Source organism: Callospermophilus lateralis, chromosome 2 (assembly GCF_048772815.1).
Source record: "Callospermophilus lateralis isolate mCalLat2 chromosome 2, mCalLat2.hap1, whole genome shotgun sequence".
Classification (NCBI taxonomy): domain Eukaryota; kingdom Metazoa; phylum Chordata; class Mammalia; order Rodentia; family Sciuridae; genus Callospermophilus; species Callospermophilus lateralis.
This window is the reverse complement of record NC_135306.1, coordinates 79,480,822-79,625,000: the sequence shown is the minus strand read 5'-3', so window position 1 is coordinate 79,625,000 and position 144,179 is coordinate 79,480,822. Positions and strand designations below refer to the sequence as shown.

Here is a 144,179-nt window from a genome sequence, read left to right as displayed (position 1 = left end):
CATGGTCCCAATATCCCCTTTAAGGGCACAGTCCCCAGTGATCTAACTTCCTTCTACTGGTCCCACCCAGTGAATGTTCCACCACGTCCCAATAGTGTCACAGGCTGGTGATTATGTCTATAGCACATGCAACTTTGGTTTAAGATCTGAACCCTAACACAGGCCAAGAATGCCACATAACTTTAGTGCACGGACATTTACTAATCACCAAATAACCCCATGCTTCCCCCAATTCTCCAGCCTGCCTATAGTTGTGCAGAAGGTCCATGTTTTCCTTCCTCCTCCTCCTCTAAGGTGGAAGCCACCTCTTCTGAATGGCGTACTAACAAAATGCAAGCAGCCTGGATCCCAGGCACCACTGACAGGCAGCAGTCCTGGACAGTCATCAGACACCCCCAGGAGACCACGTGCTAAGCCACTGAGATCTGGGGATTTGTTTTTCTCAGGACAACTTAGTTTATCTTCACTAATACATACAGAATTGTACTAATAATTTCTGGATTAGTCAGATTATGCTAGTTTTTTTTTTTTGCCAAGAGAACAAATTAACCCTGAAATCTAAGTGACTTAACATAACAATGCTTTATTTCTTACCTGTGGTATGTGGCCATCAGCTCCAAGCATCCTGATTAGCTTACCTCCTGGTAATCCTTCCTTTATAGTTACCTCCCACTCTGTCTCTGACTGATCTCATGACTCACTTTAACCAAGAAAATGTGGTCAAAGTCACACTTGTGACAGTTCCCAGCTTAAGCTTAGGAAATCTTGGCATTTTCATGATATAAGAAGTCCAACCATCCTTACTGGAAAGAGAGGCCATGCAGAGATGCCTGGAGAATGAAACTCTACGTTGAAAAGCATAAGTAAGGTTCCAGACATGAGTAAAGAAGTCATCTTTAGTTCAAGCCAAGTCAAGATCCCTGAGGACTGCAGACCCAGCCACCATCTGACTACAGCCACACAAGAGACCCTAAGAGCAGCAAAACTTCCTAGCTGTGCCGAGCTGACTCACAGAATTGTAGAGATAACAGTGAATTGTTGTTTTAAACTATTTGTTTGGAACCATGTTTTGGTTTGGATATAGAATGTGCATATCCCCCAAAGATTCCTGTGTTGAGACTTTGTGGTTCACAGTGGGGTGGAGTTGAGGTGGTTGAATCTTTAACCTTGAGATGGAACAAAGAGTATCAGGTCATTGGAAGCACTGCCCTTGAAGGTATTAATGTAGTTCTCAAGGAACCCAGTTGGTTCCTTATTATATAAAATGGGTTGTTATAAAGGACCTTGGAAGGGAAGTTATAACCTCCCCTGAATCCCTCTCCCTCATGTGTATGCACCACTTACACCTTGCCACCATTGTGATGCTATCTTTCGTGAGACTGTCACCAGAGTTGAACAGATATCAGCACCATGACCTGCAACCTTGACAAATATGAGCTAAGCAAACCTCTTCTTTACAAAGAATCCAGCTTCAGGTGTTTTGTTATAACAACAGAAAATGGACTAAGATAGATGGCATATCATAGGTAGCAATAGATAACCAAAGCATAGTGCACATTCAGTGTGGGTGAATGAGAATTGGATTCTACACAGACATTCATGGAACCATTTTGATACAGGCTCCAACATTTTGTATCTGCCCCATGAGAAACACATGACCTCCTTAACTGCAGCAGCAAGGAAGGCAGTACTGGAGGAGGTTGCATACTGACTTCTAAATATTTACATCTCTGTTCCTAGTCTATTAGCCAATAAAAATTATGGGGGAGTAGGTGGAGATTCAATGGGCATTAAATGTCACTGCCATATACCTTGCCAATAAAATTTATTATCCCTGTTTCTACTAGTATTGTAACAAGGTTCATCCAGGTATTACCCAACTAGCTTTCCAGAAATTGTACAGTAGTATGCAGGACTGGTTCATATATCTCACAGAGCTGTGTGTATCTCCTTCCTACTCTGCATTCTATACGCTAAATGGGTAGCCTAAAATCAGCCATGGTAGAAACATTTACACCACAGAACTTGGTGAATGAGTTCAAATTGGGGCTTTCTTTCCTTTGAGAACTAATTATTTAACATTTATCAGAACACCATTAGATGTACAGAATCCAAAATATATCTACTGCTGGCTTGGTGGTACATGCATATAATCCCAGTGATTCAGGAGGCTAAGGCAGGAGATGGTAAGTTTGAGGCCAGCATAGGCAACTTGTTGATATCCTGTCTCAAAATAAATAATAAAATAGCTTAGTGGTACAGTGTCCTGGGTTCAATTCCCAGTACCACATATACATATATTAGTCGTGCGCGCGCGTACACGCACACACACACATACACACACACACACACAGATAAATATACATACACCTACTATTCAAGCTGCCCCTATATTCATGAATTTATTATTTTTAATATGATTTATCATTTAATATTACAGGTAGAAATTGGAAATATAGTCATTGATGACTGGATACTCCGTTAGTTCAGATTAAAGACTGAACACATGGATTAAAAATATTAGCACACACTTGAGCAAACTTTTACCAATAATTTTTTTTTTAAATGGCAATGTTAAGTCTTCTCTGTGTAATCAGAATGTGCATATTTTCATAGGCAAATACAAGGTTAACATTGACATTAGTAGAGAATTGGAAATGTTGCTGTGAATTAAGTGTACAAGGTACCTGTTTTCAGTCAGCATCAACAAGAATTTTATCCACCCAGTATCACTGCATCTAATAACAGTGGCTTAGCTACTGATTTATTCTGGAAGCTTTGGTTATCTTTAAGATTGCCAGGAGCTGAGGCACATGCCTGTAATCCCAGTGACAGAAGGCTGACACAAGAGGGTGGCAAATTTGAGGCCAGCCTTGGCAATTTTGTGAGGCCCTGTCTCAAAAAACAAAAAACAAAAAACAAAACCTTGGGATATGGCTCAGTGGTGAAGAGCCCCTGAGGATGATCCCCAGTATCAACAACAAAAAAGAACAAAAGAAAAGAAAACAAACAACAACAACAAATACCTTAAGTCTTTAAGGTTTCTAACACTAAAATCTTTTATTTTAAGCCTTACTAATGGAGGGCCGGCCTTCCTGCTGCAGTTCACTGGCACTTCCTCTCCTAGCTTCAGCCTTGGCACACACTCAATCAAGAGGAGCCCTCAACAAGGCTTACACTTCTATAATAGGATGCAAAGCAGTAACACTTTAAATAGCACCTTGGAGTTCTAATGAAGTTAATATATCTTTCATCAGTGCCTACTTCATAGCTTTGGAATATTTTGGACCCCGAAAATCTGGATTATTTATGAAAGAATGAGAAGAGTACAGTTGAAGGAAAAGTTTCATTTACCAGACAAGGAGGGACATGTTACAAATGACATTTGAAAATAAGATGTCCAGAAACCTTTCACTATAAACAACAAGAGATTTGAACTTTGTCCATACCAAACTGTATGGTAAAATAAAACATAAGATGGTTCCAGAACCAAAGAGACCAGTCACCTTTAAAATGATACTTCCTGAGTAGAACCAGTAAGACGACCTACAAATGAGTTTGATGTTCATCAGTTCAGAAGAGGAGGAAAGAGAGTTTCACTATACCTGCCAACTTTCTTTCTATCATAGCATTAATAGTTTTCTGGGAACTAAAGTTTTTATTTTAGGAATTAGTTTACATGTTGAGGTTCTTTTGTTTACAAGTATGAATAATTTTATTGTATAAATATGGCTATTTAATATACAGTCTGGCCACATACTCTTCTTACAATGCAATACTGATATTTCTTCACAGAGAAGTAGGGTCCTCTTGAGCCTGGGTGGGTCTTTGTAACTGCCTTCATGAATAGGATGAGATGAAATGACACTACACATCTTCCTGAGGCTAGGACCCAAAAGGCAATATGGCGTCCACCTATCCCATCTCCTTGGGACCTGTGACATATGGATTCCTAAGCCTCCATGTGATAGTACATGTGAGGCCACCATGATGAAGAGACCACAGAGAGATCAAGAGCATTTCATGCAGGGCTGAGCACAGTGGTACACACCTATAATCCCAGCTACTCTGGAGGCTGAGGCAGGAGGATCTCATGTACAAGATCAGCATGGGCAATTTAGCAAGACCATGTCTCAAAATAAAAATGGATGGGGGTGGAGCTGGAGATGTATCTCAGTAATAGAACACTCCTGAGTTCAATCCTCAGTACTACAAAAAAAGAAAAGCCCAGCACAGTGGCACACACCTGTGATCCCAGTCACCTGGGAGGAGACAGAAGGCAGGAAAACTGCAAGTTCAAGACCAGCTTTAATAAATGAGCAAGACCCCATCTCAAAATAAAAAAAATAAAAAATAAAAAGGGCTATGGATAGCTCAGGGGTAAAGTACCACTGGGTGTGATCCCCAATACCACAAAAAGAAAAGAGTTGTTCTATTCAGCCACCAACTACTAGAGTCTCCCCAGTACAGAAACCAGGTGTGTATAAGTGAAAATTCAGACAATCAGTCCTCCACACCCCCACCTCCAAGGTGACTCAGCTGAACCCAAGTTGAAATGGAAACAAGCTGCCCATGCTCTGCCTTGCTCAGATGACAGATCTGTAATAAAATAAGTGTTATTCTTGTTTATGCCACTCAATTTTGGAGTAATATGTTCCACAGCCACTGTAGCTGTAACCGCAAGTAACAGAAGCCCTGCAAGCCAGCATTGTCAGAATAGTTGTGATGGCTATAGTATAAAGGTTTAGAAGCATCTAGTGGAGCCCTAGGAAAAGAGGCACAGCTCGGTCTCATAATGGGTTGAATAGGAACTAAGAAAACGAGCAGAAGCCAAGCCAGCCACTGGACTCCTGTCCTCCTATTTTTCTCTCTCTCTCGTCTTCTCTGGTCTCCTACTTCATGGCTCTCATCTCTGTCTCTTAGCACGACCACTTCCTTCTTCCTCTCTGCAATCTGGTGCTCTGGCTGCTTCTTGCCAATGGCACACTAACATAGCTGTTGAGTTCCTATGCCCTTAGTGTAAGAGACCAGTGCACACTAACTGGCCCCTTTCTTTCCAGTGACAAGTTCCTGGAGGAAAGCATGGAACAAGACTGCCTTGGGTCAGATGTCTACTTCTGGCCCATTTGAAGAGCACTGGGGGCAGGACCACTGGTAATAATGGGCTCATTACCCCACTCCCCAATTCCCTGTGAGAGAGCTTAGAAGGCAGGTTCAAAGGCTTCAGTTTATAGCAATATATCTAATGCCTTAACATTAGAAGGCATTTTGCATGTTTTTATCCTTATATAAAACCCCATCACAAACCAGGAGCTCTGGTGCATGCCTATAATATCAGTGGCTAGGGAGGCTGAGGCAGGAGGAGCACGAGTTCAAAGATAGTCTTAGCAACTTAGCTAGACCCTAAGAAATTTAGCAAGACCTTGTCTCTAAATAAAATATAAAGAAGGGCTGGGGCGTGGTTCAGTGGCCACGTGCCCGTGTATTCACTCTCTGGTAACAATAACCAAAAACCCCACCAAAAACCCCTTAAAATTGCCTGTTGCTTTGTGTACACATACGCTTAGATAAGTGCATGCCACCCTCCTGCTCAATCTCTTCTCATTCTCCCTATTTTTTAAAAATATGCTCTGGAGCTCTACAATAAAGGCAGTGGATTGACCACCTTGATGTGACCTCAAAAAGACTGAATGCAGTGATTAATCTCTTTAATTTCTATTTTTTGAGATTTATATTCTAATATGATATTGGCTCTTTACCTTTTAGCTATTAGGGCTTCTGAGTACCTGGGTCAATTAGAGTTCACAGAGACACTCAGGGAAAGTGCTTCTTCTTCATGAAATTTGATAATTTTCCAACACTAAAAACTTCCCTTTGCTAAGTAACCTGAGGTCTCAGAAGTCAGGATAGAGGTTATCCCCAAAGGAAGGAGAGACTGGATGAAGTTTCTTGGGTGCTGGTGATATTCTGATTCTTGTTCTGGGAGATGGATGAATGAGTATATTCCAGTTCATAAAAATTCAGGAAGCACTGGGCACAATGGCACATGCCTGTAATCCCAGTGGCTCAGGAGACTGAGGAAGGAGGATAAGAGTTCAAAGCTAGCCTCAGCAAAAACTGAGGTACAGTGGGCTGGGGATATAGCTCAGTTGGTAGAGTGCTTGTCTTGCATGCACAAGACCCTGGGTTCGATCCCTAGCACCACACACAAAGTGAGGCACTAAGCAACTCAGTGAGACCCTGTTTCTAAATAAAATACAAAATAGGGCTGGGGATGTGGCTTAATGTTCAAGTGCCCCTGAGTTCAACCCCTAGTACCAAATAAATAAATAAATAAAGGCAATTCAGAAAGCAATATATACATTGTGTTAACTTCTATTGCTGTGACTAAATACCTGAGAAAGGTTTATTTTGGTTCACAGTTTCAGAGGTTTTATTTCATATTCACTTGTTTCATTTCTTTTGGGCCTGTGGCAAGGCAGAACATCATGGTAGGAAGCAGGTGGTACAGCAAAGCTGCTTATAGCAGCCAGGAAACAGAGAGAGGAAAGAGTTAGGGTTTTAATATCCCCTTCAAGAGTGTCCCCAGTGACCCACTCCTTGAACTAGGCCTCCCATCCTATGTTTCTACCACCTCTCAATAGTGCCATCAATTGGATTCCAGCCTTCAACACATGAGCTTTTGGGGGATATTTAAGATTCAAACCATAGCATATATGATATGTACTTTTCTGGTACATATGTTAACCTTCAATAAAAGTTTTAAAATATTTCACTAATTATGATCCTGGCACAGTGGTGCATGGCTATAATCTAGCAGCTCAGGAGGATGAAGCAGGAGGATCACAAGTTCAAGGCCAGCCTTAGCAACTTGATGAGGTCCTAAGCAACTTAACGAGGCCCTGTCTCAAAATAAAAAAATACAAATAAAAAGGGTTGGGAATTTATGGATCAATGGTTAAGTGCCCCTGGGTTTAATCCCAAGTACCCCCTGAAAAAGACTGCTCAAACTAGCCTCACAGTATAGTGTGAAAATATATACAACTTAATGATACAAATATATCCTTTGTTAACAGATATATATTTGTTATGTTGCAAACCAAATTTTAACATTTCTTCAGGATGTTACATAGATATACCTCTCACAGAAAACTTGGTTCCTAAAATACCCAATTTGAGGGGCAATAAAATAGTGAATGGCTCTGGAGTCCGACTCTCTGGGTTCTAATCCTACTACATGCTACTTTTATAACCCTGGGAAAATTATTTAACCTCAGCTTCCTTCTCTGTAAACTGGAAGTATTGAGAATACCCACTTCATCAATTCTGAAGGCTGAAGCAGGAGGGTCAGTTCAATGCTAGTCTCAGCAACTGAGCCAGACCCTGTCTCTAGATAAAAAGGGCTGGGGATGCGGTTCAATGGTAGAATGCCTCTGGGTTCAATCCTCAGTACTGAAAATAAAATAAAATAAACAAATATAAAATGTCATGAGAATTAAGGGAAATACTGCTTGTCAAGTGCTTGGAAACAGAAACTGACCCCTAGTAAACACTTCATAAATGTTAACTATCATTATTATTACCATTATAATTATTATGAGGAGACTACCTCAAAACAAAGAAAGAAAGCATCCCTAATTCTACCTGTTACTACCCCATCCACTCCAACTCAACAGAACTCACTTGAATACAGCATGTTAGCTCACCTCCATGTGCCTGGTACAATGCTCAGGTCTGGGCAGAGCAGATGTAGAAAGCGTATGTCTGCCTATTCCAGAGTCCCCCGCTGCAGAGATCTAAGCCCCCGGGATCAGTCTACGCTGGTAACATTCTCTAAAAGGTTCTGTGGTTCCTTTTTTCCCCACGAGTTCACTTCTGACACTATCTGCAGTTCTACAGATTTCTGTCTTGAGCCATTGTGTGAACAGAAGCAAATCCTCTTGCTGGGTTGTCCTAAGAGGAACCTGGCAAGGTAACAAGGTGAAGCAGGATGGATTTGCTGCTGTGTTTGCTTTTTTGGTTGCAGGTGCTGTGTCATGTTGTGTTTCACTGCAACACCAGTCCACTTGACCTAAGTGCCCTGGGAGTCTCTCGTAACACCCGTTTTGCTTTAAGTAAACACAGGGAAATGGGACAAAAGAAAATGGCTATTAATCAGAACTTTGGCAACACACTGTACACAACGAGGCGCTGCTACAACCATCTAAGTTGAATAGTTGTTTGGATGCCATCTGTAACCAAGGCAATCTGCAGTGGACAGTAGCAAAAATGATTAGTTACCTCCTCCAGAATTCACAGCTACAATCATCTCTAGTAACTCCTGTTTCACAGCTCACATCTGGCATTATACCAACACATGAGCTGAGAACCTCTTGAAATGGAATTTGTGAAAAGTGGAAGGGAAATGTTACTTCTAATTAGACAAGCCTAACGCTCCAACAATTGATAAAAAACAAATTGAGTCTGCAGCAGTGGTACATGCCTGTAATCCCAGAGACGGGGGGAGACTGAGGCAGGAGGATCACAAGATCAAGGCCAGCCTCAGCAACTTAGTAATATCCTTCCTCAAAATAAAAAAAATAAAAGGGGTGAGAATGTAAAGTGGCCTGGGGTTCAAGTCCTGGTAAAAAAATAAATAAATAAATAAACAAAAAAATGAAAACAAAACACCAAATCAGTGGGGTTTTTGTTGTTGTTGTTTTTCATTTATTTCCTCCTCCTTCCCTGAATAAGGAGCTTCCTGAGAATAACCTGATATATATTGTTCTTCCCTTTCAGATACAGAATTGGGTGCTTTGCAGTTTGGCTTCTGCCTTGTCCACACCCAGGCATGTACACAACTGGATAGGAGGAGAAGAAACTGGGGGAAAGGAGAGTAGAAGTCAGTAGTGAACAACACAGTGACCATCTCCCCTCCAGCTTAGGCAGTGCTATGTAATGAACCCTCTATATGTGGGAGGTAAGGACTTTAAAGCACTTGATTGACATGTTCTTCCAGGTTAAGGGTATGTGCCGATAGCCAAAATATTGGCTTTGAATCCTGGCTCAGTCATTTACCTTGGATAATAAATTTAATCCCTCTGCACCTCAGCTTTCCCATGTGCAAAAGGGGATACTAATAGTACCAATAACTTAACACCTATAAAACACTGAAAGAAAGGACTAGCACATATTAACCACCCATAATGTTAGCCATTATCATCATCGCCATTATCATCATCATCATCGTCATCATCATCATCACTATCATCACCATCACCATGAAATATTTCCAAATCATAATTACAATGCAACATCATCATATTATATTTTCCTCCAGTTGCACACCATTGAACCACCGTATAGGCAAAAATAAAAATTTTTGTTAATGTAGTTACTGAACAGTGTTCTAAGATCTAACATAAGCTGTGTGTGATAGCACACACCTGTAACCCCAGTGACTTAGGAGGCTAAAGGAGGAGGATCAAAGTTCAAGGCCAGCCTGGGCAACTTAGAGAGAGCCTGTCTCAAAATGAAAAATTAAAATGGCTGGGGTCAGTAGTAAAGTAAAACCCTCAGGGGGGTTCAATCCCTAATACCACACACACACACACACACACACACACACACACAAAGTTGTAACATGAAACACCTTGGGCTGATTTAACAGGGAAGACTAAAAAGAGAGCTTCCAGGATTCAATTTGCCAGTAATTCTACTTCTAGCATAACTTCCATGGGATTTTTCAGATATGCAAAGAAATGGTTCTGCAGCATTATTTATAGGGTGAAAAATTGCACACAGCCAACTAAGTGTGGAACAATCTGAGAATGATTAAATAAGTTATGGCCCAGCAATGCTACAAACATCATGGAGCCATCAAGAGGGGCACTTTTGAAGAATTTTTAATGTCTAGGAAATACTCAGGAAACAAAGGTTAGTAGAAAAACAGGCTTCAAAACTCTGTGTACAGTGGGATGGCATTTGGTAACTAGGTAAGCACGATTCAGAGAAAACAAAACTCCAGAAAAACACATCAGGATGTTAACAGTGGGGTTTCGGCCAGTGGGGGACATATGCATGGTTTTTGTTTAGTTTACATTTCCTTATATTTTTTGGTGCCTTCCACAATCCCACAGACGAACACAAACAATTTGGGGAAAACATTAAGTCATAAAACCAAAGCATTTACACAAAGAAAGGATCTTTCTGAAAACACACAGAGGGCAAACAGGAACTAGGGCTTTGACCACGTTTCCTAAGCTCCTTCCAGGTTTGTTTTGTTTTCAGTCCAGAATGATGTCACATCACAAAGACAGGTGTTGCTACTCTTCAATTTATCTTTGGTCTGGAAAGAAAACCCATGAGGAACCTCTTGATTAAAAAAATACAGACAGATGCGGATGGGGCAGTAGCAGAGCGAAAGAGCCTCTCCCTCTCCCTAAATTGTCTTAGGATACAACTTAGGATTGACTAATCACAGGCGTTTGTTTTCACAACATTGGGGAGAAACGTCTTTGGCCCACAGCAAGATGGAAGAGAGCCATCCATCAGCTCTTTTGGAAAAAGTTAAAAAACAAACTGCAGTTAAAAAAAGAAAAAGATAAATAACACAAACAGTACATCAGACCAGTCTAAATAAGTAACAGAATTCTTGAATTCCCACGCCTCTATGCACAGAACCTTGCTGATAAACCTCCTGTTGTTCCAAGTCCTACACCTAAGGAAAGGTTACTAAGAAGAACTTGACTTAAAAGGACTTGGAACATATCAGAGAAAGCCAGTGTCCACTGCAGGCCACCTAATATCAGTCAGCTCAGGGCCCCCACATGGTCCTCACCGGGGTCCTTGTCCCTTCAGCCAGGAGCTTGGGTCTGTGTACTCGGGATGACAGGGGGGGGGTCTTGCAGGAGTCAGACCTTGGTCTGAGAGGCCAGAGTAAAAACATTAGGTTCACTTATGATGCAGCAGTGATTTAATAATATTTTTCAAGAACCTGACAGATTTATGTAGAGGAACTGCTGTTTTAGTAACTAAACCCTTTTGGATGAACTCCAAGATAAACCAGACTTGTCTGGCTTCCGCCCCGAGTCCCTCCACCTCTTCCAGTTTCTCTTGGCAAATAATCTCCTTTACTTTACTGGAGGGTGATGGTCAAGGAGATGACCTTCCTGGCTGCTTTATCATCCTGACTCCCCACTTCGAAATATCTTCCAGGAGTATCTCTCTTGTTCCTTCAAATCACAAAAGAAGAATCACAGGAGGCTGCAGTTTTTTTTTTTGTTGTTTGTTTGTTTTTTAATAGTAATAAGGATTGAACCCATGGGTGCTTTACAACTGTGTTACACCCACAGCCCTTTTTTACTTTTTGAGACAGGGTCTCCCTAAGTCACTGAGGCTGGTCTGGAAGCTTTGATCCTCCTACCTCAGCCTCCGGAGTTTCTGGGATTACAGGTATGTATCACATTCCTGGCTCATGCCTTCTTCATGCCACAAGTGTGCACTTAATTTCCACAAAAACCTGCAAGTTAGGCACACGTATCTCTGTTTTGTTTTAGAGAGGATGGAGGAAATTGTTTCTTGTTTTTTGGTGTTTTTGTTTGTTTGTTTGTTTGTTTTTTAGCAGCTGATATGAGTATTCCTCTCAGGGAGAGAACCAGCTTAGTGGGTAACGCCTTGACCAACTTCTTTGGATTATTAGGGTATGGGGAGGGGTGGGGAAATATGCAGACTGCAGGGAAGGGTTGTGGACTTTTCTCTCAGAAAGAAAAGCAGTGGAGGCAGGAAGAGAGCAGCCGCTTTAGAAAAACACTTGGTATGGTACCAAATGCCCCATCCTCAAAAGCATAACTTCAAATCTTGAATAAATGTATAAACTTATAAAATGCTTGCTCAAAGAGGATTTTATGAATTGGGCTGCCAACATAGGGTGAGGCAGAAACCACATGAGTTCCACCTGGAATGGTGACAGGTGATACCATAAAAAAAAAATATGTTTCATAAATTCAAAAGCAGAAAGACCCCTTGATTTTGGAGTTACATAAAGAAGGATACACATAGCTGGGTGTAGTAGTGCAAGTCTGCAATTCCAGGAACTCGGGAGGCTGAGACAAGAGGATCAAAAGTTTGAGGCCAGCCTGAGCAATTAAGTGAGACCCTATCTCAAAATTTTAAAAATGAGGGGCTGGGGTTATGGCTCAGTGATAGAGTGCTCACCTTGCACTCGCCTTGTAAGGCCCTGGGTTCAATCTTCAGCACCACATAAAAAGACATAAATAAATAAATAAAATTTATTTTTAAAAAATTCAAAAAGTGAAAAAAGGACTGGGTTTTTTGTTTTTTTGGTTTTTTGGTTTTTTTGGTTTGTTTTTTTTTTTTTTTGCTCAGTGGTAGAGTGCCCCAGGGCTCAATCCCTAGTACTAAAAAAAAAAAAAAAAAAAAAAAAAAAAAAAAAACCAAACTGTGCAAGAGTCACACAAACATGGGAGGCAGGTCTGCAGGTCAGTTTGCTGACTGATTTTCCTAAACCCTCCCTTCTTTTGGGTTCTTATCCTGGTGGGTCAGCTCCTGGGCTGGGCTGGGCTCCCACTTCTCCTTTGCCTCACACTCTCCCCCATGAAACCATACAGGTTTGTTTGTGAGCCTCAGCACACATCCTGGCATCAGGATCTCTCCTCCACCCTTATAGCTCCTCCTGGCTAACAGAAGAAAAGTAATTGTCTGCTTTCTCTTCAGGAGGCAGCTATAAAATAAGAGAACCGGCCATCATTTAGATAACCTTGGTGAGGCTAAGCTCTAGGGACAGGATAAAGGGGCATCCCACAAGAACCAGGGCTTGCTAATGATGTGCTTCAAACAGAATGAAGATCACAGAAAGAAACCTCTAGAGAAGGTGGAGAAGTCATTGCTAAGGATCTGAATCCAAGGAGGGAGTCCTGCAGCCAGAAATGGAAATGCCTCACTCATCCAGGAGGCCAAGGCCAAAGGTCAAGACACAGGTGCAGGACAGGATGCACTTCTGCCCAGGACCATTGGACAGCACAGGTCCAGTATAGGCTCAGACTCCATTAAGGGAGACTAAGAACAACAACAGCCATCACTTCTTAATTAGCTGCTATGCTCCAGGCACTCTGTTGCTGGGATTTTAAAATAATGCATTATTATTACTTTGTGTGGGGGGAAGGGGCCAATACTGGGATTGGCGCAGTATCTCCAGAGTACTGCAGATGCTAGCAAGCACTCTACCACTGAGCTCTATCCCCAGCCTTTTCTTCTTCTTCTCCTTCTTTTTGAGAGGTGGAGGTATAGGATATCACTAAGTTGCCCAAGCTCCTGCTTCAGCCTTCTGAGTAGCTAGGATTATAGGCACTGTATCACTGCACCAAACTTCCTTCATTTAAAAAATATATATATTTATTGAGGCTGTTTCTCTCCCAGGAGATGGCCCACATTCTCCCTCAGATGAGCCTCTGCTTTCCTAAATACACCTGGTTCAATCCCCAGTACCACCAAAATAAAATAAATAAATAATAAATAAATAGGGGTGTGTGTGTGTGTGTCTCATAGGAGATAGGGAGATCACAGATTTCCCTGAGGAAGTGAGTCTTAGATTTAAATGCAGTAATTATTAGTGATGGATGAGGGAGGTTAAGATTAGACCAAACAGAGGAAACAGCATGTACGAATGCCCTGTGATAGATACAAAGGGCCAGAGCAAGCACAATTTGAAAGATTTATATAGTCAAGCAAAAAAGAGTAAGGATCAGCCTGTGTTCGCTGAGGTTAAAAAAAAAGGAGGGGCTGAACCAAAATCTTGTTAGGGTACTTATTTTCCTTAAATACTGAAACTATGGCACAAAAACTCAAGTAACATTCACCTAATAAAATATGGAGCTAGAAAACTAACCTGTTAACTTCCAGACTCAACTTCTATATCCTCTTGGTTCAGTTTGGTTTTATGTTTACCTGATGTCTTTATAAATTTCTCTTAATGAAATTCCCAATTTGTTCAACTAAATTAAAAGGAAGAGAATTTTATATAGACCTAGTCTGGAAGGCTAGCAGGGTCCTGATACTAGCAGGAAAGCAGAGGGAAACTTGTGGAAGATTCCTTCAGAGAAGGATGTGCAAAGATTGGGGAAAGCTATGTTCTATATTCTCTTTTCATCTTTGATGTCTTTTATGGAGTATTATTAAATCTTTCTTTTTTTCTCTATATCAAAGAATAGTGTTCAGACTATAGCCTGGTGTAGTGGCACAAATCTGTAGTCCCAGAAACTCAGAAAGTTGAGGCATGAAGACTGAAAGTTCAAGGCCAACCTCAGAACTTTAGCAAAGTCCTAAGCAATTTAGTGACACACTGTTTCAAAATAAAAAATAAAAAAGGGCTGGGGATGATCTAGGCACGGTGGCACACGCCTGTAATCCTAGCAACTCTGGAGGCTGAGACAGAAGGATCACAAATTCAAGGCCAACCTCAGCTATTTAGTGAGACCCTCAGCAACTTAGTGAGACCCTGTATCAAAATAAAAAACAAAAAGGGGCTGGGGATGTGGCTCAGTGGTTAAGCATCCCTGAGTTCAATCCCTGGTACCAAAAGATAAGAAATATATGTAGATAGATAAAGAGAGAGACTATCCCTCAACACCCTAAACTAGCTTTGATACCGTCCCTGCCACACTCTGTCTTTCCAGTACCAGGGATTGAACCCAGGATACTCTACCACTGAGCCAATTCCCCAGCTCTTCATTTTTTAATTTTGAGACAGGGCTTTGCTAAACTGCTAAGCCTGGCCTCAAACTTGCGATTCTCCTGTCTCCATCTCCTGAGTTCCTGAGATTACAGGTGTGCACATTTTTTCTTGATCCAGCTTCTGTCTGCCTCTCTCCTCTGTCTTATCACCTCATTTGCCTCTTTCTTCTGAAAAAATAGGCTGACTTGTCCCATGAGAATCCCATATCCCTTCTTTAATTCCATGCTGTCCCCTCTGCTGGAGGAGCACATGACTGGCCCTGCCCCTTTGTCTAGATATTCTTTCTCTTTAAGAATTCATTCAGGAGCTAGGGACAGTGGTGCTTACCTATGATCCCAGCAGTTTGGGAGGCTGAGGCAAGAGGATCACAGGTTCAAAGCCAGCCTCAGCAAAAAAAAAAGTGAGGCTCTGAGCAACTCAGGGAGAACCTGTCTCTAAATAAAATACAAAATAGGGCTGGGGATTTGGCTCAGTGGTCGAATGCTTCTGAGTTCAATCCCCAGTATCAAAAAAAAAAAAAAAAAAATCCATTCAAGAATGACTAGGGTATTCTAATTTTAAGAAGCCCCCATAACCTCTTCTTCACCTAACTTGAATGCTGTGTTCCTTCTCCTGTGCTTACAATGGTTCCTACACTGATGGCTAACTATCCTACTATCCATCTCCCGTTAGTGGTCAGCCTCTGCCATGAACCCTCAGCTGGTGAGCTCTGTGACAATAAAGGACTTGTCTGGTAAGTGTTTTCTATATGGAGGTTAATTTATTTAGCCCCAATTTCCTTAGGGAGGTTTAATTGTTGACTTGTTAACTCCGCTTCTTTTGCCTCTTAAGTATATTTCTATCTTTTGGAGTTCCTACCACTGGACTTATATCAGCAGTTCCAAAAGTGGGGTCCCAGATCCAACATCAATATCATCAGCATCACCTGGGAACTTGCTAAGCAATGCAAACTCTCCAGCACTTCTCTGACCTCTGAAAACTCTCAGGTAGTAGGAGTAGTAGTTCTGTTTTTTAATAAGTGCTTCAAGGGACTCTGATGTGTACTAAATATTTGAGAAATAGTGCCTTACAGAAGTTATTGCTCATTAAATTGTTGAAGAGCTGGGGATGGGATGGAGCTCAGTGGTACAGCACTTGCCTAGCATGTGTCAGGCCTTGGGTTCAGTCCCCAGTATCCAAAAAAAAAAAAAAAAAAGAAGTTGTTGATTCCCTGAGGATGGCAATAGGCTATTTTTAATCTCAAGAGAAACAGTAATTGAGGAAATTACCAGGAAAGCTTTTATGAGGTTGAAATTTTTTCTGACATAATATTTCAAATAGATGACTATTTCAGAGAAGGAGCAGTGGTTGGGGTTTTGTTTTGTTTTTGTGGTAATGGGGAGAACATGGGGATGCTCTACCATTGAGCCACATCTGCAGCCCCCCACCTTTTTTTTTTTTTTTTTTTTTGAGACAGGGTCTCAACACATTGCACAGGCTGGCCTCAAACTTGTGATCTTCCTGTCTCAGCCTCCTGAGCAGCTGGGGTAACAGACATGTGCCATCGAGTCCAGCATGCTTTATATGGGCTTAAAAACAAGATGGATTCTCTTGTCTGACTCAATCTGGCTTGAGTGTGGTCTTGCTGAAGGGATATGGAGGAGACTGCCTTAACAGTTTCCTTCTAGTGCACAGATTCTCTGCTTCTAGGACAGTCTATGTGCTATTAAAAAAAAAAAAAAAAATGAAAGTTAGGGAGCAAGGAACCTTGCTAGGGGACCTTGGGCTTCAGCCCATAAGGAAGTATTTACTTTTTTTCCCCTTCCTGAGGTGTCTTTGCCAGTCTATACTCATAAAAAGGGATGACCAAGACCTTTCCAGAAAGGTAACTGTTTGTTTTACAGTCATAAAAATGAATCCTTGCTTTGTTTTCAAAAGAACATGCTCTTCATGCAATCCATACAAACTGAATGACAAGTAGGTGCGGTCCAAGATCGGAGAGATAAAACTTCATTTGTTGATTTTTGGCCTAGAGCTGAAACAATGGGACAAAGGAGCGGCTTGTTGGTATAAGCTCTATAAAACACAATAATATTAGTCATGTAAACAGAAGAAAATAGGAGAGGCTAAGGAGATAAATTACATCAAGTCACCACAGTAGGGATTAAAATATTCTGATAAAGCAAACACTAAAAGATCCAAAAGAAAGGATGAAGGGAAGAATGATAACTTCAGATTTAGAAAACAATGGGTCCTTCTATCTAGGGTGCTGTCTGACAAGGCCAGCTTTCAGAGGCTGCCTAAGCCAACTGTGCTCGCCCATTAAGATCCCACTTTTCATCAAAAGAAAAAGAAAATCATCCTATGCTCAAATCGCTGGCACACAAACCCACACATTTTTTTTTTTCTTATTTTCTTCCCTATTCTTTTATCCTCCTGCACAATTGCAAAGCAATCCATTTTGCTATCTAAGCCCAGGAAGGGAATAAAAGCACTCACAGGTTTCTAACTCTATTTGCATTCAGAGATTTGTTGGCTTAACTTCCAAAGTATGAATTGGTGGCTGCTCTCAAGCGATGGGGAAAACAGCCAACTTATCAATGTTTAAGACTGCCCAGGTACCTGTGTGAACAGCAACTTTTTCATAACTGTCTTTATAAGGATATTTGAACAACTAAAGCATAGCTTACAGATTGGTACTATTTCAAGTAATAGCGCGCTGAATCTGGAGTTAATGTTCTATGTTTATATACTTGTCTGTATTAAAGTGCCCTTATATAATGATGAAGAAATAATATTTCCCTTTGAAACTTAGAATGCTGACATGCTCACTGACTTACGCGTCTGTAAACTTCTTGGCAGTGACAATGAGCATAGGTTACTGAAAGCCAGTAAGCATTTTTAGAAAGTGAAGGTCTGGGGCGTAGCTCAGTGGTAGAGCACTTGCCTGGCTCTCCAGCACTGGAAAAAATAATAATAATAATCTTTAAAAATAACCAGGCTCCCAGACCTGGCTCCAGGTCAAGAGTTGATAATTCTACAGCTAGACAGGACTCCTGTGCTTTTTTCCCCGGGGAAAAAAATGTCCTTCTGGAAGGAGTTGAGACTAGCTGTTCTCAAAATCAACTTTTGTTGTTTTGTTTCTTTTAAAAGTAATATATATAAGTATTTAATGAAAAATAAGCAAGATGCAGAGAGTATTAACAAATTATGATCATAAGACCCACTTTAAACCTTGGTTTATTTCTTAACAGACTTTATTTATGTTAAGATATATTTTTTAAAATATTTTTAGTCGTGGATGGACACAATATCTTTTTTTTTTTTTTAATGTGGTGCTAGCGATTGAACCCAGTGCCATACATGTAAGAGGCAAGTGCTCCACCACTGAGCTACAACCCCAGCCTCTTAAGATGTATTTCTAAAAAAAAAAAGAAAAAAGAAGATGAATACACACAATTATTCAGCTCATACTGTATGTACCATTATGTAACCTACTTTTTTCAATTAAACATTTTCTTGCTAATAAAAATCTTAAAGCAAAGGTTGTAACGTGGTGGCCAATGAATACATTAATTGGCTCACAGTGTTCAACAGTGTGGAGCTGAGGAGTAGGAGATTCTGTGATATGGCCTGTGGTCTTCACTTTACTGCAGTCCCCACCACTCCCTATTGTTCTCCATTCAAGATTATTGGTTGCTATTTATAATTTCACTTACACTACCTTTTATTTTTAAATTGTAGGATCAAAAAGAAAGTGACAATATTAATTCTGCCTATCCAAGAACAAGGGAGATCTTTCCATCTTCTAAGGTCTTCTTTAATTTATTTCTTTAACATTCTGTAGTTTTCATTGAAGAGGTCTTTCACCTCTTTTATTAGGTTGATTCCCAAGTTTTGTTTTTTTTTTTTTTTTTTTTTTTTGAGGCTATTGTAAATGGGGTAGTTTTCTTTATTTCCTTTTCAGAGGATTTGTCACTGATATACAGAAATACCTTTGATTTATGGGTGTTGATTTTGTATCCTGCTACTTTGCTGAATTCATTTACTAGTTCTAGAAGTTTTCTGGAATTTTTGAGGTCTTCTAGATATAGAATCATATCATCAGCAAATAGTGGTAATTTGAGTTCATTTTCTATCTGTATCCCTTTAATTTCTCTTGCCCAGTTGCTCTGGCCAGTGTTTCAAAAACTGTGTTAAATAGAAGTGGTGAAAGAGGGCATCCCTGTCTTGTTCCAGTTTTTAGAGGGAATGTCTTCAATTTTTCTCCATTTAGAATAATGTTGGCCTGGGGTTTAGCATAGATAGCCTTTATGGTGTTGAGATATGTTCCTGTTATCCCTAGTTTTTCTAGTGCTTTGAACATCAATGAGTGCTATGTTTTGTTGAATTCTTTTTCTGCATTTATTGAGATGATCATATGGTTAATCTCTAGGATTTATAAAGAACTCAAAAAGCTAAACTCCAAAAAAATTAATAATAACCCAATCAATAAATGGGCCAAGGAACTGACAGACACGTCTCAGAAAGTGATATACAATCAATCAATAAATATATGAAAAAATGTTCAACATCTCTAGCAATTAGAAAAATGCAAAACTACTCTAAGATTTCCTCTCACTCCAGTCAGAATGGCAACTATTAAGAATACAAACAACAATAAGTGTTGGTGAGGATGTGGGGAAAAAAGCACACCCATACATTGCTGGTGGGACTGCAAATTGGTGCAATCAGCATGGAAAGCAGTATGGAGATTCCTTGGGAAACTGGGAATGGAACCACCTTTTGACCCAGCTATCTCACTCCTTGGTTTATACCCAAAGGACTTAAAAACAGCATACTACAGGGACACAACCACATCAGTGTTTATTGCAGCACAATTCACAACAGCTAAACTGTGGACCCAACCTAGATACCCTTTAGTAGATGAATGGATAAAGAAAATGTGGTATATATACAAAATGGAATATTACTCAGCAATAAAAGAGAATAAAGTCATGGCATTTGCAGGTAAATGGATGGAGTTGGAGAAGATAATGCTAAGTGAAGTTAGCCAATCCCAAAAAACCAAATGCCGAATGTTTTCTCTGATATAAGGAGGCTGCTTCGTAGTGGGGTTGGGAAGGGGAGCATGGGAAGATTAGACAAACTTTAGATAGAGCAAAGGGGAGGGAGAGGAAATGAGAGGGCAAGGGGATTAAAAAAAAGATGGTGGAATGAGATGGACATCATTACCCTAAGTACATGTATGAAGACGACATGAATGGTGTGAATATACTTTGTATACAAGCAGAGATATGAAAAATTGTGCTCTCTTTATATAATATGAATTGTGATGCTGTCATATACAACAAATTAGAATTAAAAATTTTTTTAAAGTGAAAAAATTCCTTTCTCCATGTCTCCACTTTATTATTTTTTTAAAAGAGAGAGAGAGAGAGAGAGAATTTTGATATTTATTTTTTAGTTATCGGCGGACACAACATCTTTGTTATGTATGTGGTGCTGAGGATCGAACCCGGGCTGCACGCATGCCAGGCGAGCGCGCTACCACTTGAGCCACATCCCCAGCCCCATGTCTCCACTTTATATCCAACCTACCTTCATTCATTTCTGTTATTGCTTGGTATCCAGGTTTAGAAGTCTTTTATTAAAGTAAATTTTATAAAGACTCTAGAAAATATAGCATTATGTGACTTCGATAAGTATTTAATCAATCACTGCTGTTGGACACTCAAATTATCTCCAGTTTGTTGATATTACCAATAAAACTGAAAATAATATCTTTTATATAAATGTTAAATATAAGTTCTTAGGGATGGGAGTATAGCTCAGTGTTAAAGCACTCCCCTAGCATGTGTGCAACCCTGGACTGGATCCCCAGCACCATATAGGTGCATGTATGCAAACACAAACAAACACATACACACACACACACACACACACACACACACACGCTTCTTGGAAGCAGACTGCTTTCAAGCATAGCCAGGCAAGTGATTGAGCACTGAGCTACACCCCCAGCCCCAGCAGAATTGCTTTGAATAGTAAGAATATTTTAAATCTTTTTTTGTTGTTGTTGTTACTGGGGATTGAACCCAGAGTGCTTTACCCGTGAGCCACATCTCTATATTCCTAGTCCTTTTTATTTTTGAGATAGAGTCTCACCAAGTGGCAGAGGCGGGACTCAAACTTTCAATCCTCCTGCCTCAGCTTCCCAAATCACTGGGATTACAGGCAAGTGCCACCACGCCCAGCTAACAGCTATATTTTGAAAAGATATTCCCCAGATAGTTTTTTGTTTGTTTTGTTTTTTTTTGCAGTACTGGGATCAAACCCAGGACCTTGTACAGGTTAGTCAAGTGCTTTCCCACTGAGCTCCTCCAGATAATTTTTTAAGCACACACTGGTTAAAGAAATACTTCCATAAGAGACTGGGAAAATGCAAGGAACCACTATGGAAAGCTGAGAAGAGCTGGAGAAGCAAGAGCAATGGGAGGTGACGGGGGCATGGTGAGCCTCAGGGCCTGGCCAGGCACAAACTTTCCACCAAGGAGGCTTGTGACATGTTTCAGAGAGGGCGAGAGAGATTATGAAGGCATAACTGTAAGGAGGAAAGCCTTAAAAGAACAGAAAATAGAGGTACTTCAACAATTTATTCACAAGAGAGAACTTCATATGCTTAAAATCAAAGGAAAAAATGTATTCCAGATCTGACTACATAAATACGAAATATTTCAACATGTAAAAAACAAAATCCATGAAAAATTAAAACAATAAATCAGTATATATGATCAAATAAAGCAATATTACTAATAATATAAAGTTCTATGATACATTCAGAAAACTATGACTCGCTTGTAAAAAACCTGAGCAACCACATGTACAATTCCTAATGAAAATACAATTGTCAATATATATGAAAATGAATATAAAACATTTATAAAAATAAAAATGTATGACATTTTAAACTTCTTAAATTGGCTTTTTTTAAAAACCAAAAAACAAATAAACAACAAAAAAAAGTATACTACTGTTCTGGCACAGAAAATAAGGGAAATGAGCAAATTCATCCACTATTCATATTCGCTAGTAGTAAAAATATCTTTGGCACAAATTTTCTAAAGACCTTTGGAAGTTTTTCTGCTGGGATCAGGTTGGCACATGCCTGTAGCAACTCAGGAGACTGAGTGAGGATCACAAGTTTCAGGCCAGCCTCAGCTACTCAGCAACTTAGAGAGACCCTGTCTCAAAATGAAAAGAAAATAAGAATAAGAAGAAAAAGAACAACTGAGGATGTAGCTTAATGACAAAGCCCCCCGGCTTCAATTCTCAATACCAAAAAAAAAAAAAAAAAAAAAGAAAAGAAAACTTCCAGGTACACTGGGCATACCTGTAATCGCAGAGACTGAGGCAAGAGGATTGCAAGTTTGAGGCCAGCCTCTATAACTTAATGAGACCCCGTCTCAAAAATAAAAATAAAAAGGACTGGGAATGTGGCTCTGTGATCGAGAGAAGGGTAGGAAGGAAGGAAGGAATTCCCTCTTTTGCCACCAGGCACATCTTCTGATACCTTATGGTCAAGCCCACATTTCCTCAAACTAATTCCATCTTCTTAAATATTCATCATTTCTTTATGCTGGGAACCTTTGAACTCCTGTCTTCTAGGAGGCCCTTAGACAGAATGAGTCTTGCTTCAAGCTGTTTTGATTTCCTTAATAATTAGAAGTGAAGAAAAAGATGCCAGATAACAATCAGAGCAGACACTACAAATTGTCCAAGTTGAAAAATCCTGTTTAATCCCAAAGTGCTAGGGCTGGGAGTGTGGCTCAGCGGTAGAGTTTGTGCCTGGCAAGCATGAGGCTCTAGGTTTGACGCTCAGTGTGGGGACAAACGCACACATACACACACGACAGCTCTTCCTTCCTGGGCTTTTCTGATGCTCCTGGGTAACAGGAGCTCTTAAGAACTTCTTGAAATTGAGTTTCTCCTGTTAAACTCAGAAGTTAGGCTCAAAGCAGTATAATCAACCATCTATCTGACAGGGAGCAATGCATCCTGGTTAGGAATGATGACTCATTGGGTGCAATGGTGAACACTTGCAATCCCAGAAATTCAGGACGCTGAAGGCAGGAGAATTGTAAATTTGAGGCCAGCTTGGACAGCTTAGTGAGCCCAGGTCTCAAAATTTTTAAAAAGGGATTGGGATGTAGCTCAGCAGTAGAATAGTCGTGGGATGAATCTCCAGTACCTGCGGAGTTGGGGGCCCTAACTATAGGGTGACTCTGCAGTCACCATCTGTGAGGTTGGGGGACAAAATGGAAATCATGATGACAATTCTAAAGGTGCAAGGATACCTGAAATTCCTCCTCTGACTACTCCTTTAGTCTGAAAATGGTCCCCAAACTTTGCTCTGAAAAATGCTAGGGTTTGGGGTTTCAGGGGCTGGGCCAAAGCAATTTATTGCAAAATTTGAATATTGACAGCCTTGCCTGCCCACATCCCTCACCTACTGCAGACCCAATTAAGTTCATGGACAAAGTTTTCAATTTAGGCATGGTGGCACATACCTATAATTCCAGGGACCAGGAAGGCTGAGGCAGGAGGATGGCAAGTGCTGGGCAATTGGGGGAGACACCATCTCAAAATAAAAATATTTAAAAAAAAACAAAAAAGAGCTGGGGATGTAGCTCAGTGGCAAAGCACCCCTGGATTCAAACCCTTGTTCCAAAAACAAATAAAACAAAACAAAATGAATTTTTAAATTATAGATGTCATCATCTCAGCATTTTTCAGCCAAAAAAATAATAATTGTACTTATTTATTGGGGACAGTGTAATAATTCAATACATGTAAAACGTATAACGATTAAAGGAGGGTAATCATCATTTCCGTCTTCTTAAATATTTATCATTTCTTTATGATGAGAACCTTTGAACTCCTGTCTTCTAGTTCTTTATAAAATATATAATAGGAGCTGAAGATATAGCTCAGTGGTAGAGAGCTCTTGCCCAGCATGCCCACCATCTCTAGTACCACAAACTCAAATAAATAAAACCTATAATAAATTGTATTGTACCTATAATAAATTATAGTTCACTATAGTGAACTATAATCACTTAACTACATTATAGAACATTAGAATTTATTCATTCTATGTACCTGTATTTTGACAACCATTTTCAAACCTCCTGTATTAATCAGCTTTCCATTGCTGTGACAAAATACCAGAGAAAATCAATTTACAAGGAAGAAGGGTTTGGACTCATAGTTTTAGTACATAGGCAGTACATCATGGTGGAAATAAATAGCGGAAGGAACCTCTTTATTTCAGGGCAGCTGGGAAGCAAAGAGAGGAAGAAAGAGAGGCGGGGGTAGGGGTCCAATATTCCTTTCAAGGTCGTGCTGCCAGTGTCCTAACTTCCTTCCAATGGGACCCACTCCTCAAAGTCTCCACCTCTTCCCTACATGGCAAAACTAGGGACCAAGACTTCAACAAATGAGCCCTTGGGAACATTCCAGATCTAGACCACACTGCCTCCATCTCTCCTTCCTCTCCCCTTCCTATCACTATTACCACTATTCTACTTCGTACTTCTATTTCTATGAAATCAACTTTTTTAGCTTGCACATATGAACAAGAACATGCGGCATTTGTCTTTACTTTTCCCCCTGAGTGTTCTGCATCCTGTTTTATTGTTTCTTTTTTGGGGAGGAGGGGGATTGAACTCAGGAACACTTTACCATTGAGCTATATCCCCAGTCCTTTTTATTTTTTATTTAAGATTTGACTTCCACCAAGTTTCTGAGGCTGACTTTGAACTTGCAATCATCCTGCCTCAGCCTCTGGAGGAGCTGGACATTTAAGTGTGAACCACCACACCCAACCTGTTTCATAGCAGAATACCCCACACAGCACATAATTTTAGGGGGTATAACTCAGTGGTAGCAGACAAGGCCCTGGGTTCTGTCCCTAGCACAAAAATAAAACAAACAAACAATAATAAAAACATGTATTTGCAAATATTTGTTATTCCTCAACCAATCATGTGTCATGAGAGACAGGATTCTTTTGTTATAAATAAATACTTAAACACAATTTGGTTCCTACAAGCATCTGCTCTGTGTAGTGGGGCTACTTCAGCTAAAGATCCTCAATAACATCATTATTCTAGATCGATAAACAATACATCGAATCAGAGTGCCAATGGTCACACGTAATCTCAATAAAGCCCTTTTCTGTTTAAATTATGTTTTTATTCTAATTTTTTATACATGACAGCAGAATGCATTTCAATTCATATTACATATATAGAGCTCATTTTTTTATGTCTCTGGTTGTACACAAAGTAGAGTCACACCATTCATGCCTTCATACGTGTACTTAGGATAATGATGACCATCTCATTCCATTATCTTTCCTACCCCCATGCCCCCTCCCTTCCCTCCCTCCCCTTTGCCCTATCTAAGGTTCCTCCATTCCTCCCAGGCTCCACCCCACCACCACCATTATGGATCAGCATCCACATATCAGAGAAAACATTAGACCTTTGTTTTTTTGGGATTAGCTTCAATAAGGTCCTTTTCTAAAGCTTTCCCAGGTCCTCTTCAAACATGATCTGGCCAGGATAAAAAAGATGATTGGAATTTCTTATAGGTTAAAGTTCCAAAACAGTAAAGTGTTCTACCTGATTCTCTTGGCTTCCAGGTATTTGTTTTTCTGTGCCTGGCTTATTTCACTTAACATAATGAACTCCAGTTGCATCCAAGTTGCTGTTAAATGACAGGATTTCACCTCTTTTATGGATGAATAATATTCAATCATGTACATGTACCACATTTTCTTTATCCACTCATCCACTGATGGAAACCTGAGTTGATTCCATTTCTTGGCTACTATGGGTAGTGCTGCCATTCACATGACATCCCTAAATTTTGTAACTTCAGTGCTAATGAATGTTTGGAAGGAATTAACAAGTAAAAATGAAGTATTATTAGTAAAGCTCAGAAACAGTGGCATAGACCAAATTTAATAGTCAGGTTATCCTTCATGAAGATCCACTCATGATTTTTATTTTAAACAATGTAGAAATGACAGCCACTTTCCACTAGTAAAATCAACCTTTATTGTATGTGAGAATGAAATATGTCACTATTTGTTGTGCTCTCCCAGGAACACAGAATCAAAGGTCAATGTCACCCAAACAAATCTGAGTGCTCAGATGAGGCACTCAAGGTGACTCTACCTCCAGTACCATGACCCCATGAATTCTTAAAGCACTCAAGGAACATTAACTTTTACTTGACACTTAACATATGCAGTTGGGTGGGACACTGTGGTGCACACATGCCTGTAATTCCAGCAACTCAGGAGACTAGGGCAGGAGGATCCCACATTCAAGGGCAGTCTGAGCAACTTAGCAAGACCCTGTCTCAAAAAATTAAAAGGAGTGGGGATGTAGCTCAGTGGTAAAGCCCCCGTGGGTTCAATCCCTAGTACCAACAAAAGAGAAAACAATAAAAAAGGCTCCGTTCGTAGCTCAGTGTTAAAACAGCCGTGTGTTCAATCCTCAGAAACAAAAATACCATATGCGGTTGGCCCTCCATGTCCATGGGTTCTTTTTTTTTAAGAGAGAGAGAGAGAGAGAGAGAGAGAGAAAGAGAGAATTTTAATATTTATTTTTTAGTTTCTGGCGGACACAACATCTTTGTTTGTATGTGGTGCTGAGGATCAAACCCAGGCCGCATGCATGCCAGGTGAGTACGCTACCGCTTGAGCCACATCCCCAGCCCATCCATGGGTTCTTCATACATGGATTCAACCAACCTTGCACTGAAGATAATCTGAAAAAAAATTGTGTCTCTACTGAGCATGTGCAGACTTTTGATCATTTCCTAAACAATACAGCATAATATTACATATCATTTCCATTGTACTAGTCATTAAATGAATCTAGAGATGATGGGAGAAGGGCTGAGAGTATAGTGATAGAATGTGCTTAGCATGAACAATGCCCTGGGTTCAATTCCCAGCATAAATAAATAAATAAATAAAGTTTTTAAGTACACAAGAGGATATATATAGGTTATATGCAGATACTGTTATTTTACATAAGTGCATGAATATCCACAGATTTCAGTATTTTCAGGGGTCCTGGAACCAATCCCCTGAGAATACTGAAGATTGACTCTACTCTCTCTTATAGCACTTTATTATTATTTATCATTCATTTGTGTGTGTGTGTGTGTGTGTGTGTGTAACAGTACTAGGGATTGACTTCAGGGCCACTCCACCACTGAGTCACATCCCCAACCCTTTTTATTTTTATTCTGAGTCAGGGTCTTGCTATGTTGCCCAGGCAGGTCTCAAACTTGCAACCTCTGCCTCAGCCTCCCAAGCAGCTGGGGTTCCAGGTATGCACCACCACATCTGGTAAGTGTTAAGTTTTGGTTATGCAGCTATCCTCCAAGTTCTCAGAGTATCTTTTACAAGGTTCCTCATGTCCTCAATACCTAGAAGTATATTTTTGGTGGATCTAAATAAATGTATTGACCAATAATGTATTACCTGGAATGAATGATACTTCAGAAGTTTTATTTCCATTAACACAGCCCTTCCTCAAGAAAATGGGATATGAGGTCACTAAATCTTGAGTTGTAAGGGATTAGAAAATGTCCACCTACTCAGGACCAAAAGCCCAGGAAAACACAGGATCGCAAACAGCTGGAGTTTTATGTTCAAGGGCATTAAGCTCTTAAAAACTAAGTATTTCAACAAATTGTTTCATTCATAAAGGTTTACTGGAGCCATCACTAGCAAATTGTACACTGTTTACCATTTTCTAGTTCCCAAAGCCACTTTTTTTGAGGTACTGACAACTGAACCTAGTGGTGCTCTACCATTGAGCTACATTCCCAGCTCTTTCTGTTTTCAGACAGGGTCGAAGTCACTCAGTCTGACCTTGAACTTTCAAGTAGTCTGCCTCAGCTTCCTACCTGAGTAGCTGGGATTACAGAAATATACCACCTCACCTGACGGACGATGACAGCAGCTTCTTCTTCTTCTTCTTCTTCTTCTTCTTCTTATTATTATTATTATTATTATTATTATTATTACTTTAAAAGCCTGATCTGAGACAAGATTGTTTATCTGGTTTCCTAGTATTTCCTTACTGGAAAAAGCCAAATCTAGTGAAAAAAAAAATATTTTCTCTTTTTTCCTTTCACTCTACCAATAAATGAAAGTTTTGCATATCAATAGTTTTTTTAAAAAATTCCCTAAAGTAAGCCTGATTTCAAAGAGAAGTTTTCAAATTAAGAAGGACACAGAGAAGAAGTTCTAGAAGGTCTCTTGGTAGGCAGAGAACTGTTGAATTAAAAGATAACTGAGCCAGGCGAGGTGGCACACTTCTGTAATCCCAGCGACTTGGGAAGCTGAGACAGGAGGATCGTAAGTTCAAAGCCAGCCTCAGCAAAAGCGAGGTAGTAAGCAACTCAGTGAGATGCTGTCTCTAAACAGAATACAAAATAGGGCTGGGGAAGTGGCTCAGTGGTCAAGTGCCCCCGAGTACAATCCCCGGTACCCCACCACCAGCAAAAAAAAAAAAAAAAAAGATGACTGAGTTTGAGTTCTACCCACATCATGGCAAGCTGGAGCTATTGGGATTCTTATTTAACCAGGGCTCATTGGTTCTCACTAAACCTTATTCAAAGATTTGAAAGACTTCAGCCATGGCTAATAAAATAGAAGATGTGAAAGTCTCCAGGAGGAAAGTAGAAGTTCTCAATTCAAAAATAATCCTAGAACAGATCACATTCCTAAAGATAGTCCAGCTGGTATCTAATTGACTTCCTAATTTCTGTATGTGTTTCTCAAGGTCTTTCCAACACACAGCTTCACATTCATTAGGTGAGATGGCACGACTTTCAAGGGGAACATATTTAAGACCTAATTCCATTAACCTCTCACTGGTTAGCCACATTTTTGTCTTATTATATTATCTAAGCAAGCATTTCAGGGCATTTAGCCACAGAAAACAGCTGTTGTATGTTGTTCAATATTTGTTTTTATAGCCCTCTCACCCAAAGTTTGGAAGTTTGCATTCCTAGTTCCAAAAACATACAAATACTCCTGTTGCTTTTTTTTTTTTTTTTTTTTTTTTTTGATTCACTCCCTAATACCACTCTATCCCCAGTTCTTTTCATTTTTTATTTTGAGATAGGATCTTGCTAAACTGCTGAGGCTGGTCTCAAACCTGTCATCCTCCTGCCTCAGCCTCCTGAGCAGCTGGGATTACAACACTTATGTCCACGATGGCTGGACATAAGTGTTGCTTGTGTCCAAGCAACTGGCTATAAATGGGTAAGACATGGGAGTGTATTCAAGGTCACTGACTCCTACTTTCCCTGAGATCCACTTATTCTACTTCTGGAGTAGAATTCCACAGAACACACCTTTGGAATCCATGGTGCCAGATGCACTGGTAGTAGGGGTGGTGGTTCTCCAGTTCTGGCTGACTTAGGGTAGAGCCCTCAACTCACCCCAGGCAAAAAAAGGGAAAGGCCAATGGCTATGTTAAGTGTTTTATTATGTTATCTCAGTTAATCCTTCAATTCAAGCAACTATCTTAAGAGATCTGTGTTATCTTCATTTCAGAGTTGAGTAGGGGCTGGGGAATGTAGTTTAATGACAGAGTGCATGCAGGTGCAAGACCCTGGTTCAATCCCTAGTACTGGGGAGGAGGGGGAGTCATTTCAAGGTGTGGAAGCAAAGGGAAAAGTGCTTTGTTCAAGGATATACCTAGTAACAGGTAAGGAAGGATTCCATTTCAGAATGGAATGTCTGCTACTGTTTTTTTTTTTCTTTCCTTTTGATGATGGTGCTGGGGAATGAAACCAGGGTCTTGCGCATGTGAGGCAAAAGGGAAGTGCTAAGCAACTCTACCAACTGAGTTATATTCCCAGCCCAAATCTGGTGCTTTCAAAATTTTTGTTATACACAAGAACTGGGGTGTGTGGATAGGCAGGGAGGCCAGAAGGATCCCAGGAGAGGTGGGAAAGGAATGGGGATGCTGAAAGGGAGGGGGAAATTTGAGGCAGAAAAGAGTCAGCAGAGAAGGTAGTAACTCTAAGAATTCAAAAGACCCTCCAAAGTGATTTGAATTCTAATAATTTGAAATTGAAGATTACGTTCAAGAAGGCAGGCAGGAATTATGACTCCTCATCTCAAAATGGTATAAAGGAAAGAAAAATCTGCCAGTTGTCCTATAGTTATTAGGCTGACTTGTGTCACCATTTTTTATGGGTACTTAGAATGTATACTTAGCATGGTCAAGGCCCTGGGTTCGATTCCCAGCACTACAATTTTTTTTTTAATTTAAAATGGTACAGCATAATGTAAAGCAATATTTTTTTGTGGTGTGCTGCAACCTATGTATGTGTTATGTGTGAGTATATGAGGTTGGGGGGAGAGAACAGAGTTGAGGGATTAAGTGGTTTTTTTGGTACTAGGTATTGAACCCAGGACCTCACACAAGCTAGGTAAGCACTCTACCACTGACTATACCCCCAAGCCCTTTTTAACATTTATTTTGAAATAGGGTCATGCTAATTTGCCCAGGCTGGGCCTGGACTTGGAATCCTGAGTCACTGGGATTCCAGGTATGTGACACAACTGGGCTGAGATCTTTTAAAATGTATTTCTTAATATGGTTCGTGGTCAAAGATGTTTGAAATCCACTGATTTCAAGAGAGCTTTGGAGGTTAGAAACACATCCTTTCCCATTCAACAGGACAAATGCTTCCAAATGTGTTGTCAATACTCAGTCTACCTGTCTATTGTCGCCAAGATCTTCTCAAAACAGTATTATTCACAAAACCATACGTACCTTTCCTTTATTTTTCCCCTTTCAGTTTTAGCATTTGAAAAATTGAAAACCAGGACAGGTGCTACTCTGTCTTTGAAATTAAGACTTCCTGTCGCTCTCATTTGTCTGCTTAGGCTGGCTGCTGAGCCCTCCCTTTATTTGCTGAACTGCAATGTGAGGTATGGACTGGGTGCTGCCAGAAAGCCCAGGACTGAAGGTGGCTGCCTTTTTCCACTGGCAGAAACAATTCCAAAGCCCTGGGGCAGGTGTTAGTTCTCTTTGCAGGAATATAAATTCTTAAAGTATCAACTTCAATTCAAAAAACTGAGAGAAATCCTACCAAGCTTGTGAACTATATATAGTTTGTGTATGTGTGTGTGTTTCACTTTTCTATCAGTAGATATATAGGGTATGTAGAAATAGTAAAGAATAGGGCAGCCGGGAGTGGTGGCACATGACTGTGAACCCAGGGACATGGGAGGCTGAGGCTGGAGACTGCAACTTCAAGGCCATCCCTCAGCAATTTAGCCAGACACTGTCTCAAAATTAAACAAAAAGAGCTAGGGAGGAAGCGTAGAGGTAAAAGGCCCCAGTACTGTAAAAGAACAACTATAACAAAGAACAAACCAGTATGGAATGGCACTGGAGGGTAACTAAGTACTACACTCATCTGTGACTAATGGCGTCCCATATGTTCTCATGAACACCAGGATTAGGAACTGGGCTCTCCCACATGACTCTGTGAGAGTACTGGGCCACAGTAAATAGAAATGATAATAGTACTTACCTCGGAGGGTAAGTACAATTGCCATTGTACTTATCTAATAGCAATTATGTGAGGATCAAATGGGGTACTACAAACATGGAAAGCACTTAGTAAGTGCTCAGTACAAAACAGTGATATTCATAAGCTTAGGAAAAAAACAGGAAAGCCAGGGTGTGGCAGTGGGTGCCTATCCCAGTGGCTCAGGAGGCTGAGGCCCCAGATTGAAAGTTCAATGTCATTCCTCAGCAATTTAGCAAGACACTATCTCAAAGTTAAACAAAAAGGCAACACCCAGTCCATACCTCACATTGCAGTTTAAAGCCAGTCTCAGCAACTTAGCGAGGTCCTAAGAAACTTAGTGAGACCCTGTCTCAAAATAAAGCATAAAAACAGCTGGGGATGTGGCTCAGTAGTTAAGTGCCCCTGGGTTCAATCCCTGGTACCAAAAAAAGAAAAAAAAAATTAGGAAGAGAGTCCAAAATATGGTGCATATCAGCTTAAATCTTGAATCTCAGCTATCAGGAAACTGAGAAAGGAGGATAGCAAGTTCGGAGATCCTGTCTCAAAATAAGAAATGAAAAGGGCTGGGGGTGTAGCTCAGTGATAATGACCCTAGGCTCAATCTCTGCTACTTCAAAGGCAAACAAACAAAGAACAGATACATGAAAAAAAAATAAAAGGAATTTTATTGTCTTTTAAAAAATGTGGTGATGCTAGGCGCAGCATCTGAATTCTCAGCCACTGGGGAGTCTGAGGCAGGAGGATCACAAGTTTGAGGCCAGCCTGGGCAACTTAGTGAGGTGTTAAGCAATTATGTGAGACAGATCCTGTCTCAAAATAAAAAATAAAAAGAGCTGAGAACTTAGCTCAGTGGTAAAGTGCCCCCTGGGTTTAATTGCCAGTACCAAAAAAAAAAAAAAAAAAAAAAAAAGTGTGGTACTGGGGAGTAAAATGAAGGAAATTATGTTAGATGCATCTATGAATGTGTCAAATGAACCCCATTATTGTGAATAACTATAATGGACTAATAAATAACAATTTTTAAAAATGTGGTGGATCAGGGGTAATAGCTTAGTGGTAGACCACTTGCTTAGTAGGCAGGAGGCCCCCAAGTTCCATCCTTGGAAAAAGGGGTGGGGGGGAGAAGAGAGAGAGAGAGATGGAGAGGCAACCAACATTCTCCGTTCATTTCCATCATGCTGAGTCCCCTAGGTTCCTTATGTAAGTGGAACCCTTTACAGTTTTCTGAATAACTTATTTCACTTAACCTCCTAAAGTTTCATCTATGTTGTTCCATGCGTCAGAATTTCCTTCCCTCTGAAGTCCATTTTCTTTATAAAAACCTATCAATTCTTTTTCAGTCTTTCAAAAAAATTAATAAGTAAACCTGATGACACCCCTCTTTCTCCAGCAAAGGCAAATAATTTTTCCTGAAATTCTCCCTAGAGTTCTCTGAAAATAGTGTCTCCATAGAAATGCTAATTGGAAAATCAGTTTTCTTAAGAAAGGTATTATTCCTCCAGGCAGGCTGTTTACATTAATCAACATTTCTCTAATACTTGTCAGTGTTTTGTAACACTTTTTCAAGTGCCAATTGTAGCTTGCCAGTTCTTCTGAAGTGTGGAGGCTGCAAATGGGGGAAATCAGAATGGTAACTCTGTTCCCTTGGGGCTATTTCTGTCATGATGATGAAGCATAAGTTCTTTTCATTATTTTCATTTTACATAGTCATTAGTTATGTGGATGGTGGCTAGAAATATTGGATGAACTGATTAGTCACTGTGTATGAGAAGTCCAGCCTACCCAGAATTTTCATATTTGCCTTCCTTAAGGCCGTCAGGTTTTTCATTACAAATTGTGGGTTTAATCTGTTTCCACAAAAACTGGAATCTGCTACCAGGGGAGGTGGTGTAAATTTGTAATCCCAGCTATTCGGGAGGCTAAAGCAGAAGGGTAGCGAGTTTTTGAGGCTAGTCTGGGCAACTTAGTGAGACCCATCTCTAAATATAAAATTAAAAGGGCTAGGGATGTAGCTCAGTGGTACAGTGCCCCTAGGTTCAACCCCCAATACAAAAAAAAAAAAAAAAAAAAGAGTAAATACACAAACTAGACTCTGCTTACCAATGCCACAAAAAGTATTCCCTTCAATAAACATAATGGTGATAGAAAAAGCAAAAACAAGCTGAAAAGTTGTGATGAAAAAAACATGATGGATTTTTTTTTTTCAATTTCTACTTTTAGTTTATGTCTTGTTACTTTTCATATCTTTTCTGGAAAACTACTTATTTATTAGTACATCATAAACATAGCAGTCCCTCCATATCTACTTGGGTTCTGTATCCATGGAATCAACCAAACTATCAATTAAAAATGTTCAGGAAAGCTGGCTACAGTGGCACATACCTATAATCCCAAGTGGTTCAGGAGGCTGAGGCAGGAGGATCACAAGTTCAAAGCCAGCTTTGGCAACTAAGTAGGCTCTAAGTAACTCAGTGAGGCCCTAAGTAACTCAGTGAAACCCTGTCTCAATAAAATACAAAAAAGGGCTGGGTATGTGGCTCAGTGGTTAAGTTGCCCTAAATCTAATCTCTGGTATCAAAAAAGAAAAACAAAAAATAATGTTCAGGAAAAAAAAAAAAAAAGCTTTATATGTGTAGACTTTTTTCTTGTCACTATTTCCTTAACAATAATAGTAGAACAACCATTTACATAGCATTCACAATGTGTCAGGTATTATGAGTGACTTAAAACACAATGGAGGGTATTCACCCATTACATACAAATACTATATGTCATTAAACGTAAGGGACTTGAGCATCGGTGGATTTTGGTGTGTGCAGCAATTCTGGAGCCAATCCTGCGTGAATACTAAGAGGCCTCTGTGATTCTGGGTGAGGATAACATCAGTGTTCAAGATTTAGTGACATATTTATGTTTTCAAGATAAATATTTAGGGCTGGGGATGTGGCTCAAGCGGTAGCGAGCTCGCCTGGCATGCATGTGGCCTGGGTTCGATCCTCAGCACCACATACAAACAAATATGTTGTGTCTGCCAAATACTAAAAAATAAATATTAAAATTCTCTCTCTCCCTCTCTCTTAAAAAAAAAAAAAGATAAACATTTAAAGCTTAGTACATAACGTGATACTCTATCAGCATCATATTTCAAACTATTAAGAAATTTTAAAAATCAAATTAATAATTCATAAATTTCATTGCTAGACTCAAGTGATTAAAAGGCTAGCAGAACAACTATTCATAATAAAGAAACTGAAGTAAAATATATTTGCTACTGCCTTATTCTTAATAAATAGTTTTGCTCTTTATTTGATAGTAGATTTTCTAATGATTCAGAGCTTTACGGCTCACAAAAAGATGCATCAATGAAATGTCCCAATGTATTTAAAAATTTCCATATTATATTAATAAGTAACTAATCTACATTTAAGAAAAAACAAAAATTAAATAGAACTAATAATAAAAGTACTCAAAAATCCAGAGCAAAAATATTTGGTAACAGTTATTAGTACCACAGTTCTTTCATGATGAAGGAAAAAGATCATTTTTTACATTTTTTTTTAAAGAGAGAGAGAGAAGAGAGAGAGAGAGAGAAAATTTTTTAATATTTATTTTTCAGTTTTCGGTGGACACAACATCTTTATTTTATTTTTATGTGGTGCTGAGGATCGAACCCAGCGCCCCGCACATGCGTTACCGCTTGGGCCACATCCCCAGCCCTTACACTTTTTTTACTAAAAACATTATAAATCAAATTTTAACTATGAAGTTGAAAATTGCTTCACTTTATATATAAAACAAAGATGTAGGTAATAAGTTTTGAATTGTTTCCCATACTTATTAAAACTTCAAACAGGAAGAATGAAGGAATAATAAAATAAATAACTATCTCTAAATTCTGAAGGGATCTGTGTAAACACATTGCCAAATTTGCTTTCTCTTTCTTTCTCTAGACACACTTATTTGCAGTTACTTTTTCTTTTTTTGGTACCCAGAGGCATTCCACCAATGATACTCCTAGCCTCACCCCCCCCCCTTTTTATTTTGAGATGAGACAGGGTCTCACTAAATTGCCTAGACTGGCCTCCAGCTTGTGATCCTCTTGCTTCAACTCCCAAGCAGCTGGGATTACAGGCATGTGCCACCACACCAGGCTTACAGTTAATATTTGAAGTTGCATGCTTTACCATTCATCTTCTCAGAATAACAGCCTCCTAGATAACCACAATATTTCCACATCAAAAAAGAGTCATTATTCTATATTGCCTAATATCCCAAGCACTCTGTCAATGAGCTATTGACAATTGCCAATGACATATTTCATACTTGTGTGTACTTGTGCTGCTGAAAGCTCAGTCCTTGTCCCTGATGCCAATCCAATAATGAGGACAAGGTTTTGAAAAAAAAGAAAAAGAAGGTTTATTTTGCTAGTAAAGGAGAAACACAGGGGACTCCGGTCCAGAGGCTGTGATTCTGCCAATCAGCAGGAACAGGGGGCCTTTTAAAGAGGTGACTCAAATGCTACATTCCAGAGTTCTCTGTTGGAGCTGTAATTCACTTGTTAATTTGGGCGACACTCATTTGGAAATCCTCTGGAACCATCCCCAAAGTCTTAAGGATTTGGTTCCTATGGTGGGTGTGTACTCAAGGACAGATAAATCTGCCTAGCATCCAGAATAAAGGTAATCCTAATTCCCCTAATAACAGGGAGGGGGAGAAGCAGGGAGAGAGGAAGAGAAATAAACTTTTCCATTTTAAAAATAAATTGCAAAGATGGAAGGAAGGGAAAGGGAAGAGGCAGGGGATTAGCAAGGATGGTGGAATGTGATGGACATCATTATCCAAAGTACATGTATGAAGACACAATGGGTGTCAACCTACTTTATATACCGAGATATGAAAATTTGTGGTATATATGTGTAATAAGAATTGTAATGCATTCCGCTGTCGTGTATTTAAAAAAATAAAATAAATAAAAATAAATAGACAGATTACAGTGGCAGAGCAAGTTATATTCAAAGCATAAAGTGAACCACTGTTACACTTGTAGTACTGAAGATTGAGTCCAGGGCCTTGTGCATGCTAGGCAAGCACTGTATCAATGAGACAAGATCTGGTTTAAGTTGTCCAGGCTGGTCTTGGAATTTGCAATCCTCATGCTTCAACCTCCTGAGTAGCTGGGATTACAGGCCTAAACCACTGTTTCTAGCTTTACATTTTTAAAGAGTGAAGGCTAGTTGTCTTGTGAAATGTACCAATGTTCTGTATTTCTGCTATTTAACATGTTCATCCAGACCTAGACTTTCTGTCTTAGAAGCATGACTGTTTCTGGAACATATACTTGTCTGCTGGTGCCCTCCCCATGTCAGACTTTTTGTCTTCAACTATACCAAGAAGAATACTCAGAGATCTCAAGTGAATTGAGTTCAACTCTTTAACCCTTCAAACACTTTGCTAGCTTCAGAAAGAAATATCATTAAATGATACTGACAAGTCTTCTAAGATAAAAGGAAAAATGTATTTCCTAGCAACTCCTTGGCCTGCAGCAAAGGTGGGTCATTATAGAGAACTTTAAGGGGCCAAGGTCTGTTCTTGTTATGTGAATATGTGGGAAGAAGCATCAAAAGGGCTTCCTTTTATTACTTTTGCCTACCAAATGTCCTTCAGCTTCTGTGGTGCTAAATGCTAGATTGAAGGAGTGAAAAAGGTATATCATCCCATCTTTTACCAGACTTTAGAAGAGTTTAAAAAAAAAAAAAAAAAGGTAAGGAGTGTGCAGTTGTGCACTACCTTCACTGAGACCTATGACAATCTGAACTCCAGACAGTATTTGATCAGGTCCCCAAATACTGACAGCTTTTCCAAGGCATCTCGCCAGGTAGACATGAAAATCTCTGACAGCTAGGCCCTCTGCTTGAAATATTTCAAAGAAAAGAATCATGAATCTATTTTATTGGTGTGAAAATTCCAAATTAATCAGACTACATTAATACACAGGTGTGTGCCATCTGGGTACATTAGATGTAAACAGGCTTAAAAGGAGCACTACTATGCAAAAGAACATGGTAAAAGGGCATTTATATCTGAACTCTGATGACTGCATATAAACATATGCTATTTTGGGCTGATACCTCTCTGGAAAACCAGCCTTAAGTAAACAAAAGGTTAGCCCTGGGTGAGGTGGTATTCTGCAGGCGCAGACACAGTCAAGTGTTTTTGTTTTTTTGAAACCTGATTGGCTAGCTAAGAAGTTTATCCGCTTGGTGCCTCAAATTCTCAAACAGTTTATTTGAATACTGAATGAATGGCTAATCTCCTACAAGTTTGGGGGCTTTAACAAGGTAAACAAATGGGTGGGCTGTGGCAGTAAACATTGTATTTAGTTCCAGGCTCATGCAGGTTTCCAAAATTCCTCTCTTCCTCTCCTTTTTCTATACCTAGCCTTCCTGCTCCCCAGCTTGGTCTCTCGTACCCTATAAAAGTACTGAAATTGCAAAGGAGACATTTTTAATTATAAGTACTATGGTAATGAATTCAAGTACACTCATTTATCATAAAGGGCTTTCCCATCTGTCTCTAAAGTATACTTAAAAATGATGTGTATTTGATAACATTAGCACCAAGCATCTTCCACATGTTAATGTTCACTGTTTTAAATGTTCCACCCCGCCCGCCCCCCAAGACAGCATAGTGGTGGTTCCAGAAAGAACACATTTATCTCTTGTTTGGGAATGCCTGTGTGGTCTCTTCCTAATTTATTTGCACTCCAATCCTTGGGGATCGAATCACAATCCCCCTAGGCAAAGGGAGATTAGGGAACGAGGCCGGCTGCTTTCCCCCACCCTACCAGAGAAGGGAAAACAACTTCCCCAAGTCCCACAAGTTCTTCTGGCCACTGTACAAATTGTTCTTGAGCATGGAGAGTTTCCAAAAGCCCTAATTAGCAACTCACAGCAAACATTTCTTTGCATTAGCTAATGATCCGGCTACACTTGTAAGCAAACAGAACCAACATATCTAATCAATGCTGAAAAACCAACCAAATGCCTATTAAACATCTGGATGTAATTTTCTAGTTAGAACAAAACGAAAACATATGCAGGTTCCTTTGATCTGCGTCTTAACAAAGAAATTGTTGATAAAAAAGCATACTGGTCAGTCAATGTGTCATTTCCATAAAGTCTGCTCATTTCTCTTCAAATGCTCCCAGCTTAATTTAGTTGGTTTCCTGCAATCTCTAATTTTACCATATTGTGTGAAACCACAGAGGTTCTTTGGATGTGATTTTATTTGAGGTTTTACTGCTGCATGGATCTGCTACTGATTTTTTTTTTTCCTTCTCTGCCTTCTTTCCTCCATCTCCACACCCATTCCGTCCTTTTCTTTGGTAATGGGGTGGAGGAGGAAAAGGTTATAAAGCAATACTGGGAACATTTCTTCTGGACCCTACATTCTTAGGTTTCAGAAAACTTTCAGGGGAAAAAAAAAGCCAAATGAGGAAAATGTATGAGCAATAACTTGTAATTAAAACGAAGAGAAAATGAAGAGGGTGAGGTGGTGTGTGCCTGTAATCCCACCTTCTCAGAGGGTCAGGCAGGAAGACTGCAAGTTCAAAGCCAGCCAAAGGCAATCTAGTGAGGCTCTATCAACAAAATAAAATACAAAAAGGGCCATGGATATAGCTCAGTTCTTGCTTAGCTCCTTGCTATGTCCTGAGTTCAATTTCTAGTACTGAAAACAAACAAAAAGCCTAATTTTTTGATCAGCATCCATATATTTTCCTGTTGTGTCCAGTATCATCTTACTGTATGACATTTTGTTTTTATAATTATTTAACCTATTAGTTGAAAATTTAATAATCAGCAATAAATGAATGGAAATATACCTATATATGCATCAAGATAAAAAAATCTGACAATTTTTGATTCTTTTGCAGAGGATCAAAGGGGTACTGTTTTGTTCCAAGTCAATTTCCTATGGAAGTAGTATACATAATATTATTTTATGTGAAAACATAACTGACATACGAATATGATAAAGGTAAAGAAGATTATGGTTAACAGACTTTAAATAGAAGATCAAAATTATAGATTTCATGAGTAGGACTATTTTCTTTTAAATAGGCTGTAGGCAATCTGCACATACATTATTTATTTAAAACGTAAGATTAAAGCTACTTGATTGTTTAAACACTATCATTTGTAAAGCAGTTTGATGAGTTTTGTAATATAATTATTACAGCATGACAATCATGGAGAAAATACGACCTTGAAAAGGGACAAGGCCTTCTCCTACTCTCAAAGAGGATGGGCTGAATGATAAAGAAACCTTCCAAAACCGACCATCTTTATACGAGCAATTAGAAGCCTTTCAATTTAAAAATCATTAGGAGTTTTCTTTTGTTCCCCCAACATACTACATTTTAAGACAATCAGAAGGCCTGGTCTGGTTTCAAACTTTATTGGTAAGGAAGTACTAGTTAAGAGTATTTCCCATTGTTAATTTTAGCAAACTGGTAATATTCTGAGTGGACACATTTTCTGTGAACAATTAGAGAACATTTTAAAGACAATATGGCTAGTTGTGGAGCTTAAACTGATAATCCCAGAGACTGCAGGAGGGTTACAAGTTCAAGGTCAGCCTCAGCAATTTAGCAAGACCCTAAGTAATTTAGCAATTACCCCCTCTCAAGGGCTGGGGCTGTTACTCAGTGGCAGAGTGCTTGCTTAGCACGTGTGAGGCACAGGGTTTGATCCTTAGCACTGAATAAAATAAACAAATAAAATAAAGGCATTGTGTTCATCTACAACTACAAAAAGTTTTAAAAAAAATATCCTGTCTCAAAATTAAAAAAAAAAAAAAAAAAAAAGAAATCTGGGGATGTGGCTCTACACCCTGGGGTTCAATCTTCAGAATCAAAAAAGAAAAAAAAAAAAGGACAAAGTGTTAGAATTTTGAAGAAAGTGTGGTAGGGAAAAAAAGTAGCAACACTTTTGCTCCTGTCCAAAAATACTCTTTCGTTTTGTATTTAATTACCAGTCTGTGACAGTTAGTCAAGGCACACTGAGTACATAAAACTCAGGGAAGCCAGGAAGAAGTCTCAGTGTAGGCAAAGTCTACTTGTGGCATAGAAGAACTTTCTACCCAGTTCTGGCACTGATTTATGGGATAAACTGACCACAGACTGGCATTTGTGGCCCAATCACTGGATGATGATTTACAGGGGCACAGGCTGCCAAAGCACAAAGCCTAGTTGTCCATGTATCTATCATCTGATTTCAAACGTCCTGTATGTGGAGCAAGCCTGCTCTCACCATCACTAAATTTAACCAAGGAGAAAGGCAGTGTTTCCCTCTTTTCATGCTCCATGTTAGTAGTAATATGAATAACATAACCCCCTTCCCAATTCCATTTAATGAACATGCCCCCAAACTGCCATGCCAAACTTGTTTTAAGAATTTACTATGGTCTTCAGACTGGCTCAAAAATTGCTCTTTTATTTTTCATTTATAATTGATATTTGGGATTGATGCAATTACATACAAATCAATATCATGCATATTTAAAAACAACTTCAACAGTGAACTGTATTATCTAAAACGATTCTTTTAATATTTCAAAGAAAAAGATCTCTGTAAAAGCAAAATTTCTAATAAAACATATGTCTACTTAAATAGGCCCCTTCCCATAAGCCTCTTGAAGGTAAAATAAGGGTTTTAAATTAAGAGGTAAAATAAGGGATGGTTTTAAAAAAGAGGGAGGATTTTAATACCAAACATTTGTTTACTAGTTTCCAAAATAAGATGAACGATTGTCCAAGATGCGCCTTTCTTAGGGAGGAAGAAAATAGCACCATTCTATTCACTGCTCACATGCAAAGAGCTCCACTGAACTAGTCTTTAAAGTATATAGGTAGTGGTTGGGGTTGGGGAGCTAGGGGTATAGCTTAGTTGGTATAGCCTAGCATGCACAAGGGAACTCTGAAGGTTTTTCTGCTGTGTTGTGTATTTGAACTCTGAGTTCTAACAGCATCCCTTTCAACTAAGAACCTTAACTATGCCACGTACCCAAAGTCTTTTCAAGCAGCTACTTAACACTGCTCAGCCCAAGGGTACCACCCAAACTCTGGGGGTGGGGTAGGCGGGGCAGGTTTTTCAGGTCTCTGGGATGTGTTATTCCATTGTCTCTCTTTGTTCCTAAGACGTGGAAAAGACTCGTGGTCTCCCGGTTGAGAGGCTCCGGAAACGTTCGGTCACCTCCTCCTTCCTCATTCACAGCGAAGTCAGACAAGGACCCGGGATTTCTCGCCTCAGGGAGAGTCGTCTGCGCCTGGGACACACGTGCCTAATATTGGTCGCACCTTGGAAATCCTTCCCGCCAAGAATACAGGCCGGTCCTTATGCAAAATGGTTTGAAATCCTTCAATAAAACCTGAAACCCACTACTTGGGGAGCAAAGCGGGTAGGTGGGGTGGGCGGGCATTATCGTCAGGACTAATGCCGCTGGTGTACCTATGCCACCTAATGCATGGCTCATCTATGAATTTTCCATTAAGTGCACAGTCCGCTTCTGCGTCCGTGAAAAGGTAGCTCAAGGTAAAACAAACCTCACAGACATTTTTGAACGTAACCTCACTTTCAAAGAGTAGTATCAAACAAGGGCCAACACCGAAAAACACATTTTGCTTAAATTACCCAAAAGCGACCCCTTCGTCCCCAATAAGAAACAACGCGGTTAGCCTCTGAGTTACTTTCACTGAGATCTGAAGATTTTCATTAAAGGGAAAAGTGAACAAGTGGAAGGGGTTCTGCAAAGTCTAGCCCCCAGCTTCCGCCACTGCACTATCGCCAGTCCCTCCAGCTTGCGCGCTCTCGCGCGCTCCCAAACCAGCCCCACGTTACTTTGATTGACAGTTCGGCCCCGCCGCGCTCCTTCCCACCGACCTTCCAATCCTTCGTGCCAATCTCCGCGTCTCGCCGCTTCCCATTGGCTGGTTTTGGCGTCCCGCGGCTCCTCCAGGAACTGTTCCTCACCGAGCCCGGGAGGACGCGGCTGGCGGAGAAGGGGCGGGGGGAGGGTGGGAGGGGAGACGGGGGAGACGGCGGAGATGGAAGCGAGGGGGGCGGTAGGAGAGGAGGGGGAGGGGGAGCGGACCGTCCGGCACGGCGCAGCCATAGGCTCCGGGGAGGCGCTACGTCAGTGCCCCACGTTGGACACGGCGCACTGGATTGGCTGACGCGGGCCTCCGTTCCCCCCCGGCTCCAGCTCGGCCCCCGGCCTCCGCCGGCTGTGTGCTTGCGGCCCCCGCCCGCGCGGGGCTGGGCGGGGCCGGCGCTGGTTAGCTCCGGAGTGTGAAACCGCGTGTTAATGTAACCGGCGCGAGAGGCGCGGGCGGCGGTGGCGGTGGGAGCGGCGGCTGCAGGAGCAGCAGGAGCGGCGAGTACCCGGTGCCCAGCGTCCCCGAGGCAGCCGACTGCTCCACCCCCACCCTCCTACGGCCGGGCAGGACCTGCGCCACCAACCGGGCCCTCCGCCGTCCCGCGGCGACCGAATCCTCTTCGGCTCCGCTGCTGTGACTACTCGGGACTCGCCCTAGGAGTTTGCCCGCTGGGGAGGGAGACCTAGCGGCGGAGCGCACTCTTGCTCTTCTCTCCACCATTTCGCGGATGTCTTCCCTTGGGTCTTGAGAGAACTTTGCTGCAGGCTGGAGAGCCCTTTGCAGAGAGTGAGAAAAAGGGAAGAAAAGAAAAAGACCCAGGAAGAAGAGGCGCGGACGAAGGGTCCTGAGCGGCTGTACGGCCGGGACAAGTGCGTGCAGGGCACTGCGCCCTAATGCGCCCCGGGCTCAAGGAACAGCGGGTGGTTGCGGGATTGCTCCACGAAGAGTAGCCCTGTGGGTCCAGGAGCGTTTGTGCAACCGCGGAGAACACCGAGTGCCGGTCGCACGGGGCGTGCCGAGCCGCCTCCCGGCGCGCCCTCCGCACTTTCCTCGCTTCGTCATCTCTCGTTCCCCAGTCGGGGCTGAGGCTCTGGACCACCGGGTGAGGATCCTCAGCTTCGATCCCGACCTTGCAGTTTGCAGAAGCCAGTGAGCGCCTGGCCAAAGACGCCGCCGGGACCCGAGGAGTTGCCCCGGAACGCCGCCGGGTTTGTTTGTGTGTGGGTTAGCTGGGGGTGCCGCGTCACCTGCACCTCGCCTACTGCCACCGCTGTCACGGGGAAAACCCGGGGAGGAGGCTGATCAGAAGAGCAAAGCAAAACAGCCCGCCTGGATTTGTGTGCCCGGGACGGGCGCCCGGCACGCGGATCTCGGAAAGGAGTGCCGCCGGAGTCACCGCGACCCCACCTCCTCGTTTGGGCGGCCGAGGGCCGCGGGTTGGAACGCAACCCCCACGCTCTTTCCCTGCGCGCCAGAGACGCCGCGCAGATTTTTGGAGCACCTGGGCGCCCCACAATGTGGCCCTGAGGGCTGAATCCCATAGGCAGGAGCTGCCGCCGGCACCGAGAGGCCACCGAGCGCGCCGGGTGCGTGGCCAGCGCGCCCCGCTTCTGCCTGGCCTCCTGGCTTAATTTTCCTCGGCGGGATTAAAGTTGGAAATTGAGCGGAGAATTGAGTTGTCCGGGAACCGAGCCTCGGCAGCCGCCAGAGCGATGTTCCCGCAGAGCCGGCACCCGGTGAGCCAAGGGCGGGTGGTTGGATGGGGGGCTTGAGCGAGGGTTGGGGAAGTGCTTTCCCTGTGCGGTAAGGGACGAGTGGCTACTGCAACCTGGCGGGTTCCTTCGCCCCCAGCGGTGCCAGGGTGAGCGGGTCTTGGGCTCGCCCACCCTGGGGCAGGGAGTAAAGTGAAACTCAATCCCCCCCTTTCCTTCTGGGCCCCCTCCTATTTGACGTCTAGACAGGGCGGACGAGGGCGCCCGGGGAGGCTGGGGTTTCTTTTCCCGGAGCCACATCCTTCCCATTTTCCCGAGGCGTGTGGGGCGCCCCCCCTTTGTTTCTTGTCTCCCTTATTTACATGTCAATGTAGCCCCCGTTCTGGTGCGCCCAGTGGTGGCCCCGGCGACTCTGGGAATCGGGAACGTTAGGCTGTTGTTTTTCTCCTCGCGTCCCCGGGGTCATTATCACCCGCATGGGGGAGGGGGCGGCGGCGGCGGCGACTCGATCTGGCTTAGTCCTCTCCAGTCTCGGGGCAGCTCCCTTTCCCGGGTCTGGTTGACCTAGGGACAAGGCGCGATCCGCCCTGGAGGATGGAGGAGATTCTGTTCTGAGCCTTTTTAGAAGCTGAGGGCAAGAGGAAGGGCCACTTTCTCTCCAAAGTGAATCGTAAAGTTGAGTTTGGGGCTCGCTTTTTCACCACTTAACTTTATTTTTGTTTATGTCTTATGCGATTTCTCCCTCCCCTGACTTTCTGCTTTATCCATCCGCCCGCATTCTGGTGCCTCGGTGCCCCTCGCTGGTCGCCCCCAGACGCCTCATCAGGCTGCAGGCCAGCCCTTCAAGTTTACTATCCCGGAGTCCTTGGACCGGATTAAGGAGGAATTCCAGTTCCTGCAGGCGCAGTATCACAGGTGCGTGTCCAGCCGCGTCACGCGAGTGGTCGGTCGCCCAGGCTGCCCGGTGCCCCTCATCTCCCATTCTACTGGCGGCGGCGCCTGTACTTAGTACTGGCGTCCAGGCGGTGGCGTGTGGAGTCGCAGTTAAGACCTGTCATTCATGTTACCCCCTTCAGTGTCTCTTCTCGGGCCGCCTCTTTTCTCTTGTCTCCTCCTCCTCCCATTGTTTCCCTTTTGCCCGTTTGCTGCTGTTCCAGGGAGTCCTTTTTCGTGTATTTAGGAGTTGCATGAGAACCGTCAATATTTGCACTTCATTTATTCATTTTGCAACAGGCTGAGCTGAAACATTGGTTCAATCGATGCCTCAGCTCTGGAGTGCGGGTTCATGGAAGCAAAGCCATGTTGAAATCGCTGTTTGCCTTGCTAGGAAATTGGGTTGTCTGAGACAAAGTCCATTAGGGAAGGCTAGATGCTTTTAGTTACGCCCATCACTGGTGATGATGAGGGAAGAGATGGATAGCAAGTAGGGGAAAGCACACCTGCATTGGCCTCATTCTGGGTTGTTTTGAGTGGGACAAGAGAGAGGAGTCACATTTATATTAATGTCAGCCTTAGTTACTTTTAATGATACCTACCGTCAAAGGATTTATAAATGAAACTATTGGTAAAGTATTCTGCCCATGGTGAATTTTCCAGAAAGGTTAGTTTATTTCCTTTGATCCTATGAGGTTTTGGCTCATTGGAGCTAAGAAATAGCTGCATTGACATTTTTACTTTTGTAGTGCTTGAGAAAAAGCACACAGATAAGCTAAGTGGCTTGGGTGTAAATTTTCTTACTTTGTCAGGGGCTTTCTGATTATTGACCTTTTGTCTACTTGTAGATACTATCTCCAGAGCTTGAGGCATACTTGCACATACCATGTTTACCTAACAGGGAGAACTTCAACCCACTTCATTGCGGTAGCTGCTTGACATATTTTGGCAGGGATTTAAAAATCAAAGGTTTTGAAAGGGAGCAGCCATAGTAGAAGTAATTTTACAGATAAGGTTTTCAAACCTAGAGACTGTTTAAATTGGCAAGATGGTACAGACTATGCTGAAGTCTGAAAAGTGTGCAAAGGCCAGATTTTGGTGTAGTCTAGAGAAGTGAACTTTGCAAGGAAGTAAGGAACAGATAACCATGAGGAGAAATCTGTTTTGATGGACTTTTCATTCTTGGCATCGGACCAGGTATGCATCAGGAAGAAAAAGAACTGTAGTTGAAAGGGATACCCTGTACTGTTAACCTTATTCTTCTCTGTTAAATGCAAGGACAAAGCTTTCAGGTATTTACCTAGATAGTTTATGGTTTTTCCAAATTGGTCTTTGTTTTTACTTGAAGTGCAAATATGTGAGGCAGATGTTAAAACAAGTGACATAATGTTTACATTAAGTTGCCTGTTTTGTTTTCATAGCCTTAAATTGGAATGTGAGAAACTGGCAAGTGAAAAAACAGAAATGCAAAGGCACTATGTGATGGTAGGTATCAAAAATTGGACTTTTTTTCTTTTCATATAAGTATCATTAAGTATATATTCTTAGCATTATAAAATCATGAGTTAATGAAATACCGGGTTCTTTTTTTTTCTTTACAGTATTATGAAATGTCATATGGACTAAACATTGAAATGCATAAGCAGGTAAGCTTTAATTGAATCTCAAGCCGAAATGAGAAATTTCTTCATGATTTTGTAACACTGACTTTGTCCTCAGCCCTGGAGTTGTTGGGTGGGCGTTTGTGTGTCATTTTTTCTTTCCTCTTAGTGTCCTGTATCTTCCTGCGAATTGGTAATGGTAGTATTCTGCAGCAAGGATTGCTTCTTGACAATTACCTTGATTTTAAATGACGAGGTGGGAGGTGCTTTGGAAATGTAAAGTAGCCTGTTTACAGACAGATAGGAACTGAGACTCCAGAGTTTACTGGGGTTTCTCTCACAGAATTGCTGAAATTTGAGTAGTGTTTGTACTGTTTGGGAAGAAAGTGTGGACCTGTGTGGGGAAGAAGAATGGTTAGGAGGTTTTTTAATCAGATTCAACAAGGTATATGAGTAACTGGAGTACTCCTTATGCTTTGGGGTTACACAGAGTGACCCTGAGGATTGGTGACTTATCAGCAGACATCTTTTTGAGAAATTCCTCAGTTGATGCAGGTTTGGAAGTGAAAAAAGTATCCTTTTATGGCCACAGCATATGTTGAGAGTTACTTCAGTCCTAGTGGTTTTAAAAGCATGAAAAGATTAGTGACTGGAAAGCTCTAGCTATGACTATGAGTTTGCAAGTTCCCATAAAATTCACACTTATGGCTACTATAATGGTGTATAAAAAGAGTATTGAGCTGGAACAAGGCACTAAGGACCTCATAAGAGAAGAAAAGCTAAATGATTGCTCAGCCCAAAGGACCCTCGATTGAGTAGTCATTGTCTGCCAAAGAAAGCATTAATGGCAGGGTGTAAGTATTCTGGAGATATGCTGACATTCACTTTTTCATCAAGACGCTGGTACAATAAGTCTTTTAGAAATCGATTGCCTCTTAAAAAATTATCATCAGATGAAGTTGCACAGTTGGACACATTTCAAAGTGCAACAATACAATTCTTACTTGATGTATATGTGCTATTTCATCTCAAACCCTTGTTTCATTAAATTAAAGAGCATGGCTGACCGGCTGGGGCACAGTGGAGAAATTGATTAGTTCAGCCTTCAGATCTTCCTTATATTCAAAGACTTTCATTAAGCAAGTGTGTTTCAGAGTTGAATTCTGCTTTTGTAACTGTGCTCTTTGATTTTTAATTCATCATAGATTTCATAATGTTAAGTTATCATGTACATTAGATCTATTTTCAGATATGTGTTTGGAAAGTGATAGCTTAGTTCAAGGCCTCTCATTAGTAATGTAATTGGGCTTTTAAAATAGTGCTGATTTTACTCTGATTTGCAAAGTTAGTAGCCTAGCTTGTATTGGGATTGTGCCTTTGTTTTTGTATTGTTTCAGTGGCTAGTGCCTTATTGAGACAATTATGCCTTGTTGATAGTAAATAAACCAGAAGATCTATGGCTCACGTCTATGGTCATTTAAATTAATTATGCAGATAAACCTTGCCTATGCATCCTAATTTGCTACTTCCCCCAAACCTCCAGTACTAGGACATGATACTTTACCACTGAGCTATATCCCCAGCCCTGTTTATATTTGTTTTTATTTAAGTTGCTAAGGCAGGCCTTGAACTTGTGATCTTCCTGCCTCAGTTTGCTGGGATTACAGGTGTGTGCTACTATGCCCAGCTACTTTTTTTTTTTTTAAGATGTCCTCAAGGGCACATTTTTTAAGGGCAGGGTGGGGGGGACAGATATTCTTTAAGTGTAAGAGGAAACTTGAGTTTTTGTGTTTTTTTTTAAACCCATAAACTTGAAGGATTTAATAACCTCATTGACTCTTTTACAAGGGAACACCACCCCTGTGTGATGTTGTATGCTGGTGCTGGGTTTATTGGGGAAGATAAAAGAGGTGTAATTCTTGTGGGTTCCTGTAGGTTACATGACAGGGTGACCTTTTTGTCATGTTAGGGGGAAGGGGGAGAGAGAGTGTCAGAAACCCCATGGTGTGAAAATAGTTTTCTAGTGAGTTTCTGTACTGTGTTGGGCATTTATGAGTATATATTGTCCATCTATGAGAATGTGTGCGTTAATAATATGCTGTGTATAACTGGCTCAGTAATTTGAAAAATGTGAAATGCTGAGAGAGACCATGTTCTTCATAGTAGGGTATTAAGCCCCCTGAAATTTAGTTTATATTGTAAATGCTGACAGACCCTTAACTAGAGTGGTGTGCAAAGTAATGCTATAATTCAGTTTAAAGTGGTCTTACATTTGAAAAACATCCTTCTGACTGTCACACATTAATAATAAGTTCTGAGGAGGCATTTGGTGCAGCTAGTAATCATAATTCTTATTAAAACTGGTGACGTCTGGCCCCCAGGGTGCAGCCAGGCTCAAATTGATGCTTTTCGCCGCCTGATCACCAGCATGGCCTAAGTGCTCATTATATTGTAGAGAGGGCCTTTGGAGCTCTCATTAGATTTGACAGGAATTCTCTCTAGGGGGAAACTGGGCATTAGCGAAGACTCCTGACAGGCTGAAATTATTCCTGCTTTATGGCTTATAACCAAATGCTAGCAAGGCATCATCAGGGGACACAAAAAATTGTCATTTCTGACAACATCTTTGTTACTGGGGGAAAAAAAAAATGCAGTGATGGGGAAACTTTCCATGTAGAGAGCTTTAATGCCGTTAAGATTTGTCTGCAGTGTGACGACTGCTCTGCCTTCCTACCTTTCAACGGGCTTGTCGGAAGGAGTAAGTTTTAGAGTTCAATGTCAAATCTCACTACCAGCTTCTCCGGCTGGAAGTTTTAAAGTGGAAGCACGGGCCAAATCAAGAGTGGTATAATTGTGGTTTCCTTACATGGTGTGGTGCTCCCAGTCTGTTTGTGTCGTGTCAACACTTCCTGATAAGGCTTCCTCTTACTTTCTCTGCTCCCATTTGTGGTTCCTTACTGAAAAGGCAGCAGAGCCAGCATGGGAATGGATACTAGAGTCTTTTATTGTAGCATTAAGACAGTTTTTTCCTCCTTAGAGCTTTTTAATAGGTCCCTGTCTGTCCATTTCTAAACATGTAGATGTTGAATTTTAGCTTTTTTGTTTGTTTGTTTGGTGGTGCTGGGGATTTTATCCAGGGCCTCACGCTAGGCAAGCACACGTCCCCAGCTCAGCTCTTATCTATTTCTAAGCAAAAGAGAGGTGGAGACTTGAAAATTTGAAGGAATTCTGAGACCATCAGAGTATTATAAGTACATTGAAAAATAGGAAGCACGTGTGAGTCTGGTTGTTTTCAAGGGCAATGCCGCAGTGTGTATGACAGCTTGATCTTTGATTTTCTTTGTTCCATGTCTTGGTATTATCTTGTTTGATATTTTGGGGAACAAAATGTACTGTAAATTTCATACATAATCCTTATTTATCCCAATAGTGTATCTCTTTTGTGTGCTTGATAAAGCCAGGTTATGAATTGTCACTAGTGACATCAGTTTTACAGATTTTAATAGTGATTTGGTCTCATGACCTCCATAGGCATCCCTTAAAGTAGTTTGTATAGGTATTTTGTTTTGCCTGAAACTGTGAGCACATGTTCATGACTGGGGCTTGCTTAAGGCCCAGCATCTGTTGAAGCTTTAGCTGGGGTTGCTTGGTTTTAGGTAACTAGTGCTGTTCCCTTCCCACCCTCACCCCCACCCCAGGTGCCCTTGGACCTGTGTGTTGTGACCCACAGCTACCTCTTTTTGTGCTGATTAGTTTCACTTTTTTTTTTTTTTTGGTGTTGGGGGTTATTGGGGATTGAACCCCTGGGTGCTTTACCACTGAGATTTTTATGTTGAGATAGTGCCTTGTTATGTTGCTGAGTCTGACCTCAAACTTGTGATTCTCCTCCCAAGTCTCTGGATTACAAGCATGAACCACTGTGCCCAGCTTCAACTTCATGATTTACAGGACATATCAGGGATGGGCATATGTTCTAAAAGTTAGGAAAACCAGCAGTGCTAGTTTTCTCTGATTTCAGATCTGTGGGTGTCACAAACCATGGTATGTAGAAAGTTGTATCTGACTGAATAATACTGTCTTCTGGTTAGAATATGTTTAAGAACAGAAGAACCAATACATTTCTGAGTGAATCAGAACTTCAATGTGTGCTATAAAATTCTCTTAGAAAAATAATTGTTTTTTAGTGAGATTTTTTTTTTTTTTTTTGGAAAGTATTTCTGTGGGATTATATAAGGGATTCCCCTGAGGGTTAATTTCTCAATGTAACATTTACTGTTTGTTCTAAGTTTTACTTTCTTTTATGTTTATATGGAGGGTGAGGGTACTGTGGTAGAACCCAGGCATGTTCTACCTTCGAGCTATATTCTCTTTTTTATTTTGAGACAGGGTCTTGCTAAATTGCTGAGGCTGGTCTTTTTATTTGTAATCCTGGCTCAGCCTCCAGAGTAAATGGGATTATAGTCATGTGTCACTGTGCCAATTACTGCCCTGTCTCCCACCCACTGTAGTACTATGGATTGAACTCAGGGGTACCCCCAGCCCTATTTTGTATCTTATTTAGAGACAGGGTCTCACTGAGTTTCTTAGCACCTCGCTTTTGCTGAGGCTGGCTTTGAACTCGCAATCTTTTTGCCTCAGCCTCCCAAGCAGCTGGGATTACAGCATGCACCACTGTGTCTGGCCCTGTTTTTTAATCAGTTTTAATCTTCAGTTTCTCATTTTGAGGTGTTTTGTTTTGTTTGGTGCTGGGGATGAAACCACCCAGGGCCTCCTTGCACATACCAGCTGTACATTCTGCCTTAAACTACACCCCAGCCCTGTGATCTACTGCCCCCAGTCAAAATCTCAGACTAGCTGAAGTATAACCACTTAGAATTAAGCTCCACCAGGTGTTAAGCACCTTGTAATATGAAGAGGGTAACTGTCATCAAGATTAGAATGATCCCAGCTTCATTTTCATTAGCTAGGCCTGCCCTTTACAAGCATAAGTTCAAAGAGAGAAATCTCTCAGTGTATTTAAAGCCTAGGTTCTGAGTTGTAAGATTAGCCTGTCCAGTCCCCTACCCCCACCTGGCTTTTTTTTTTTTTTTTTAAATCAAGCAGGGCCAATTTCTCACTACTTAGTTTCTGCCCAGGGCCTCTGCTCTGGGGTAAGGAGACTAAAGCCTCCCTCAGTCATGCAGTTTAAGGAGACATCAGAAAATATAGTAATCATGATTAATTTTACATATACTTTTTTTTTTTATATATGATATTAGTCATGGAACCTAGGAGCATTCTGCCTCTAAGCAACGGCTTTAGCTCTTGTTTTTAAATTTTATTTTGAGACAGTGACTTGCTAAGTTTTCCAGGCTGGCCTTGAACTTGGTGGTGATCCTCCTGCCTCAGCTTCCTGAGTAGTTGAGATTACAGGTGGTTTAGTAATATTTTCTTCCTTGTTCCCTTTCTCATTTCTTGTCTTCCTCCCCTCATACCCTTCCCCGCTCCATTCCTCTGAGGATGGAACTCAGGGCCTCATGCATTTTAGGCAAGTACCGAGATAAATCCTAGCCCAGTAATAGTTTCAGCACAGGTACAATTTTGTGGGGGTGGGTACATACTGGGGATTGAACCCAGGGCCTTACACATTCGAGGCAAGCATTCTAGCTACCACTGAGATTCACTCTAAGTCTGATAAAATATTTTAAAAATTCAAAATGAATACCCCCCCAAATCCACACAGAACAAAATATCAGAATTTCCTCTAAGGATGGAATGAGCAATGTCAAGGTCAGATTAAGGTGATGCAAAGGAGGCAGAGCTGGGCCAGTGTGGGGGTCAGAACCTCCCCCTCTTCCTGCTGGGAGTGGCTGTGACCTGTAGGATCTGCCTTGGTTCTGTTTCTTTCACTGAGATTATTTAATTAAGAACTAGACATGTCACTAGATGCCAGGGCTTCAGGTTCCCTTTTTGTAAATGAGGAAGTTATAGATTGAAGTCTGTTGGCCTCACATGGCAGGAATCATCCCAGCACACTCCACAGAACCAGCACTGCGAGTGGAATTTGAGGAGAGTCCTTTGCCAGAGGGCTTAAGATGTTCTTCCAAATCATGTTTATTAAAAAAAGCAGAAAGGAAATCTGTTTCTTTAGTAAATATTTAAATAAACCATCATGAGTGGTAGTTAAATTAAAGATATATTCAGTTACTGACTCATGGGGCCATTTTATGCATCTGGAGAGCAGAATTTTTGCTCTTGGTTGCTCAACCTCTGTGCCCTCCAGCAATGACCAGGAGGGAACTGAGAAACTTGGCCCTTCACTTTGACCAACTCAGTTCCCCACCCCCACCATTGCTTACTGTTGCCTCAGATTTTCTTTTAGATTGAAATTCTTACAGCTAGTATCTTTATTGTGGAGTATTTAGAATAGCACTTTTTAATTCAATTTTAGATAGCTTTTTTTGTCAGTTGGATTATTCAACAAGATCAGGCGTTTATACTTTCAGAATAGCCCTCACTAATGATATTGGAGATTTCGTCAGTAAAATGTATACCATAGCATGGTTCTGTGGGGGAGAAATATGAGGCAATAGGATTACAGGCGTGTGCCATCTTGCCGGGTTCCAACTTGATGTTTTAAGTAGTTATTGTGTATAGGTAGGAGGTAGGTGTGTACAGGTAGTGATTGATGCATGGTTTCATCTGGAAAATGAAATAATTTACACTGAAATTTTAACATATTATGATATTCAAGTATTGCCATTCACTTAATTTAATAAAAAAGGTCTCAAATAATTGTTTGCAAAAATAAAATGTTTTCAAAATTGCCCAGTTGTTTGACTGTCCAGTCACTATAATGTTTTTTGAAATGTTGAAATATATGGTTTTATCAAATAATATGTGATTTAACACAATTACATATTTCATTATTTAACATTAATCTTTTTGGTGAGGGATTTCTAACCCAGGGCCTCACATACTTGCTAGGAAGTGCTGTACCTCTGAGCTAAGTCCCCTGCCCTTCTATTTTTGGTACTGTACTGGGGATTAAACATAGGAGTGGGCTGTACTACTAAGCTACATTCCCCAATCTTTTTTTTTTTTTTTTTTTTTGGTGCTGGGGATCAAACCCAGTGCCTTATGCATGCAAGGCAAGCACTCTCTACGAACTAAGCTGTATCCCCAGGCCCTCCCAGTCCTTTTTTTTTAAAACTTTTTATTTTGAGACAGGGCCCAGGCTATCTGTCCTCAATTTGACACTTTGCCTTAGCCTCCCAATTTGCTGGGATCATAGATGTGCACTGTTGTGCCTGTCATAAGGTTTAAATTTTTAATAATTCCATTTACCTGCTTTGAATCATAACGAACATAATTGTTTACTCCCTTCCCCTTCACGCTTACATAGTGGGTATAAAAAGCAAATTTCTCCTTTTATTTTTTTATAAGGAAATTTTATTTTTTAATATTTTTATTGTGCTGGAGATCAAACCCAGGGCGTTCGCATGCTGTACAAGCATTCTACCACTGAGATACATCTTAGCCCTACTTTGTCATTTTTTGACCACAAAATTTGTTAGCAGAAAAAAGGGTGGGGTACTGGTCATTTTTGGTTAAAGAAAAAATGAGCCAGGCATGGTGGCGCATACCTATTAATCCCAGCAACTCAGGGGTCTGAGGCAGGAAGATTACAAGCTTGAGGCCAGCCTCATCAACTTTATCGAGACCTCAAAATAAAAGAACTGGTCATGTGCTCAGTGGTACAGTGCCCTTGGGTTCAGTTCCTTGTAGCCCCCACAAAAAAATAAACCAAAACAAAAAACTCTGGAGGAGAACAAAATCTGAAGATTCTACCAATTGAATTAAAATTTTCATCTGTCAAATAGAAAAATTATTATGTGGGGGATGTCCACAAATGTGTAAACTTCCTGAAAAGGGTAGAATTGTGTAAACAACCTGCTGAGCATCCCTGAAATCTCTTCCCAATGTGCTAATAGATATTCATTAGATAGTTATCACCCATTAGGTGAGATGAGAGTAGGCTTTGAGAATGTAGGCACATTTGAACTTGCACACCAAAGCAGCCCCCAGGAAAGGACATTTTAAAAGGAGAGGTTAAAATAAAAGTGCTGCATGTCCAGTCACATCCTAAGTGGGACCCTAGGGTATATCCTTTCTACCTCGGAGACTAACATAGTTCAGACCTATCCGCTCCTTGCAGCTCTAACCCTGGAATGGGAGAACCTGTAAGATGGTAAATGCTGTACCTCATCAGGTATGGCTTTGGGGCTTTGGGCCTTTGTAAGTTTTATTTTCCACTCTTGCCTGTCACTCATAGCCTTCTGTATCTGCTCCTGACTGCTGCTTCATTCATATTTGACTCCATCTCCTTCTTTTCCTTGTATACCCTTTAATATCCAGTCTTTTCATACTGAAACTGAGTTTCTTGTTTCCTTCATAAACAGTCCAGGCCTTTTGGTCAGACTTCACAGGCCTTCCTCAGCTTTCTCCAAGGTCTCATTCAGATACATTGCCTATTTCCCTCAGGGCCTTCCATGAGGGCACCAAGAGCAGGTTGTCACACCCTTACTTTGCTGTGTTCTGTCATAAGGTTTGTTCACGTGCCTCTGTTATTACTCTGACTAGGTTGTAGTCCACTGCAAGCTTGAGCGTGAGGTGTGTCTACCTTCCCAGTGAGTTCTGCGGTATAGGTGCTTGTTATATAGTGTATTTAGTGTATTCCTCATGTATAGTGGTAGTTGCAGGTGTTTGGGGTCCTGAACATTTGAAAGTTGAAACCTACTTTGCAAAAAAAAAAAAAAAAGTTGTACAAAATTTTTTTTTTTTTTTTTTTAAACACAAGCACACAACATTGCTCTACCCAACACTTTTGTTTGTGTACATCTCAGGATTCTTCTGCAAGTCCATGGAATCCAGGTTAAAAACTTAGAGTGCCGGAAGGGATTCTTAAGCAAAAATTTAAAAATGAAATCTGTTCAATGTGGTTGTAATAATCTCGTCTAACCACTTCTTGTTTTTTTGGAAAGGTGATTCACAGTCAGAATATCCATTGAGATATCTTAATGAGAAGTTTAATTATAGTAATGCATTTGGATTTGTACTTAAAAAGAGAAAACAAAAGTAGCATGTTGCTGAGGCCTGGGTTTTGGTGTGAATTGATGTGTGCATACATTATTGTCCCTGGAACTGTCACGTATTGCTTAAGGACAACCACAGCTGCCAATAAGGTTGTGGATAAATTACATTACAAGCTTCTTGCAAGGCATTACATTTGACTTAATCACCAGTTTTCTTGGTAGTATAATGACTATGACTATTGATTATTAAAGTCCTTGCATTGGCCCTAAACTCTCCTAAACATCTGAATTTTGAAAAATTTCAAATCAACAGAAAAGGAGAGAGAAATACACAGTGAACGCCCATCTTACACCCACCTCTATTGTGCCTGGAGTCTGTAAATTAACATTTTATAATACCTGCATGTTGTATATCTCCTACATAGAGCCATTCCCTCCCCTCCTTGGGGGGAAGAATCTGGAGAATTTGGAAGGGCTTGTCAGAGGATCAGGCCTGTCTTTAGTTACTAACATCAGTCTAGACTCAGCGTGAAAGAGGGATTTTCATGTATATGTGAAGAGTTCTGCCTTAGCAGGTTTTCATAAGAATTTTCTACTAGACTTGCCCCCTTGTGTTTTGGGCATGATTGTGGTAAGTTCTCCAGCATTTTTTGGTGTTAAGGTGCTTTCTTTATCAAGTGTCACCTGGAAGCATAGATTTGTACTTGAACAAAAAACACTAGACTCCCCTTACCAAGCTTTCCTGTCTACCTTCCTTTTGGCCCTTTAATGAAACTTGCATTACAGTGCACCTTTAAGATCTGACCAATGTTTTGCTAGCGGGGATGGCTTTAGTGTGGATGGGTAGTAAGCTGGAGAATGATTTTGCAAAAGGAGTCTTGATTTTTGAACTTTGTTTAGAAACTGTCCTGGTGGGGAATTTTACCTGTGGGTGGCACGGGGTGTGAAGGGCCAGAAAACAAAACCTCTTTCAGGTCCCCAGCATGCTGAGTTGTCTCTCTAAGGTTGTGTCCTCCAGGTCAGCTCTTCAGGAGCCCAGCCTTTGTTCCTTCCTGTGCCCGCTTGATTCCTTGAGCAAACAGCTGGTCAGAGCCGCTTATAAGTACGGTGACCAGCCAGTGTATTGACACACTCAGACACAATAGAAAACTGCATCTGGAGGCAAGCCATTGGGATTTGCAGTAAATATATTACAGAACACAAGTGACTTGCCGATACTGCTTGTTTAGCAGTTCGCAAGGCCAATGGCAGTATGGATTTTTGAATTAGAAGGGAAGGGCTGTTCTTTCTCTGTGCGGGAACATCTAGTTGATGTCTAGGGAGAAAATTGATTTAGAGAACAGAATGCAGCCGCCTTTATTTGTGCCATTTGAAAGGCTTCTATGGATTAGTGATTGAAAATAAAAAGGTCACTTTGAGTTTAGGGAAGGGGGTCTTAACATTGATCTGCATCTTGGTTTGGGATGGAGAAAATAAAGAATGGGACACCAGGATAGAAGCAGGGCATCCCGTCCCCATGCAGCCTGCAGCTACAGGTGCCTGCTCCATTCTCAGGTGGTTGTCTTTTTCAGTTATTTGGCTGTCAAAAATCAGCTTATTTTACTTTTGTAGAATGAGCTTTTTCAGGGGGGTTGGCAGGGGGACATTAGAGTAAGCCATAATCCCCCTCCATGGAACTCATAGGAATTGTTCTCCAGGAGCTGTCTGTCAACCTTCCCAACCTCCTTTTCTGTGGATATTAATTTTATTTCTCCTTTAAAAAGAAAACAGGCAAGTAGAGTTAGGGGATGACAACAGTACCCACCCCATGGGATACTTACGTGAATTTGTTAGTTATCATATATAGGAACAGTTAACATTGGATCCTGGCACAGGGACACGTAGCTCTTATCTAAATCTCTTAGCAGTCGCTGCAGGCTGTGTGAATTAGCTTTTTGTCACTGTGACTAAAATACCTGAATAGAACAACTTAGTGGAGGAAAGGTTTATTTTGACTCAGGGTTTCAGGGGTTCAGTCCATGGTTGGGCAGCAGCATTTTTCTGGGCCCAAGGTGAAGCAGAATGTCATGGCAGAAGGGCATGGTGGAGGAAAGCTTTACTCATGGCAGCTGGAAAGCAGAGAGGGGGGGCGGGGGTAGATAGATAGATATGTGTGTTTGGAGGAGAGGGAGAAGGAGAGAGAGAGCTCACACAAGCACCCGCAAAGGGACTGCAAAGCAGATGCACCCTTCCAGCCATGGGCCACCTACCTACAGTTACCACCCAGTCAGTCCATTCAAACTGAAATGAACTGATTAGGTTACAGTTCCCATAACCAAATCATTTCACCTCTGAGTATTCCTGCATTGACAACAATGAAGCAAAGCCTATGTTACAGTTGGAGGGACACCCCAGATCCAAACTGTAACATAGGCCTTGCTTCATTTATACCTGTCGTCTTGTTTTTCCAAGCCGGGCTTCTTTCCTCTCTACTTCTGAATCACTTTTCCTTTCCCCCTCTTATACTGTGAGTGTTTTGTTTGTTTCCTTTAAGTTCATAAGCATTTATCTTTAGGCTCAAAAGGAAAAATTAAACAAACACTTTAAAAAAATACAGTCTGCGTGGGCAGTCCCTACAGTCTAAGGAATTAAAATGCCTTATATAGGCCAAACAGCAAAATATTCTCTCCATTTTTGACAACATTAAGTAATTAATTATGCTACCAGGGAGGACAAAGTTGTGTTTTTTCACTTAAGGCACTGGATAAACAAGAAATAGGATTTGGTTGTTTTATTGAATTGAGTTTTGGCAGAATAAAGGGTGGGTTGTATTTGAGATGTTTTTCTTTTTAACATAATATGGAAAACTGTTCATTGAAGAATTTGTCATCCTGAAAACGGGATGGAGGGGGAGATTGTGTGTGGAACTATAAGGTAAGTTGTTTTCATGGTTAGAGAAAGGAAGAGCTTCAAGTCTTGAGGTGTGTGTGTGTGTGTGTGTGTGTGTGGTTTTGTTTTTTGCTGTGAAATCTGTAAAGTGTGATACGAAAGTCTGAGTAAACTAATTGTGTTATTTCTACATCGACTGGCTCCATGGGCTTGAAATTTTTGTTTCTCATCATATTCACAGCTGATGCTTAGTGCTAATATTTTTGGGGAAATAAAACCCAAACAAGCCCTTACAAGGGAGAAAAGTAGAACCATTGAAATTGGACATATGGGAAGTTGAGGCTTTTGACTCCTGTTGCCCCCTACGTTGCAGTAGAAACTTGTGTGTCTGTAGTATTTGGGATGAAGGAAGACACAAGCTCAGGCAAGTTGTGCCAGTACCTGCTCTCAGGAGCTTAAAAGCTCAGCCGCCTGCTGATGTGGTGTGCTGAGGAGCTCCCTGTTAACATTTCTGTTTAGCTTGAGAAGTGGCCCTGACATCCTGAGTGTCTGTGGGGGAGGCACTGGGTTGTTGACAACCCCCTCGGCCTGCCAGTTGGCTGGGGTTCCAGCCTTTTCCATTTGTAAGCAGGCTGGCTCTTTTTACAGTGCCTGGGCCATGAGCTGCCTTGGAGCCTGTGTCTGCCCAGCTTCTGAGAAGATGGGAATTGGACTACTGAAACGTATCCAACTTTTGTTCTTTTTAGCTGACCAAAGGCCAAAATCATACCACTAACTCAAGATGGGAACTGCTACTTTTTGATTCTTAACAAGAAACCTGTATTTCATAGTTAACTACTGTGGATGCTGTGGTGTGTTTTAATTAAATGAAGCATAAGACATCAAATTTTGACTCTGGGTTTTTCTAAGGGTACAGAGATTTTGAATGGTTGTTAATTTTGTGTTCATTTTATTTTTGCTGTTTTGGGAGTCGAACCCAAAGGTGCTCGACTACTGAGCTGCACTCCAAGCCCTTTTTATTTTTTATTTTGAGACAGGATCTTGTTAAATGGCTCAGAGTGGCTTCCAATTTGGCGATATGCCTCACTCAGCCTCCAGAGTCACTAGGATTACAGATATGCAGCACCATGCCTGGCTTGATGTGACTCAGTGTCAGAGTGCCTTCCTAAAATCTTGTGCAGCTATTGTTTTGGTTATTATTTTAGCACAGGTCAAATCTTTTTTCAAGTGTTTTTTTTTTTTTAATTATTTTTCCTAATTTGTTTCTGAGATTACTCTTGCCAGTTTTCTCTCAAAATGCTGAAGTTGCTCCAAAGTTTTTATAGAATGAGTATCAATTGTTGCGAATTAAAGCAATGTAAAAGGGAAGAAGGGCCTTCTGAGTAGACTTTGCACTCTGAGAATATTGGTATTGACACCATTCATAATTTGGAGTAGAGTTTGAAGACAGGATTCTACTGTTTGTCGCATACTGGTTAATATGGCTGTAAAGAGGAGATGAATGTGGCTACTTTTCCAAGTCTATTACTCAAGAGGACTGTAAATTTGATTGGCTGTTACAATTCTAGCAGAATCATTCGATTTGAGAGCAATAGAAAGATAAGATATCCAATTACCCAAATGATTTGCAGGGTTAGCCAACGTTGTCATGGAGACACGAGTTGGAACAAATTAAATTTTAAGCAATAAAATAATCTTAAAGCCCGTCTGGGAACAAGAAAATTTGGCAGTGGCACTTACCTGAATTGAATCTTAGCTTGACACGATGTTGTTTGACATTGATATACTGTGGGGGCCTAAGCTTATATATGGCACAACATTATCTTTAAAAAGTAACTCAGCCAAACCAGTGAAGGGGGGAATATTGGTATAAAATCAAGGAATATTAACATTGATTCCATGGCTTAAATGATAATTGGGCTGTGGTCTCTCAAGAATGTTTTGTATTTAAGGACCAAAATGCCTTAATAATGTTGAAGCGCCTTTAATTGGACATTTGAAAAAAAAAAAAAAGATTTATTTAGCAGCAACATGCAGTTTTTGGAACTGCTGTTCCCCTTTGTGTGTGTGTGAGCAGATGCAATAGAAATCGTGTGGATGTCTTTTGGTGGGGGGTGGAGGTGTAAGCATGCATATATTTGCATGTACAAGTAAGGAGATTTTGGCACATGTCCCTGCACTGCAGATGATTCTTCTTATTAGTTAAAATTTCTACTTTTCAGTACTTAGAATGGAAAATTTCGTTCCAAACTTTAGCTGATGACCTAAAACCTGAATAAGCGTTGGTCTGAGGCTAAGAAGGTTATTTCCCCCTTTTAATATATTGTTTAACTGGTTCCTGGCTTGTGCCTCAGATTTGAAAGCAGCTGAGTGGCCCAGAAGGAGGGAGGGCTTTTTATCCACATGTCTATTAGACAGATGGAGATGAAAATTGGTCTGAGGTCAAGCCATTTGCAGCGTTTTCCCAGCCTTCGATTTTCCTCTCATCCTCACCACAGATCATCTCAAATGATTCAGTAATGACCAAAAGTGCAACATTGACCTTTATTCCCTGGTGGATTACTGTGTTTCACAGTCCAAATGGCAGGAAGTCTATTCTGTTCTTCCAGAAGGAACGCAGCATTATTGAGCCAGCCCAGCCCTGTGGGAACCACACAAGTGCAGACCAGTGTAACATAATATGTGGGTTAAATTTGGTTTCTGGTGCTCTGGGAAACGAGAATTGACATGTCCTGGAACCCACATAATTAATGGGAGAATATCTAGGATGTTTTCTGAAAACACACACGGGCACATAAATTGATTTGTCCACTTGTAAAGTAACTTGTGTGGTAACTTCTGGTGGCCCCTGGTTTATAAATTGTTCACTCTTCTGTTACCCTCAATCGCTTCCCACTTTTTATTTAATGCTTCTCCAGTATATCTTGAGACAACGTTGTTAACACTGTATAATTTTAAAATTATAAATTGATGATGACTGGCATAAGGGACTTGGGCTGTTTCTTTGGCATACTTTTAATCGTGTATATTTTTGGTCAATCCGTGTAACCAAGAATAGAGTCTCTGACATGCAACACACTTTTTTCTCCTGAAAGTAGGTTGATGGTTAATCTTGGAGGAATGATGATTATTGTTCTTTTGCTTGGATTTCTCTGCAGATTGTATTATAATGCAGTGATGGAGGGTTTTTAAAAAAATTTTTTGGTAAAGAATTTAATTTGTACTTGAAATGTTACTCCTGTTTGCTTCCACATGCATCACTGAGTCAGTCAGTACCCAGTGAAGCTGTACATCTGTTACACGTGTCATCTAGTATTCTTTTTTTTTTTTAACCATCTTTTAAATACTTAAATTAAGCTTTTCCAGAGGTGTTTTCTTTGAAAATTTTAGCTCATATCCCAGATTTTCATTTTAATGATCCTCTGAAATGATTTATAAAAATGTATTGTGCTGGACATATTGATGTGCACCTGCAATCCCAGCTCCTCAGGAGGCAGAGGTAGGAGCAACTTAGCAAGACCTTGTCTCAAAATAAAAAGAGCTGGGGATGTAGCTCTTAGTAGAGTGCCCCTGGGTTCAATCCACAGTATCAAAGATAAATAATTTTTTCCTGACTGTTGACTTAATTGTTCACAAGTTCTTTTTCTGTCTTAGTGGTTCCCAAGTTTTGCCTTTACTCCCACAGCTTTGAACTTGCTGGATATAGCATTGCACTGTTCTCAGGCCGACTTTGGTACCAGTTTTGAAAAAGAGGTCCATCTCTTAAAGATCCCTTTTCTGGCTACTCTGAGGATCGGTTCTGGAGCTTTTTTGAAGGTTTATTGACATATGATGTTCATTGAAAGGCAATTATAGCAAAGTGAGATTGTGCATCCCAGTGACTCGAAAGGCTGAGGCAGGAGAATTGCAAGTTGGAGGCCAGCCTAGCAATTTAGTGATGCGCTAAGTAATTTGGGGATACCCTGTCTAAAAGCAAAGTAAGGCTAGGGATGTGGTTCAGTGATTAGGCACTCCTGGGTTTCAACCCCCGAGAGAGAGAGAGAAAGAATATGAATGAGAATATTTCATCTTCAACTGGGAAATGAGGAGCCTTGTCTTCCTTTCCAGAGGACCACCTTTGGGCAACAACTGAGCCTTGGGGGAGTTGGAATACAGCTCAGGACTGGAGCTTCTCAACTGAAATTTCAGCACTGACACTGAATTTGGAGTATAGGGATGATCCTACCCTGGGACCTTCCAATATGTACACATAACAGATTTGCAGCTGTTTTGTTACCACTTGGCATGGTACCATTGGCTTGGGTCTTCTCGTGGAGTAGCTGCTTTTCCTAAGGTGTTGCTCAGGAAGAATGGTGGCAGCTGCCATTCGTGAGTGTGGGTCATTCAACTGTAGCATGCTTATAAAGTAAGGGAACCACTGGCCTCTGGTCATCTTGTTCAGGAAGTTTCTCTCTACCATCTGCATTGGCTAAAAATTTCAGTGCATCAGGAAAACAGTCACTCCAAACTGCTTTTCCAGTGATCTCCAAACAAGATGTGGGGTGGGGACCGTGAGAAACACTAGTGCTAGTGATAACACTATAGTTGGGTGCACAGGGTGTTTGCTTTGTCAGGATGGAAAGCATGGAAATTGGGACCATAGACTGCTGGCAGTCTGTACCAACCAAACACAGATTGCACAGGCCTAAGTGGTAGCTACAGTTAACAAGGAATGTTTTAGAGTTTATTCAAAGAAAGCAATGTTATAAATTTTGTGAAAAGTTGTAAGCTGGTTTCCAGCCGTGGTTTGATTTTTGCAAATTCTTCTGCAGTCTTTGTCTTTACATAGGCATATTTTAGTTTCATGGTTGCAATTTTAACCTTCATTCTGTGATGATGATGTAGTTGACTTTTCCGCCCACTAATCTTGCTGTTGTATGATATTATCTAATTTCTCATGAGCTGCCTAATTACTAGGATCTGTAAGGAGAGGTGAGGGTGTGGGCTTGGCTTTGGGGTGTGTTCAGGGAGAGGCATTCTCTTTCCAGCTGAGAACAGTAGGTGGTGACTTCATGGTGATGTTCCATGATTCACCCTGTGGAGTTTGTCTTGAAAACTTTCTGTGGGGCCAGTGAGTGCATTTTCCTTTAAGGCCACCAAAAGCTGTTCAGTCTTTTCCCCATCCTGGGACAAGTCAATACTCTTTCCTGTGAACAGGCCCTTCCTGAACTCCATAACAAGGGTTTCTGAATAATGGAAATGTGCTAGTTAAGAACTGAAACAGCTGCGATGCTTTTGTCAAAGATGCATCTTTACCAAAATGACAAATTAAAGCCCAAATGCTCTGCTTGGCAACAGTTGGGTCAAAACATTTAAGTCATTAATTAGAAGGAACTGAAGGGGGAAAAATTTACACAAATACACAGCATTGCAGACTCAACTTCGTCTTGGAAAATGCAACTGAATTCTTTGGGGGAAAAAAAATGAGGGCAGCCCTCAAGTGGGGCCTGGCAAGCTTGTCATTTGCAAATAAATCAAAAGACCATCATTGCTGGAAGGAGAACCAATGAATAGAGTTGCTTTGTCATTCTTTGATGGGCCCCACACTCAAGCCTGCTATTAAAAATGAATGCATTCAAGAGGCTCTGCATTAAGAATATAAACAATTAAGGGCACTTGAGTTGCTCTGCTGAGAGCCACAGCAAAGATAGGAGAGCTTTCTCCAGAGATGCAGGCCCCTGCAATCTGCCTTAGGAGCCAGAGAATGGGAGCAATTAGTGTTGCTATCTCTGCCTGTGCAGCCTTCAGCACAGTTTTTTTCTTCTTCCTCTCTTTAACCCCTCCTTGTTTTCAGAGAAGCTGTGAGTGTGAAAGATGAGCAGTGAAGGATAGGTAAGAGTCAGGGCCTGGTTGGAAAGGGTTCATACGGAGAATGATGTGGGAGCGAGTAGCCCAGTGAGGGGGAGACGGAACATAAAAGTTATTGTCTGCCAGTAATTGCTGACTTATGTTCTGATTAGTTGAGCCACTAAAGGTTTCTGTCATCTGGTACTCTTTGTTTTGTTGTAATCATTGGCTTTAAGAAGGGGCGAGATTACATGGCCATGGGTGGAATAATTTAAATGATTATTGTTTGAGGTTTTCCTGCAGGAGACAAATGTGTTCCTGTACCCTGGGTTTGTATTCTTGCCTTGGTCTCATTTTGTAAAAATGTGTGGAGATTTTGGCCCTTGTGATGTGACAAGGCTTTTGGGGAAAGGCTGGCCTGACCTCCCCACTAGTTTGTTTTGACCTTAGGCAAGTTATTTTAACCTTTTAGTCCATTCTCTCAGGGGACTTGGGGTCAGGAAAGATTAAAAAGATGTCAGGAGACCTGGCAGGTGCTAAGCAGCAGGTTGCCTCAGTTGTGTGTGGTGAATGGATGGCAGTGATTGTCCAATGTGGCCCTCAGCCCAACAGCTGCAGGATCACCTGGGAATGTGCTGGGAAAATGCAGGTTTGCTGGCCCAGACCACCTCAGTCAGCAGCCCCAGGGTTAAGGACAGTCATCTCTGTTTTAACAAGCCCCTTCAGGTGATCCTGGATGTGCACACATCTTTAGAAAACACCAACAACCTCATTTACCATTATAACCTGAGCTTACAGATAATACCCACGGGGAGATGTAGCTCAGTGGTAGAGCTACAAGAAGTGGCCCACCATCTGTGAATAATAGGGTCATACTGGGGATGTAGCTCAGTGGTAGAGTGCTTGCCTAGCATGGGTGAAGGCCTGGGTTCAATCTCCAGCACTTCAGACAACACACAAAACTAACAGAAGAGTCTACTATGGGCTGGTAGCTCAGTGGTAGAGTGTGTGCTTAGGGCCCTGGGTTCTGTTTCCCTCACCACAACCACCATGCTCTTCCAACACAAAAACAACACACACAACAACAATCCATGCTACACACTCTTTAAATTTAGATTTTCCCAAAATGTGATTAGTGATTTTTTATTGATGGAATTATATTTTAAGCAGAGATCTCCTGTGCTGTATTAGAATTTAAGATAAACTATCTTTTACCTTTGAGTATATTTGTCAAGCAAGGTGCTACAGGAATAAATCACCATTTAGTAGATATCCTGAAAGTTGTCTCTTGGCAAAGGGACCTTGCCTCCTGTGGAGGGGAAGGAAACACTGGATGATGATTAGCAGTATTTTTTTCATATAATTTTTGGTAAACAGTATATTTTTTTTAAGTTGTTTTGTTTTTCCCCATACTGGGCACTTAACCCACGGGTGCTCTACTACTGAGCTACATCCCCAGCCCTACTTTTTATTTTGAGACAGGATCTTGCTAAGTTTCTGAGTTTGGACTCCAACTTGTGACCTTCCTGCCTCAGCCTTCCTGAGTTGCTGGGGTTATAGGCGTGTACCATCACACCCAGCCAGCACACAGTTTGTGTGCATAGTGTCCTATGTTCACTTGGTGTATTCAATGTCATTTTCAGAAACTAGAGATGTTTTTGTGGATTTTGCTCCTTTGGGGGCAAGATTGATGTTAGGGTTGATGCATAATCCTCTCTGCCTGTGAGGAAGAATATGAAATGAAGTTTGGCTGTACTTAAGGTTTGCAATTTTATACCCGAAGTTTATTATAAAATACCTGTTTTGCTAGGGCATCTAGCGTACAGTATGACCCTATTATTCACAGATGGTGGGCCACTTCTTGTGGCACTATTGTTGGCTGAGGATGTATGGCCTTAGTCTTGTGTTGCTGCAGTGCTGTTGGGGCTGTATGACCACCCCACTGTATTGCTCTGCAAATACAGCTGAATTTATCAACTGTTACTGGTCTTGAGTATGCCCCATCTTCCCACTGTGCTTTTTGGAGAAAGTACTAGGCAGGATATATGGCTTCTAATCTTGCTTTATGATCTTGAGCAAATAATTTTTAAGTGTTGGTTTCTCCATATATGATTTGAGGATTGTATGAGGCCAGATACCCAAATAGTAAGAGGTTTTGCTATTATTATTGCATCTGGGTGGTGAGCCTAAATGCTCTTATCTCCCCTTTTAATTTTAAAATAAATTTAAACAGGGGCTGAGGCTGTAGCTCAGTGGTAGAGCGCTTGCCTAGAATGTGTGAGGCACGGGTTCGATCCTCAACACCACATATAAATAAATAAAATAAAGGTATTGTTCATCTTCAACTACAAATATATATGTATTTTTAAAAAACAAAATTAAACAATAAATTAAGAGCAGTGTTCATAAAGTCATTGGAGGTGGAAAAAAGTCATCAAAACCCCTACTACACTAGCATAATCTCTTTTTACTTTGGATATCTGCTTACAGTGCCTGGCCACTTGCATATGATTAAAAACACAGAGGTGTGGTGACATCATGTTTTTGTTCTTCCCTTCCCGCTCATCTAGTAAATGTGTTGGCCATTTTGGCATCGTTATCGAAAGTATGACTTTAATGGTTACTTGCCATGCCTGTGGGTTGGTGCTGTGTATTTAACTGTTCCCCTAGTATTAGACAGCTGATTTATCAGGAGGGCAAATGTTAAGTTTTTTTCAAACACTCTGCAAATGGTTGTGATGTGTTGAACTGCTTTTCCATCTTCACCTGGCCGTTTTTGTAATGCTTTTTGAAACTAGTGCTGCAGTGAACAGCTTCATGCATGGAATGCTTTTCATTTGAACTATTTCCTTAGGATAAATTCTTAGCTGTGGGAAGCACTACCAAAGGGTTTGAATAATTTCATGCTGTTGGAACACATTGCCCAGTTGCTTTCCAAGATGATGGTACCTTAATGTGTGATTGTTCCAGTGTCTCCCTCTCCCCCAGGAGTTGTCATGTCATCATTGGAATTTTTTTTTTCCCCAACCATCTTAACTGGGTCCAAATGACCCACCTTACTTATATAAGAATTTACATTTTGTTTGATGGCTGGTGATGTTGAACATTTTTTCTGTGTTAAAGCTGTCATTTCACAGACACAGAAACTTCTGGTCAGAAGGGATTTAGAGGTTATTATCCACTTATTTCCTTTTGTGTGCTTTGTTTTCCTATTCTTGCCCATTTATCTATTGCCAGATGCTTCTTACCAACACTCCACTGTTTTTCTCTTTGCTTCCCACTTGATTCAGGGAAACCAAGAGATCAGTTCGCCAGCCCTCAGGATGAGCACCATTTTTTATGATCCATCAATTTGGAATTTAATCCTGGTGGAGTTTCCCCTCCTGAGCTGACTGAGCAAGGTGCCATGGGATTGCTTTGAGACCCATTGGCAATTACTGCAGTCCTCACCCTGTTTTGAGCTTCTAACAACACTCATTAGCGGTACTCTGTGTGTAGTAGGGAGCGCAAGCGTGTGGGGCAGGAGGAGTGGGCTCTTTAGTCTTGTAATTAGACAAGGCGTGAAGAGTAAGAAGGGATGGCAAGCCAAGCTTTTAGGGATCGGAATCCTAAAACTCTTAAGTTCAGATGCCCAGAACATATCTTCAGCTTAAAAGCTTTGCAAAATATACCAGGTTTTGATTTGTTGTTAGTCTTTGCAATATTTGGTCATGTTTTAGGTCAGTTAACATATACAAGAATGTGAATCTTTGTGTGTGATAGGGTGGGTGTGCTAGGGATTGAACCTAGGGCTTTGCACATGCTAAGCACACTCTGTACTACTGAGGTACACCCTCAGCTCCAGTTGCATGAATCTTATACCTACTAACATTTCTTTTTGTAAACAGAGCCTTAACTCTAGCACTGTTCAGTAATGATTCATCTGGTTTTACCTTGGTCCATGTACCCATGGTCAGTTTTGGTGAGCAAGGTCTGGGGAAGAAATAGAGTATTTAGTGGGGGTCTTGTTAGCTTCCCATATTGTGTTGAGAATGGTTGCGGAAGCTCTGAGGAGGCTGAGGGAGCTTTATGTAAGGTGGTGGTGGCAACATGTAGCTTTAGTTTATCAAATGAGAGTAAGTGCTATGGAGGATCTTGAAGAGTGTAGAAAAGAGTGCGTTTATTGATGGCACAGGCAAGGGCAGCTTCTGAGTGGATTTGAGGGAGGCCTTGAAGAATTGGGAAACTCTGAGATTTGTATAGCTCTTTGGAATAGTAGACCTGTAACTTATGTATTAGCTCACTTGATTTTGATGAACCTCTGAGGTAGTTTAGAGATGTTCCTATTACTATCATAGAAGGCCTGGGATGCCTAGCTCTCATTTGCTGGGACAGACTTCAATTTTTGGATCATGAGGGCTAACTCTATCATATGCAAATCAGTGAGAGGAATTGGCATGGGCAAAGAGCATAAAAGATTGTCCTAGATAGGTGATTTGAACCCCTGCTTTCTGCTGCCCACTGATCAGACAGAAGATGTCTTTGAAGTGAAGCTTGATGATGGGGCCTTTACCCAGCTCCTTATATTTCTAAGTGGGAGGATTCCTTGCACATTTGTTTTGGGGATAACTCATGAGTGCTGAATTTTTTGTTGTTGTCATCTTATGTAGTATCAGAAATGTAAGTTTTGGAAAAGTTTATTTATAAACATTGTGATCTAGCAGGTACAAATACATTCAGCTTTGAGCAGAAAAATAATTTCTGGGTGGAAAATACTATTTGTCCACAGTTGCTGCTGCTGCTGCTGCTGCTGCTGCTGCTGCTTCTTCTTCTTCTTCTTCTTTTTCTTTTATACTAGGAATTAAAACTCAGGGGTGCTTTATCACTGAGCTACATTCCCAGCCCTTTTAATTTTTTTTTTTTTTTTAATTTTATTTTGGGATAGTTTCTCACTAAGTGACTGAGGCTGGCCTCAAACTAGAATTACAGGCATGTGCCAGCATGCTCCATCAGTCTGCAGTTTTTTCCTGTGGGTTTCTAATCTTTGCAAGAAGTGAAAGGCAATGTGTGGAAAGGTCATAGAACTCTCTCACTGTTGGTTTAAGCAGGGTCCAATATTCAGGGTATCCTATCTGCAGGTTACAGGACCTGCAGTAGGGTGGGAAACGTTGCTACTTGCTAGTTGGTGCTAAATTAACAATCTTATCAGAGTGATCTTGGGTTGAAGTGAAGGTAATACCAAGAATTTCTGTCAGGTTTTGTGCTGCTGCCATCCATACTGTTGGACAGAATAGGGAAACGTATGAGAATTCCCCCTAGGGAGGGAAGATGGTGCTTTTGGAACTCTGGGAGCACTGTCAAGTGCTTGCTGCATCCTCACAGGACCAGGAGGTAGACTGTTCCCTGTGTAAGGTCAGCCAGCTTGAAGTGGAAGCAAGACTTGAATTTAGGTCATCTGGCTCAAAAAATCAATTTCACTGGTCAGTATAGTTTTAACATTAGGGTTTGCAGAGAGAGACTATGGCTTGGATAAGATCCTCCCCTGTGGCTTTTATTTTCATGTCTTTTCCATACTATTTATTTAGAACTTTCAGGACATAAGGAACAGCTTTTGATGATTCTACATCAGTTTGAACTTTGATCTGTAACTTTCTTCTTCCCATTTCAGTCTTACCTAGTCCAACCCAGTTTATATCGTCTTTGCTTTAATCAACTTCTTTTGATATTTATTTATTTATTTGTTGGTACTGGAGATTGAATCTAAGGATGCTTTACATTAAGATACATTCCCAGCTCTTTTTTTTTTTTTTTTTTTTTTTTAAATAGAAGGGAGAGCAGTAGATTGAGGGAGAAGAAGGAGGAACAGGATTTTTTTTTTTTTTTAAAAAGAGAAAGAGGGAGGGAGAGAGAGAATTTTTTTTTAATATTTATTTTTTAGTTTTCGTCGGACACAACATCTTTGTTTGTATGTGGTGCTGAGGATTGAACCCGGGTCGCACGCATGCCAGGCGAGTGCGCTACCGCTTGAGCCACATCCCCAGCCCCAAGCCACATCCCCAGCCCCAACCAGCTCTTGTTATTTTTATTTTGAGACAGGATTTCACTAAGTTGCTTGAATATACCAGTTCTCCTGCCCCAGTCTCCCTAATAGCTGGGGTGGTACCTGACCTTGTTTATTTTTTGATCACTTTGATCTTGCTAAAGATTTACAGTATGCATTCATCCCACTCAGAGTGGGTCTTAACTGCCCTATGATGGTGTTCAATTCTACCTTCAAGCTGTTCTATTACATAACACATAGTTACTATTTAATTAGAAATGAAGGAATTTTTTTTCTTCCTAAATCAAAATAAAATCCAGAAGATCAGGTAATTGAGTATAAAAAGCATAGCCGTAGCAGCACTAGAAGACAAATAAGGATGGCTTGTCTAATTTTGGTATGTTCCAATCCTTACCCAAAGACTAGAAGCATAGAAAGAAATTTCTTCAGTTTGGCCATATAACAACTTATTAGGCAAGGTTGAAAGACAAGTCGCAAGCTGGACAAACTGTGATGAGCGGTTAATATTTGTTTTATGTAAAGAACTACAAAAAGATAAATGAAGATTAAACACAAGCAAAAAATGAGAAAGGAACGATACAATGGGCCAATAAATACATGAAAAGATGTTTAACTTCAGGAAAAATCCAAGTAATTCAAATAAAAATGAGGTCATTTTTTAATCTGTTAGGTGGATAAAGATTAAAAAAAAAAAAGGTCAAGAAAACCCAATATTGACACTGGGAGAGCAAGCACCTTTGTAGACGGGCAGTAATGTGCATTGGTGCAGCTTCCTGAGGGACAGTTTGGCAGCATGCATTATGATTTTAAAATATGTACACACTTTGACTCAGATTTTCACTTTCAGAAACTCCTTTTAGAGATCTTATGGAGAGTTATTTGACATTGAGTCTTGTAATTGTGGAAAATAAATGAAGATAAAATACCCACTGGTGTCAGGAATGCTTAAATCTTGGTATGCTTATATGGTAGAATATGTTCATGATGTAGTCATTCATACCTGTGTGTATTGACTGGGAGGGGGTCTGTGACCCTTTTTTTGAGTGGACAACAAATTATAGAAAGCCAGTGGGTATGGTGGGACCCCTTGGTCTTAAAAGTATATTCTTATTAGGGGCTTCTGCGTGTAAAGTGAGAGCCTGAAAAGATGGTGTCCCAGGATCACCAAAATGTTACTTATGGATATTTCTGAATGATGGACTTAGGGTTATTTTAACTTTCTTTTCTTTCTCTGTTCATATACATCTGTGTGCATGTGGTGTGTGTTCAAAGGGAGTATATATCTTAAGAAACAAAACATCACCAAACCTGGTGCCTCATGCATACTGGGCAAGTGTTCTACCACTGAGCTACACTCCTTAGCCCAAGCATATATCTTCATATATCTTTTTTTTTTTTTTTAAAGGCACTTTGGGTCGAACCCCGGAATATTGTACCTCTGAGCTACATCCCCTGTCCTAAACTATATTGAGTCTTGCTATTTCACTGAGACTGCCCTCTAATTTACATTCTCTTGCTTTAGCCTTCTCAGTAGCTGAGATTACAGACATGTGTCACCATTTCCAATGCATCTGTTAATTTTAAAATTGGAAAATGTTAAGTGGATTTTTGAGAAGGGGAAAGTACAGAATGTATGCTGTTGGAATCTGTGGTAGGTGGGTGTGGAGACTTAACCTAGGAGTCCACAAAGAGCATCCCTACTCCTCTATATGCACGTGTGTGTGTGTGTGTGTGTGTGTGTGTGTGTGTGTGTGTGCTTTGCATAACCTTGTTCTAAAGGAAAGGGAAGCCTGCCCTGCTTTCGAGGAGAGCCATGACCTTGAGTTAACTTGAGTGGGTGGCTGTGGTCAAATGAATTGGGTGGGGCTGACCCAGTTCTGTTTTTGCACCTGGTACAGCTGCACCACTTTTGCATATATCTGTTTGCCCCACTGGCTAAAGCAAGGTCATAGGTTTGCTTTCTATACCAGCCATTTTCCCTTAAAGTACTTTTCTTCCATGGCAGGATCTATAACCTTTTCTCGTTGGTGATCTGTGAGGACTGGGTTATTTGGGCTAAATCCATCCCATAAAACCAAAGACTTTGCTGCTCAGTTAACTAGATTCATCTTAGAGGATAAAAAGGGTCTCTTTTTTATATACTTGATTTTAAAATTCTCAGGTTTCTACCTTATCTTACTTAATTCTATTCTCTGTTTCTCAAGGGCATGGCCTGTTTGCTTTGTAATTTTCTTCTCTTGATCCTCTTCATTGTCTAATTCAGTAATAGAGGCGGCATTTAGTAAGCACAGACAGAAAATGTTGCAACAAATAAGGTCAATGGTAGGTCTCTTTACAGATGTTTTTTTTTTTTTTTTTGGCAAAGCAGAACTGGTTCTTCAGAGTTAGAGGAAAGCAGAGCTGCTTTGCATTGCTGTAGGGTACTGGAGGTGGTGCAACCAGATCCTTCCCCAGGTTGGAAGCCTCCATTCCCTCCCTCACTGGTTTGTCCCTGTAGCAGAGGGACTGCTGTGGGTGTGTAGCTGAGTAGGTACTTTTCCTGGCAGACATTCAGCACATATGCTCTTATGTTCTCTTGAACCCTTGGCCTTTTCCTTTTGGCAACACTCTCCTGTATTCCTTGACAATCACTCTAGACCTGAGTTGTTTTTAGTTATGTTTTCTTGGTTTGTTTGAATTTTAAAAAAGTGAAGGATACTAGCATTAAAATTCTCTTTTCATTGTGCTAAAGTTGGGACATCGTGGGAGGGAGGTCAGTGGGCCCCTTTGTTTGATAAGATTTCCAACACCAGTTTGAATGAACCTGCTGTAACTATATATAAATGTGCTATGGTATGCCATCATTGAAAAGTCTATTATGGGGCTTGCAGTCTCCAGATTTAAACCTGAGAGCCTTAAACCACATGCATTTTCTGACTCAATTCAACTACGCTAAGTATCCAGTAAGGTGTGCAGTTGCACTTTTGTGATGAGGGACTGATACTTATTTGTTATCTAAAGATAAATATTGGTAACATAACCTAGGGAAATAGTCTTAAGCCTTCAAGTGTAAGAATAGAGGAGGAAGCAAGTGTTGAAGGTATGAAGTTTCACCTTTTTGAAACTTTTTGATTGTGAAGTATTCTAAATATTTGTATGGCTTTGTCTTTATAGACTGAAATCGCCAAGAGATTGAATACGATTTGTGCACAAGTCATCCCATTTCTGTCTCAGGAAGTAAGTAAAACTGTTCAGCTGTTAAAGTGCAATTATGTTGCTTCTCTGTTTGCAAATTAGCTAGTTTTAAGATGTTAATTTTATCACAAGGAACAAGCCTGAAAAAACATCTGTTAGAGCTGAAGTGTGTAAACCCCCTGCTATTCTGTCTAACACGTCTGAGGGCACACTGTAGAATTGGTGACAATAGTTCAACCCCAAATTAATTTTTTTCTGTGGAAAACTGCAAAATGCCTTATCAACATAAAGCTTTTGTTTTGAGTAGTATAAGCTTGATAGCTACCGATGATTCTGGTGTCCTTTTTATTGTTTAAATAGAGAGTACCATGGAAGTAGATCCTTTTTTTGTGCCTATATATCAGGTTGGTTGACTGAATGCTGTCCATGGAGGAAGTGGATGAGAATAGTCAAAAGAGTAAAATTACTTTTTACATTCTATCCACTTAATGAGTCACATGTAGATAAGCCAAGCCATTTTATTCAGATACAATGTTCTTGAGGTTTAACCTTACTCTTTTGAGAGGGAAATCCCTTTATATGAATAACCTGTGAAGTTGACTGTATTTTAGTTTTGCTTTGAAAAGATTTACCTTCCTTTTGGATACCGCCTTATAAATGCCATAATGTGTTTGCAGTTTGTGCAGGATGAATGTATATTGAGACAGGTGAAGTGCTTATTGGACTAGGAGTCAGAATTCAGGGGTTAGATCTAGTGGACACCTGCTGTTCCAGGCTGATTTGTAGGCCTTGTGAAGCTAGTTGTTTAGACTTAAGGGATCTTGGCCTACATACTAGTCTCTTGCCTCCCAAACAAACCTGTGGCGCTTTTTTTTTTTTTTTTTTTTTTTTTTTTTTGAGGGGACAGGTGTAGTTGGGAAGTGTGCAGGGTGAATTTCCATCCTCTGAAACTGAGGGTGGGTCTTTTTGTTTCCCCTGGGAAGGGTAAAAAAAGGCTAAAAGAGCAAAAGGAATTCCTAGAGTTTCCAAAATCTGCTGATGGGTCAAGATTTATTAATCAGAGAAGTGCTCACAGATTTGATGTTTAAATTTCAAGTATTGAAACAGTTGTTTTAAAATTGCTGTAAACTTCATCTGCCTATTTTCATCACTGTAAACCTGTTCTGTGATCCAGGGTGGCCTTCTAAATTCCATTCTCTCTGTTGTCTAAGGCCTTAAGTTGCCATTCTTCATGTCCTGTTTGGCTTTCTGCCATTCTAAGCCAGAAATTACCATCAGAAGTTAAGTTAGAAATTCAGGGAAAGCTGGTGTGTTGGTGCCTGCCTGTAATCCCAGTTACTGGGGAGGCTGAGGCAGGAGGATAGCAAGTTTGATGCCAACCTGGACAACTTGGTGAAACCCTGTCTTCAAAATAAAAGGGCTGTGGATGTAGGTCAGTGATAGAGTGCCCCTGACTGGTCCCAAGTTCTGGAGTGGGGAGAGAAGTAGAAGGAAGCACCATTCTTAGTTTCCTGCTCCTATGTTTTTTGAATACTGTGTGCTGGAGAAGTGCCCTGTTTAAACCCTTAAACTTCATTCAGCTTACACAGCACGCAGCATTTGTGTTTTTGTTATTAGAATGTAAAGGGACGTTCTTGGCTATTGCTAACATGTTTTCTTCTCCCTGTTTTCAAAGCATCAACAACAGGTGGCCCAGGCTGTCGAACGTGCCAAACAGGTGACCATGGCAGAGTTGAATGCCATCATCGGGGTACGTGGCCTACCAGGTCTACCTCCTACAGTGTGTATAACCAGCTTTCATTTCTTAATAGTTTGATGTCTTAATATGTGTTTGTGTATAATTGTGTGTAGCTTAATGTTGAATTGTTTGATAAGGGAGGGTCCAGGGGATGTGGAGTATGCTGAGATGCACAGGGGAAGAGGGCTTAGCATAGGGAAGCTGATAGGAGAGATGTTTTGGAATGGGGAAATCTGCTTTTCCATGGGAAAATAAGTGTAGCTCATTCTTATGACACTTAAACCACCCTTGCTCCATTAGCTGAATAAAAGCTGTAAGTCAAGAGTTTTAAATACTTACCTATCTTCTGTCTTACAGCTTTGGACCACAGTGAGGGTCAGGCCAGGTCTCTGAATTACCATTTCACGGAGTTCTCTTTGTCTTTGCCTTTTCCTTTCTAAGGTATTCTAACCTGTGTAACTATTTGCTCCTTTGCTTTCTTGTGTCTCTTTCATGAATTTTTAAGTGGCACACCAATGAAAGAGCGCTCTCTCGCCATGGAAGAAGTGTTAATTGTCTGCCCTACTGCTCTCTAGCCTTTCAGTGGTTTCCTGCTCTCTGTTGAGTTCAGCTAGTGTTTCTTGCCGACTGGTTGTCAATCACAAGTCATTTGCTCCGCATTAAGGAACCTGGTGAACTGTGTGTTCCATCCCTTGCATGAGTTCATCCCTCTGCCCACCACAGGACCCAGGATGGTTCTCATGTGCTGTCCCCCTTCCAGACCAGGGGAAAGAAGTTGCTGAAACAGGGGAGGGTTCTTTCTGATTTTATTCATATGTGAATGCCTTGAGCAGATTCAAATCACTCATTTATCAATTTATGTTAATTGCTTGTGAGAAGATGCCCTGCTGGTCTTTATAGTTCCCTCAGACACTTTGTAATGATAATTAGACATGCTGCTGTACGGATTAAGAGTGCCATAGTCCAATGACGGCCACAAACAATGGAACCAGTTAATCCATCAGGGCTTAAAATTACATCCCAACTGGAGATGGAGAAAAAACATAAGAGCCAAGGAGGATTAAAGAATGAGCCTCAGCTTGAAAACTCTCCTTTCATCAGTTTCTCAATTGCAGATCTGCAGTTGGGTTGCCTGTGGTAAGCTATTGGCAGTCAATTAGGTGAAATAAACTGGGAGGGTGACCTTCATTTCCTTTTAATAGCTTTTTCCTCCCTGAAATGGGGAGCTTCAGTGGATTTTCAGCTTAAATTTTATTCAAGCTGCTTTATTACACTTGACAGCTTAGCTCTGCATAAACAATTCTCCCTCCTCTTCCCCCAGATCTAGGTTCTGCCTTTCTTCCCCTTCAGTATCACATTTTTGACTGTTACTTAGTGGGCTCTCTAATCACATTCAACAAAAAACACAATTACATCTGCATTTGTCTGCTGCCTTCTGTACCCTTTTCTTGTGTAATGAATTGCTTTATTTTAGAGATCAAATCAAATATTCACTGGTACTTTTGCATGTACTGTGTTTGATTAGCAAAGACTAATAGCGAATTGTACTTGTAGCTGGAGCACAGAATTTTTTTTTAACCCAAATGAATGAGGATGGAAAAGCCTGTTTTGATTAAAGGAAAACATATGCAAAGCAGTTCTCAAGTACCCAGTTCAACTTTGTGGAACATGTTTGTTTTCTGAGCGGCTCTAAATTTTCACATGTAAGTTTTCAATGGTAAAATGCTTACATTTAAATTCTCAAAAGCACTGCCCAGGACCTGTGAATCTCCTTTGGATCTACACTTTAGAAGGGAGGAAATTGCATTAACCAGATGTTTATAGGTAATACCCATTTTGAGCTGAAGCAGAGAGTAAAAACAGGTCGTTTTAGAAGAGCAGATGAATCGCTAATTTTACGAATGGCTTTGGTCCAGGGAAAATGTTGTTGAGATTATAAAGGCAGATTAGGTCTGATAGTGGAGCAACAATAACCCAAATTGGTGAATTGAGCCCAACACAAGACTTATGCCCCTTGCTTGTCTTCAGTATCCTGGCCTGGGTAGCTTTTGTCATTGAAATTTTTACATCAGTATATTAATTTATGTCAGAAGGTTCTTTTAAAGTTTGCAGTGATCAATAATTATCTCACACCGTAAGTTTAATGCTCTGGCATATGCTTGATTTTTGCTTGAAAGGAATTGTGTGCATCCTGGAAAATCGAAGTAGCATAAAATTGGGTTGACAATTCAGTGGACCTTTGTACCCCTTCATTGAACATGCAGTGTGTCAACCTGTCTCCCCAGAGGGGAGGAGGTACCGGGAGACTGTCTGTTCCTACAAGCAGCAGCTGCACGAAGAGTCAATGCAGCCTAGTTTGATAGCAGCTGTCAGTATTGTTCAGGGACCGACTTAGGGTAAAGAACAATGGGAGAGGCCATGCTCTCAGTCTGCATCGACTTTCAGGCTAAGAAAAGAAATAGTAATTTAACGGTTTAGACATCTATTACAAGTGTGAAAGATCATGAAAGAGTACCCTTTAAAATGCAAATAAGCCGAAACATTCTCATTCCCTTTAAGGTACAATCAAGGAGCTTACTGCTTGCTGACAGGGTTCAAGATATTTCTCTTCACCAAACCTGGAAAAAGTTAAATGTTCTGAAGGACTCCGGGCTCCTAGGTGAGCTCAGTCTGTCCTTGTCCTGTGGGTTCTCTTCAGAGGAAAGAGACAGGTCATAACTCTTTTTTTGGCCTCCAGTCCTTGTTGAGTAAATGAATGCTGCCCATTTTGCACAGAATAGAAATCTTAGCTTTTCCTGACTAACAGAGAATACTGAATTTTAATTCTTTTCCACCTGCCTTCCATTTACATACGTACCTATATTTAAGAATGATAAGCTTTTTAGTTGATATTTGGTGAAACTACTATTTTTGTTACTGTTTTTCTTTTCAGTACTGGGGATTGCACTCAGAGACTGTTGACCATTGAGCTATCCCCAGCCCTCTTTTTATTTTTTGAGACAGGATCATGCACACTTGCTGGGGCCTAGTCTCTAACTTGTGATCTTTCTGTCCTCAGCCTCCCTGGTAGCTGAGATTACAAGGGTACACCACTATGCCTGGTGTGATTTTATTTCTTAAAGAGAACAATTGCATGGTTGTTCGTTTCTAGCCACCTGTTGCCCAACTTCATGGTGTTTGTGGTAATACATATAACATCGTTTGCATGTATTGCATTGAATAAAAAGCATGGTCCAGGATCAGAGGGACTTGGGCAGGACACTTGACTATGTGACTTACTGCTTTTGTGACCTTGTGCAGTTAACCTGTGTCGGGGTCCCCATGTGTAGGTGGGTTAATACATTCACTTCCATGGCTTTTGTGGGAATAAGAACTTGGTGGCAGCCCTTACATCCTTGCACCCACCTTTTGGTCTCAACTCTCCGATTGCAGTTTATCTGGTTTCTCTAAGTGTCTGTAACAGATCTAGGGTCCAGTTGGCCAAGCCCTTGTGGGGGTGATTGCTCTGAGCAGCAGGTCACCTCCTCCTTTGCCTTTTCTAGTGGTTTCATGGAAGTGGGTATTTGAGATTAGACCAGCCAGATGCTCTGCTCCTGCCATTAAGCTGTTGTGCTTGAGTGCCTTTTAATAAGGACACAGCAGTGAAAAAGCTCTGCCATTTAGCTTTTGATGAACAAACTTAAAAGTTCCAAACCAAGAGGAAAAAGTTGCTTTAAGAACAGATGGAGACAGAGTTGAGGGCAAAATTGTCGCTCAAGACATTCTTAGCTTCCTCACACAACGTAAAGATGGAGGGCAGTGCCTTTGTTGACCCAGAGTTACAAGCACCGTTGTAATAGAGTTAGAAGGAGAAAGAAAGAAGAAATGGACAGATGACCAGTGGATGACCACCTTCTATCCACAAAATACCAGATTTCTAGTTGTGCTGATTGTTAGGTATAAGAAAATGTGAAAAAAATTCCTATAGCAGTGCTTTTGAATTTGGGGAACTCAAGAAATTTCGGGTTCGTGTAAGCAAACTTGATTTCTTATTTTCATTTACTTGGCTGTAGTATTACTTATTTCCATGAGTGGAACTCCCGTCATGGCCTGTGGTGGCTCCAGTTTCTGGTTAGATTTGTATATTTCCACTTCATAGACAAAATTTATAACGCTCTGCTTTCAAGCAACTCAGTATGAAATAAAAATAGTGGAGGGTATTAGGTGATATCTATGTGTTTGTGGAGGGGATGGCCCCAAATACAGACTCATGGTGTGTTCACAAGAGGTGACTTTGTGTCCCTAGGAGATTGAGTTGTAGACTGGAAGGGCTCTCCACTGTTGCATGAGATGATTGGTTTAAGGATTAGCAAAATGTTGGATTTTTTTTTCTCCTTTGGCTGTAGCTGTCAGCTGTCTATAGGATTGTAGTGTGTGAAGTTTAAGAGGGTGAGGTTAGCCTCTTATTCTTATGAGTATGTAGCTAATCCCTGGAAAGCCCATCAGTAACCCAGCTGTAAATTTCTTTGTAAAACAAATTCACCCCGAGGAGAATAAAGCTGCATATCCTGTTACCAAGAAAAGACTATATAGCTACAACAAATGGGAATCTTCTAGCTTCACCAATTTAGGTTTAGTGACATACCCTCCACTTGCATTCCAAGGGCCTAATCCTTTCATTAAATTTTCAAAGGGAAGGAGCAGCATTGCAAGGAAGTCTTTTTTATGCCTTTGTCTCCTTTGGTTAATTTTTAAATTTTTTAATTCAGAATACCACTGGGTATCTTTGACAAATGCAGGTCTTGGCCTCAGTATCTGGATTTTTCTGTGTAGTCATAGTTAATAGAAAAGTTGCTGAAGCATTGTTTTTAATATTTCTCCACATATTTTCATGTGATTTTACTTGATGTCTTTGGAAAAGGCATTTTAAAATTTTTCCCTCTTTATTCAGAAAGAGTAAGAATGCTCTAGAGTAGAAGCTAAATACCTATTTTAGGGATTATGTTTCTGTGTGTTCCTTATTGAGATGTAATTACATACTATCAATTCCTTTCTTTTAGCTTGCACTTTAGTGGTTTGTAGTACATTCACAAATTTGTGTAACCATCACCATTTTTATTGTGTAATAAAAATTCTTGAATATTTTTATTATACGCAAAAGAAATCCCATGTCCCCTCCTCTAACCCTTTGCAGTCACCAGTCTCCTTTCTATCACTGGATTTACCTGTTCTGATCATTTCATATAAATGAAATCATATTTCTATGTTGCCTTTTGCGTTAGGCTCCTTTTACTTAGCTTAATGGCATAAAGTTTTTAAAGTTTTCCAAATTCTGGAATGCACTAGTACTCAAGTCCCCTTTTTTATTGGATGGGTGATCATATTTCATTGTGTCAGTATACCACATTTGTTTATCCATTCATAAGTTTGTGGGCATAACTTCCCATTCTTGTGGTTGTACATGATGTAGGGTTACACTGGGCGTGTATTCATCTTTTTTTTTTTTTTTTTTTTTTTTTTAATGGTGTCTTACTCTTTTGCTCGGAGTGGTCTATAAACTCTTAGGCTCAGGTGATCCTCTTGCCTCTCAGCCTCCCAGTAGCTGGGGCTATAGATGCACATCTCCACACCTGACTGATCACTTATATTTAACTTTCTGAGCCTGTTTTCCATAGTGGATGCACCACTTTACATCTCTACAGCAGTGTATGAGAATTTTAGTTTCTCTATATCTTCTCCAGCACCTCTTGTCCATCTTTTTGATTGTAGTCATCTAGTTGGGTATGAACTGGTATTTCCTTGTGGTTTTAATTTGCATTTCCTTGATGGCTAATGATGTTGAACATGTTTTCATCTAAAGCCTGTAGGGTTTTTGAAGTGGATCTACCTAATCATGGGATTTTAAAACTTAACTTTAATTTAGGCCTTTAAGTCCTGGGGCTCTGATGTTTTCCATGATCATTAGGGTCATGCAGGGAAGGTGGGATGAGCAAGGGCATGGTCATAAGGAATGAGTTGGCCTGTGGATTAGCTGAAAGACAGTAAGAGTAAAGATGAGTTCAGATTGTTAAGGTTCAGGCTCTTTGTTTTGGTACACGCCTGCTTACATGGAATCAATTTTGCTTCTGGTGTTACTTGATGTTTTGATGTGTGTATACATTGTGAAATCATCACCATGATCAAGTTAGATAACGTATCCTCACATCACTTTACTTCACAGTTACTGGGTGCGTGTGGGTGTGTAGTGAGAATAGTTAAGATCTACCCTGTTAGGCAAATTTCAAGTGCACAATACAGTGTTATTAATTGTAGTCCCCATGCTATACTTAAGATCTCCAGAACTTATCTTGCATAAACTGAAAATTTGTACCCTTTGACCAGTGCTTTCTCATTTCCTCCAACCCCTGGCAACTACAACACCCTTGTACTTTGTGCGAGATTCTACTTATATGTGAGATAGGGTATTTGTCTTTCTGAATCCTCCATATTTCACTTAGCATAATGTCTTCCAGCTTCATGTGGTCACAAATGATATTATTTCCTACCTGTACCCACCCCCCCTTGGTACTAGGGGGTTGAACCTTGGGGCACTCTTCCATTGAACTACATCACCAGCCCTGTTAATTTTATTTAGAGAACAGGGTCTTGCTAAGTTGCCCAGGCTGGCCTTGAATTTGCAAGCCTCCAGAATTGTAGGTATTTCAGGCTTTTGCCACTGAGCCTGGCTTTTTTCCTGCTTTTTAAAGGCTGAATATAATTTCATTGTGCATATGTATCACGTTTTCCTTATCATTTCATTTCATGGTGAATTTTTGGGTTGTTTCCATTTCTTGGGTATTGTGAATAAAGCTGCATCAACATGGGAGTGCAGATATTTCCTTTGGACGTGTACCCAGAAATGGGATTGCTGTATCATATAGTTCTATTTTTAATTTTTTGTGGAACCTCCAAATTGTTTTCCATAATGGCTTAACCAGTTTCCTTCCTAGTGACAGTGTAGAAAAGTTCCCTTTTCTTCATACCCTTAACAATATTTAGCTCTATTCTTTTTAATAATAGCTGTCCAAAGAGGTGTGAGGCCTATCTTATTGTGATTTTGATTTGCATTTCCCTGGTGACTAGTGATAGTGAGCATTTTTTTAAAAAAATCATACCTGTTGATCATATTTATGAGAAATGCCTGTTTAGGTCCTTGACCTTTTCTGGGAGGTAGGCCATGTTGGGGATGAAACCCGGCACCTTGCACATGGTAGGCAATTGCTCCTCCTTGACTGAGCTACATCCCCAGACCTGTCCAGTTTTTCAATGGGTTATTATTGGGTGGGTTTTATTTTGTTGTTGCTGCTGCTGTTGTTTGTTTTTCTATTGTTCAGGTGCATTGTTTGCAAAGCCTTTCTCCCTTAGATAGTCCTGGTGTCGATTTCTGGGGACTCCTGCATTGAGATGGGACCTTTCAGTGCACTGTAACCTTTTTTTTTTGTCTTCAAGTGGCTTCAAATTCTTGACAAAAGTAAGCACTTTCTACCTTTTTATCATCCTTGCCCCTCTTTCCTCCTCTTCACCAGAGAGGCCATTCACATAATGGGAGGTTTGCAGGCAGCTCCTACAGTGTCCTTGATATTACTGCTGCCAAGCAGCCCTTCCCCACTTGCTTACTGATTTTCTTTTTTCTACAGTTCTCCCACAATAAGAACTGAGTGTGTAAAGGAATAAGGAAATAGCAGAAATTGTACAAGAATGATTTGGAGAGAGCTGTCAACAAATGCTGCTTTTCACATTTCTGTCCCCTTTTAAAAGAGTTTACATACCAAGTGCTATAAATGCCACTTACTGTCACTCTTAGCATTCAAGATGCCACTTCAGGGCATGGTTTTAGGTCTGATTGGGTCAAGTTTGTGATTTTTGTGACCTAGTTTTCCCTAGGGTTATAAGTGGGGTACATTTCAGAAACTCAAGTTGATTCCCTGGTCAGTGGTATGCAGCCGAGCATCCGTGAGGAAAAGGTGGGTGTTGGCCATCTTTGGGAAGGACCCAGTGTCCTCTTCAGTTGTATTGGCAGTTCTGTGGTGATAAGCCATGTGTGTGTTACACCTGTGTTTTAGAAGCCCAAATGTGGAAACCGCTACACCATTACATTACAGCTTTGAATGTAAACAGCAAAGTCAATTTCATTATAGGAACATAATTGACCCAAGCTGCACTAAGTAAAATGTGAATTAAAATTCTAAATGCGTGGCTGTTGTTTGACATGGATGAGGTGACTTTATTCCTTGTGGGTTTTCGGTATCATTAACTCTGGGTTTGGTGTTTGTTTTTCTTGTCTCATCCTCTGCATATTCAGATTGTTTCAGTTAGACCAAGTGTGTGTATCTCCTTATCCTCAAGCCAAAACCTTTCCATAATTTCCTTTGAGGCACCAGAATACTATGTGAAAAGTTCTCAGCGTAGCTCTTTCCCAAATTGTTTTATAAAATATACGAGGGTGTTTGTTGTTGTTGGTGGTGGTTTTTAATTTCGAAATTGTTAGTGGGATCTCTGGAAAGCAGATGTTCATTTTTTTGAGTTGCGACAGGGGCCTCAGATGGTGATGAAGGGACAGTCAAAGCTTCAATGTTGAAAAGTATTTTTATTTCTTAAACAGCAGTTTGTTAGTCATTTGCCATATAAGAACATGAATTCAAATGTAATGGGACAGGGCTGGGGATGTAGCTCAGTGGTAGGGTGCCTGCCCAGCATGTACAGGGCCCTGGGTTCAGATCCAAGCAGTGCAAAAAGAAACAAAGACAAATGTAATGGGACAGGATTCCAGCTTAGGTCTTGATTGTCATTTCTCAACCTTTTGATTTGAGTGCAAAAGTTCTCTGTAGTGGAGCACTGTGTGCATGTAGGATGTTCAGCAGCATCCTTGGCCTCTATCTGCTAGATGTTATAACACCCACCCCCATGTGACAACCATCAATGTCTAGACAGTGTTAGGAGTCACATCCCCAGTTATTTTTATTTTTATATTTATGTAGCAAGTATTGAACCCAGGGGCACTTAACCACTGGGCTACATCCCCAGCCCTTTAAAATTTTTTTTTTTTTTTTTTTAATTTTAAGACAGGGTCTCACTAAGTTTGCTTAGTGACTAGCTAAGTGTCTGAGGCTGGTCTTGAACTTGTAGTCCTCCTGTCTTAGCCTCCTGAGTCTTAGTTTTGAGACAGCACCTCACTAAATTGCTAAAGCTGGCCTTGAGTTTGGATCTTCTGCCTCAGCTTTCTAGTTTTCTTGGGTGCCAGGCATGTACCACAATGTCTGGTTCAGAAACATCTTTACTAGTAGCTATATAAATTATTTTGCTTGTGTTTCCCGCAAGCGTTAACTTTAAAAATAGTTTCCTGATCCTTATAAACTAGTGACCACATGGAAGGTTGAATCTCCCTTGCTGTCATTTTGTAAAACATCTTGTAGTTTTCCAAATGGTGGAAGCAAATTTTGGTCCACAGAGGACATATGTATGTAAATCCCCCTGATTGTGGGAGTCATTGGGGTTTTGGCTATAGAGCAAAGCCAGTATCACTTTTGCCCTAAAATATATTTTTTAACTGGCATTCATCCTTTTTCCTTTTGGTGAGGGTGGTGAGTATCATATCGTCTTGGGGGGCCATGTTGCATGGACGGTGTGGGCTGCCCTTTTGGAGTTAACCATTTACTCTTTAAATATGGGCTCTCTATATTCATTTAGATTAATTTTAAATGAAAAAATACTTTTTACTTATAAAGTATCTACTTCTGGAAACAACCCAGAACTATCTCTGGAAGCTTGATTGTTACTTAAAAATTTCCTTGGAAGAGAGCGGGAGCAAATGATGTCCTCCTTTTTTGCAGAGGTAGGGACAGGCATTGAGAAGTGAAATGAAAGAGGTGGTGCTCGTGTAATCTATGAAGGAACTTACATTGGTAACTGCTGTTAAGGCTGCATAGTGGTGGTGGATCTGTCCCTTGGTGCATGGGACTGGGTTCTTTGGAGAGCATCTCACAGGCTGGGCATGGAGAGAAGGGTGAAGTATCCAGTGGAAACTGCCCTCTTTTGTGCTGGCAACAGGACTGGGTTGCTGGAGTTACAGGAGAAATGCTCTTTAGAGCATGTTCTACAAAACAGAAATTTGCAAGTCCTCCCACTGGCTCAGAGCTTCCTGGCTAGACTGCTGTGAATGAGTCTCATCTGGGAAAATGGGAGTCCAGTACCTATGCTTCCTGCCTTAAGATTGTTCTGACCTCAGGCTGGATAATGATCATGGATATATTATAGTATCCAGGAGCACTGCCCAGCAGGATCAAGAGATAGAATGTGAGGCAGTAGATCCCCATCTCCTGGAACCACAGCATCTTCCACAGTGGGGACCCATCTGGTTGCTACTTACTATTTCTAGTTTGATAAGATTTTCCTTTTCTTCATGAAGTTGGGAGGTGGGGGAACGCAGCAGCAGCATTGGCTGATGGCTGAGCTGAAGATGAAAGAACCCAATGCCTGTTTCCTCTAGTGATAGACAGCTATTTTCTTCAGGGGGCCTGGAAAGCCAGAGTAGGGTAGACATGGGAGTTCTCTGTGGCCAGGTATGCTGTTGAATGTCCCTGTTGTTGGTTATCAGCTTAACTGTTGGGTTTAAAGCATCGATCTACACAGATTACTTCACAGCTGTGACAAAGCCCTGTTGTTACATAAGCTAGTCCTTCTTTTAAGTAATATGTCAGGGTCTGCTTTCCTATTTATATTTCTGAAGGCTAACCTGGACTTTGCGGGTAAAGTCTCTACTTCCGTCTTGTGTTTCCAGATACAAATCTGGTACGTTTGATCCCACCTCCAAAGGGGCCCTTCCAGTGGCTCCATTCTGGATATTTTGGGGAGTGGGGATGCAGAGAGGGGATAGAATGCTGTCTTCCACCCTGTAGTTACATCTCTTCCCCTGTGCTTGGCCTCTCTCATCTTCTTTTAATCAGTGCCGTGCTTAATTACCCCGCTGCACTTGCTTGTGTATGCATCATTGCCTTCCCCCCCAGAAGCCGGACATAGCTCTTACTCTCCAAGTAATGATAGTAATTGCTGGTAGGGCAGACCTGCTCCTCATCCTTCTCTGAGCACATTTCTTATGGCAGGTGTCTAGTTCCTAATTAAGTGCTAATGAGCATGCCTAGTGGACCGTGATGCCGCTGCCAGCTTCTTCAGTTTTATGTCTCACTGCTGCCCAGCCCTTAGAAAGTGACAGAGCAAGATTTAGTGTCTTTGGGATGACAGGAAGGTGATTTTACACATAAAGAAATTGTTATTATGATCTCAGATGGTGAATGAGTAGTTTTTAAATGCTTTTCAGGAATGCTGTTAAGGTCATTCCCCACCCCTTTTCCATTTCTCCCTCTAATTTCAATGAGGCTCTCTAAAAAAGGAATGGAAGTTTAAAGATGTTGCACTCTTAAAGATTTTTTTTTTATGTCCACCATGGTGGTGCAGGCCTATAATCCCAGCAACTCAGGAGACTGAGGCAGGAGGATTGCAAGTTGGAGGTCAGCCTCAGCAACTTAGCCAGACCAAGTCGGGATTGTAGTTCAGGAGTGGAGCCGCCCCCGAGTTCATCCCCCCTGTATGTACAATGTGCACAAAAATTTCTTTTAAAGGTTATAGGAGTGGTTGAACATTTACTGTATAATTGCAGCAGCTACTGCTTTCTGATTTTAAGATGGTGATTTATTCTTGGGTGGGAAGCATGTTTGGGACTCAACTAAAAATCTGTGGTCTGGGTGGAAGTGACTGTAGATCTGGCATGAAGATTTAATATATTCAGTACGTGCAAAGGGATGATAAATAAAACGAGTAATTGAGTCCCAGGGAAGTGAGCACAAATCAGAATCTTAAGAATTTTCTAACATTACACCTTAGAAATTGAGCTTTAATCGTTTTTACTGTCTCATCAAAAACGCGTTTTATGTTGGACAGCTGAAATGTGTCCGGATTTATGATGCAGGGGCCATTTCTTGGATGCTTTCTCATTTTGTACAACATGCTTTTAAATATAATATATGAGAGAAACGGTTCTGTATAATGTGAACAGATTTATGACCTTTGGAGTGGGTGATGCGACAGAGGCCCAGTGCTGTGGTGGGAGGGGGCCCCGGGTCTCCCTGGCTGGAGTCCCACAGGGGTCAGTGAGACGTGTTTTCCTTGTCAAACTTCTTATCCTCTCTAGGTCCAGTGTCAGTGTTTTCATCTGTTACAGGAAGAGTGGGGTTGAGGTTGGGGGTTTGGGAGAAAGGGCCCATAAGCAAAGCCTTGTCTCTAAGGTTTCTTTTAGCTGTCACGACCCCTGACCCCCACCCCCGAGGAATGGTATGAGAAGGAGTGCAGCTCTCTGGGGCTTTGGAAATGACTGCAGTCCTTTGCTGCCTGGTGGGGGGAGAACCTCAGTAGTGCCTTTGAGCCTGAGTTCCTTCTGAGAAATGGGAACATCGTGCTTTCTCACAGTTTAGGGAGGACCTGGAGACACAGGGACACATAAGCCTGAATGGTGCTGGAGAGAGAGCCAGACACTACTTTGGTTTTTTGGGGGGAGTTCTGTTGATTGAAGGTAACATTTGATTTTGTCTCATCATAGCTTGTGTTTGGGTAAAGTGCAATGACCAGGTCACTGGGACTAGTCAGGGTGTGGTTGTTTCACTGTCGGTTGAACGTTACCACCCCAACTCCACTGCTCGGAAATCAAGAGGAGTCTTAAAATCTGCAGCATCTTAGATTCAGTGACACACTGGATTTTGTCCCTGGAGGCGCTTAGAGATGAAACTTGTGTTTAAGTGTTTACTGACTTAGCCAGACTTGCTTTATAATAAGCATCTCTACTCCCGGGGCATGAGTTAAGCCAGGAAGTGACAGTGTAGATTGGAGGGTTTGATTTTTGGGATGGTGGGGAGAAGTTATTGCAAGGGTGAAAGCTTTTGATGAATTGAAAGTACTAATCTCATTTTCCCCCCTTTCTTCCCTGTCTCTGTCCCTTCTGTGTGTATGTCCAACGTCCTGTCTGTTTCTTGCATCCTCTCTTGTGTTTCTCCCCTCTGGGTGTGCTTCATCCCCACCACCACCACCACGTCCTCCTCCTGCTCCCCCATCCTCTTCTCACCACCGCGAACAGCAGCAGCAGTTGCAAGCTCAGCATCTTTCTCATGGCCATGGACCCCCGGTACCCCTAACGCCTCACCCTTCAGGACTGCAGCCTCCTGGCATCCCGCCCCTCGGGGGCAGTGCCAGCCTTCTCGCGCTGTCTAGTGCTCTGAGTGGGCAGTCTCACTTGGCAATAAAAGATGACAAGAAGCACCATGATGCAGAGCACCACAGAGGTGAGAGGCCGGGCAAACCGGATTAGGACTTTGACCTCATACTCAGACAGTGCTGCAAAGTTGCGTGCATCGCTAACGAAAGCCCCAACCTATACAGAGAGCAAACAATGAGATAAGAGGAACTGTCGCAAAGCTTTCACTGACACACAATTCAATTCACCCTGGAAGTTTGCAGGGTTTGCTGTGGGCATCGTAGATTTCTCGATCTCACTAGATTTGCAGGCATCTTGACATCTTGGCAACTGCCTAGTTAATGCCAGTGGCCTGTACCATATTATGGAAAACTGTTAACTGCTTAATTGGGTAATTTTCAAAGAAAGTAATGTTGTTAAATGGGGCGAAATAAGAAGTTAAATTTGAAAGTGAATGTGTTCAAATGAAAGGTTTGATAATTGCATCTGTTACTACTTAGTTTCATAGGCTTTAATTCTAGTATGCATTAAATATTGGGCAAAATTGCACTTGACTAATTTTTTTGAAGAAAAGTAATTTATTCTGTCAAGAAATTTAAAAAAATAGGCTTTGTGAATGGTTAAACTGTAAATCTTATGTTTACAAAATACTGTAATTTTCAGGAAATCACTGTATTAGGAATGTGCAATGACTTATATAAATAAAAGCCATTTTTAAAACTGTTTGGGGCTTGTGTTCTAATTATTCCCCCCTTTTTTTTATTTCTGTTCTTGCCTCTGTGTCTGAACGGGCATGTCTGTGCGTTTCTTGGTAACCTCGGGAGCAGACAGAGAGCCGGGCACAGTAAGTACCCCAGCGCCTGCTGCACACGAACACAGCCCCAACACCTGCTAGCGCCCTCTGTGAACTCAGCGCAGTCAGGCCCACACTCCCCATCTCTCAGTGACCTGGGTTTTTCTTTTTCTTCTAATTAAAAGTATTTGTCTTTTATGACCATTTCCCCTCTTGTCTTTTTTTTTTTTTTTTTAAACAAAATTTGTGTTAGACGAGAGGGGCATGATTTGGAGGTGAAGCTGTTTGCAATAATTGCTTACCTGGAAATACACTTTGATCTGTATGTGTCCAGGACCCACTTGAAAAATAGGCTTATCATTGCATTCTGAGACCTGGTTTCATGTAGTTTCAGAATATTCATTTTTATCTTAAATCAGCTTTACAGACAAGAAGTCACCATCCATATGTGAAGTAAGTTAGTGATGTATTGCTTCTACTTAAACCATTCATTATCCTCTGCAAACGCCTCTTAGTTGCTAGGTTTCCATATCTAGTTTTCTTTGTATAATTGTTCTTGGAGTACAAACTTGAATTTCCATTTTATTTTAGATATCTGAGCATCTGAGCAAATGCTTACAAACAAGGAAATTCAGTGGGCAGGGCTTACAGAGCTCATCTTTTCACCAGACTAAATCATACCCATTTTATTTGATGCACATTTGGAGTATACATGCATCTGCTAGTTAACTGTGGGAATGCATCTCTTGAATATCATGGAGCGAATAATGAATGAAAACTTTACCCTCTTCACCTAGGATTGCTACAGTTTTTGCCTCTTTCCCCTTCTTTCTGAACATAACACTATTTTAACCATTTTTAAGATCGTAAAAAATGTGACACTGAATTTTGGAATTATTCTGATACTTTTTCTTCTCATGCTGAGGATGGAATCCAGGGCCCTTACCATGCCAAGCAAGCGCTTTATTACCGAGCTGTACCTCCCGGCCCTGTTCTGGTACTTTTTTGTTAGGAGTTTGGGCAGAAGACATAATTTTTTTCAGTTTGATAATTTTTTTATTTCCCCCTCTCCCTTCTCTGTCTAGAAAAATAGTTGCTTTTAAAATTGTCTTTGAGACAGATCTTTGTGTGCTTCATGTATTAGGATATGTTTAGAGGAGGGGCATGGTTAAAGGCAGAGGTCGCTAGTTTTTAAAATTTTCATACTACAAGTTTTCTCTGGAGAACATTGGGAGTGGAAAGGGAAGGACAATATGTTATAGCTAGGAAGTAAAATACCCAACACACAAAGTACACATTGAAGTAAACTTTGATTTGATTTATGGAGGTGACCTTTATATGTTTTGCTGTCTCGGTATTCCTATAGCTCATCATTATTTTCTGCCAGGTTCATTCAGTAGAGTATTATATCAGACCTAACCCTGGACCAGAAAGCACATGGCAGAAGAAGTTTCGTTGGAAAAGCCCATGTTTACCATTTTGGGGGTTTTTTTTTTGGACTTATTTTTTAGCTCTGGGACTTACTTTTTATCCAACTTCCCCCCTCATTATTACTTTTAGACCTCAAATGACTATATTGACTTACACTACATGTAAGGCACTATGGGATGGGTCTGCAGTTTAAGAGGTATGTAGGCATGTAGCACAATACCTTTTTCAGAAAACTGAGAAGAGATGACAGAAATACAGAAAAACAGAAGAATAGAAAGTTTCAGCAGAAGTTGTGTAACATTGGCATCACAGTTGTGGGAGAGATGCAGCATGCCTTGTGGCTCTGAAATGCTGGAGCCGTGAACTCTGAGGTTTTCACACTGAGGCTGGTACAGGTGTTCCTCACACCTCTGCATGTGTCTGTATTTCAGTGTCCAGTAATTTTATTTATTGGCTGAAAAACCTTATTTATTGGGGGAGTTTACTTCATTGGGTGGAGGGAGGTTGATTAGTGTGTCCTTAAAAGAAATACAAATAAGTTCTTGAATTTCAGGGGACTGTATTTTTTTTAAGTGCACATATTATTCAAGTTAGTAGTCAGTCAACTCTCCAGTCAAAATGGAGTGGGTCATTGCATAAGCTGATCTGTGCAATAATGTAAATGAAGTGGTGACTTACGTGTTATTGACTTGTATATTTTTTCATATCAAATTTGTAACGAGTTTTAGGGGTCATTTCAATGAATGTTGTCAGAATAGTGTACCTGTGTTCTCTGCCTAATTACTGTAGAATGGTGGTGGTGATATGAAATGGGAAGACTGCACTAACTTTAACTGAAACATTTCATTTAATCTGTAAAGAGGAATTAAATTGTTCACTGTCCCCATAAGGGGGATTTTGCATTACAGTTATATAAAATTAAAGAGCTCTTTAAACTTGGTATAAAATTGAGTACAAGAAGCGGTGGATAATGTGGTGTGTGTACTATTAGGCCCTAAAATATAAAAATATACATAAAATATATATAAAAATAGGAACTCACTTATTTAATAAAATGGTTTGAATTATGAAGTCTGATTTCACTTGGCAGAGAAGTGAATTGATTGCACTGCTGTCCCCCCCCCCCCTTTTTTTTTAAGCCAAGGAAGGTAAAGGGCCTCTGGAGCAATGTTTTTCAAAACTTGTGGTCTCAGATGTTTGTTTCTCCCTTCAGATTAAAATTGAGGACCCCCTAAGAACTTGTTTTTCTTGATTTTTATTGAATTGGAAGAAAAAATTTAAATCACTGTAGTATAAGTATCATTAATGAGAAACCCCATTTTCCAAAACAAATTTTTATTAGGGTGAATTGGCATTCTTTTACATGTTTGCAAACTTCTTTAGTGCCTGGCTTAAAAGAGGTTAGCTGGTTTCTAATCAGCTTCTGTATTTGATTTGTTATGATACAATTGTTTTTGTTGTTTGGGAAGGAAATCTGCCATCATAGAGATCAAGGGTCTCTGGAACACTCATGGGTCCTTGGACCAAACTCTGAGAACCTCAGCCCTCAATGAGACTAAGACTTATTATTACCTTTTTCTGTTCTATGTTGAATATACTTAAATCAAGCGCCCAAAAAATTCAGAGACTTAGGTGAATCTAGATGGAATTGCGGATATGTTTGGATTTTTAGCTGTGAGCCTAAAATGGGTTGGTAGATTGTGTGTGTGTGTGTGTGTGTGTGTGTGTGTGTGTGTGTGTGTGAGAGAGAGAGAGAGAGAGAGGGAGAGAGAGGATTATTCAGTTTACTTGTTTAAGCTTTTAGGTAGGAAAACAAATGAGCCTTAATATAAGCAATCTGTTTTGATGTAAAACCTGGAAAATGAAAGTAATAACAGTGAAAATATGAACACTTAAGTTCCTATTTCTGAGCAGGGGACATGATGAAGCCAATAATTTTTTAGGGATGTTCTGTGTTTTTGTACTTGGTTTTAAATTTGACTCTTTTTTAATTCTTTGAACCTCTTTCTTTCTTCCATTTTTTTTTTTTTTTAATCTATAAGTTTCCTTATGAGAGAGCAGCTGCTGAGCAAAGACAGATGAAATGACCTTAAGAAAGGCTGTTATTTCTTCAGTAGTATATGATAGAAATACAAAACTTTAGATGTTTCAATTAATTTAAAGATAAAGAGCATTAGATGTTGGCTGAATGAAATGTCATTTAAATACATCTGCTTGAAAGACTTGGAACTACAAAATCAACAAAGAGTTGTGACTTTTAATGAATACAGTAATGTGTGTTTAAAAAACCTTAATTCATTTAATAAATGCTTGCTGAGCACTCAATATGTGCCAAGCATGGTTTGAGGTGGTACATACATTTGCTGCCATTTTTCATTCATCCCTTTAAATATCACAGATAAATGACTTTTGTAATAACACTGAAATATAATTCATGTGATTGGTATTTGGAAAAGCAAGGATTACCCCAGGGTATCTGGGGGAGACTCTAGAGGATAAATAGGATGTGTTCATTTAGGCAGGGCTCATGATTGGGCTCTGAAGGTGTGTGCATGCTTGTAGTGGGTCAGTGACCTTGTGTGTGGTTCTGGGGACAAATCAGATCTCAGCGAAATTTTAAAAGGGGTTCCTGATCCAGAAAAGTTTGAGCACTATTTACCTACCTTGTCAGTCAGAAGACAGCACCATCATTTTATCAATGAGACAGCTCAAGGAGACTGGTGCTTCTAGTGACATGGTTACATGATAATAGAGGTTGAGATTTAGATCATGTCCTAGGGACTGTGCTGTCACTCCATAACTGACCTTGAAAAGCTTCAGGGGTTCATGTTTGGAACTTCACGGTAGTCATGGCAACCAAAATGGTCACTTTTTTTTTTTTTTCCCCGTTTTCCAGCTTTTCTTGACTACCTAATTGACAGAGCTGGGATTAGCTCCAAATTCAGGACCACTTGAATTTGTTTTACTTTTTCTTAGAATGACATTAAATGTTATAGAGGATAAGAAGAAAATTAAGACCTTTTTTTTTTTCCTTAGAAATTAGTATGGGTCTTTTTCCTGAAAATTTTTGAGCCACAACAGCATTTAAGGGTGGTAAAAAGAAGATGAATTTTGGTGAAGGCAGATCCCGGGGAGTTTCTGGCTCTTAGGCAAGGTTCCCCTCTGTAACTGGTGAGTACAGTAGTGGTTGCCCAGCAGAGCAGGCGGGTGCTTCAGGAGTGGTCCTCACCCATTTGCAGAGTAGCAGCAAGGCGATAAATGCTTTATCACTTGCACTCAATGCAATTATTTGTGGTTCCTTCCTTGTAATCCCAGTAGCTCAAGGGAGGCTAAGGCAGGAGGATCGCAAGTTCAGAGCTAGGGTCAGCAACTTAGGCTGTAGGTAACTTAAGGAGATCCTGTCTCAAAAAATAAAAAGGGCAGGGGGATGAGGATCAATGATAAAGTGTCTTTGTGTTCAATCCCTAGTACCAAAAACACACAAATTGTATTGGGGTGCAGTAATTTGCTAGATCTACCTGGGAAAGTTAGCAAGACCCCATGTCAAAATAAATTTAAAAGGACTCAGTGCCATGCCCCCCACCTCCAAAAAAATGCAGATTTTATCAGGAACTGAAGGTGAGAATCTATGTCTTGGGGCACTTACTGATGGTTCTTTGTGTCGGCATCTTAAATAGCCCAGCTCTTGTTAACTCACTTTCACCTAAGGGTACAGGGACTAGCAAGAACTATTTTTGTGTTTTGTTTTTTTTTTTTTCGGGAGCTGGGGGAAGTTACCGGGGATTGAACTCAGGGGCACTTGACCAGTGAGCCACATCCCCAGCCCTATTTTGCATTTTATTTAGAGACAGAGTCTCACTGAGTTGCTTAGCACCTCACTTTTTGCAAAGGTTGGCTTTGAACTTACCATCCTCCTGCCTCAGCCTCCCCAACCACTGGAATTATAGGCGTGCACCACCATGCCCAGTGCAAGAACTGTTTTGCCCAAACATTTACGGATTAATTTTGACCTGGCGTGCCAAACTATGGCCTGGAAATAAAGGCTAATATTTAGATGAGTCACCTAAAATGTCAATTTTTAGACACAGACAAGAACACTTAAGTGTTCTTAAGCTGTTGCCTCTGCAGGTTTCTCTTGTGGGATTTTATACTGTGCTTAAAATACAGATCCTCTTTGGGAAAACTGACATCGCTGCTGAGAGTAGGATGAATTCCTGAAGAAAGAAAAGGTCTTGGTTGTTGGGGGTTGTGTGCACCTGAACCAGGTAGAGGTGTGTTTCATGTAAGTGCAGCCACTTATCAGATGGATGCTGGGGTCTGAGTGTAATTAAAACCAGGTTTAACTCACAGCAATTGCAGTGAAAAAAAGGGATCTTCATGCTTTAAAAAAAGTAGGTAGAGAACATTTTTCTTTCTTCCTAAGTCATTTTTACACTTCAGTTTTTTGTTTTGTTTTATAGTGGCAGGGATTGCTTAACCACTGAGCTGTATCCCTTGCCTTTTTATTTTTTGTTTTGAGACTGGATCTTGCTGAGGCTTAGGGCCTCACTTAGTACTTGAGCCTGACTTTGAACTTCCTATCCTTCTGCCTCAGCCTCCCAAGTTGCTGGCATTATAGGGGTGTGCCACCACACCCTGCTTGCAGCCCAGCATGCCTGGCTGAGAAACTGTTTTTAAGTAATTATATTTATTGTCTCCTGTAGCCTTTATATTTCTTTTGTTTTGCTTTACCTGGAGGAGATAAAAGGACACAAAGGGTATGAGATTGACAGGAAAGGCATTATTGCTGACCACCCCCAATATACACTGGCTCTTTACTTCATCTTAGCAGAACATCTACTTTCCCTGAGTCCTCCTGAGTCAGCCATCTGCATTTAACAGTGTGAGTTCCTAGGTGGAGGTTCAGCAACTCTGTTCTTTCCTGTATTTTGCACATGAGCAGGAAGCACAAATACACAACCTTCAAACCTGCTACAGTCCAGTGTTCTGAGCTGTTATGTGCTTGCCACGTGGACACATTCTGTACTTTCTACATGTTGCTGACAACTGAGGATCCCATTAGTTTTATGGGTTAAAAGTACATTTGTCGAAATGTCAGGGAAGAACACATGAGTGACCAATTGGATGGCAGCAAAAAAGTACAGCGCAGGGTGATGGCTTAATTGGTACCAGGTGTAGATGGAGCAGGCACACAGATGTGTTGGGGTGCGCAGTTACCTAATTGTTTTAATGTTCACAGAGAAGTTAATTGTCAGTGTAGAGTATGCTAGCAAATTAGGTTCCCACTGTCTTAGTGTAACTGAGGATAAATGAAGTGTCACGAGTTTCCAATCTGTACCTCTGACACAAACACTTTTCCTTCGGGGAAGAGAAAGTTCCCAAGGGGAATCAGTGTGGCAGCTAAAGAAAACCATTTGAATAATGTGCATTATTTTCACATTAGGGAAACCCATACTAGCTCTGCTGTATCCATGAGTGGGTTTTCCTTTCAGATTTGCTTCTGGTGGTTTCAAGGTTTAAAACTTGTTGGCAGAAGAGTTGGTCTGAGTCCTCGAGATACATGAAGGCTGCTGTCACTAGTGTTTGGTAGCATTACAGCATTGACAGTGTAACATTTCATTAAACCTTTCTTTCATAGTTTCTGGAGTTATTTTCCAGATTTGTTTCAGTAGACAAGAACAGCCATTACTGTTAGATTGCTAAAGAAAGCAAAATTCCTGGAACAAGACCATAAAAGACTGGGCTTTATCCTTATTGAAGCACCGAGGGTTTTGCTATATTTATCTTGAGTGTTCAGAGCATAAAATGTGAACATCCATTTCTAAAATGGTCAACATGAGGGTAATACAAAGTCCAAATCTTGATGTTTTCTTTTTATTCTGCTGGTTACTCTCTGAAGTTCTGTAGACTCTTCTACTTGCATTGTAAGTTCTTAAATGGAGGTATGATTTTATAATTCTATTGGGATCTTTGGTTTTTGTTTTATCTAATAGGCTGTATTGGCCTCTTCTGCCCACTGGGTTCAAACACTTGGCCAACTGTCTAGTTAACTTGCACCTATTCCACCACTGCAGGGGGAGGTTGGGTTCCCACAGTTAGGAAATTGTGTTCCGGTTTGTCTCGAGAGCATGCAGGTCCTGTTAAGGGAAAATTTTTTTCTTCTGACAAGCTCTCTGCTTCACATAGCCATTCTGCTCTGTTGGGTGGATGTGGACCCTTAAAAAGCATCTAATTATAATACCAAACAATTTACCTGTTGCCCCTGAAGGTGTTCTCTTAGATTTGATGTTCTCCAAAGAATTCTAGGTTTTCTTAAGAGGGGGAGAGTTCCTTTCTTGCTGTGGAGCATGCCTTTCCTGTCCCTTAACCTGCATCTGATCATCTCAGTTGTAGTTTCTATGTGTAAATGCAGCCAGGCTTCTTTCTTTTGCTAGCACTGAGCATTCTGGGAGGATCTTTTCTTTCCTTTTTGAGGCTTGTCAGATTTGTCTGTCCCTGTACCATTTTACTTGGCTCTACATCCTTAAGCGTGTGCAACCATAAGGTGTAGAACATCATTATGGTTTTAGAATTTAAGTTTGTTTTGAAAACACTGTGTTTTGGGATCTTGATTTGCTCAGGTTTGTAATATCTCCCCTAGGCTATATAACTCCCTATTTTGAGTTCCTATAAAAACACAGGTAAATAAGATGATTTTGTTTATTTCTTAACAAAATCTTAAAGAGAAACTTATATACAATCTGGAAATCCTAGTGCTTGGGACATTTGTGATAGAAGTCTGCCCAGTATTTACAGTGTTTGGAAAGTCCTGGCAGATATGTAAATTTCACCAGCTGCAAGGTGAAATAAAACACTGAGTTTCTTGGCTGGCATGAGAGTCTGTCAATCAGTGTGATAACAGTGGTTCTCATGTTGATCAAAAAAGTCTTATTCATAATTAAATATTTATTTGGCAGATAAATATTTGAAAAATGAATTCCACTTGATGAATGCTATTTGGTAGATTGAAATCTTTTTTTTTTTTTTTAAGAAAAGGACTCTGGGAGGAGACATCTGCAGTGGCAAATAGGTCTGTAAAACTGTTACCTGTGGGGATTGGCAGCCTGTGGGACTGATGCTGAGTATAGGTGGACTGCTGTGGTTCTACTGGGGTCCTTGATAGGATATAGCTTAGGTTATGAGCAGCAGGATTTATAAGGAATTTTGAACTATTCTCAGTTAATTTTATTTTATTTTTATTTTGAAAAATTATTATTACTGCTAGTTAGTGGCAGAGTCTCACTGTGTTGACCAGGCTGATCAGTTCATTTTAAAGTAGGCTGTAAAATGTCCAGTTTTTATAGTTACGTGTTTGTATTTTTGAAGTGATAGGCATAGAACCAGATTGTTGACTGTTGGTTAGGAGGAGTATCAGAGAAGCAGGCGTGAGACATTGTCAGAATGTTAAACACGGCAGTTTAAAGAGCCAGTGTGGGTTTTGAGTGATTTTTACTTGGGTATAAGTGTTCTGGGTACAGAATCTGAGCTGAGAAATCTCCAGTCTGGGAGGGGTGGCACTTCGACATAATTGGACTCTGTAGGTGGTAGGAAGAGCTGCTCTAGGCAAATCACCCTGGCTTGGACATCATAGTGCTCCAGATAAAATGAGGGGGATGAAAAGTATCTCTTGAAGGTTGTTTTGGTCTCTTTCCTGGTTTGAGTCTAATTGTCTGGAATGCGTGTGACTTTTTAAGTTACTTAAAGCAAAACAACCTCAGTTTCATTCTTTTGCAATTTGGTCTCCTCTTAAATGTTTGTTCAGTATGTACAATAGTTACTCTATCAACACAGAATCCTAAATTTTGAAGAAGCTAAAGGATTTTCAGTCGATATCAGGTATCGTCTCTTAATACTTGAGATTCATACGAGTGGTTTATCGTGACTGGCAAAATGGCTGTGTTCCACCCTTCAGCCAAGGAAGAAGTAGCAGATGGTACATGAAGGAAAAATATTTTGAGTATCTTGAGACATGTAGCAATACCCACGAAGTCACTTTGGGTTTCTGGAGAACAAACGAGGGAACCACAAAGATAAGGATCCCCTAGACAGTAGTTAAGAAACCAGACGGTTGCTGTTGGCTGCCAGTGCAGCTCATTAGGCTGGAACTGTTTGCTTATATCTAGAACCACCACCAGAGCAGTGTCAGGACTGGAAAGTCGGCCAGTCACCCACAGAACTGGGTTGCAGGAAACAAAGGTTCAAGGACGTGGTGTGTTTTTGGTGGGGAGGTGCTGCACAGCAGTGGGAGCCCAGGATGCCCTGGATCTCACGGCCAGGCCTTTTCAGCCCCCACCCCTTTGCTGCCCTGTTTTGAGTCGGTCTTACAGCATCAAAGGTATGAAGAGACATCTTGTTTCGCAACTTGTTGAAATCTGCCGGTTGAATGGGGCCAATTTTCAGATAAAGCAGGGATGCTAATTACCAGCCCAGTCCAAATTTAGAGGAACTTCAGAGCTTTTCAAAACCCATTCAGATTATAGACTTCATTTAAGCTGCTCTTGCGGAAGTTACAGTAATGACTTCTAACTTGTAGAAGCAGAGGCCTGAGAGCCTTAAAGGGCCAGCTGTAGAGATGTTTCTAACACTGTGTAGCTCCTAACAGAGGTACACTTTACTTTTGACATTCCCAATTCCACTGGACGTGATTTTTAAAATAAGACGTTAAGAAACCATTTTGGAATGGTGAGTGGTTTGAATGCCTGGTGCTAATCACACAGGAGGGCTGTAAAGATAGCCTCATGGAAAGAGACTTTGAAATTGCAGCGGATCTGGATTCTTTGACGTTTTTCGCTGGGTAGTAGAGTGAGAAGTAGAGTGAGATATGTGCCTTTCCCTTGCCGCATTTGCAGAGCCGGAGGAGACTTTGGGGCTGAAATGATTTAGAACAGAGGCAGGTGTATTTAAGCACTTCCTGGAGTTGTGTTAATTCTACCGCATCCTTTGTCAGGCTGAGGGACTGGGTTGAAGAGGTTAGTTTTTAGCAGACATTTATGAAGGTAATTAGTTCAGGGATGCAGCCAGCTCACCTTTCAGCCCCAACCCCTGTGGTAAAGCCATTACTTTGAGCTTCTCCATATTGAATTGCCTAGTTCCCTCTACCTCCTTTTATCTGAGCCTCCTGGCATTTGTGTAGCTTCAACAGTCAGGAATAAAAGAGCTCAGCTCACTTTAGAATCAGCCCCTGAAGTGGGCCACGAGGCTTCGTGTTGCCTTCTGGTCCTCCGTTTTGATTTCCTCCTGTGTGAGGTTGAGCTGGGAGCACTCCCATGGTGGGGTCCAGGTTTTTCCCAGGGGAGATTTGAGAGCCAGCCACCTGGCTGATTGATTACCTCTGTCTGGTGGGGATCAAAATCTCATGGCCTCAAAAAATGTACCATAAGATTTTTTGCTCCCGGTATATATTGTCACCTCAGTTGTGGTCTAACCTAAAGATTTCCCCTGCCCTTTTTTATTTTAAATTGTGACACAGGAAGGTAGCATAATTGTCTGTTGACCTGGACATCTGCTTTTAGTTCACAAACATCTTTCAGAAATTGGGGTTATCTGGGCTTTGTGAAGGGAGGTTTTTGCACAGCTCATTCACAGTCGTTCAGGGCAGTAACACATCACTGAACAAATTGCCTCCTTGCATATGCTAATCCTGCACTTAAAAGAACTCATTGTAACATGTTCTCATGCCTTACCCTGAGGGGAGATGGGAATTGAAGGGATGTCAGATCCTGTCATGTGACCCCAAAATATCTCAAATGCCTGTTTTCTTTGGGTCAACAGTTTGCACTCAGCATATGCCAATGAAAGTATCCTGTGTGGCTGGTGGAAGAGATTAGTCCTTGTTCCTGCTTTGTGTGTGGGAGCTGGTCTTGCTATTGAAGTGTCGCAGGCTGAGATTTCTTCCCCTGTGGGACTTAAGTTTCAGTGCTTCTGGCGAGCAACACCAAATCTTATTTTCAACAATAAATTAAAAGAATTCAAAAGTTCCTTTATCGTTGCTATGGAAAATGTGATTTGCCTTTTAGGAAACCATGCTGTTAATCCCACCTGTTTCTTTTGTGTCTGTTTAGAGTGGTACACAGTGACTCTTTAAGAGTTATAGAATATGCCTAGTGGAGCAATCTCAAGATTTGCTCATCAGTCCTTCATATTCTTGACAGAGTAAACACACATCCACGTACAAACAGCAAGCTCCCAATTTCTCCAGCACCAAATAGAACAGGAGCACATTTAGAGTGAGCAGAGCCTGAAGGATTCATCAGGATTTGTAAGGTTTGATACCAAAGACAGGGTCCTTTTAAGTGGGGAAAGCTCTTTAAATGTTTGCCATCAAAGTCTTCAGACAGATGACTTAAATGGAATAAAAGGTTGTATAGGTATCACCTTTCTAAAACAGTTCCCACTTCCAGGTTGGGTTTTCATGTGTACAAAGAGACCGGCAAAGAAACCTTTGAGATATATATATATATATATTTTTTTTGTCTTGTAGAGTAATTCCCTTTTGGTCCCAGACAGTCTAAGAGGTACAGATAAACGCAGAAATGGGCCTGAATTTTCCAACGACATCAAAAAACGGAAGGTGGATGATAAGGATTCTAGCCACTATGTAAGTAAATAAAGGACTTTGAATACTATTTGTTTGCTTACTGCCTACTTTCTATGTGAATGTCTAAGTGTAATCTAAGATTTCCATTATAATTCCACATCCCTTAAGGTAAGGGTAAGCTCAGAGCTGAGCATGGTAGTACATGCCTATATCTGAGCCTCTTGGGAGACTGAAGGATCAAAAGTTTGTGATCAGCCTAGGCAACTTAATGAAACCCTGTCTCAAATTAAAAGACAAAAAAAAAAAAAAGGCTGTGAATGCATATAGCTCAGTGGTGTTAAGGCTTACCTTGCATGTGCCAGGCCCGGGGTTCTGTCGTCTGCATACACACAAAAGAAAACATTAAAAAGGGGTAAACTCCTATATTGTAGAATATTCTTTTCCTTTAGGGCTGTAAATTATGCTTCTTTTGGACTTAATTTTACATTTTAAACTGTCTTAGCTATTCTTTTTTTTTTTTTTTAAGAGAGAGTGAGAGAGGAGAGAGAGAACTTTAATATTTATTTTTTTTAGTTATTGGCGGATACAACATCTTTTGTTTGTATGTGGTGCTGAGGATCGAACCTGGGCCGCACGCATGCCAGGCTAGCGTGCTACCGCTTGAGCCACATCCCCAGCCCTTAGCTATTCTTCACTTAATCTTAGCCAAGGGATGTTCAAGAAGTGATCTGCAAGAGGGACTTTGAAAATTTAGGTGTGGCTTTGTGGACCATATGGCTCCACTGGGCCCTGCTTCTAGAAGGGTCTCATCCTACCATCATTGAAATCTCAGTTTTTGAATGAGGGCTTTGCATTTTCATTTTGTCTTGGACCTTGCAAATTTGGTAGCCACTTATGCACAAATAGAGTAAAAACTTTGAAGCCAGACGAAGTGGTGCACACCTGTAACTGCAGGGGCTCAGGAGTCTGAGGTAGGAGAATTGCAAGTTCAAAGCCAGCCTCGGCAATTTAATAAGAACCTGTCTCAAAATAATAAAAAATAAAAAAGACTGGGGTTGTGCCTCAGTGGTTAGCCCCTGAGTTCAATCCCTGGTACCAAAAAAAAGAAAAAAAAATTTGGCAGCACAGAATATTTTCCAAGATGCTCTTCAGCTAAGATATCCAGGCTCATGTTAGGTTTAAGGTAGAGTTTATGGTCTTCTGCAGTGGGTGATCTTAGTCCATGGTAAAAACAGATGAAACATCGGAGGATCTAGTTCACACCCTCCAGATGAGATCGATCACCTGGTTGACGGATGAGAATTTAACGTAGATCCATTGAAGTCACATTCAGAGGAGAGCAAGTCAGGCCAAGTGGCCACTGGCTCTGGCCCTGGAATCATAAACATTATTGCCATGATTTAGCTTGGACTTGCCCTGTGTATCTCCACCAGTGAGTTCTCAGGAACAATATGAGAGTAGGATCCTGAATTGGGCCACTTCCTGTCATCCCTGGAGGAAGAAGTGTCTACTGGGCAGACTGTGTGGAAGTTTAAACACTGGCCTCGTCCTTCTGAGGCTTGTTCGTGCCAATAGCTAGCAACAGGTAACATTTCTTGAGCGCCAATTCAAACTAGTTCCAGCTGCTCTGTGTTTTTATATGGGTTATTTCACTGGATTCTTACTGTAACCCAGTGAAATAACCCATATCATCTCCATTTCATACATAAAGAAACTGTGGCCTGGACCTTCAAAGTGGTTTGCCAGAGGTCCTGGCTAGTGGCAGAGCCTAGAGGCAGTCAGACTCAACCAAAATTTGTGCTCTTAATCAAAAGTCCTAAATCCAGTCCCACACAGGATTGGTATTTTTCCACAGTTCCTCAAATCAGTCCTTTTTGTACTATGGTGTAATAATATCCTTAGAACCAGAATCATTGGTTCTCCCTGCCCCAGCCCAAGCTTTTTAATACATACCTTCTCCCCTTATCTGCTGCCCAGTGCTGATGTCCCATGTATGCATTTCCCTTTGAAAAACTAATTTCAGAGTTCCATTAGAGAGGGTGGGAAGGCTCAGGAATAGAGGGAGGTAGGACAACAGGTTCTAAAATATCCTAATTTTATCATTACACAGTGTATACATGTATTGAATTACTACGCATGTACCCCATGTAAACATATATAATTATGTGTCAATTAGAAAAATAAATTTTTTCTTTAATGTTAAAAAGAGTAATATTTTAAGAATTTGTTTGCTACTTTTTAACCAGTTTAACCTATATACTGCACAGTTATTTTTATAATTTTTTTTTTTCTAAAAGGGAAACCCTTTTATTTTGTATTCTTTTGCCACACACTTAACACCATAGAACATTTGTGCCTCTCTGTGGGCTTTCCTGCGAGAAAACAAATTTTCTTTATTATTAGTTTTTCTCTCTTCTTTATGAAAATATTTTTTTGAATAGACTGTTATTTTGTATTACCCCGGCTTCCTCATTGGTTGTAATTTTATGTTGTTACTGGTGAATTGCATGGTGCCTTCATAACAATGACTAAAGTATATCTTCTAACACATTATTGAAGAAAATGAATAGGGTCTCCCACGTGCAGTTCTGGGTATGCCTGGGAAACAACATTTGAGATCTGAATTTAGAGTCGAAGACTGGCTTGGACTGTGGGTTCACGGAAGGCCATTGTGGGTAATGTTTGCCCTTGTATGTATTAACATTTCTCAAATATTCTTTGTATAATCTTAATGATAGTGACATCAAAAAAAGAATTGTTTAGATCATAAATTTGGGTTCTACTTATTTTTTAAGAATTTGGACCCATCAAGAGGTCCTAATTTCCACATGCTTATTGTATTTCTCTGCACTAAAGGATATAAGGGTTTTTGAGTAAAAATAAAAAACAAGAGTTTTACAGCCTGCCCCAAACTTTGATGGAGGAGTCATCACATCATTAACTGAGCAGCTTTTCTGAATCTCTTCCAAACTCAGTACAACCCCAGAATTTCTTCTGATTAGCAAATTTTACAGTTCTGTTGAAGAGTCAGTAAAAATCCTACTGCAGAATGACAATGCCCTCCAAACCCTGCCATCTGTATTCCTTCCATCTCTCCGAAAAGCTGATTGCTGAAGAGGTTTATTCTTGACAAAAGATTGGATCTTTTTTGTTTTCTGCTGTAACTAGAAACCCCATGGAAAAGTGGGTTAAGTGAATTTGTGTCTGTTATATGAATTGTCTATGAGCGCCAGATTGGCTGGCCATCTGCCTTCAAGGTGAGACGTATAAAGATAATGACGTGAAATTGTGTACTTAATTTGAGAATCAAATGGAAGAAGAATGTAGATGTAAGGGTATGCAGATATCAGATTATAAGCAAGATTTTAGATCACAGAAAAGATCTAGGTATTTATTGAAAACATTTATTATGCCTTCATAGTGCACCATATTTTTGCAACTTGCCTTCTCCTGTAAGCAAATTATGATTGGAGAACTGGTTTGCTACTGCAGCAGAATTCCTGGGAGCAGCTTTGCATAGCTTTGGGTCAGATGAGAAGGGGAAGGTGGTATTAATGGGAAGGGTTGGCAATCTGGAAGTGAGCCCACAGGCATGTTCCATGTAGTTTTCTAGCTTGTGTGCCACCAAGAACTATAGAAAGAAATTTAACTATGTTCAAACCCATTCTTAGCCTTCATGAAACAGTAAAATTTCTTTTTTTCAGGATAGCGATGGTGACAAAAGCGATGACAACTTAGTTGTGGATGTGTCCAATGAGGTAATCATTGTTTTTGTCAAAAAAGTGTATCTTCAGAATAACTTGCATATTTCTATTGTGAGAAAAACCCAATAGCAAATATATAAAGTAGAACCACAGTGTCTTTTGCATTTGTATTCATTAAGAACCTAATGGTTGTACGTGGATGGAGCAATAATAGTCTTAACTGACATAGCTCCAACATTGGCCCAGCATTTGCAAGACCCTGGGTTTGATATCCAGCACCATTTGTTGCCCTGGTCATTTTGGATTTCTAAGTTGGGTGTCTGCCTCCTCTTTCCAGTGACTTCTAGGAAAAGTGCTTGGTCACAGGGAGGAATTTGATAATTTTCTTTATGATAACATTCATGGGTGTTCAGCAGACACCTTCTCATTCATTTATTATAATATCATTAGGCATGTCATGCCCTCCCCACTCCAATCAAAAGGACTTCCAGTATTCTCTTATAATTAGAGAATTAGTGTGGAAAAGTTTGTCTGCTGTAAGCTAAAACATGAAAACTTTTAATTCTACTTGTTGAGGATCCTTCTTCTCCACGAGCAAGTCCTGCCCATTCACCTCGGGAAAATGGAATCGACAAAAATCGCCTGCTGAAGAAAGATGCTTCTAGTAGCCCAGCTTCCACTGCCTCCTCGGGAAGTTCTACTTCTTTGAAATCCAAAGAAATGAGCTTGGTATGTAAAGAAAATTGGTAGCCTATTTGGCAGTGCATTTTTCTTTGTGGATCAGAGGACACTAAAAAAATTTGAAAGTCAGGGTTTTGCTGTTTGAAGGTTATATCTGTTGTTGTTTTGGTACCAGGGATTGAACGCAGGGGCTCTCAAACACTGAGCCACATCCCCAGCTCTTTTTATTTTTTATTTTGAGACAGGGTCTCACTCACTTGCTTAGGGTCATGCTAAGTTGCTGAGGCTGACCTCCAACTTGTGATCCTCCTTTCTCAGCCTCCTGAGCCTGGTTGAGCATTATATTTTCAAGTATTAAAAAGCGAAACTCCTTCTCTTGTTTTTACTGAGTCAGTGTGTTTACTTTTTCTTCTGCAGTAGTCTCTTATGAATCGTGGTTAGAGACACAAATCTGTGAAATTTACCAGTTGGCACATAGTTCAGACCTCTTAGATCTTAGGAAGTCTTGACTTTGTTAAGCTGTGCACTTACTGGGGGAGACTGTCCCATCATGTTGGGGCTTGCTGGGGGCATGCCTGATATTAGAGAGCTCATTAGAACAGTGATATACACAAGGAGGCCTAGAAAAAACTGGTGGTGTTGGGGTGCATCAAAGCCCATCTGTGTGGTAGTGTATTCTTTCAACAAATGTTGTAAAGCTTGTCATCTCTTCATTCATAAGGGTCCTTTACCACCCTATTTAATCCTTACACAGTCCCCCAGTTGTTACCCCATGTCACCTACGAGGAGGAAAGCTGATGAATTTGCTGCACCACACAGCCTACCAGGTGCAAGACAGAGTGCTGGGGTCCCTTGCTGGCCCATGATCTTTGCCATAGGGGTCCTGAAAAGTTGAGAGGCAGAAGACGCTGTCCTGCCACCCTGTTGTTGTTTTGCCTCCTGTAGTGCTGATAGCAGGCTGGTGTTAAGTCTCCCGTGCCTGTACTGGTGGGTCCACAGGCGTTATGTAGGTAGGTGGGTGGCAAAACCTACCCCCGAAGGTATTCTTCTTCGATAAAGCTTGTTCTGGGGCTTTTGCCTCTGAAATGCTGGTTGGCTTCTCACGTAACTGATGGTCTCGCTGTCTTTCATCATTAGTCTCAATTCTACGGCTACCCAAAGGCAGGATTAGAGAAAGGAGCTTCCCTTAGATGTTCCTGTGGCTGGAGCCCACGTTTCCAAGGGACTGGGAGTTATTCTCTGGGTGGTCATCATTTTGACTTGGCAAAGAGCCTGAGTCCACAAGCCCAATGGAAAATTCTTTTCAAAATAAAATCTGCGGAGGAAGAAGTGTGATCATGTTCTCTGTCTCTAGCTCGAGTTTTAATTCTGGCAGGAAGAGGAAAGGTCAACATTTCTCGCTCACAAGTTAATGCTGTCAACATTGTGTGGATTTATGAAAATTGGCTGAGGGAGTAGCTAGAAGGTGCCCAGTGTCCCAGCTGCTGTTGTGATAAATTGTGTAATATGGCTTGGATTAAAAATAATACTCATTTAATTTGTTTAATGATACCAGCATGAAAAAGCCAGCACGCCCGTTCTGAAATCCAGCACGCCGACTCCTCGGAGCGACATGCCAACGCCGGGCACCAGCGCCACTCCAGGACTCCGTCCAGGCCTGGGCAAGCCTCCAGCCATGGAGCCCCTCGTCAACCAAGCGGGTAGAGCATCGCCTCTTATTATGCTGCGTTGTGTTCCTCCCTCTCCCAGCTCAGTAAATTGTCTGTTAATCTAGTGACGTGATTTCCCCATGCATATGAAATGCCCTTGCCACCACCCTCCTTCCTGTCTCTGAAAAAGGCACGGTAAGAAGCAGATGTTTGTCCTTGGGTCTCAGCAGCTGCACCCTGTTTGGTCTCCAACTGTTTACATTCAGCTTTTCTTTTATTTCCAAATAATCCAAATCCTAGGGACTTCAGTCAAGTTTCCGATAATTATTCTGTACATAAGCTTCTGACCAAACTATCATTGTGTGTCTGACTTGGCTAATATTGACCGAAACGTCCAGTTTTGAGGCTAGAGCGTGCTTCTTGCTGACTGTGGTTGGCTGGTTTTCTGTTAGCACACCCCCCAAGAATCAGTAGAAATCACGAGGGTTCCACTGAGTCTCCAGCCCATGAGTAAACTCATAACTTTCCTCTCTGGGCAAGGAAAAAAGTAACAACCTGAGTCCAACGGAAAGTAAGCACCAGAATATTCCTCCTAAATCCATGCTTTGGTTTACGTGAATCTAGGATTTGGTTTTCATTTGGAATTGGTACCAGGGAATGGAAAATTCGGACTGAAGGAGAAATCTTGGATTTTATCAAGAAAATCTTCTTTTGAGATTAAGTCAGGTAAACACTTAGTGTCTGTGCCTTGGTTTGCTCTCTGAATTGGGTACGATGATGCTGATTAATTCCCCTGGTCTCCCAGCACTGCCACATATACCAATGAGAAAATCTGTGGGTTTTGCTTCTGGGGTCCTTCCTGTCCTGGAGATTAAATTAGCTCTGGGGAGGATTGGATCCAGTGTATAAATTAGAGGTAATCTCCCTGCTGCCCGGGAAGCCTCTTTTCCTCCCTCCCCATGACAAATGACACTAACAGATGACTCTGGAATTGCTGGTCAGGCTTGACTGGAGTGGGCAGTCGAGTGACATGCGGCTTGTGTTTCCTTTCAGCCGCCGGTTTGAGGACGCCCCTGGCAGTGCCTGGCCCGTACCCTGCTCCCTTTGGGATGGTCCCCCACGCCGGCATGAACGGCGAGCTGACCAGCCCCAGCGCCGCTTACGCCAGTTTACACAGCATGTCACCCCAGATGAGCGCTGCCGCTGCGGCCGCTGTGGTGGCCTACGGGCGCTCCCCAATGGTAGGCCACTGCTGGTGGGCTTTGCTTGGGTGGGAAAAGCCACATGCTTCACTGAGTGCTGTCAGCCCCGGGGGCACACAGGCCTCCCCAGGCTATGGGGGCAGGAGCAGCCGGCCCCACACACCTCCAACACAAAGACGCCAGTGTTCCCACTGCACCCTTGCCCTCCTCTTGTCAGCCTTCATCAACATGCTGGTTCATTAAGTGAGGCCCAAACGCTTTTTGTTTTACTGTTTTTGTGAAAAAGGCAGTGTTTAGAAGCGCCTTCAGTGGTCCTGGGGACATCTGGTTTTCTCCCACCAAAGTAGATTTTTTTATTTAAAGGCGATGAAATGACTCTAGTGGCTCACAGAAGCCTTTTCATTCATTTTCTTAAGTTTTTCTTTTCTTCGCTCTCTCTTTCTCTCTCTATTTAAACCTTAGGGGGAAAAAAAAAACATTTGAGAAGTCATAGCATTCTCTTTCCATGTCTATATATTCTTTACACCCAATAGCGTGGCTCATATCTTACAAGTGATTTGTGTATAACAAGTAGAAAGACAGACCGTGAACCTGCGAGGCTGGGCTGTCGGTTTCTTCTTGCCCTACCTTCTGCTACTATGCAAATGGCCCCGTTTTGACTGAGAAGATAAACAGCTGCATTTGAAGAGTGAAATTGACTGTTGTCACTGATTGCAACAGGAAAGGGTGTATAATGTTAGGTATCAAACAGAAGCTCTGTGGCTATTTTAAAATACCGCCGTCACATACCTCTCTCTCCCTTCTTGAAAATAACATAACACCCTATGAGTGGGGGAGATGTTCAAGTCATTGTTTTTTCCTTCTGTTGTGCTTGTCGGAATGGATGTGCAGTGGAGAGCAAGAGTTCAAAGATGGGCAGCAAAGGGACTAGATGCTGCCGTTAAGGTAGACAGAAATAGGGAATCCATGCATGAACTTAGATGAGTGGTGCACAACTGAGGAGTTTTGCCCCCTGGAGACATTTTGATGATCACAACTGGGGAGACGCTGTTGCCACTTGAAAATAAAGACCTCCCTGCAATGGCCAGGACACCTTTCAATAAGGAAAAGAACTATCTGGCCTAAAGCATCAGCAGTGTGACGGTTATCAGCATTGCTCTCTCTGCACCTGATTAGGGAAAGATCAAGTCTATGGGAAGGATTTACCATCCGAAGCTGGTTCTCATTGCACAAGTAGATCGCACCCCTGTTCCACCTTCCAAAAGGAAGTGTGTCTTGTGGTGTCTAGAGGTTTTTATGTTACATAATTACATTAGACTTTTTCTTAAAAAAAAAAAAAATGCTAGCCCTGATATTGCTCCCACTTATATTGCTCTGGGGATACACTAGTTTCTAATGGAAAGTCAGTGCTGAGAAAGTGCCTACCTTGCATAAATGAGTCTGCCATGCCTTATTTTTATTTGCAGGTTGGTTTTGATCCTCCTCCCCACATGAGAGTACCTACCATCCCTCCGAACCTGGCAGGAATCCCTGGGGGAAAACCGTAAGTACCTCTGTGCCTTGGTTTTGGTTTGCTTCACAGGCGGTTCCCCAGCAACAGTGTCAGCAGACTGGGATTCCAAAGGGAGTACAGGCCTGGGTGTTTCCAAGGAGACTTCTGGTGTCTTTGCCCAAGAAGTGTTAACACTTTCTATAAATAGGCAACTTGTAGGTGTCATGCCTCTGTCTTCTCCCTGTGGGTGAGCTCATACACTTAGTTATTTCTGGAGGGAGGCTGTTGGAGACGAGGGCAAGGTGGGAGGATAGAGCTGGAGGTGGTCAGCCCTCCTTGCTTGACCTGTCTTCAGAAAGTTGCTCAGCTTTGCCGCTTGGTTGGAAGGTGGCTGCTGGATTTTCACTGGCGCTGTGTGTGGGTAGTAAGTTGTTACGAGCTCTTAACCTCAGAGATGTGAAGTGTGTCATCTCTGTACCCAGCTCAGTGCCTCCTTTTCCTTATTTTGCTGGAACTGAGCTATTTGAAGGGTAGGTCCTGTGGGAGGCCAACATCCCAGGTGAAACCCCAGTTACACTTGCTTTTTGTGTTTTTCCCCCCAATTACAGTTCTGAGGAGTGATTTACTCTCAGACTTGCACTTACACAAAGCAAAGCGGCTTTATGGGAAAGCAAGACAGAGGTTAAGTGGCACAAAAGCACTCAGAATTTGGAAAAACTTGGTTATTCTTTCTGGATCACTTTTTAAAAAATCACTTGCTTTCCATGATCTTAGTTATTCAAGGCCTGATTTGAAAGAATTTCTGATATTCTCAAGTTTTATACAAAATGGAGTTGAAATAATGGAGGGGGGAATCAGTCTATAATTTCAGCAAATATGCTGCCTTTTCTTGTGATAGCAATGGCAGACAACCTTGTGAAATGTTATCTTTCCAAATATAAGAGGTACTGTGGTCGAGTCTCAGACCACAGGTTGGTCTTTGTCACCCCCGTGTCAACGTGGCTGCTTTCTTCATTGTGTCACTTGCATGTCACAGCAGCACGATTCTCAACTGTCCATTCAGCCTTGTGTGATTTTGATTGGAGCCTTGATACAAAGAAACCACCAACCTGAGGAAAAATAAAATTTCTTGGCCTCTCACCTGCTTTTTAGGGAAGCAGATTCTCCTTGTTCTGCTTTTACTGTGTCGTTCTGACAATTTGACAGAGATTTGATTCATGAGGAAACAAGGCTTTGTCTACACTAGGAATTAGTACAGATGATGAGAATTTAAGATGGCGTGGAGGTCCCGCCAGGGCAGGACGGGTGGGAGAGGGGCAGTGTTGCTGAATGCTCACTTAGGTGGTTGATCTCTTCCGGGACAACACCCATCAACGGCCATGATATGTTTTCCTGGGAATGCTCACTGCTTCCAGCCTGGGAGGTCCTAGGGGGCAATTGTGGGTACTTTTCCCCTATGATTTCCAACATTGTAGCTGTTGGTATCCAAATGGATTGGTCAGTGGATGAAGGGCAGACTGGTAATGCCATCTTAAGAAGCCATGATAATGTTAACTGGTGAGTCTTTGGGAGGGCATTAGTAGGCAAAAAAGGCCAACATTGGCTAAGCCTTAGAGAAAGCCAGCTTCACGAGTTAGGGGAGTATGAGGGATTGTCCAGCTGCCAAGACCCTATCTTAAAAGTGATATGAGGGGGCTGTGGTTGTGGCTCAGTGGCAGAGTGCTTGCCTCGCATATGTGAGGCAGTAGGTTCGATTCTCAGCACCACATTAAAAAATAAACAAAATAAATTTATTGTGTTCATCTACAACTGAAAATATTTTTTTTAAAAAATGAAGAAGAAGAAAGTGATGAGGGCAGTTGGGGCTGGAAAGCAGAACTGTTTCAGTGCTGGTTAGAAGGCTGGCATTCAGGGTATGCTTAATTTGGACTCTGTTCCTTATAGAGGTGTGGGGTGGGGGAGGGGAGATTTTATGCAAAAGACAGTGATATGCCAATTAGAGCCAAGTGGTTCGTCCTTGGCTGTGTGCACCTTACCTTTCTCAAAGCTGTGTGAAGGAGGATTACAGGGTGCCTGTAGACATGAACAGGGACACAGTGGCAAAGTGGTGAGACTCATATATAAAGGTGCTTTTCTTGTCTTGGTCAAAATGACCTTTGGTCTCTGGATCTGTGCCTCCTGTTGTCTCTCAAACAGTTGATGTATTTTTTAAGATTCTCTTGATATTTGAGGTGAGCCATACTATGTGAGGAAGACGGAATTAGTTAATAACAGAGGGTTAAGTGAATTTCCCCATTGCCAGGATCTGGGCTATACAGTCTTATTGCCAATATTAATCCATTAATTAGTATGGGAGGACTTGCTGTTTTTAATCATCTAGTAAAATAATGTTGCTTCACAGTATTTCCCAAACCATTTATAGTGACAGCCTGGTATTTTCCCAGCATATCAAAGATTGATAGGTTTGAAACATATAATAAGGATAAACAGGAGGGAAAGCCACGAAATCCAAGTTGTGTCAACAGTCATAAATGCCTGGCAAGTTGCTGTGTGAAGGTCTCTAGATGCTTGCCCTCCATGACTGTGCTCATCCATTACAGGCCGTGGCTAATGTTTGCAGACAAATGTATGGTCTACTTAGAGAAATGGGGACAAACCAATAGGCCCAGGGTGGGGTGTATGAACAAGGTGTTAAAGGTTATGTAAATAATTCTCTGGGAAATGCCAGTTCATCAGATGTTTGGGTAGGGCAGCTGGAAGACATGATGGCTGTTCATGGACTCTGTTTATGACCTGAGGGTCAGGCTTGGTGCATACCCTGGGCATGTTCCTCTGGCTTTGGGGCCTGATGATGTAGCCACTATGTAGCAGCAAATACTGTAGTTAAACTTATGACTAGTGCTGTGGAGGCAGAGCAGTAGGTGATAGACAAACATGTCAAGAAGTGACCAAAGTTAAGATGGGGAAGCCTTCCTTGGAGTCAGGCACATTCGTGAAGCTGAAGCATGTGAAGGAAAGAATGGGTCTGGGAGGCTGAGGGCAGAGGCTGCATGCCATGCATGGAGAGAGCTTGAAGGATTCATGTGCAGATGGATGAGTGCCTCCCAAGAGTGTTACAGCTGACAGTTCAGTTGAGGCTGGAAGGACCTTCAAGTCTCGTTATTATGAATATGCATCTGTGGTTCAAGTCAGCTATGATGGCATTACCAAGTGACTGCATGCCTCTGACCCGCGTGCCTCTGTGCATGCCCAGGGACAGGGATCCACTGCTGTCCAAAGCAGTGTACTTTCTGTGGCTCTGTGAAAACTCTTCTCACCCTTGAGCAGAATGGGTCTCCCTGGAACATTGACCCATCTGTATTTGCCTTTCTAACCCTCAGACCTTATATGCACTGCTAATCTGTCCTCCGCTTTTAGGGAATTGAACCCAGGAGTGTTCTACCACTTAGCCACACTTCCAGTTTTGAGCCTGGCCTTGAACTTTGAATCCTGCTGCCTGAGTTGCTGTAGGCATGCACACTACACCCAGCTTCCATCCTCCTTTCTTTGTTCAGATATTTGGAGACCTCTGTTTCACCATGAGCCTTCTCTTCTGGCTGATTTTGCCCATTGCTTCAGCCCTGTCGTGCAGGATGTGATTTCAAGTTCCTGCATCATCTGCTCACTGAATTCTAGACCATCACCTCTCTCCATTCATGCTTCTATAGATTTTATTTAGACCTACTCACAGGCAGAAGGGACTCTGGTAGGAGCTCACAGTCTGGGAATGGTGTCTAGAGGAGGAACCATTTGTCATCTGCCTTCTTAGAGTTTCTAAAGGGTATAGGAATGAAAATCACATAAGGCAGGTTAACGGGGAAAGGCACACAAATTTTACTAAAATTTTACATGTATATGGGAATCCGTACAAGAAAAGAAAGAGGTTAAGAGGGAACCAAAGCAGGCAGCTCAGATACTTTTTTATATAAAGGAGTGATAAATTTGTGAAGTAATGACAAGAGAAAGGGGTTTGGACTGGAGGTAGTCAATTAGGGGATAGTAACTGAGACAGAAACTGGAAAAACTAAGGAAAAGTGAGAGTTAGGTTGATAGGTTTGTTTGTACACGTCCATTTCAGCGCCGATTCCCTGACTGGCAATAAGGGACGAAAAGACGTATCATGAGAAGTTTTAGGACCTGTTTTTTAATTTTTTAATTGTTTTGCTACTGGGAGTTAAACCCAGGGGTGCTTTACTACTGAGCTACATCCTTAGCCCTTTTTGTTTGTTTGTTTTAGTTTTTGATGGACCTTTATTTTATTTTTTTGTATGTGGTACTGAGAATTGAACCTTATGTCTCATGCATACTAGGCAGGCACTCTACCACTGAGCCACAACCCCAGCCCCACCTTTTTATTTTTTGAGACAGGGTATTACCAAGTTGCTGAGGATGACCTTGTACTTGCAATACTTCTGTCTCAGCCTCTGAAATAGCTGGTGCACAGATGTCTACCACTGTGCCTGGGAGGGACCCATTTTTTATGCAGAAGGGGAGGTTAGAAGGTCTTTCCTGTATCTCCCTTTGCTCTCTTGCCTTCAGCTCATGTCAAAGTGGCATATTTGGGATTGGCATATTCAGGGGGATGGCATTAATCAAATAATCTCAAACACTAATATAGAACTGTAGTGTATGTAAGAATTATGGCAGAGGGGCACTGTTGTATGGAAGTGTAAGGTAGTGGGTAGAGGGGCTGATCCCACTGAAGAGGAATTCTCTGCAGAATTGTGTCCAGAGCTCCATGCACCTAGTAGGGGCAGGGAGTGAACCTCTGCAGGGAGGCACCAGCTGATGCAAAGGCCCTTTAGCCTCACCCTGTTCCATACCAGCTTCTGGTGTAGAAATGACCTGAGATCTCAGTAGAGCTTCCCAACCACCCTGGTTGTTTTCCATCCCTCATACTCATACCAATGTTTCCCAACTGCTCTTTATTAAGGCATTGTCCCCTTCTCTCTGACATTCAGGCCCGAGCTTTAGCCTTGGATCTTTACTTAATTCATTTATTTTTTACCCAGTCTTATCCTTTGTTAGGACCCCATATGTTTCTCATAACCATTTTTGTCAACAAGAACCTGGGTGAGTTTTGTGTTCTCTCTCCTCACCCTAATCAAATCCCTGTTAGTTTATTGTTATTAGAAACCACTTATCGGGAGCCAGATACGGTGTCATTCTCTAGTAATCCTAGTGACTCGGGAGACTGAGGCAGGAGGATCACAAGCTCTAGGCCAGCCTGGGCAATTTGAGACCCTGCCTCAAAGTAGAAAATTGAAAATAGGACTAGGGATATAGCTCAGTGATAGAGCACCCCTGGTTTAAGAAAATAAAGCACTTATCTGATAGGATTTCTGTTTATCTCATCCCATCCTGTTTTATCAGAGATGCGATCTTGCAGTGATGTCTGGGCTGGACCCAGTGAGCTCCCAAGCTGAAGTGATCTTCCCATCTTAGCTTCTCAAGTAGCTGGGATTTCAGGGGTACCCACTGCACCTGGGTTAGGTCCCATTTTTGTGCAGAGATCTTTCATTGTTGACTAATAAGTGATGTGACATGTGATGTTCCAGGACCCACCGGTGATATGGCCCCAGCCTGCTTTTCTATCCTCATGTTCTATCTTTTATTTTGTGTTAATCAAATGCCTCTTCTGCTAGAAGCACCTTCCCTTCTTATTTATTTTTTTAATTTATTTATTTTTGTATTTCTGGGGATTGAACCTAGGGCCTTGCACATACTAGGCAAGCACTCTGCCACTGAGTTTATTTATTATTTGTTTGTCTGTTTATATCCTCCCTTCCCGTCTCATAGTCTTCACTTTCTGTTTGAGTTAGTCAGCTTTCTGTTAATGTAACAAAATGCCTGAGGTAATCTACTTAAAAGGAAGAAAGATTTATTTTAACTGACATTTTCAGAGGTTTTTTGTCCATGATGGGTTGACCCAGTTGCTTTGGGCCTTGCTAAGTTTGGGCCTGTGGTGGGATAGCACATTATGGTGGGGAGTGTGTGGAAGAGTGAAGCTGCTCTCTTCATGCTGTCCAGGAAGCAAAGAGGGACAGGAAGTGGGTGGTGGTTTCAGTACCTCTCCAGGGCACACTCTCCTAGTGACCTAACTTACTTCCTCTAGGTCCCATCTCCTAAAGGTTCTACCAGTTCCTATTAGCACCACAGTCTGGTGACCAAGCCTTTAGCCTATGGGACTTTATCCACACCATAGCACTGGTTAAGTATTCTCAGTCCTTCAAAGACACTTTAGTTGCTTCCTTCTTCATGAAGTGTTTGTGGGTGCCTTCCCATCCATGATGTCTCTCTAGTAGCACTTAGTAATTGATGTCTTTAGACACTCACACTTGGACCTTGGGTTTTAATTACACATACATTTCCATCTGCTTTGTCCCGGGAGATTTGAAGTTCCTGAAGTTTCCTTATCTCCTCAAGCAGAGATACCCAGTTAACAAATGTTAGTTGAATTTAGTTGGTGGTAGGTGAGTCCAGAATGAGGTGAGACTGTGGGATTCATTCTTTTTGAAAGAAGACTCATATTTTTTTGCACTTTGGAAATAAGTAGTGTTGATTTATAATAGATCACCCAAACTTTGTTTTTAAACCCTCAAGGCTAGAATTAATTGGTATTGTTCAGTCAGCTTAACTTGAATTCATTTTTAGTTTTAGGAAATTTATTCCCCTGAGCTCTGTAGAGATCCTTGGTGGGGAAATTTGAAAGTTAAGGTAGACTTTTTTTTTTTTTTTCCTGACCCGATAGCATTACTTTTTTCCCTCCAAATACCTGGGGGCCAAACTCTCCCAGCCTCGTATACTAGCACCTTGAGGTCAGTAATAACTCAGACTAATAACAGCTTGGCTTCAGATTCTAGGTTAGTTCCAGGTCCCTTCACCCTATGTTTTAATACCAGACATGTAATTCAGAAATCTTCTACCCACTTGTTTAGTGCTTAAATAAACCTTTAAAATAGCGTTTAGGATTTGGAGCCTAAAGGGAAAAGAAAGTCATAACTGCTTTTGGGGTAAAATTGCTTGTTAGGAAAACATGTTTTGCAGCAGTGGCTGGAGACCATCCCTCGGCTTCTAGCCCAGGAGACAGCTCTGTGGCCAGTAGCTTTTCCCCACACCCGCTTCTTTTCTGTTCCTGATCTTTCTTCTGGTTCCTCTGTTGACCAGTCTCAATTCCACAGCTGTCTTATTAAGTGGACTTGAAAATCCAATTCTCTTTACACTCCTCATGATTATATTAGGGTTCTTTGGAGAAACAAAACCAATGTGATAGCTAAACCGAAATTTATTAGGAGGAATTGGCTCACATGATGATGGAGACTGAGAAATCTCATGATCTGCTATCTGCAGGCAAGAGGTTCAGAAAAGCCAGCAGTGCATTTCCACTCCAAGTCTGAAGGCCCGAGAACCAGGGGACAATACCCTTACTTTAGAGATTACTTTTTATTCTGTTCAGGCCCTCGGCAGATTGGATGATGCCCAGTGAGGCCCACCTGCATTGAAAGGGTGGGTCTTTTTTTACCATCTACCACCTAGAATGCTAATCTCTTCAAGGAGCACCCTTCTAGACACCTAGAAGTATTTTGCCATTCATCTGGGCCTCTGCTGGTCTGGTCAAACTGACATATAGAATAAAACGTCTCCCATCTGAATGCTTTGAAGTTCTGTACTTGTAATTATATAATTTTCATCAATTTCTGAAGGAACCAGGTAACCCCAGCTCTCAAAGTCTCCTGGGCCCAGGTCTCTGGACTCTGAGCTCCATAATGAACCACACTGATCATTGTGACTTGCCTGGCCATATTCCTTATATGTAGGGTGGCTGCCTCTGTCCTGACAGGCTCCATATTACCCCTCTTGAAGGGTAAATCAGAGTTAGTGCTGATGTAGACGCCAAGTTCAAGTTTAGGTGCTCCACTTGTAGGTTGGTTGTGCCACCTAGTAGCGACATGGTTGTAAGTGTGTTAGCTTCTCTGGAGCCACTTCTTCCATCTCTAAGTAATGAGGGCCAATAAACTATCTTTTTGTTATAGCAACTAAAGATTGAATATTTATTGTATTTTATAATTCTCTTGAAGTACATTTCAATGTAGCTTCATTTACTCCACACCTTAGCAGACCTGTTCATAGACTGTTTTGTCAGGGCACGTTTGTATAGATAGGGAAAATGAGGTCCAAATAAATGAAACTTGGTCCCCACTCTTTTGGGCAGGATACTGGGGCGTGATCACAGAGGCGCTTTTCCACTGAGCTACTTTCCCAGCCCTTTTAAAATTTTTGAGACAGGCTCTCACTATGTTGCTTAGGGCCTTGCTAAGTTTGCAAGGCTGACCTCAAGCTTATGAACTGTCTCAGCCTTTCAGATTGCTAGGATTACACGCCAGGTTTCCCCCCATCTTTCTAATGACTAAACCGAGCCGTAACCTGTGTCTCCTTACCTCTTGGACTCTGGTGTCTGAATTGTGCTTCCAGTGCTGAGACCCAGAATGGAGCCAGTCCCCAGTGCACTGTGGTTGTCTCTGCCTGGCTTGCTTTGTGAGCATCTAGCATCTACCAGATTTAGCTCTCCTTCAACCATGACTGCCTCAGTGTCTTATCATGGTCGACATTATCTCTCCAGGGACTGCCTTATCCCTGGGATGGTTGATACCAACTCTTAGTCACATTTGGGATGAATGCTAGATATTCCTTGGAAGTTGGCTGGCATGACCCAGATGGTTAGAATACAGTTGCCTACCTTCTCATTTTAGCTTATTTTTCTCACTGGAGCCACCTTTCTTTCATGTCTCAGTATATAAGTGACCAGGTAGCAGTCAATGACTTGTGGTGTTCTGATTCATTGTTGGAGCACCAACAATGTGTATGTGCTGGTGAAGTCATTCCTGAAGAACTCTGGAATAAGGAGGACAGCAGTGTCCAGTTTGATAAATGCTATAAGAGAAATTCATAGGGAAAGCCAGGACCGTGGAGAATAACCACTCTGCCTGGGGAGGTACTGGCAGGAAGAGGGAGGGAGGAAGTGACATGTACCCAGGAGGGAGGTAGTGTTGCTCTAGGCAGGAGGGAACCGTCTGTATACACCTTGGGGAAGTGACATGTGATATTTTATGGGAATGGCCTGCCTTCTCACATGGCTTGAAGTTTAGGGTCACATCAAGTAAGACTTGTTGACACTAAATTGTAAAGGGCCTCATGAGCTTTAAAAAGCTTGAAGGTCGAGTGGAGGTTTTTGACGTGATCGGATTTTTGAGACTTGTTAATACAGCAAGAAATTTCACATCAGCAGTGCCGAGTCCCCAGGCACCAGGGGCTTGGCCGCAGTCCTCATCTCTTGGGGTCCGTGCCTCTTCATTACTGTTTACTGGACTCTGCCACTGCAGTTCTATCTATTTCTAGCAAACTGACAACTCTGTAAACACCTGTTTTCCTTTGGCTGCAGAACACAGTATTGTTTTATTAACAGGAGCCAGTCTGCCCAGGAAAAACAGCCTGCTTCCTCCAGACTCAGTCTTGTTTTCCAGCTCACCACTGCTGCGAGGAATCCCAGAGGGGGCTCCTTCCTTTGAGTTCCTTCACCTGTGCTACGTGCCCAGTAAATGAAAAGTCCCTTGCTCCAAATGAGTGTTGATTTCACTCAGTTTTTCTTTTGTGTGTGTAGCTGGGGAGGGCACTGGGAATTGAACCTGGGGTGCTCTGCCATTGAGCTACACTCTCAGCCCCTTTTTGAGACAAGGTCTCAAGTGATTGCCAGGCTGGCTGAGAACTTTGGCTACTCTTGTCTCAGCCTCCTGTGTTGCTGGGATGGCAGGTGTGCACACCGTGCTCAGCCCTTCTTCTTGAGTTCCACCACCAGAGTTCAGAATGAGAAGTAAGCCTGACCTGCTGGTGCTGGGGTCAGAAGGTGGAGCAGGGCCAGACTCAGTTGTGAGGCTGTCTTAGGAGTGGGCTGCTGACCTCGCCAAGGGTTCAGGGATTCCATCTTTCTGCCCCACAGCTTGCCACACACCTATCCAAACAACCTCATCTCAAAGTTTTCACATAACTTTGCCAAGTGTCATCTCACCTGTGCTCATCTTTTGTGAGTCTTGTGATTTTCTTTGTCCTTTCATCTGCTTTCCTGATTCCCCTTCTGCATCTTCCTCCCCTTTAGCACCCTGATGCTCACTGGCGGACATTTGCCTTGATTCAACACAGCCCACTTTCCTTTTGTTAAAGTCATGGTTTAGTAATGATGCTGCACATGTCCAGTGCTCTGTTAAGTGTTTCACAGATGGCATCTCTTTTAATCCTTTTAATAACTTTATTCTTTACTATAAGGCAACTCTTACATTTTGTTATTCCTGTGTTATAGAACACACAATGGACACACGGTCTGCAGGCCAGCCAGTTAGTAAATCCACAGTTGGTGCTTTCAGGGATCCAGGGCTCTGCATGTGAGGTCCACTGAATGCCAAAGGCTAGGCTCTCAACTTGGCTGTGGACCCAATCTAATGGCTGATAGGTTAGGGGCCTTTTCTCCACTTTGTCTTGAATAAATGAACGAATCTAAATTTTAAGAATTGAGATACAATGTGTGTATCATGTATGTATAGCTCAGCGGCTTTTAACTAAGGGCTCCCACCCATGGAACCGGCCCTGGATCAGGGATCCTAAAGCCTTCATGTTTCCCTTCATGTCACCAACGGTAACCCCCACCCTGACCTTCAGTATCACTGATGACTTTGCTGGTGTCTGAATTTGTGTAAATGCAGTCATACCATGTGTAGTCTTTTGTGTTTGGACTCATTCTGAATTCAGGTTTGAGGGATATTTATAAATACTATAGTTCACCCTTATCTGTAGTTTTCTTTCTCATGGTTTCAGTTACCCGTGGTCAAATGCAGTCTGAAAGTATTAAGCAGAAGTCCAGAAATAAACAGTTTACTCTGTGTGTGTGTGTGTGTGTGTGTGTGTGTGTTGGTTCTGGGGATTAAACCCAGAGGTGTTGTACCACTGAGCCACATCCCCAGCCCTTTTTATTTTTTATTTTTAAAGCAGGGTATCACTAAAAGATTCTGGGCTTGAACTTGGACTTCTCCTGCCTCAGCCTCATGTGTTGCTGGGATTACAGGTGTGCACCTCTGCACCCACTATAATTCACAAGCTTTAAATTGTGTGCTTTTCTGAGTAGTGTGATAAAATCTCACACTGTGCTACTCCAACCTGCCTGGAATGTGAATCATCCCCTTGTATGGTGTATCCACACTGTATATGCTACCTGCCCTATAACAATTGATCTGATAACTGCCTTAGTTATCAGATCAATTGTTATAGTACTGCAGTGCTTGGGTTAAGGTAACCTTTATTAGACTTACTAGAGGACCCAAGGCACAAGAGTAGCAATGCTGGCAATTCAGATATACTAAAGAAAAGCTGTGAAGTGTTTCCTCTATGTGGAAAGGCAAAAAGTAAAAAGTCTTGAGAGAGATCGCATTCTCATAACTTATATTAGCATGCATTGCTATAATCATTTGAATTTATTATTAATTTTATTAATCCCAATATGCCTCTTTTGAATATTAAACTTTACCATAGGTATGTATGTACAGGGGGAAAAAAGCACAGTAAGTATATAGAGAGTTCTGTGCTCTCTGGTTTCAGGCATCCTCCAGGGGTTTGGAAACGTACCCTCCAAGAATAAAGGGGGATGACTTACCCCTATCTCTTTACAGATTCCCTTCCTTGATTGTTTTTACTTCTTATAATTCATCAACCAATAGAGAAGTTTCCTTTTCAGACTTCTTTAACATTGTCATAATGGGCCATTAATATGGTCTCTGAGGAGGTTCCTGTTATTTTTGTAGGTGAATAAGTGATGCCTACATCTGATTCACCCCACTTCTTTTCCTTCCGCTGGATTTCTCCTTGAGACCATCAGCCCTTTGCTTTGTTCTGGTTTGTTCATTCGATGCGGCTCCCCAGCACAGCGGGTGCTGCCTGCTTCCTCAGAGGCCCCCCTTGACTGATGTATTAACATCCATATGGGTTTCCCCTGGGACAGACAAATGTTCACAGCTTCTGGCAGCAGTTCGCTGCACTGTGAATCAATTTTAAATTGCCTCAGTATGATGATCGCAGACCTCCTGTGCAGTTTAAAGAAGAGGACACCTGGGAGAGAAGTGGGTGTCTTCCAAAGACCAGCATACAGATCTCCCGTCTGTACTTCGTGCATCTATTTTAATCTGGAACATTCAATTCTATAATAAGCAGGGTTCCAGTTGAAGTAAGATAAAATTTTCTTCCCCTGAAAATCTGGGATTACTGAAGGGGCATCTGATGGGAAGTTGGTGCCCACCAGTAGGTGCCCACCTTAACTGATGGTGCACAGAGAGCAGGACCTACCTCCACCTGTGCCATTGCTGTCATAGCAAGGGGACTTTCAGAAGAAACTCCTCTCTCCTCCTTAGCTATATATACAATCCAGTTGTTTTATTTTGTAGAATCTCACTTGTCATTTCTTCAGCATCACCTAGAAAGTTTGTCACTTTTGCACCCTGGTCATGGTGCCTGATATTTGGTCATAGAGCTAGCCACTGGACTTCACTCTACTAGAGTTATCGGGAGTCCAAAATTCTTGTAGGAATAGGATTGATATAATTCCCATACTAAGTGGCATAGCTACCCATTCATCTAACTGTAATATTCATATATTGAAATGTTACGTGAACTTTGTATATTGCTAAGACAACCAAAGAATCCTGCTGGATAAAAACATGAGATTTAGCCTACCATGATGGTGCACGCCTGTAATCCTAGCAACTCTGGAGGCTGAGGCAGAAGAATGGCGAGTTTGAGAGCAGCCTGGGTAACCTAGTGAGACCCCATCTCAAAGTGAAAGGGCTAGATATGTAATTCAATGGCAGAGTGCTTGAGTAGTACACATAACACCCTGAGTTCAATGCATAGTACCACCCCCCCCAAAAAAAAAGGATGTAATGATTCAGTGATGGGAGGGCTTTGAGGTATATTGTTTTATATGCATAATTATTTCTCAGAATACTATACATGGTTCCCATGATATGTGCTCATTTTTCAAATCAAGAGTCATATTAAATGAGTTATTGGAACCAGTTTTCCAGGAGATAACAGATTGTGTTTTTTGAGGAATATTAAAGTCCATGTATGTGATATTTTGCTTTTATAAAGGGAATATAATAGCCTGCATTTTATTTCCAAGGAAAAGTATGTGGGTTTAAAGCTTAGGCAAGTAGAGACTTGATATCTTATGTATCAATTTTCAATTTTGAACCTGCTAATTTATAGGACAGAATTTGAGTTAGTATTAAAATAAAAATTTTAATGAGCATAATGCATTCCACTATTGTCATGTATTTAACAAATAAATAAATAATGAAAATTTAAGCTCTGCATTAATACTCATGATGTTTACATATGTAAAGGTGTCAATGACAAGTTCCAGAAAGGACCTAGGCCTACCCAGTGGGGTTGTGCATACTCCATTTAGTGTTTATTGTTTGAACTTCTAGCTGTCCTGGTAATGCCTCAGATAAGACAGGGAAAGTTGTAATGTTCACCTGGGGTATGCAGAATTCTATCCGTTGGGAGGTGGAGTGAAAACACTTCTATTTTCTACCATCCTCTCTCCTGTTTTTGTGCATGTTTTATAATGCCCATAATATTTTTTTTCTTGGAGCTTAAATAATAATTTGACTCTTGGTACGGAAATAGAAATGTGCAACTAGGATTCAGTTCATTTGTTTGTAATGGGGGAAAAAACAACCTTGTAGCTTAAGTAATATAGAAGTTATTTCTTTCTGTTTCCTATAAAAGACACTGCCAGCAACCCAAGGCAGGTATCAGAGCCCCACGATGTAACAGGGTCTCTGCATCTCTTTCTGTTCTCCCTCCCTTAGCAGTTAATTTCCATCTTCAAAGAGACCTTGTGGTCCCAAAAGGCTGCAGGAACTCCAGTCACCTTGCTTGTAGTTCAGGCATTGGGAAGGAGCAAGAGAAGAGACCAGGCATACCCTCTCTTTAATTCTTTTTTCTTTTAAAAAATTGATAAACTTCAGTTTTTAGAATAGTAATTTTAGGTTCACAGCAAAATTGAGCAGAAAGCACAGAGTTCCCTTATGGCCTTCTCTCACCTGTATTTCAAGTGAAAAACTTAGGTGAAGTGACACCCAGCAGCTTCTGCCTACACCTCATTGGTCCTGATATGGGCACTACCTGGCTAGAGCAGAGCTGGGAAGAGCAGTCTTAGCTGGGAGCTCTGCTGCCTGAGGCTAAACGGGTTAGTGATGAAGGTAGGCAAGGGAGACTGTTAACTAGGAACCCTAAAATCTCTATCGCACATAGGTCTTTAAAGCAAACAAAACAAAAGTCCTACTGGGAGCAGTGGCATGTGCCATGGCCCCACTGAGCCCAGCAGTTTAGAGACCAGCCTGGGTAACATAGCAAGACCCACTTTAAAAAACTTATTTAAGTAAATCTCTTGTCACAGAGCCACTTGATGTAAGAGAATCTCTTTTTGGTTATTTAGAAATAGTTTGAGCCTCAGCTTTAAATGAGTGTGTTTTAAAAGTTGGTTTTTTTTTTTTATGTTGTTGTTGTTGTTCATTAGCATTGAAATACACGACTTACTATGTGTAGTTATGAGTTCTTAAGGGCCTCGTTTTAAACCCTGAAAATTATCATTTTAAATCATACTAAGAAATCAAACAATTATTTGAGATACATGGGAGGGGATATTTTATGCTAATTTGGAAGCACATTGTTTTATAATGTGATTTGACAGAATGCTTTATAGAATGGGTAAGCACAGTTTTTTAGTCTTAAATTTTTTTTTAAATAGAGTTCAAGAGAAGTTTCTTTTGGCACGTCCTAGATTCCAGCTATCATTTATTTTAGATGTGTTCCATCAGTATGCGCTTCAGCTCGAATTGATTTCAAAAGGGGCACCATCCCAAGGGAAGCTTTGCTCTTCGTTGCCTTCCTTCTGGAGCAGAGCCGGGGTCATGACTGATTCCTTCACGCTCCGTGTGTTTTCTCTCTTTTCTCCAATTCTCCCCTCTCCAAAAGTGCCTACTCCTTCCACGTCACTGCAGACGGTCAGATGCAGCCTGTGCCCTTTCCCCCCGATGCCCTCATTGGACCCGGAATCCCCCGACACGCTCGCCAGATCAACACCCTCAACCATGGGGAGGTGGTGTGTGCAGTGACCATCAGCAACCCCACGAGGCACGTGTACACCGGCGGCAAGGGCTGTGTCAAGGTCTGGGACATCAGCCACCCTGGCAACAAGAGCCCTGTCTCTCAGCTTGACTGTCTGGTGAGTGAGCAGGAACTGGTGCACAAGGGTAATTTCTCCCCCGAGACTCAATAAGGAAATCGCTGTCCAGGCCTGGGTTTTATTCCCATTAGGAGGAAATGGAAGCCCCTTCTGTTTCCTGTGTTAGCTGCATAACCCCCCACCCCTCCCTTAAAAGTGAAGGTTTCATTTGTCGCTGTTGCTGTGGTTAGAGCCCAGTGTTGATGGATTTCTTCTTTAAAATATTTTACAGTGGTTTGCAGAAAGCTGTCCTTGTGTAGCTGTGTATTATAAAGGGGGGTTTTCCAGTGAGTGCAAGAAAACCCAGTGAGGCCTGGACTCTGATCCCTGCAAGCCATTCCACTTTTAATTTCCCTACAGCCTTCAAATAAATATTGAATAGTAAACATTGGATAATGTGGCATGAAAGCCATTCTGAACAGGGTCTGTGTTGTTAGGGAGAGCTGGAGAGCTGGTTTGGTTTCACTACCTTAAGTTCAGGAAAGGGCTGAGGGAGACACTGCAGGGGATCAGGGTGTCAGTCAAACAGGTCAATAGGAACATTTTTACAGGGTACATAAGCCAGCGTCTGAGGGTGCCAGTTTGCATTTTTCTGGGACATAGACACTCCAGGACATATTCTGGTCTCTAAAGTGTAACCCTAGGATTTACAGACCTTATACCATTGCCCTTACGCACACTGTCATCTGGGCTGCCCTGCTTTGCCCATCCAGGATGATGTCAGCCTGCCTTCCACCATCTCAGATGGCTCAGTTTACCCACTCCCTGCCTGACTGGAAGAGTGTAAGCATTCCAGAGCCAGTGTTTCCAAAAAGCAGAGTGGCAGTGTTTTTGAGATACGCAGACTTGGGGTACTTATTACTGTATTTTTTAAATCAAACAACGTTAAAATATCTCCTGTGGAGGGAGGAGGAGTGGGAACATTTAGGTTAATTTCAGGGCATGAAATTGACCAAATGATGTCACGTGCGTGTACGTATATATCGCACTGAATTCCACTAGTATGTGTAATTATAATAGACCAAGAAAATTTTTAAGACAAAGATCTCCTTTAATGAAACTTACACTTCAACATATTCTGTAGTAGTAGGAGTTATTCTCTTTTAAAGTTGGTGCTTAAAGTTTCTCTGATCTTTGAAAGACAGGCCACTTTTAAGCATATTCATTGGGATTCGAGTTGGAGGATAGCACATCCATTGAGGTTCTAGAGGTGGATCATATTAGGCCCTTTTTTATACATGCTGGGTTGATGGCATGATGCCTTCTTGGACTGATTTCCTGGGCTTTTGGATTGAGGGGCTCACACATGGATAGCAGCTACCTTACAATTAGAGAAAGCAGCTGTTACATTTTTAAGATCCTCTGACTAAGAAAGATATAGTTAAGAATAATGGAAACCAGAACATGCACAGTGGGTCTGCATTTTTTTCCAAACAGAGGGGAAGAGGTAAATGATTGATTGACCAGATTCAAAAGTGGTTTCTAGGTGTAGCAGTGCATGCAGACCTGCCTTACCACCTGGTTACTTTCAGGGCTTTCCGAGGCAAGGAGTCAGGAACAGTGATCTGACATCACACATGACTGAGCAAGCCTATGAATTTGTTTGGAAGGGGACGGTGGCAATTGGGTCCTTATATTTACTATAGAAATGGGAGTCTGTGAAATGCCACTCTGAAGTCAAAACCCATGATAGCAGTTAGTGAACGCGGCACTGTTATTGCTTGGTAATGCATCATAGCAATTGAATTATGTTTATTTCACAGAATAGAGATAATTATATCCGTTCGTGTAAATTGCTCCCTGATGGCTGCACTCTCATTGTGGGAGGGGAAGCCAGCACTCTTTCCATTTGGGACCTGGCTGCACCAACCCCTCGCATCAAGGCAGAGTTGACATCCTCGGCCCCTGCCTGCTATGCCCTGGCCATCAGCCCTGACTCCAAGGTCTGCTTCTCATGCTGCAGTGATGGCAACATCGCCGTGTGGGACCTACACAACCAGACACTTGTGAGGTGAGCACCAGCGGTTTCCTCAGGGAGGAGTGGATGGCCTCAGGAGAAGGCCCCTCTGTGCCTCTGCTTCTCTGGCTGCCCCCAGGCAGGAGTCCATCTGTGAAGAGCCTACTGTGTGCCAGGTGTGGAGCTAGGTGCTCCGGGGAACTTTTGGTCCTGGTGCTGTGCCAGAGAGTGACCAGGACTTCATCCTTTTCTTGTTCCTATTCTTCAGTGTGCATACAGAAGCCAAGTTTAGCTTTTGCCAAGGGGTGGCATAGCATAACATGAATTACATGGAAGCATGAAGGGCTCTCAATTCTAGATGTTTTTGGCCTTGTCTAGAACCTTGTTTATGCAAACAGAAGTAAACTGATAAGATAACCCAAAAAAAAAAAAAAAAAGTCAACAAAAGGACATCAGAAAAGAAAAAAGGAAAGTCCATGAATTGAATCCACAAAATGGTTTTAAAATGTCCATGTTTCTCAATAAGTAAATAAAAGACTCCTTTAGGGGTCGTTTCACTCAGGAGTGAACAGGGCTCTACTTGCTTCCTGGAATCTTCCCTCCTCACCCTGGCAACTGCTGTGGCTCGGCTGCCCTGGCTGGTGCTCACACAGAAGCATTACGGGGAAAGTCTTCTAAAAGTAAAGCACTAACAAAACATCAGTGGTAGAAGTCCGGGTGTGCTTGGCTTTTTGCCACATTTTATCTGTGCTCAGAAACCATCTTGTTCATGCTGTGGTTTGAGGCCTGTGGCTCATTAGGCTGGCCCCCTCTAATGCTTTTGGTTGTGTGTGTGCACAGAAAAGGGATGACCCAGAGACATCATCGAAGCAGCGCACTCTTTCTTCAAACCTTCTTGTAGAAATCCAGTGTCACCAAGCCCAGCTCTGTCTCTGCATGCGAATGACATTTGTGACATAGTGCAGAGTGAGCAAAATGGACTTGTAGAGCTAGAGCCCAAAGCCCCTTTTAGCCTAGCTACAGTTACTTGGTTTATTTTTTTTTCCTTCCTCCTTTTCTCCCTCCCTCCCAAATTCAAATTGTAAGCACTTTTCAGATATTGGCCCATTTAATTCTCATAACATCTGCACTGCTATTCTCCACATTTTGTAGATGAAAAACCTGACGTACAGAGTTATTTGCCATGGGTCACACAGTCAGATATGGAAGAGCTGAAATTGGAGCCCAGACATCCTGCTCTCCTGTCTGTGCACAGAACCCCTGCTCTGTGCTGGCTCTCTTGAAGTCAGTGCCTATTAGATGTAAGAGGGTAGGGCTCGACACATCTCTTTCTCAATTTGGACTGACTGCATATGACTGCTGTGTGTGACAGGGCAATGGAGAATCTTTGTGCGCCTGTGACACTGCACGCTCTGCCTTCTGGTCTGGTAGCTTAGGAGTAACGTGGAGATATTCTCTTGGAGGGTGGTAGGATGCAGGAACATCCATTGGGGGCTGTGAGTTGATAGAGAGTGATATTTAGGGTGAGTCGAAGAGGTGAAAGAAGTCAAGACTGGAGGGAAGAGGGAATCCCTGAATTGCCAAAACTGTTTGAAGGAAAGAAGCACAGGCAAGGCAGTGCCTGGGAGACTTGTAGGGGAGCCTTGGAGGAGTACTGGCCTGGTTGGGATGCTGTGCCTGGCTACAGTGGGGGAAAGATTTGGGGCATGTGGGAAAAGAGGTCCTGGCACAAGTGTAGACATTCAGAATAGCTTATAGAGGGAAATTTTTTTGAAATAATGGTTCTCATCTTGGCTCAGGGCAACAGTGGTAATTTTTCCTTCCCTTACACTCTTTCAAATTCCAAGCTCGTCTTAAAAGTTTGGAGCTCTGAGTGGGTACAGTAGCATACACCTGTAATCCCAGCAATTTGAGAGGCTGAGGCAAGAAGATTGCAAGTTCAAGGTCAGCCACAGCTACTTAGTGAGGCCCTGTCTCAAAATAAAAAGGAATGGGGATGTAGCTCACCGGTAGAATGCTCCTGGATTCAATTCTTGGTACCCCACCCCCACCCCCCACCCCCCCCAAAAAAAGAATTTGTAGCTCTGTGGGAATAATTAGGTTTGCATCCTAGAGGAAGAAAAGGCATGGAAACCTTCTTCTGAATATCAGAATTCCCAAGCACTTTTTTGCCAGGTCTTGCCAGGTTCTGAAGGTGGATCCTGATCTCTCTCATCTCTCCTGGTCACTTCTGCCAACTCCCTCTCAGCATGCAGAACCAAGTCCCTGACAGTCACCATCACGGACCACCAGCCTTGGTGACCTCCCCATAGCAGGTCCCACCTGTTGCCTTGTATACCACTTGTGCTCAGCAAATCCCTGTCCTAGTTGGTTTTGGTGGTGCTTTTTGAATGCTGTATGAGATTTTCCTGTCATGAAAAACCTTGTGCTCAGCTTGAAGACAAGGTCTTGCCAAAGTTTCCACCAATCTGCCTCCGTAATTATTTTGGTCTCTGCCCTGTGCCTCTGAGGTCAGGACTCCAGCATGACCCTTTGTCTCTGGGAGTCCAGATTTCCTAACACAGGGCTCTTTTTAATTCAGAAAGCAAGGTTGAGCAAATAGGTGATCTCATGGTTTGCTGGGAGGAAGGGCATTGCCGTGTTGATGTGCTCATTGAATGAGAATACTTCTGTCCCAGTGCTTACCAGGTAGCCACTTTCCTGGATTCAAGTTTCACCACTGAAGTACAGTACCTTAATCTTTCCTTAAGACATACACTTGAGATTTTGTGTGTTTGTCCTTTGTTTTCTTTTAACACTTAAACACTTTCCAGAGCTGGGAGGAGTTTTCTCTTCTAGACAGTTCATCAAAGAAGCCATAGTAGCATATTTGACTTCTGGGTAGCAACCTCCAATGGCAGTGCATTTGTTTAGCCCTTGGATTGTGAAAAAAGAAAATAAAATCTGCAGGTGCTGTTTCCTTTCCTCCTCAGGGGAAGGTTAGTTTGATCTTACACATCAGCAGACACTGACGAGATGACATACAGAGAGTCCAAAACTAACAACACAACAGTGTTTACCTTGAGCTCTGGCAGGAAATCATTATTCAATCTGGTTTGTTTTATCAGGCAATTCCAGGGCCACACAGACGGAGCCAGCTGTATTGATATATCTAATGATGGCACCAAGCTCTGGACGGGCGGTTTGGACAACACAGTCAGGTCCTGGGACCTGCGCGAGGGGCGGCAGCTGCAGCAGCATGACTTCACCTCACAGGTGACGACTGGCTTTCGCTTGCCCTGGAATCTCTGAGGTGGCCTGTGTGGGACATCCTTCCCACTCCAGGATGATGGCAGTAGGACAAACAGATCGGGGTTAAATCTGAGAGAACTGATTCAAATAAACAAACAAAAACCCTCTGAAACTCCTCAAGTGGCTTCTAAAATCCTGTGGGTTAAAACATGTTAACTGCTTTATTTCCAGATGTGTTTGTTTAGGGAATTCATACAGTGAAGACTATATCCAGCTCTGCTGGTGTGTGGTACCTATTCTTACCATCTAATGTGGAGTGAGAGATGATTATTTGATTCTCATTTAAATAGAGCTTGAAGAATATTCAGAGTAGGGAAAGTCACAACAGCTCTGAAAGTTCATTCATTTGCCCTGCATCAAGGAGCCTTAAAAAGTGCAGTAGGCCAGGCACAGTGGCACATGCCTGTAATTCCGGCAACTCAGGAACCTGAGGAAGGAGAATCTCAAGTTCAAGGCCAGCTGGCAACTTAGTAAAACCTTGTCCTCGAATAAAAAAGGCTGGAGATGTAGCTGAGTGGTTAAGTGCCCATTGGTTCAATCCCCAGTACTTAAAAAAAAAAAAAAAAAAAATGCAACATTATCTCAGTGGATGCCCATCTTATTACTTATCCTATGAAAAATGGACTCATGGCCAGCTAGATTTATAGAGTTTTGAAATAATATAAAAATGGCAACTTTGTGGATTGTGGAAAGTAGTTTTTTGAGTGTCTGGCTCTAGAATTGTTTTGGGTTAAGAGTGTGCTTGCCATTTTAAGTGCTTTATGCTGGTAGAATTGTTCTTTTGATCATTACTTGGCACTTTCAGACCCTTTCTTTGGCATTAAAATAATGCAGCCCAGAAAAATAGGACTCCTAACACATTTTATGTTTCTATTAACATTTGGTTGATTTTTTTTTTTTTCATAATCTTCCCTGTGGTACCCTTTCCTTATATCCTAATAAGTAGGATATTATTTTTGGCTTCTCCTTTTTAAAAAAAAATATGGAAATTTTCAAATCTATACAAATATATAAAGTGTTCAAATGTATCTGAAAATACAGAGTACTGTTTGTAGATGCTTATCCTTCAACTTTGGTGGTTATCAGTTCATGGCCAGTCTTGTCACTCTGTCATCCTCACCCCAAGCACAGTAAATTCTAGATGTCATTTTATCCCTGAGTATTTCCGTCAGTGACTCTAAAAAGATAGGGATGGCTTTAAAACACACAAACAGATGCCACTATTATTGAGAATAATTCCTTAATTTCATCACGTATGAGGGAAGTGTTCAAAGTTTTCCAGCTGTTCCATGAAGGTTTTTGACACTTGGTTTGTCTGGGCTGTGTCTCTTGTCCTTGTCCACTTTCCCACAGTCTGGATTTGGCCGATCCCCTCTCGTCCTTACTCCTGCTCCCCCTACCCGCCTTTCTGGTTGCCTTTTCGCTTCCTAAGTTTATTGAGCCAAAATAATCAGTGACCCTGTTCTGCTTCTTACAGATCTTCTCCCTGGGATACTGCCCAACTGGGGAGTGGCTAGCTGTGGGCATGGAGAGCAGCAACGTGGAAGTGCTGCATGTGAACAAGCCTGACAAGTACCAGCTGCATCTCCACGAGAGCTGTGTGCTGTCCCTCAAATTTGCTTATTGTGGTGAGTTCCACTGAAAGGAAACTGGAGGTCATTGATGGCCTAAATGGAAAATACTTCTAAAAAAAATCTGGTTAGAGATCCTATCTGGAAAAAATGTTGTTCTCCGAGCAGCTGGATGCAATAATTCTATTGTTTTAATATGTTCCTCCAAGCATGGTAATGTCTGTTTCAGTCTGTTTTGCTAATTTGAGAAAAGTCAGCAGGAGATGAAATTGCCTAATACAAGGTTTGGACACATACTTGTTTTGAGTGGGGGTGTGGGGCAATTGTTACCACTCTGCAGAAGGGCAGGCAGGAATCTTTAGAAGAATCGGGCAGGAACAGTGGAAGTCATTGTGAACTGGCCAAGATGAGGAACCCAGGGTTAAAAAAGGGGGATTTTTAGCTATACCTTCATTCTTCCATGTTACAGGGAGGAGAAAAGTTCATGTGGAGACTGTACTTGTGCTCTGGGTGGATAGGTGAAAGGATAAAGGGATTAGTTAGCTGACATTCATTGAGCACAATCTATATGCTGTATAATATGACTGGCATTTTACAAAAGTTCAACATTTGGGGCAGGGTGTTAGGCAGTATTGGGAGTTGAACCCAGGGTCTCATGACTGCTGAGATTCATACCCAGATCTGGTTTTTTTTTGAAAGAGAGAGAGAGAATTTGAATATTTATTTTTTAGTTTTCGGTGGACACAACATCTTTATTTGTATGTGGTGCTAAGGATCGAGCCTGGGCCTCACGCATGCCAGGCGAGCGCGCTACCGCTTGAGCCACATCCCCAGGCCCCAGATCTGTTTTATTTTAAAATTTGAGACAGGGTTTTGCTGAGTTGTTTGGGGCCTTATTGAGTGGTTGAGGCTGGTCTTGAATTGCAATCTCCTGCCTCGGCCTTCCAGGTCACTAGGATTACAGAAGTGTGCCACTGTGCCCTATTAAATTCAATATTTAATTCTTTGCAATCCCATTTAGTCATGAGGAGACTGTCCAAAGTGAAACAACTTCACTGATTCAATATTTGAGGGGCTACTATGTGTTGAATATGGTCGTGCAAGTCATGTCCAGTGACTAATGAGGTTGTGAACTGGCCAAGATGAGGAACCCAGGGTTAAAAAAGGGGGATTTTAGCTATACCTCATACATTATCTGTATGATTGATCCCTTACTGGGATCATACAGATAATTCACTGGGGAGCCCAGATTTAAAACCTCTACTCAGGTCGTAGACCAATTCTTTGGATATGATTATTCATGCAATAGCAGTGCTCTGTTTGATTAAGTTCAAGGTGCCAACACTATTATAGGAATTTTAATTTTGTTAAAAACTACGTGTTTTTTGTTAATTCTAGGTAAGTGGTTTGTGAGTACTGGAAAAGATAACCTCCTCAATGCTTGGCGAACCCCCTATGGAGCCAGTATATTCCAGGTATGTAAAAACTCCTTACCTAGTAGAATGGCCATTCGACAACAGTGTCACCTGTGAAACCAGAAGTGAAGGAACCATGGAGGGAGCAGGACCGTTTGTACCCAGGTTCCACATTAAACACTTGCCCATTGTTTTCTCTTCCAGTCCAAAGAGTCTTCATCAGTGCTCAGCTGTGACATCTCTGTGGATGATAAATACATAGTCACTGGCTCAGGGGATAAGAAGGCCACAGTCTATGAAGTCATCTACTGAAAACATGTGATTTAACGTTTCTAGTTGAATTGGGCCAAAATGTTTTGAATTTGTAGAAATAGAAAAGTTGTAACTTTAAAAGAAAACACACACACACACACACACACACACACACCTACACCTACACACCTGTTTCCAAACCTTGACACAAAACTACTTTGAGTCTACAAAGAGGAGGCAACGACTCCGTCAGCAGAAGGTCGCCTACCTAGACCAAATGGAGCACCGCGACCACCTGGACAGAAGGGGCCAAGGGGCGTAGGACTGAGGAACGGAATCTGCCGACCTGAGCTGCAGCCGGTTCTCGGCTCGCTGGAGGATCTGTCGCCCACAACTGGCCTGAGTGAGATTTCCTTCCTGTCCTTGCACTTCACCTTGCGTTCTGTCCTTTGTAGAGCAGTGGTGTCTCCAATGAACTTGTTTCCTGGTTTTGCATCTTGTGAAATGTTTTTTTGTATTTTTGTTGAAGGTTAAACATTTGTATAAATTGTAAATATATTTGGTTTAATACAGTAAAGCCTTTAGTACCAATAAGTGGTTCTCCTCTTTCTTTACTGTTGTTAATCAGAGCTTTGGGATCATCCACGTGGGTTTGATAAGTAGAGTCCATACATTTGTAGAAGAAGTTTGAAAATGTGTTTCTTTCTTCGTGCGTTTGGTTGTGGACTCCTGCTCGTGAAAACAGAACCCATCAAACGCTTCTGACTTTCTGGAAACTCAAGAATAAGAATCACAAGCAACTGAAGGTATATTAATGGCAGTTTAATTTAGGAAACTACACTTTCTTACTCCTCAAGAGTCTTTTTTGTTTGTTGTTATGAAACTCTTGTGCTTCAAGGTCACAAATTAAGGTCTACTTTTTCCTGGTGATTCATTGGACGGCAGAATATCTCTTCTCTGGAAAGTTCCATCTTTTCAAATCTATATTTTATGTCTTCATAAGCTTTACATTTCAAAAAATGTTTGGTGACTTGGGTTTTATATTATAATTTATGCTGCTCAGAGAGCTCCAGAGTTCATTTCCCCATAAGAGAAAGGTGGAAAGCTGACCTTTTCATTAGTACTTATTTAATCTATTATATAATTTACTTAATCCAGCCATATCTAGCACTCAGCCCCACTCTCTCATTAAGGCTATCCCTGCATTTCCAGCCATTGCAATCTGTCATTATTCTTTGGTCTTTATCTTTGTGGACAAGGTTTTACTAATTTGATTAGATGAAATCTGTAACCCTCGGCTTTTAATAAGTTGCCAAGCATGTTTCCCCCTGGAAAGGCTAGATGACTTATTCTTCATGTACCTGTTATTTACTGTTGTATTTTAGAAAAGAATGGCTAATAATTTTAAGCCAATTTTCCTAGCTATTTAAAAATAGCACCTAAGGAATTTTTAATGGTTTTATTTTCTTATGATGCAGCAAGTTGTTGGCAGTTTGTCTTAATATTTTTCATTTGTCATTAAGGCCTTTTTTAATTTAAAAATGTTACTTTGTTTGCTTTTTGCCAAAAGAAATATTTATGTACAAAGTGTATTAAATATTTTCACTTTTCACTAAGTGAATGGCAAACCCCTAATTACTGAAGCTGATTTCTCTCTCACCCCTTCCTTGTAAAATGAAGTCGATTTTTATGCTCCAGATTTGGGTGGCTTATTAATGTAGCATTGACTTTTTCTGTTCTCTCTTCCACCTGCCTTCTGGTTTTCTCTAATTGTAAGTTAAAGTTTCAGTTGCCGTGACAGAGGGCTAACAAACTCTAAATGACTAAAGGCCACAAGGGTTTGTTTCTCTCCCATCTAAAACCCAGGGACTCAAGGCAACAATGTGGCTGTGTGATCAGTAGCAGTGGAGACAACAGATGTCTAGGGAAAGGATTTATTTCATTGCTTCCATTTGCCAGTCCACTGGCAGAGATGAAGTCCCAGGGCAGATTGCCAAAAGGTAGACTGGGAAGTGTTGGTTCCTTGTTGTGTAACCACAGCCTGCCGAGAAGGGGAGGCACATTGAAAAGGTTTCCGGGTAAAGAAATGGTCTTGTTTTTGTTGGGGGTGGGGGCATTCTTCATCTTCCTTCATGCTTTATATACAGTTTTCTAGCCTCAGGTATTCTTTTTCTAATAGGGTTTTTCTGAGAATCTTAATTCATACAAATTTTTTTTGGGGGGGGGGTATTGAGGATTGAACCCAGGGGTTCATAAACTGCATCGCTGTACCTTTTTATTATTCATTTTGAGACAAGGTCTCACTGAGTTGCTCATGCTGACCTCAAACTCGATCCCCCTGTCTCAGCCTCCTGAGTTGCTGTAATTACAGGCATACGCTACTGTGCCTGACTTCATAGATGGTCTTCAATCTAATGAAACCACTGCCATTTGACTTTGGATGGGAGACTGGCTTGATGGCAGGAGTCTTGTATGAGGTATTCTAATGCAAGCTAGGCCCACTGTTCATGGAATTTAGAATCTTGGAAAATGGGCCAGACACTTGTTTCTTACTTAGTGAAAATGATTAAAAAATAATAATAATAATTGTGCCTGCTTTTCAGGGTCTTGGGGGTCAGAAGTGGGCATGTGAGCAGGAACGTGAGTGATGGTTGTCTTGCTATTGGAGGGCACGAGTGGGAAGTTTTTTTTCTGAGCTGTGGAGTGAGTAGTAGTTGCCTCTCCTCTCCCTCAGAAGGTTGGGATCATGTGATTGTTGAGAACCCATGTGCCAGATGTTCCAGTACCCTTGGTCTTGAACATGGAGTACAAAGTAGGAGTCAGCAATTCTGAGTCAGTGGGACTCTGGTCATTCTGTGTGTCAAGGACTATGCTGCTAGGCAGTTTTACATATAAAAATCTCAGGAAATGGTATCATTGTCCCTAAAAACTAACCAAATCTCAGGGAAGCAATGTCCCCATGGGCTCAAAGGACATAGAATTAAGTTCTGGTTTTACTATGGGCTCTGTGTTCTTTTACATCTTAAGAGTGATGTGTATGTGTGTGTTTTCCCCTAACTCTCCCAAGTTTCCTCTTCATTTAATTTAAATATTTACTGTGTACACAATTCTCTTACATACCATGCAATGTAATATTGTAGGTATATCAATAAGTTTGTTTTCACTGATTTATGTAAATATTTTTCTCATTATTTTTATCAGCAAATTGTATATCTTGATTTTTTTTTTTAACCTCTCTCAGTCTTTACACCTATGTGGTTTCTGCCACATAGCTCTTCTATGAAACTGAGCAAAAAAAAAAAAATCCTAGTAAGATTGGTTTGCTAACACTTTCTTTATAGCTAGTTATTTCTTGTACTTCATAGAACAAAAACTGTTATCAACATGATAATTAGCATTAAGTTCCTGTACAAAGTGATATGGGAGGTATTTTGTGGTTAAGAGATGGTATTTTTGATGTTTAACTCTTTTAAGATGGCATGACTGGTAAGCAGCAGCTGTTTCAAAGCTGAAGACTATTCAAACAGGTATATGAATAATTGCAGTTTCATTTATATGGTGTGACTTTCCCAGAGCTTTCCAACAGACCACAGAGAGGCATTGGAGCCTTAACTTCATTCCACCAAGAGACTGCTGCTTCTATCATGATGAGAAGTTAATTAAGTGGTGCTCTTTTAAACTCTGCTCTGCCAGGGTTGGTGGTACTGTCCTGGGATCCCAGCAATTTAGGAGGCTAAGGCAGGAGGATCTCAAGTTAAGGATACCCTCAGCAACTTCGTGGGATTCTGTCTCAAAATAAAAAGGGCTGTGGGTGTAGCTCAGTTGTAGAGTGCACACTGGTTTCAGTCACCAGGCCTCCTGCCCCCCAAACACCCTCTGCCCCCCCAAAAAACAACCCCAAAACAACACACATTCCATTCTGCTATGGGCCCATGGGTTGGTGATTACTTGACATCTAATCAAGTTGTCCAATTAATTAGGGAAGAGCAGGATGAAACTTGTATAAGGTTCTTTTTCTTTCCCAGGGAACTTTATCCAGATAGCCAAAACTTTTTTTTGCCTACATGTTTTTATCCTAGTTCTTAATAAACAGCTAGATGTTTTGTTCTTAATTGGTTCACATTTCTAGGGAAGTTGTCTACCTTGAGTCTGATCAGAAGGAGTACTCCAAAATTAGATTTCTCAGATTCTAGTCAGGGCATTGCCAGAGCAAATTCTCAGGTTTGGAGAATACACTGGAGAACTGCTGATCTAGAGCAAGAATATGTACAGTGTATCCTGTCAACTTAATAACAGCAAGCATTTGTATTCTAAGATGTGGAGCCCTCCTGTGCTTTAGGCCTTGTGGCCAAGAATTAGAATGCAAGGTTAACTCTACTGAAGTTTTGTTTGACATCTGTTCTGATAGTCTCTTCTGAAAACTTATGATGCAGAACATTATGATAGGTCCAGGCTGTAACTGAATTATTAAAAAGGTGCTTCTCCGCTTACACATAACTGAAAGAAATATGAATCTTTAGATATGGGGGAGGCCTCAAGAATGTACACAGTGTTTTATTGGGGTGGTGATGCATAGTTAGAAGTTATTCTTTGAAAATTAGAACACTTACTACATGTAAAACACCAAAGCTTTTTAGAGTGTTTTCATTCTTTGAATGATCACATTAAATTCCCTCAAAAATCCAAAGTTTATTGAGAATGCAACTTCAATAAGTTGGCTTCTGGGCAGGTGACTAATGTGGAATTTTTCCAGTGAGAGAAAATAGGGAAGAAATTACTGATAATAAAGGAAGGGGTGTGAGCACCCAACAATGCCATCCCAGCAAGTGTTTGGGATAACTCTTGTGTGTCATCGAGGCAATGTGCCAAATAATTCCGTATATTCTCACATGTAATTACATTTAAATACTAGGTATCCCTGTGTACTAAGAAAAATACTTGTTTTTATTGATGCTTTAAAAAAAATCACAAACATGTTATTTACCTGATTTTTCCATTTGGAAAATAGAACATGATGCAATGAAGAAAGTAAAAACATTGTTCCATCCAGAAACTATTGTTTTTTTTTTTATGCAAGCTATGTCAGATATCAAAGTTATTACCATTGCTAACATATGGTGAGTGTTTACTACATGCCAAAGGATCATTAAGCAATTTTATGTTCTCTCAACTGATTTTCACAAAAGCCTAATGAAGATAGTTAACTGGGTTCAGATCATTTAACAGATAAGGAAACTGAGGCACACAAAGCATAAATAACTAGCTTACGGTCACACAGCCAGTGTAAAGTAAGATTTTAACCCAGATAGTCACACTCAAGTCTCTTGTTTTGGTGTTTTACTTTTTTGGTAGAGCTGGGGATGGAACACAAGGCCTTATAGACGAGGCAAACACTACCACTGTGCTACATCCCTCAGTTTATTTTTCTTTTTTTTTCCCACAATTTTTAAAATTGGGTATACAATTATTTGCTTATTTTTCACTTGTTAGGTTAGCTATGTAGACTGTTTTGAACATTGAGATATTATAGTCCTTATAAAGAAAATGTTCATGTGTCTTTTTCTCTCCTTATTTCTATTCCTGTCCTTAGGAATACTCCCAAGAAGTGGAATTGCTGCAGTAAAAGATAAAATATTTGAGGCCTTTGATATAACACAATACCAGTTGCTTTCCAGAAATATTGAGCTTAATAATACTGTCCCCAGCAAAGCATGGGAATGCCAGCTTGCCCCAGGTCAACCTCAGTAATCTTCTTACTCTTACAATTTTTTTTCCCTAATGATAGCCAATAAATGACATCTTATTTTCCTATTTAGTTTTATTCTAGCTTAGACTCATTCTTTTAAAGGACTCTGAAGAAGTTAGTCTATTCCCATCATTAAGAACAATAGATGTTTGTTCTAACAATTCCTAGAAAAGCTTTCATAGACTTTTTTATACTCCTAATAGCTTCTTTTAGACAAAGTAAATGTCTAATTTTCTCAATATGCTTTTGTTGTATAAACTTGTATTCTATTTTCAATATTAAGAACCTGTTGTTTTCAAGAATTATTAGTGTGATAATTATTTTTCATCATTATCCCTTTCTTGCCTCAAAGGGATATTTCAGTACATTAGTCAGCTTTTTAATACTGTAACAAAATACCTGGGACAATCAACTTAAAAAGAAAGGTTTATTTTGACACACAGTTTTGGAGGTTCCAGTTCATGATTGGGCAAACCTATTGCTTTCAGTTAGGGTGGGCAGTACATCATGGGAGGAGCGCATGGCAAAGCCAACCATTCACCCTATGACCAGAACAAAAGGGATATGGAGGGGCTGGGTTTCATTATCCCTTCAAAGACCAGAAGATTCACTAAGCCCCACTTAAAGTATTCCACCATCTCCCAATAATGCCCAGCTGAGGACTAAACCGTTAACACATGGGCCTTTGAAGGGATGTTCCAGATCCAAATTATAGCATTTAGGAACTGCAGTGATTGTTAACCTTAATAATAAAAGTAGGGATCTAGTTTAACCTAAGTTAAAAAAAAAAAAACAAAAAACCTTTCTCAGTATAAAATTAAAAGTACTTCTATAGCCCCATAAGTCATTTTTCAATGAGAACAACAATTAGAAACAGCTCAGTGGAGATTGGTGTGTTAGGAAGACTTCTGTTTGGAATCAAGTCGACCCCAGCTATAGTTCCCAGGTGTGATACATATTTATCATTTCTCTGTAGCCCTGAGCAGTGTAGTATCCCATCCCAGAATCTTTCTGCAACTGCAAAAGGAGAACTGAAGTACCTACCTCACAAGGTTGTTGAAGGGATTAAATAAAATACTGTGTGAATTTAACATGAATTTCTTTGAGAAGTTGCCAGTTAGGGCCCAGTTAGGCTGATTAATGAACCTGCCACTTGTCATAACTTGTGATTGCCTAGGGCAGTTGGGAAGCCATCTCAAGGTAGATGCTAACAACACCTTGCAGATCATGTGACTAGGGCCATGGGTGACTTGTTTAGTCTGTTCAAGCGCATCCTTGGTGGTTGTAGTGAAGTCAGATTCCACTACAACGTCCAGGACCCTTAGAACTTTGGTGTCTTCTAGAAATAAGCAAATCCATGTGTTACCTTCTGAGGAAACTCGCAGAGCTTCGTAGCGTGCACACTTTTCAGTTCTGACATGACTGGTTGACAACTGGTGTTTGTCTTCTCTGTGCATAGCTTCACTTATCTCTGAAAAAAAGATGCTCCTGATGTCAGTAAGTGGTTTTACTTAATGGGTTGAGCTGGGAGGGTACCCTTCATTTCTTAGAGCAATGATCATTCAGACCATTCTCCCTCAGAAGAAAATATGTGTTTCAGTATCTCTTCGAGTTGGGTGGCAAATTTTAAAGGTTTTTCTATTTATTTTAGTCAAAAGGAGTGAGCACAATTTCCACCTGCTTCATTAGTTGTCAAAATTTCAACAATTTTGTAAATGTAAATGGTCATTGCCTTTGCGGTGAACAGGGCTATGCTATTTTTTTATCCTATTTTCCTTGCAGTGTGTCTAGTTAGAGAAATAACTAGTATAGAGGTAACAAAGCATTAAAGAAAAAAAAAAACTTTTCCCTCCTAATGATGCTATCTTTGGAATATTTCCTTTATTTGCACAAGCTCATATTCATAAACACAAATACACATTCCATTTCACATTCTGATTTTGTCATTAGCTATCACAAGTCCTTATTTTCCCCTCATTTTTGCATAGTCTGCAGTTCAAATGACTCAGCATCATATTTAGACTACTTCTGCAATATTTCATGGTTATTTCTAACCATGTTTTATATCTAATGCTGTATTAAACATCTTCACATATAGAATTTCTTTCTTTTAAACTATTACCTTGGAATAATCTCAAGAACAGGATTGCCAGACTGTAGAGCGTGAATATGAATGTATTTTTCATTTGTATAGTTGGCTCTCTTATTTGCATGTAAGTAAAATCTAATAACTCCGTCCAACACAAGCATCTCAATCAAGAGTTCTATTTTCTTATCAAGCATTTTACTTACAACCTTTCATAAAGAATGCTTTATGTGGCAAAATTAAAGAAAAGGGGCAAACTCCATAAAGAAACCATCAGCACCAGTGGAGTCTATACCAAAGCCTCATCCTTCTAGTTCTGGTATTGCATGAAGTGACCCATATCCTACTATGCATAAAAAGACAGTTGATGAAAAAGACAAAGAAAGCTCTTATTCTTTGGGTGAGTGATTCATTGGTTGATTGCCTAGAGTTTTCCACTTGGGAGCAAATTCCTTCTGTGGTTTCCAGAGCTTGAAAAGACATTAGTTTGCTTTTCAATTTACATGGCCATTCTACTGAATCCTCTGCATAGCACTCTGCAATTGTAATAGCCCCGATACATAGCTTCACATTTGGAATGTAAAGTGCAACCATTCTTAATAGTTTAGCTTAATGGCTACTCTTTTCTTTCCCCTATGGTTTCTTGAATATTATTATTTTTTAAAGCAGACAGCCATTTTAGTGCCACCACATTCTCCATTTAACATACCCTCTGCAGTGAAAAAAATCTTTTTAAAAACAACTATAGTCCCTTGGAAAACCAAGCACTCCGTATGAAGAAACATTGATCTTTGGGGAAAAAATGATCTAATGAGTCCTTGTCTGGAATTTCCCTTTTTCTCTTCTATGAAAAGTGAGCATGTTGTATAAGAAAGTGCTGAACAGAGGCTAGAGATGTGGCTTTGTTGTAGAGTGCTTGCCTAGCATGCACAAGGCCCTGGGTTCAATCCCCAACATTGCAAAAATAAATAAGAACATACATGAGCAGGTGCACCAAGCCTGAGAGGAGCTATGTGGCCCTGGGGGATTAGGTGGTTATCTTGTGATGGCAGACCTCCCTGCCTCTATATTTGTTTTACTTGAATGACTAGATTTTAGAATAAAGAAAATTTGTATTTTTCAAAGTTGCTTAGAAAGTTCCAAGCCACTTCCAATTCTTTTTCTTCTTTATGCCCTTTTGGTTGTGAGGAATTGTGACTAATAGTTAGCCAGCTGGTAACTGGCCTTCTGGTCCAGCAAAGTAAGACTCTCAGCTCCTGGGGGGGTGGCATCCCTGATTCTGTTGCCAGGGTAACCAGTTTCAGATGGGTACAAAGAAGGAAAAGGACGGCAACATTATATTTGAAATAATGTAATAAAAACACCTAACTCCTCCTTCCTCCACCTATCTAATGTCAATTTCCATAGAAACAGAATGAGAAAGGCCACTGACAGCCAGCAACCGACAGTGCACTCAAGTGTCTCTCTAGGTGGTGGGTGTCCTTTTGATATCTGCAAATGCCAGTTTGTACAATCCCATGACATATCATCTGGCTGGAAAGACTCTTATTTGAAGAGTGGGTAAAATAGAGTACACCTAATCAAGACATTTGTTTTTTTAACATTTTACAATGTTTTATCAAAAAATAATTATTCTGGAATATGGCCCAGGTGATTTTTATTGCTTTCCACGGTATCCACTTTGCCAATGTGTAAAACACTTTTTCTACAATATTTGTGTTTCTAAATTCTGCACTAATAGTTAGCAACCTGGTAACCTTCTACTCTGTGCTATAACTTACATCAGATATTTTCAGATTTGAAAGATGTGGACTTCCTGTACTTTCAGTGGTATGTTTTTTAATCTCTGCATTGGTGCCTAAAAATTTGGTCACATTGTCTAATTTATTTCTGTTGTAGATATTTTGACTTCTAGAAGACATGGGTTCTCAGGATATAATAATTGGAAATCTTTTTTAGGCAGTGCTGGGGACGGGACTCTACAAAAGTTTCAGTGTGCTATCAGGGAATTTCAACTCTCAGCTTTGCCATGCGGAAATGCTGAATCACTCATGTTATGAATTTTAGCCTTTCCAGTTGTCTTTGGTTAAAATAAAGATACAATGTAACATATAATCTACTCTGAGCTCCTCTATTAACATGAGACTTAAATTATTTAAAAAAAAAAAAAAGAAAAAGAAAAAGAACTGGGCACAGTGATGCACACCTGTAATCCTAGTGACTCTGGAGGCTGAGGAAGAAGGATTGCAAGTTCCAGGTCAACTTCAGTAACTTAGTGAGGCCCTAAGCAACTTAGTGAGACCCTGTCTCAAAAAATAAAAAGAAAAGAAAAGAAAAGGGCTAGTGGTGTAGCTCAGTGTTAAAATGCTCGTGAGTTAAATCTCTAATACAAAAAAATAAATAAATAAAGTCTATTGAAAGGTCACTTTAATAGTTTTAAGCC

General features: G+C 41.2%; 1 protein-coding gene across 8 annotated transcripts; it reads left to right on the top strand.

Annotated features, from left to right (window-relative positions):
- Nucleotides 1-42,698: 42,698 nt before the first annotated feature.
- Tle1 (TLE family member 1, transcriptional corepressor) lies at nt 42,699-134,427 on the top strand. 8 transcript variants are annotated; one of them, XM_076846083.2, is made up of 21 exons: nt 42,699-44,035; nt 44,826-44,926; nt 46,366-46,429; nt 46,546-46,590; nt 73,507-73,569; nt 75,203-75,277; nt 88,407-88,608; nt 89,348-89,364; nt 101,264-101,380; nt 105,025-105,078; nt 105,601-105,753; nt 107,261-107,405; nt 107,979-108,080; nt 108,408-108,595; nt 110,023-110,099; nt 125,169-125,418; nt 127,182-127,429; nt 130,483-130,630; nt 132,144-132,294; nt 133,636-133,712; nt 133,857-134,427. In XM_076846083.2, the coding sequence occupies exons 1-21, from the start codon at nt 44,012-44,014 to the stop codon at nt 133,962-133,964; spliced, it is 2,409 nt and encodes an 802-aa protein (XP_076702198.1). In that variant the 5' UTR covers nt 42,699-44,011; the 3' UTR covers nt 133,965-134,427. The 8 variants fall into 8 exon arrangements, with proteins under 8 accessions (XP_076702198.1, XP_076702197.1, XP_076702196.1 ...); XM_076846082.2 differs by having other exon boundaries at nt 88,404-88,608; XM_076846081.2 differs by having other exon boundaries at nt 75,203-75,307.
- Nucleotides 134,428-144,179: the final 9,752 nt, after the last annotated feature.

Excerpts from the sequence above, each read along its gene's own strand:
- Tle1 (XM_076846080.2), top strand. The coding sequence starts at position 44,012 with ATGTTCCCGCAGAGCCGGCACCCG. Across the intron at positions 46,430-46,545 it reads TGCAAAGGCACTATGTGATG|TATTATGAAATGTCATATGG; the intron begins GTAGGTATCAAA and ends TTTTCTTTACAG. Across the intron at positions 105,754-107,260 it reads AATCCAAAGAAATGAGCTTG|CATGAAAAAGCCAGCACGCC; the intron begins GTATGTAAAGAA and ends TAATGATACCAG.